Source organism: Mugil cephalus, chromosome 9 (assembly GCF_022458985.1).
Source record: "Mugil cephalus isolate CIBA_MC_2020 chromosome 9, CIBA_Mcephalus_1.1, whole genome shotgun sequence".
Taxonomy (NCBI): Eukaryota; Metazoa; Chordata; class Actinopteri; order Mugiliformes; family Mugilidae; genus Mugil; species Mugil cephalus.
In genome coordinates, this window is record NC_061778.1 from 10,468,152 (window position 1) to 10,609,225 (window position 141,074).

A 141,074-nucleotide genomic window follows, 5' to 3' on the forward strand; every position below is an offset into this window, starting at 1 on the left:
TGGTCCTTTAATAGAAAGCTGATTACTGTCACTTAAGCAATTGCTTGATGGTGTTCCTTAACTTTGTGATTTCATTAGGGTCAAAGTTCACCTGCACCACGTCGTAACTCTCTTAAGCTTGGAGTTAATGAATGCCTTCCACTATTTAAAAAATGTGCACTGCATTTTCATGGAACATTTGTTTCATGCTAATTTAGATGAGTCCACACAAGTCAATGTAACCTTTTTCATGCCATAAAATTTTGAACCTTATGGACATTTTATGATGTCTCAATAGGGTCCACTGTATTTACCTGGGCAGAAATGCACAACAAATCTCATATTGTAGTGTCTGATGTTGCACTACTCCTGACGAATTCACGCTTTTAAGTAGTGAATGCATATTTTAATAAATCCTGCCATTTCCATTAGTTGTCATAACTTAAATGACAGCTGGAAAATATGGAAACAATACATATACAGTACATGGGATATGTGATTACTTGAGAGTATGGCTTGATATAAGAAAATTATGATGACCACGATGTTTTCAGAATCATTTTGGTGCCCCCTTCCCCATCATACTCTTCTTTGTGTTCTTCTCTGGTTTCAATAAGATGACATAACATTTTGGGAAAAAAATGCAAACTAGCAGTCCAAAGCTGGAGGCCAGAATGGCAAAGATCTCCACAGCAACGCTGAACTTCCCAGGAGAGCTGACATATGCTGGGATGAAAGTGATCCACACTGCACAGAATATTAGCATGCTGAAGGTGATGAATTTGGCCTCATTGAAGTTATCAGGAAGTTTCCGAGCCAGAAAAGCAAAAATAAAACACAACATGGCCAGAAGTGCTATGTACCCAAGAACAGCCCAGAAACCTACAGCTGAGCCCAGAGCGCACTCTAAGATGATTTTATCCTTGAACTGCTTAAAATTCTTGTATGGGAAAGGTGGAGATATTGATAACCAGAGGATACATATGATAACTTGAATAAGAGTGAAACCCAGAACACTGAGTCTCTGCTGTGTAGGCCCAAACCATTTCATCATATTACTACCTGGAAGTGTAGCCCTGAAGGCCATTAACACCACCATTGTTTTCCCCAAGACACAAGACATGCAGAGGACAAAGGTGATGCCAAATGCTGTGTGTCTCAGCATGCAGGACCACTCAGAGGGCCGGCCGATGAAGGTCAGAGAGCACAGGAAACACAGAGTCAAGGACAAGAGCAGCAGGAAGCTCAGCTCTGAGTTGTTGGCCCTGACAATAGGAGTTTTCCTGTATTTGAAAAAAACAAATGCCACAATAGCAGTCATGCACGTTCCAAATAAAGATGCAGCAGTGAGGAGAGCTCCCATAATTTCTTGATACGATAGAAACACTGCTTCCTTCTTTATACAGGCATCTCTTCTCTCATTTGACCAGAACTCAGGGAGACATCTTTCACAGGTGATAGAATCTGCAAAGTTGTATTGAAAGAGATGTTACTTGTCGAGTAGATTTGTCTAGAAGTTTCTTGTCTGCATCCTCTCTAAATGGAACTCAGGGTATTGTTCATTATTGATTGAATGATTAATTGGATTGGGCTTTGTGACCACAGCAATCAGAAGATACTGTATATGCATTATTGTATTATTGATGCATGGGGAATTCTGTATGTAATAAATAAATAAATAAATAAAAAAGAAGAAGTTTAAAGAATTTGAATCTTGCAACCAGAAGGGGAGTCATACCCTTAGACCAAAAAGCCAGGGTTAATATGCATTTTTTAAACAGGGCTCATGCATTTCAATGCACTATGGGAGGAAGCCAGAGCACCCAGAGAAAACCAACACATGTTCTCAGGGAGAACATGCAAACATCACACAGAAAGGTCCCAGCCAGGAAGCTGGCTCAATCCCAGAATCTTCTTATTATTCATAAGTCTATCATTACAAAACCATGCAGTCAGTGCATTTGTGAAAGAAAAACTGTGGGCTGAATAAAACCTCTTTCACTTGTGAGGTGTCTGGCAGCAGCAGGGTATAAAAAATCTAATAATGGCATGTTCGGCTAAAGGTCACTGTGATACTTCTAAATCAGAACACCAAATAACAAAAAACATTACTAAACCTGTAACGTTGCTTATTTCTCCCTCTGCACATCTTATACAGTCATAGCAGCAGACAGGCTTTCCTTTCTGGAGAACCTTGCGTGTTCCTGGGGGACACTTCTCACTGCAAACTGACACAGGCACCTGCATGGACAGAGACACTGTAAGAGACGTGCATGTATGATGTTAAAAAAAAAAAAACATGGAGTTACCAATGAAATAAACTAGACCTGCTTTAAGTTCCGAGCCCAAATTATAGATTGACTTTGCACATTCAGCTCTTTGCCTGCAGGCAACGATGCATCATAAAGACCAACTGAGACAAAATCCACCACGTCGTCTTTTCTCGGCTGCCAATTTATAATCTCATACTTTGCCGCAGGATCTCCGTACTCGTTAAAGTAAACCTCCTCTCCCTCCTTTGTTTTGAAGCGAACCCTTTGGATGTGCTGCAAAATCTAAGAAGTATTGATTATGTTAATCATCCGACCACAACCTGACACATCAGCTCAAGAAAAACAGATGGGTATTGAAAATTAATATTTTTTTACATAAAAATTTGAACTTGCTGATGTTCAGCTCACCATGAAAGGATCAAGCTGGACCTTGTTGTTACATGTTTGATTACAGCTAAGAGCACTGTGAAGTGCATGGGCCACTGTATACACTGCTTTATAGACATTGTAAATGATAGGCATGAGAGACATATCAGTGAAGCTGTTATGCATTCCAGTCAGGTCTTCGTCTCCAGTACATTGTCTCTGGTTCTCTGCCAGTGATTCTGACAGATTGAACTTGCAGCTAAATAATGCCTCCCAGAACTCTGTGAATATTTCATTACTCGATGAATTAAGTGGCTTCACATCCAAAATGAACTCTTTCATTCCACTCACGTGTGCCTTGGGGATGGAAAGGCCGATGGCACCATCCAGGACGTGGTGCTTATCCATTGCTGCTATTTGCAGATCAAAGATCCAGGCCTCAGTACCTACCCACTGGTATCCGGTCAAGTTCTGGTTGGATAATTCATGTATTAACACCTCCAAATCCATGTGGGATAGGAAAGTGACAATCACCTTTGAGGTTGAAGCTTTGATAATGTTAATTATCTTTTGTATTTTGTCTGATGAATCTGTTCTAAAGAAGGCTACAGAATACTCCAGACAGATGCCAAGCTGCTCTGCAACTTCTGTGAACGTAGCCATGCCGTTATTCCCATAATCTCCTTCGGATCTAATAGCTCCAACCCAGGTCCAGCCAAAGTGCTTGACCAAATAGGCCAGGGCTCTGCTCTGGTAATAGTCACTGGGTATTGTTCTGAGGAAGGATGGGTACTTAATCTTGTCACTGAGACAAGCACATGTGGCAAAATAGCTGATCTTAATAATAAAAGAGAGAAAGGCAGAAATTAGAAATTATGCAAATTGAACAAGATGTAAAATCTCAGTCACATTCCACAGAGTCACATATTTACCAGTCATACCCACCAGCGGGATATGAAGTGGTCCAATAACAGTAGCTATAGCCATGCTAGGAGAAGAAGAGGTTTCACCTATTATTGCCTGTACTTGTGCAGGTTTGGTGCATGGTTCCTCGGAGGCTGCAGACACAATTTCATCACCATTAACCAAGGCCAGTGCAACTTGTACGCCCCTGGCACTGGAGCCGCAAGTGTCATAGATCTTATAGCCCAGAGAGATTCCTGGCAGCAGGTCTGAACTGTTGTTAATCTCTTCGATGGCAAAAAGCATAGCCTGAGCAAACTGGTAATCTCTGAAATTTAAACTGGATGCAGACAGTTGTAAACACAGCATTACAACCAATTTGTCCTTGGAACAAAAAAACTGTCTCTGAGCAGCAGATTGTGCATGAAACAGAACACCTTTTTTTTTTACTGCTCAGTTTGACAATCTTATGTTCCCACTTGATGGTGTCATTTACCTGGTGCATTGCAGTGGCAGAGGTTTGTGCATGTAGGTCTCTTGTCGGTCTTTCCAGCTGCTGTGGAAAGAAAAGATTCCCCCTATTATAATGTCCCCATCCTTAGATAGCTGGGGGTTCTCAGGGTCTCCTATCTGTCTGCACACTGGCTCCTCAGCGTGAGATGAAGACACCACCAACAAGAGCTGTAAAAGTGCCCACCCCTGCTCTGGCCACCTCTGCGTGGACAACATACTGTCTGAAAGAGCTAAACCACTGGGTGGCATCACATGTACCCATATGGTTAGAAAAATGCTTGCAGTGGTATTTATACACTTTGGAGCAGTGGAGGAGTGGAACATCGAACTGATGTAACCATTTATTTTAATGAATAATTAATTAATAATTAGTTACATATCTCATGCAGTGAAGACACTGAATATTTTTTTATGTGGTTATGGTTATTATGTGTTGTAGTTTAGGTCTTTCTGGAAAAAAAGATATTATAGCAGGAGTTCAATTACAGAGACAAAAATAAAAGGATCTCAACTTTTCTCAATTTAATTAAATTATGAAAGGTCTTAAACCTGTCGTTAACACGGCTCCTGCCAAATGATGTCACACAATGTAGCTAATGCCTTTTGATGAGTTCTTTTTCAACAGTATCACAGAGGTCTAACGATGAAAATGAGAGTTGCAGATGCTCAGCATTCAGAGGAAGGATTACGGTCTAAACCTTAAAGAATAGACAGCAAAGTTTTTCAGGCCAAGGAACCCCAAACTGATGAAGAGATTAAGTAGGGACCCCCTAACTACTGTATGTGCTCTATATTAAACTTGGCCTAGTGCTTTTTATAGGTATACCATTTTCGATTCAATGTTAAGATATATATGAAAAATGTCTTATCAACCAAAGAATTTGCAGCTCCCCCTGTAGTACCCCCACTGAAGACCTATGATCTAGAAGACAGTTCACTAATTCACAGACACAGTCCCAGATTACTGTCAGAGTCCCCTCTGAAAACTAAAGCGACCAAAGTAAATAGACTTGTTTCCATAGAAACCATTTATTTGAATGCAGATCACAAACTAGTTAAATTAACCATGTAAAACAGAAATTATAGCTTTATGAAATTAGTTATCAGTATTACAGGTAAAAGCTTAAAATAAGAAATACAAACAATGCAAATTAACACAAAGGAAATATTAAGTTAGTTCGTTATTATATTTCATTAAAAAAAAAAAAAAACGTATCATCATGGCACACCATCAGAGACCAAACAAAACAAGCTAAATGTGTGAAAGTGTATTTTTTTTACAACTTTTTTTTTACTTGTGTTGTGTATATATTCTTATATAATGAATTGTGTATTATATTGTGATAGCCTATTTAAACAGTGTGTAAAAATGATTATAACATTAAAATTGCTTTCTTTTTCAGAATGTTCTTTGTGCCCCTTTACCCATCATGTTCCTTTTTGTGTTTGTCTCCGGTTTCAATAAGATGATGTAACATTTAGGGATGAAAATACAAACTAGCAGTCCAAAACTGGAGGCCAGGATGGCAAATATTTCTACAGCAACGCTGAACTTCCCAGGGGAGCTGACATACGCTGGGATAAAGGTGATCCACACCGCACAGAATATCAGCATGCTGAAGGTGATGAATTTGGCCTCGTTGAAGTTATCGGGAAGTTTCCGAGCCAGAAAAGCAAAAATAAAACACAACATGGCCAGAAATGCTACGTACCCGAGGACAGCCCAGAAACCTACAGCTGAGCCCAGAACACACTCTAAGATGATTTTGTCTTTAAATTCGTTAAAATTCTTGGATGGAAAAGGAGGAGAAATTGATAACCAGAGGATACATATGATAACTTGTATAAGAGTGAAACCCAGAACACTGAGTCTCTGCTGTGTAGGCCCAAACCATTTCATCACATTACTACCTGGAAGTGTAGCCCTAAAGGCCATTAACACCACCATTGTTTTCCCCAAGACACAAGAGATACAGAGGACAAAGGTGATGCCAAACGCTGTGTGTCTCAGCATGCAGGACCACTCAGAGGGCCGGCCGATGAAGGTCAGAGAGCACAGGAAACACAGAGTCAAGGAGAAGAGCAGCAGAAAGCTCAGCTCTGAGTTGTTGGCTCGCACAACAGGTGTTTTTCTGTATTTGAAGAAAATGAACCCCACAGCAGCAGTCATGCACGTTCCAAATAAAGATGCAGCAGTGAGCAGAGCTCCCATAATTTCTTGATATGACAGATATACGGCCTCCTTCCTTACACAGACGTCTCTTCTCTCATTTGACCAGAACTCAGTGGGGCATCTCACACAGATGGCAGAATCTGTAAATTAGCATTTAAAAGATGTTAAGCCTGGTAGATTTGCCAAGTTTCTAATTAAAGTATGTTATTCATGCAATATGGTTGCTATTTTTATTTTATTTTTTTTATTTTTTTTTTTCAGGCAAAGTAATGATTTAAAGAGCATCCACCAGCTTTTAAAAGTTGTGGGAATTCTTCGCTTTTCCATGAGTGTGCATGTGTGACATTTTGCAATAGGACTGTATCATCTCTCTCAAACTTATTCCTTGCAACTACAACTTTATTTCAAGAGCTTCAGCCCCTCTTAGCAATCTTGGTGTTCTGAAATGAACTGAACTGAACTGAACTGTTCTGACCATTTGTGATTTTCTGTGTCAAATCTTTGTAACAATGAGAGGTAATGTCTTAATTTGAAAAGAACATAAAATGCACTGATCATATCTGGGGTGTTTTAATTTCTACAAACAAAACGAAATGTAATCAAAATGTCTTCAAAAGACTTTTTTTTTGCGGTTTTATGATTTAAATCTGTGATTTCTGAGATTTGATTTTATGACGTTTGGATAAAAGAAAACTGACATAATGATTACAAATTGTCCATGCTTTTGAAATTAATGTGCAAAATTATTTGCATAAAATATAACTGAACCTGTAATGTTGCTTATTTCTCCCTCTGCACATCTTATACAGTCATAGCAGCAGACAGGCTTTCCTTTCTGGAGAACCTTGCGTGATCCAGGAAGACAATTCTCACTGCAAACTGACACAGGCACCTGCTTGGACAAAATCACAATAAGAAAATTTAGCCCCTGGCATTAATATGTTCTTTTAAAGGATCATTAAAAATCACATTCTGGCAGTTAATGTATGTTTATGAATGACAGATATTATACAATAGCTCACCTGCTGTGAGTTCTGAGCCCAAATCAGAGGTGTATTTTTCAGATTCAACTGTTTGTCTGCTGGCAACAATGTATCGTAAAGACCGACTGTGACAAAATCCACAATGCTGTTTTCTCTCGGCTGCCAGTTTATGATGTCATACTTTGCAGCAGGATCTCCATACTCATTAAAGTAAACTTCATCTCCCTCCTTTGTTCTGAAGTGAACATTTCTTATGCGCTGTAAAATCTTAGAAGACGAGATGTTATGTCAGTCAATTTTCTGTCAAATTATTTAGTCGAATAATAATTCAATATATCAAAGTTGAAGTCTAATTTAGTATTAACCTCACCGTGAATGGATTTAGCTGAACCTCGATTTTACATGTTTGATTACAGCTGAGAATACTGTGAAGTGCATGGGCCACTGCATACACTCCTTTATAGACATTGTAAATGATAGGCATGAGAGACATATCAGTGAAGCTGTTATTGACTTCAGTCAGATCTTCATTTCCAGTACACTGCCTCGGGTCCTCTTCTGGTGATTCTGACTGTTTGAACTTGCAGCTAAATAATGCCTCCCAGAACTTTGTGAACATTTGATTATTGGATGAATTAAGTGGCTTCACATTCAGTATGAAAGGTCTCATTCCAGTGACGTGCGCTTTGGGGATGGAAAGGCCAATGGCACCATCCAGGATGTGGTGCTCATCTATTGCTGCTGTTTGCGAATCAGAGATCCAGGATTCACTGCCTACCCACTGGTATCCAGTCAAGTTGTTCCTGGACAATGCAGGTATTAACACATCCATGTCCTTGTGTGAGAGGAATCCGACAATCACCTTGGAGGTTGAAGCCTTGATAATATTGATTATCTTTTCTATTTTATCTGATGGATCTGTTCTAAAGAAAGCTACAGAATACTCCAGACAGATGCCAAGCTGCTCTGCAGTTTCTATGAACGTAGCCATGCCGTTATTCCCATAATCATCATTAGTTCTGATAGCTCCAACCCAGGTCCAGCCAAAGTGCTTGACCAAGTGTGCCAGGGCTCTGCTCTGGTAGTAGTCACTGGGTATTGTTCTAAGGAAGGATGGGTACTTAGTTTTGTCACTGAGACAAGCACATGTGGCGAAGTGGCTGATCTAAAAGGAAAAAAATAATAATAAAAATGAACCATACAATATAAATATATCACACAATCAATGCTCTGATCTGTTGTTATTATAGTTAATAATTTTCCATTTTTCACAAATATAGTTTTAATGTTAGCAATCGCACTCACCAGAGGGATATTAAATGGTCCGATGACAGTTGCAATTGCCCTGCTGGGAGAAGAAGAGGTTTCTCCCATTATGGCCTGTACTTGTGCAGGTTTATTACATGGTGCTCCGGAGGGTGCAGACACAATTTCATTACCATTAACCAAGGCAAGTGCAACTTGTACGCTTCTTGCAATGGAGCTACAAGTATCATAGAGCTTATAACCCAGAGAGATTCCTGGCAGCAGGTCTGAACTGTTATTAATCTCTTCAATGGCAAAAAGCATAGCCTGAGCAAACTGGAAGCCTCTGAAATTTAAACTGCATGCAGAGTTGTATAAATTACATTGTAAGTCATTACTAAAGAAAACCACAACCAACAGTCCATGAAATAGAATAATTACTACGCAACAGACGATTAATTTACTGTCTTTGAAAAACTTGTGTTCTCACTTAATGGTGAAATTTACCTGGTGCACTGCAGTGGCAGAGGTTTGTGCATGTAGGTATCCTGTTGGTTTTTCCAGTTAGTATGGAAAGAGAAGATTCCCCCTATTATGATGTCCCCATCCTTAGATAACACGGCTTCCTCAGGGTCCCCTATGTGCCTACACACTGGCTCCTCAGCGTGAGACAAAGCCACCACCAACATGAGCTGTAAAAGTGCCCAACCCTGTGTGGACATCATGCTGTCTGAATGAGCTAAACCACTTGGTGGCACCCCATGTACCTGGAGTTTAGTCAAAAGCTTCCAGTGGTATTTATACCTTTTGGAGCAGCATGAGAAACAATAATGAGATAGCGATATTTGGTCTTTGTGGACCAACAAGGTGGGGCAAAGGGTTGGAAGTGCCCAGATGGCATTGGAGTTTTAAGATACTCCTAATTAAAACATCAATTGATGCTTTAATTCATAAATGATGAATTGTAAAATTTAAAAGTGGATTATGCTGGGTCCAGAAAAATACACTTCAACATATATATCAGGACAGTCAAACGCATTACAAGGAATAATCCATCATCATGATTAATCTGATTAAAATATCTGATTAAAAAATTTTAACGCAGTTAACCCATCTGCAGCACATAATGACTCTGGACATCTCTGGCAACGCATTTCGGGCAGTCTGTCCAATTACAGATACTGTCACAAATGCACAGTTCATCCAGTAGTGACAGGCAGCAGAACCAACCTGTCACTACGGCATGTTGGCCCTCTCTATCGGAAATTTGAGTACAAAACAACAATAAAAAAAGACCAGTCAGCGACATAAAGTGTAATGCACAGGAAGGAATTTTCTTTTCACCAAATCACTTCCATCTTAAAATGCCATATTAACACAAAGGATATATTAGTTTGCTGGGTTCTGCTAACATGATAAATCATAGCTCATTCAGGAGCTCATGACAAGCTGGCAATGCATGTTGCCACTCATGCAACCACTGTTCCGTGTGAAAGACTAAATAAAAAGCGGTCAGCTTTCCTCTTGCATAATGTCAATAAGTTAGTTTGTCTTAGTAGGTGCTGGGGTAGCCATGCCATGATTGCCATAGCCTTCATTTGATCTGTTTCTAATCTCCTCATTGACAAAAATAGCCTGGGCAAACTTGAGCTCTTGGAGATTCAGGCTTGATTGAGCCAGTCATAATCACGCTGTCATTGCAATCAAATTCCACTTTGAGCAAATTTTTTTTACTAGTTTTGCATAGATACTTAATAGTGCACATTGGCAGGGGTTTATGAATGTAGGTCTCTAGCTGTGGTTTTTTCCAGCTTGTGGGGAAGATTCCCCCCCAATATGCCTGCCTGCAAACTGGCTCATCAGCCTGAGACAAATTCACAACCAACACGAGCTGTAACAGTGCCCAAGCTCTGGCCACCTCTGTGTGGACCTCATGCTGTCTGAAAGAGCTAAAGCACTGAGTATCATTGCATGTATAGTATCTTCTCACACTAACATTTATGCGTTTTAGAGCATCAGAAGGAATAACAACAGAACAGTGAGGGTTCACCTCTATGGATTGAGAAGGTGAGGTGAGAAGGACGCTGGAACTCACTGTTAAACCTTCTAGAGGTGTCATAGGCCTAATTTAATGAAACATCATGAAGGGAGGTGCCCACTTGAAAACCCCAATGATGTGCGGCACATTGCTGACTGCCGTTGGCTAGGCTGGGTATGTGTCTTGGTTTCTAGCTGGTAGATGTCTGCTAGCCTGCTGGTCGGTTTTCAGTTGGACTGGGCATCTAAATGGGTTTTGCCTGGGATTTTGGCACAGGGGATTGTACCATCTTATCCTGTGTTATAATGAAAACAGCATAATTATATATGAAATCATTATTATTATACAGTTTTTATACTGTTGATAAAGGCCAATATAGTGTTTGTTATTTTATCATTATTATGTATTTCCTCCCTTTTATCTCTATATTGGTCTCCACCAACTCCTGCAGAAAATATCTCACGCAGTGTGGATCTTGGATGTGTTTATTTTATTTACTTTATTTCTTCCAGTTTCAACATCTGCCATTCACGTTTGCAACTGTATGTCAGATGCAGTTGCAAAGAAAAACAATGTTAATGAGCAAATTCCATTTAATTGATGTATAGACCGTCTTACGATTAGATGGGATGTGTCTTTATTAAGGGTGATGCAGCAGCATTAGAATAAGACAGAAAAAAAAGAAGTCAGTTTGTGTTTGTGAAAATGAATAGTTAATTATTAGACTACTAATCAATTTGCTGAATAAGATATTGTGAGACTCTGGGTGCTAGACTTTAACTACTAATTTTTCATGGCTATTTGTTCTATTGTATTAAATGCTGTGATAGAAAACCATCATGCTCCCAATAAAGTGAAAACAATTCGTCTTGAAAGTATGGTCAAAAAATTCTTATATATATAAAAAATAGTCGCATTAGAATGCCTTTGCCACTATATTGCTTTCAGTTTGCAGAATTACTTTGGTGCTCCCTTCCCCATCATACTCTTCTTTGTATTTTTCTCTGGTTTCAGTAAGATGACATAACACTTTGGGAAAAAAATGCAAACTAGCAGTCCAAAGCTGGAGGCCAGGATGGCAAATATTTCTACAGCAACGCTGAACTTCCCAGGAGAGCTGACATACGCTGGGATGAAAGTGATCCACACTGCACAGAATATCAGCATGCTGAAGGTGATGAATTTGGCCTCGTTGAAGTTATCAGGAAGTTTCCGAGCCAGAAAAGCAAAAATAAAACACAACATGGCCAGAAGTCCTACGTACCCGAGGACAGCCCAGAAACCTACAGCTGAGCCCAGAGCACACTCTAAGATGATTTTATCCTTGAACTGCTTAAAATTCTTGAATGGAAAAGGAGGAGATATTGATAACCAGAGGACACATATGATAACTTGTATAAGAGTGAAACCCAGAACACTGAGTCTCTGCTGTGTAGGCCCAAACCATTTCATCACATTACTACCTGGAAGTGTAGCCCTAAAGGCCATTAACACCACCATTGTTTTCCCTAAGACACAAGAGATACAGAGGACAAAGGTGATGCCAAACGCTGTGTGTCTCAGCATGCAGGACCACTCAGAGGGCCGGCCGATGAAGGTCAGAGAGCACAGGAAACACAGAGTCAAGGACAAGAGCAGCAGGAAGCTCAGCTCTGAGTTGTTGGCCCTGACAATAGGAGTTTTCCTGTGTTTGAAAAAAACGAATGCCACAATAGCAGTCATGCATGTTCCAAATAAAGATGCCGTTGTGAGCAGAGCTCCCATAATTTCTTGATACGATAGAAACACTGCTTCCTTCTTTATGCAGGCATCTCTTCTCTCATTTGACCAGAATTCAAGGGGGCATCTCACGCAGGTGATAGAATCTGCAAAGCAGCATTGAAGGAGATGTTAAAAGAGATGTTGAAAGAGGTGTCATTGCATGTGCTGTGTCAACTGAGACAACATAATATCAGGATATACACGGAGAACGTGTCTGATCTTGCTTCTGGTTTAGCTTTGTTGAATATTCTTAAAATATCTGATTATTTTATATCCTATTCAACTTCATTATGTTGGGTCTATATCTAAATGAGTCTTGCTTTGGATGTTTCTTGTGCATCAGTTTTAAGGTCATTTTAAAGGTATGTTAATATTGGTGGAAGTACTAAATTAATGATACATATTTGAATAAAAATCCTTCCAGTTTTTCTAAATTAAAATAGCAAAGTAAGAAACATTACTGAACCTGTAATGTTGCTTATTTCTCCCTCTGCACATCTTATACAGTCATAGCAGCAGACAGGCTTTCCTTTCTGGAGAACCTTGCGTGTTCCTGGGGGACACTTCTCACTGCAAACTGACACAGGCACCTGCGTGGACAAAGGCAGCATGGGAAGAATGTATACATGATGTTGTCTATATAAGTCGATCTTATTAATATCTATCAGCGATCCATGAAAACCTAATATAAGAAAACATCAACATGCAAGACTGTTGTTAATGTTAACTATTGTTAATGCATGTTTCTAAATATATATATGTGTGTGTGTGAGTGCACTCGATAGATCAGAACCTCATACAACATCATAAAAAGGCAGCAGTTGGAACATTAGCACTACATTATAAAATCAATAATGGAAATGACCTAACCTGCTCTGAATTCGTGGCCCAAACAATCGATAAATTATTCAGATTCAGCTGTTTTTCTGCAGGTAACGATGCATCATACAGACCAACTGTGACAAACTCCACAAGGCCATTTTCTCCTGGCTGCCAGTTTATAATCTCATATTTTGCCATGGGATCTCCATTTTCATTAAAGTAAACCTCGTCCCCCTCCTTTGTTTTGAAGCGAATCTGCCGTATGTGCTGAAAAATCTAAAAGGAGAGTATTAATTTTGTTAATCACATGGCAATTTAATGTCATGTTATCTAAAAAGCATAAATTATGTTATGTTGACAACATTTTACTTTAAGTTATAGCTCACCGTTAATGGATCTAACTGCATTGTGTTGTCACATGTTTTGTTGCAGCCGAGAATACTGTGAAGTGCATGGGCCACTGCATACACTCCTTTATAGACATTATTGAATATAGGCATGAGAGACATATCAGTGAAGCTGTTATGGACTTTAGTCACATCTTCATTTCCAGTACATTGTCTCTGATTTTCTTTTGATGATTCTGACTTTTTGAACTTACAGCTAAATAATGCCTCCCAGAACTCTGTAAACATTTCATTACTGGATGAATTTAGCGGCTTCACATCCAAAATGAACTCCCTCATTCCAGTGACATGTGCCTTGGGGATGGAAAGGCCGATGGCACCATCCAGGACATGATGCTTATCCATTTCTGCAGTTTGAGAATCAGAGATCCAGGCCTCTGTACCTACCCACTGGTACCCACTCAAGTTCTGGTTGGACAGCTCATGTATCAACACATCCAAATCCATGTGTGAGAGGAATGTAACAACCACCTTGGAAGTTGAAGCCTTGATAATGTCAATTATACCTCTTATTTTCTCCAGAGGATCTGTTCTAAAGAAAGACACAGAATATTCCAGACAGATGCCAAGCTGCTCTGCAGTTTCTATGAACGTAGCCATGCCGTTATTCCCATAATCTTCATTTGACCTAACTGCTCCAACCCAGGTCCAGCCAAAATGCTTGACCAGGTGTGCCAGGGCTCTGCTCTGGTAGTAGTCACTGGGTATTGTTCTGAGGAAGGATGGGTACTTTATTTTGTCACTGAGACAAGCACATGTGGCAAAGTGACTTATCTAAAATAAAAAAAAGCAAAATCACATTTTCTCTATGCAACAAATGTGCTTGCAAATATGCTTAATTTTTCAAGTGTTAGTCCCACTCACCAATGGGATATGAAATGGTCCAATGACAGTTGCTATTGCCGTGCAAGGAGAGGAAGAGGTTTCTCCCATTATGGCCTGTACTTGTGCAGGTTTGGTGCACGGTGCCTCAGAGGGTTGAGACACATTTTCATTACCATTAACCAAGGCAAGTGCAACTTGTACGCTTCTAGCAATGGAGCCACATGTATCGTATATCTTATAGCCCAGAGAGATTCCTGGTAGTAAGTCTGTGTTGTTGTTAATTTCCGCAATGGAAAACAGCATAGCCTGGGCTAACTGGAACTCTCTGAAATTTAGACTTGTCACACAGTTAAAAAAGAAACATATTACTGTCAGTTTATTGTAATGCTAAAACCAGTATTGTTGTAAAATAAACTGTTCAATTCCATCAGTGCAGAAGATCACTTTTAAAACGTTTTTTTTAATTTAAAAAAAAAAAAAAAGTTTGTATCTAAGTTCACTTCATTTGTCTCAGTTGGTTTAATACCTTACCTGGTGCATTGCAGTGGCGGAGGTTTGTGCATGTATGTTTCCTGTCGGTTTTTCCAGCTGGTGTGGAAAGAAAAGATTCCCCCCAATACAATGTCCCCATCCTTGGATAGCTGGGGGTTCTCAGTATCTCCTATTCGTCTGCATACTGGCTCATCAGCATGAGACAAAGACACCACTAATAAAAGCTGTAAAAGTGCCCAACCCTGCTCTGGCCACCTCTGTGTAGACATCATGCTGTCTGAAAAAGCTAAAGCACCGTCTAGCATCACACGTACCTAATGTAAATGAAAGTGTGGTGGTAATATTTATGCATTTGTAGCAGTAGAGGAAGGAATAACAGATCAGCAGTGTTTCATCTCTGTGGACCTATAAGGTGGGGCAAGGTGCGCAGGGCTCACAAGTGGGAGCTTTTGGGAGTTTTAGGACATCAAATTAAAAACAAAAACAACTTCACCACAATCTATATCATCAGACAGGAGTATTAAGTTTATATATCAATTAGACAAAATAGCATTAGGGGAAGGACTGCTGTACAAAAAATGAAACCGACTGCTGGCAAGAACAATCACATATCTTGTTTGTATATTTACTTTGTTGACCAGACAAGGGATTGCAGACTATACGCTTAAATCATACTCATGTGTACCCAGGATTTTTGCTAAGTTTAGCATAAGACACTCAAAAGTGAACTGAAATTATAGGGGGGTTTGTAGGGTAGGTAATAGAAGAGGTATGTTGTTCGGTTCTTTCTGAACAGTATGAGAAAGGGGACAGAAGGGATGTGAAGTCTTGGATTGTTCCATAGAGTAGGGGCACAGAAGGCCCTGTCCCCACAGGTTTTCAGGTTGGTTTTCAGTCTGGTGCAGGGAATGGAAAGTAGGTCCTTGTCTGTAGAGTGGAGGAACCTTGACTGGGTTCCGCACTTCTGGTGATGGGGAAATAGAACAGCCATCGATAACCAGGGTAAGATAATCAACCTTCTTGAGCAGTGGTTCAGGGGCCACCACAATGACTACCTTTTTTGCTGCTGTTAAGTTTCAGGAGAGTAGAGGTCATCCAGGCTTTGATTTCCTGTTGTTGAGTTGCATGAGTGGGAGCTGAGAGGAGAGGTTGGTGCTAATGTAGATCTGAGTGTCATCAGCATAGCAGTGAGTCCATGGTTATGGAAGATCTGACCTAGGGGGAGCATGTAGATGGTGAAGGGAAGGGGACCAAGTTCAGATCCCTGGGGATGCCATGGTTAACTGCTGCAGTGGTGGAGATGGAACAGTTTCCTAATAGAGAGGTAAGACTGGAACCAGGAGAGTGCTGTAAAAGTGAGTCCAATCACAAGGAGACACTACAGAGTTTTGAGGCCTGAGAGATAAACGACCTACGAATGGCTGAAACTCTCAGTAAGCAACCTTTGAAGGCCAGGGTGGATCGGAGAACTGATCAGGACGGTTGTAAGGATTCTGTATTCTGTTTCCCCTCCTTTGATCTCTGGCAGCAGCTCCTTCTCTATCCACCTCTTTCCCCTGGTTGATTGAACTCACCTGCATATAATATACTCATCAAGCCTTCATCAAGTCCAGCTTCTCCAGTTCGTTCTGACCTTTTTCGAGGTCTTATGTGCTACTTGTCCTGCCATCACTTGGAGGGATTTCACTATCTTCAACTATTTTACACCTCTTTTTGTCATTAAACAGTGCAGTTGTCTGAGTCCTGTTTTTGAGTGAACCTAGAGTCTCCACAGCCAGTCCAGACTGCTTATCCAGCAGGGTGATTTGCTGGCTGCTGGATCATTTTACTGCTGAACAGTTTCTTGCTATGGTAGACACGAATCCCTTGGGCCTTTGGCCTGTTTACCAACTTTAGAGTACAATAAAAGAACCCAGAACCATAGCTCACGTTATGGAGGACTCCCAGCTGTTTTTTCCTGGGAGTAGGCAACCAAATATAACTATACACATCATCAAAAAATACTGGTGACCAAGTGCCACTGGAAGCCACGTATACCTCTACTACTGCAATTTATGTCATTCAGAAATTCTTGTACAGGCTGACCTTAGTTAACCATTGGCAAAATTAAATCTGTTTTCTGATCGTTGTGTATGAAGGTATTTTATCTTGATGTTAAACCTTCTGTCCTGTCTTCTTGTGAAGACTTTACTTTATGGCAGACCTGGATATGCCTATGTCCTGGAGAGTGTCCTATAGCAGAGTGTTAAGAAGGGGTTTCTCTTCACCATCGACAGGATCTTGAAATCATCCACCACTCTTGTCATCTGTATATGTCCAGGCCACATTTATATGTTCCCACTCTCACCAGTGTGTTATTTATTTGTTTATTTTTTATCTTAGAATGTATGAATTTAGAGCTCCTTAGAATGCTTGCTGTCTGTTTCTGAATGCATCCAGTGTCCAATGAATCCTGTTAAAATATGGTTGTAGGCCCTAATCTCTTCACAACATCTTAGTTAACAATCAGCATGTTAAACCAATTTAGAATTCACTGTGTAACCGAAACACAAATAGTATGAATAGTAGTATATACAGTATTTGTGAAATGCATATCAAAATGAAGATGTGTGGCCACTTGACAGTGTAGCTAATTATTTAATTTATTTAATTTATAGTCACTAAAGATCATTTGCCACCGTACTGCTTTCATTTTTCATGATATCACTTTGGTGCCCCCGTTCCCATCATATTCTTCTTTGTATTTTTCTCTGGTTTCAATAAGATGATATAACATTTAGGGATGAAAATACAAACTAGCAGTCCAAAACTGGAGGCCAGGATAGCAAATATTTCTACAGCAACGCTGAACTTCCCAGGAGAGCTGACATACGCTGGGATAAAAGTGATCCACACTGCACAGAATATCAGCATGCTGAAGGTGATGAATTTGGCCTCGTTGAAGTTATCTGGAAGTTTCCGAGCCAGAAAAGCAAAAATAAAACACAACATTGCCAGAAGTGCTATGTACCCAAGAACAGCCCAGAAGCCTACAGCTGAGCCCAGAGCACACTCTAAGATGATTTTATCCTTGAACTGCTTAAAGTTTTTGGATGGAAAAGGAGGAGAAATTGATAACCAGAGGATACATATGATAACTTGTATAAGAGTGAAAGCCAGAACACTGAGTCTCTGCTGTAAAGGCCCAAACCATTTCATCACATTACTACCTGGAAGTGTAGCCCTGAAGGCCATTAACACCACCATTGTTTTTCCCAGAACACAAGAGATACAGAGGACAAAGGTGATGCCAAACGCTGTGTGTCTCAGCATGCAGGACCACTCAGAGGGCCGGCCGATGAAGGTCAGAGAGCACAGGAAACACAGAGTCAAGGACAAGAGCAGCAGGAAGCTCAGCTCTGAGTTGTTGGCCCTGACAATAGGAGTTTTCCTGTATTTGAAAAAAACGAATGCCACAATAGCAGTCATGCATGTTCCAAATAAAGATGCAGCAGTAAGCAGAGCTCCCATAATTTCTTGATACGATAGAAACACTGCTTCCTTCTTTATACATGCATCTCTTCTCTCATTTGACCAGAACTCAGAGGGGCATCTCACGCAGGTGATAGAATCTGCAAAGTAGCATTAAAGGAGACGTTAGACATTCTGAGTAGCTGTGCGTTATTTCTAAATAACACGTGCCGTCCATGTAATACTGATTTTACTCAGTTGCTAGTTTACAGACAAAATGGCTACTGAGCAAAACAAAACAGAAGAAACATCTTAGATAGGTAGATTTGTAATTTGACCTAGAATGCTTCATATACAGGAGTAGCACAGAGGCAACAAAGTTAAGGAAAATTCCCTTTAACAAGAAGAAACCTGGAATTGCTTAACTCAAAGACAAGAATTTAAAACCATCCAAATAAATTTAGATGCCAATCCAGAAAAATTAAGGCACTGAATGGATTTTGAGTTCGATTCAGGATTTTACTGTAGGACCATGTAGAGAAGTGAACTCTGCAGCTGAAATAATGATCCCCGTTTTCTTGTTCTTGGTGCAGCATTTTGAATCACCTTGAGGCCTTTTAGAGAGCTATTTGCAAATGGTTCAAATAGGTTCTTCAAATGGGATCTGTAACCATTATTTGAATGTCTTATAGAGTGCATAATTTAACTGGATGATTACATACATAATGTTTTTTAGTACACTAAAGTTTATGACCTTGTGTTAAACATTACTAAACCTGTAACGTTGCTTATTTCTCCCTCTGCACATCTTATACAGTCATAGCAGCAGACGGGCTTTCCTTTCTGGAGAACCTTGCGCGTTCCTGGGGGACACTTCTCGCTGCAAACTGACACAGGCACCTGCATGGACAGAAACATAAAGAGAAAACGTGTTGGGTGTTATTAATATATATTTTCAATTCATCTCAAGCAAACTTTGCAAAACAATAAAAAGTAATTATGAATTACAGATGTCACGTGGTAGCCTACCTCCTGTGAATTCTGGGTCCAAATCAAAGATATATTTTTCAGATTCAGCCGTTTGTCTGCAGGTAACGTTGTATCATAAAGACCGACTGTGACAAAAGCCACAATGTCGTTGTCTCTCGGCTGCCAGTTGATAATCTCATACTTTGCGGCAGGATCTCCATACTCATTAAAGAAAACCTCCTCTCCCTCCTTTGTTTGGAAGTGAATCGCTTTTATGTGTTGTAAAATCTAAGAAAATAGGTGGTATTTTTTAGTTACTAACAACTTGAGGACCTTTTGGCTCAAGAACATGATCGATAGGTGACAACGATTTTTCAAATTCATGCCACTGTCCTTGTTAAGACAGGTAGGAACATTGTAAAGGCTGCAATTTAAGTTGTCTCACCGTTAAAGGATCCATCTGAACCGTCTTGTCGCATGTTTGATTACATCTGAGAATAGTGTGAAGTGCATGGGCCACTGCATACACTCCTTTATAGACATTATTGAATATAGGCATGAGAGACATATCAGTGAAGCTGTTATGGACTCCGGTCAGGTCTTCGTCTCCAGTACATTGTCTTTGATTCTCTCCTGATGATTCTGACCGCTTAAACTTGCAGCTAAATAATGCCTCCCAGAACTTTGTAAACATTTGATTGCTTGATGAATTTAGCGGCTTCACATCCAAAATGAACTCTTTCAGACCACTAACATGCGCTTTGGGGATGGAAAGGCCGATGGCGCCATCCAGGATGTGATGCTTATCCATTTCTGCAGTTTGAGAATCAAAGATCCAGGATTCACTGCCTACCCACTGGTATCCAGTCAAGTTGTGTTTAGATAACTCGTGTATCAGCACATCCATATCCATGTGGGAAAGGAATGCAACGATCACCTTGGAGGTTGAAGCTTTGATAATGTCAATTATCTTTTCTATTTTGTCTGATGGATCTGTTCTAAAGAAGGCTACAGAATACTCCAGACAGATGCCAAGCTGCTCTGCAACTTCTATGAACGTAGCCATGCCGTTATTCCCATAATCATCATTAGTTCTAATAGCTCCAACCCAGGTCCAGCCAAAGTGCTTGACCAAGTGGGCCAGGGCTCTGCTCTGGTAGTAGTCACTGGGAACTGTTCTGAGGAAGGATGGGTACTTAGTTTTGTCACTGAGACAAGCACATGTGGCGAAGTGACTTATCTAAAAGAAAAATAAATTATATTTGAAAAAGATAAATTGTGAGTGGTAAGTAGAGAGATATAGCGTATTTTTATTTTATGTATTTTTTTCAATAAAACCTACCTACCAGTGGGATAAAAAATGGTCCAATGACAGTTGCTATAGCCGTGCTAGGAGAGGAAGAGGTTTCTCCCATTATGGCCTGTACGTGTGCAGATTTTGTGCACAGTGTCTCAGAGGGTGCAGACACAATTTCATTACCGTTAACCAAGGCCAGTAAAACTTTAACACTCCTGGCGATGGAGCCGCAAGTATCATACATCTTATAGCCCAGAGACATTCCTGGCAGCAGATCTGAGCTGTTATTAATCTCATCAATGGCAAAAAGCATAGCCTGGGCAAACTGGAACTCTCTGAAATTCAAGCTTAGTTCAGACAGTCATAGAAAGTTGTCATTACAATCAATTTCAGTTTGAGACAGAACCAATATCATTGCAAACAAAAGCATTAAAATATACGATAGAGACAACATTTTTTACATGGCATATGGTATAACTCACCTGACACATTCCAGTGGCAGGGGTTTGTACATGTAGGTCTCTTGTCGGTTTTTCCAGCTGGCATGGAAAGAGAAGATTCCCCCTATTATAATGTCCCCATCCTTAGATAACTGAGGATTCTCAGGATCTCCTATCTGTCTGCACACTGACTCATCAGCACAAGACAAAGTCAACACCAACATGAACTGTAACAGTGCCAAACCCTGCTCCGGCCACCTCTCTGTGGACGTCATGCTGTCTGAAAAAGCTAAAGCACTGGGTAGCATTCCACCTACCCTAATGTGACTGAAGTTCTGACACTAATATTTATGCATTTTGGAGCTGCAGGAGAAATATTAAAAGAACAGTGATGTTTCACCTCTGTGGACCCAGAAGGTGGGACCAGAGGAGGGACGTGCCCAGATAGAAAAAGACTTCTTGTTTAATATCTTCATATAATTCTTATAAGGAATATATTTGAAAATATTTTCATGGATCTCTGGACAATTTACCTGCAACAGCTGTCACTTCTTCATGAGAAGGCAACAGTCTTTTGCGGTTTAACAAATTTCACCTTTAATATATCCAAGTCTATATCATACACACTGACAATGTTTTGTATGTTTCTGTTCTCTGACTAATATTCACATGTAAAATAAAAACTGTCCCTGGCTCTGCCAGTCAAACGTAGACTCTGTCCTGTACACATCCTGATTTTGGTCCAATACATTTCTAGGAAAGCAGATGGACATGTTTTCTCTTGCTTTATTTGAATGAACGTGGCTGGAACCTCTAAAACTACTAGATAGGTGAAATTTATTAGAGGGCAGATCATAAACACAGAACAGCTTTAACTCAGGAGATTTCAGACCTCACAGAGGACACATAGACGTTTCAAATGCAGAACTAAATTACCTGTCAACCTAACACAGTAGTGTCTAATTAAAAGTGCTGATACTTACTGAGTTGAAGCAGCTAAACTTAGATTACACGGATTAATGATGACTGAAGAAAAGTAGAATGTATTTAATTTAACTTTTTTAATTAGTCTCTGTTTAATAATATTCACAGTACACTGGTGTTTACAGTGTAAGAATTTAATTATTTATTATATGGAATGGCTCAAGAAGAAAATGACTAAACACTAAACATTTGTAGGCCTAACAACTTGATATGTGTAGATCACATAATTCATTTTTGCAGAAAATGAGAGTGGAGTAGCATCAGTTAGGGATGTGAAATCCAATGCTGTTGCTTTAGCACTGAAATTACACATAAAATTCATTTTAATTAAATTCATATTTCAGAATCATTTTGGTGCTCCTTTCCCCATCATACTCTTCTTTGTATTTTTCTCTGGTTTCAGTAAGATGATGTAGCATTTGGGGAAGAAAATACAAACTAACAGTCCAAAACTGGAGGCCAGAATGGCAAATATTTCTACAGCTACACTGAACTTCCCAGGAGAGCTGACATATGCTGGGATAAAAGTGATCCACACTGCACAGAATATCAGCATGCTGAAGGTGATGAATTTGGCCTCGTTGAAGTTATCAGGAAGTTTCCGAGCCAGAAAAGCAAAAATAAAACACAACATGGCCAGAAGTCCTACATACCCAAGGACAGCCCAGAAACCTACAGCTGAGCCCAGAGCACACTCTAAGATGATTTTATCCTTGAACTGCTTAAAATTCTTGTATGGGAAAGGAGGAGAAATTGATAACCAGAGGATACATATGATAACTTGTATAAGAGTGAAAGCCAGAACACTGAGTCTCTGCTGTAAAGGCCCAAACCATTTCATCACATTACTACCTGGAAGTGTAGCCTTGAAGGCCATTAACACCACCATTGTTTTCCCTAAGACACAAGAGATGCAGAGGACAAAGGTGATGCCAAACGCTGTGTGTCTCAGCATGCAGGACCACTCAGAGGGCCGGCCGATGAAGGTCAGAGAGCACAGGAAACACAGAGTCAAGGAGAAGAGCAGCAGGAAGCTCAGCTCTGAGTTGTTGGCCCTGACAATAGGAGTTTTCCTGTATTTGAAAAAAACAAATGCCACAATAGCAGTCATGCACGTTCCAAATAAAGATGCAGTTGTGAGCAGAGCTCCCATAATTTCTTGATATGATAGAAATACTGCTTCCTTCTTTATACAGGCATCTCTTCTCTCATTTGACCAGAACTCAGTGGGGCATCTCACGCAGGTGATAGAATCTGAAAATTTGTATTGAAGAAGGTGTTTTAGACATTTGCATGCATTTTACACACATTAATGTCACATTGGTCTGATCCTTACTAAATATAAATCCTGTCTTTACCTTTACTGTGAATGCTAGTATTAGCCTACTGTTTTTACAATCATTCATAGTTTCTACTGGAATATTTTATCCTATTTAATTCTGTGACGTTGTAAATTCTCTCTGTAGGTAATTTATTGCATCTGTAGTCCAACTTTTGTTTCAATTTGTCATAGATACTGTATTATTTATGCTACTCATAGTTTTAATTTTAATTTATCCTATTTTTCTTGTTTAACTTTTTGCTGCTATTATTTTCACTGCTGCTGTACATCATGCAATGTCAAACTGTCACATGATTATAATGGTAATTCAACCATATAATTCTTTTACATGTGTATTAATAAAAAAAACAAGTGCAGTGCACAACTGGAAAAAAAGGAACAAATGATAAAGATGAGATATATAATCAGGATTTGCACACTTCCTAGTATGCATTATTTAATGATAATTGTAACTGCTGAGATTTGAGTTCAAAACTTTGTGTTAAGCAAAACTGAACCTGTAACGTTGCTTATTTCTCCCTCTGCACAGCTTATACAGTCATAGCAGCAGACAGGCTTTCCTTTCTGGAGAACCTTGCGCGTTCCTGGGGGGCACGTCTCACTGCAAACTGACACAGGCACCTGCGTGGACAACATCATAATGAAGATTGTTCATAGACATACTTCATCCATCGAAATCAAATTATACAAAAATGCATAAAGATTATGTAATTCTGAACCAACGTAACGATTAGATGGCTGACCTGCGCTGCGTTCTGGGCCCAAATTAAAGATATATTTTGCAGATTTAACTGTTTGTCTGCAGGTAACGTTGTATCATAAAGACCAACTGTGACAAAATCCACAATGTTGTTGTTTCTCGGCTGCCAGTTTATAATCTCATACTTGGCAGCAGGATCTCCATTCTTATTAAAGAAAACCTCCTCTCCCTCCTTTGTTCTGAAATGGATCCGTTTTATGTGCTGCAAAATCTGAAACGTGACAACTATGTTAGTATCTAACTAAAACCTTGCAAGCTCGTTGCTTCAAGAACAACAGTTATAAATGAATGATGTTCAGCTCACCGTGAATGGATCTAACACAATGTTGTTGTTACATGTTTTGTTGCACCTGAGAATAGTGTGAAGTGCGTGGGCCACTGCATACACTCCTTTATAGACATTATTGAATATAGGCATGAGAGACATATCAGTGAAGCTGTTATGGACTTTAGTCACATCTTCATTTCCAGTACACTGTCTCTTAATTTCTCCTGGTGATTCTGACAGATTGAACTTACAGCTAAATAATGCCTCCCAGAATTCTGTAAACATTTCATTGCTCGATGAATTTAGTGGCTTCACGTCCAAAATGAACTCCCTCATTCCAGTGACATGTGCCTTGGGTATGGAAAGGCCAATGGCGCCATCCAGAATATGTAACCTATCCATTTCTGCAGTTTGGGAATCAAATATCCATCCCTCACTGCCTACCCACTGGTACCCAGTCAATTTGTGCTTGGACAACTCATGTATCAGCACATCCATATCCATGTGCGAAAGGAATGCAACAATCACCTTGGAGGTTGAAGCTTTGATAATGTCAATTATCTTTTCTATTTTGTCTGATGAATCTGTTCTAAAGAAGGCTACAGAATACTCCAGACAGATGCCAAGCTGCTCTGCAACTTCTGTGAATGTAGCCATGCCGTTATTCCCATAATCATCATTATTTCTGATAGCTCCAACCCAGGTCCAGCCAAAGTGCTTGACCAAGTGGGCCAGGGCTCTGCTCTGGTAATAGTCACTGGGTATTGTTCTGAGGAAGGATGGGTACTTAGTTTTGTCACTGAGACAAGCACATGTGGCAAAGTGACTGATCTGAAAGGAAACAATATATGTTATATGAAAAAGATGAAATTAGAAATAAGAAAAGAGCAAAATGAGATGAAAAATACATAACTTTCACATTGATGCATTTGATTTGATAACCTGGAAAAATATACAGTTAACCCTTCATTAACAAATTTAACAAACCATACTCACCACTGGCATATGAAATGGCCCAATGACAGTTGCTATTGCCGTGTTAGGAGAGGAAGAGGTTTCCCCAATTATAGCCTGTACTTGTGCAGGTGTGGTGCACGGTCCCTGGGACTGTGCAGACACATCTTCGTTACCGTTAACCGAGGCCAGTAAAACCTTCACACTTCTGGCCATAGAGCCACACGTGTCATAAAACTTATAACCCAGAGAAATTCCTGGCAGCAGGTCTGAACTGTTGTTAATCTCCCCAATGGCAAAAAGCATAGCCTGGGCAAACTGGAACTCCCTGAAATTCAAACTAAATTCATATGTACAGGTACAAATAGTTAATATTACAACCATTTCCATCTGGTAGTAAAGAAACACCAAGTATACTTATTTTTCATAAACAGGGAAAACAAAGTTCACCTGGTGCATTGCAGTGGCACTGGTTTGTGCATGTATGTATTCGTTCTGTCTTTCCAGCTGCTGTGAAAAGAAAAGATTCCACCTAATATAATATCCCCATCCTTAAACAGCTGAGGATCCTCGGGGTCCCCTATGTGCCTGCATACTGGCTCCTCTGCATGAGACAAAGACACCACCAACAAGACCTGCAGGAGTGCCCATCCCTGTTCTGGCCACCTCTCTGTAGGAGTCATGTTTCCTGAAAGGGCGAAGCCACCGCTCGGCATTCACGTAAATTAACTACTTGCACTGATATTTATACATTTGGGCGCGACATGAAAAATAACAGAACAGTGATGAGCAAAAAGGTGGGGCGAAAGACGACGGTCTAAACAGTTATTTTGAATATCTCGTATGTGTCAATATCCATTACCAATATTGAGCTTGAGACAAATTTCTCCTGCCTGATGAGTGTAATTATAAATTCCCCCCTCTGTTTTTATCCCTTTATTTTATCACATCTTCTGGGGGCAAAAGACTCTTATACTCAGTCTGTCTGACATTTGGTGCTGGACTGGCAGCTAAAATAAATTAAATTAACTAAATTAGTTGTGACATTAAGTTTTTATATTTACATACTTTTACAGCTAAGGTGATGAAAATACGGTATGTGTTAAACCATGTATAACAAGTCAGTACCTGGGAACACATCAATCAGGAGTGTGCTGCCTTAAAGGGAACATTTGCAACTGTTTGTGTAGATTTAATCAGTGAAGGGAATGTTCTTCAGTTGAAGCAGTATTTATTATCCTCTGTGTGTGCTATGTTAACACAGAAAGCTGAGTTGGCCCAGTTGTCACACCACTGAAACACATAATGAAACATAAGGCCTCCATGGTTGTCACTGGGCCCCCCTTTCATTATTTGCATTGCGCACATCACCATCCAAGCCTGTAGCTACAGAGCAAATGCTGCATTATGTGCAATTGAACATTAGCAAACTCAAGTTATCAGATTGATAGTGTGTCTTTACTCTTTGTTATTGTATCATTATTATTTCATAATAATAATTTCATGCAATATTCTATGGTTTGGCTGTCTTAGGTTTCTTTTGTCTTTTTGATTTTAGCTTTCTTGTTTACCTTTTTGTTTCACCTCTTCAATAACTGATCAATAGTAAAATCTCTGGATGCTACATTACAGAGAAGTTCCTTCTGCCCTGTGTGTCAAATATCAATATAAATATGTGTTTAGTACATTTGAATTCATGTCTTATATCCCTTTACAGGGTTCTGTTCTAAAACACTTATCCTGACAGGGTGACTGAGTATTTCCTTTATGAAATTCACCTTCTCCTCTGATCTCATTACGTGCATCATAAAATAAAGCATTAAAAATTTCCAGGAAATCTAATAGGTACCATGGAAGTGCTGAGAACCTGATTTAACAGAACTATCTCTGTCTGATTTAAATGCATTATAAACTGAACTGCACTACTTTGTATTCACAGTACTCACTAACAAGGTAACTGCTGTCTTTCTTTTTCACTCTTTATATGACGATGACAAATAACACAACAAAGGCTTCAAATTTAATGTAAAATTCTGTATTTTTATTTTAATATTCCCCCAATACATTTTGCACACATATAAACATTGATTTCTTTCATTGGTAGGATTTAGAATAAGACTTCATGATTTATTTACTTTGATTAGAGTATAACAAGAACCGTCATATTTCCTTTATTTTTAAGGATCTAAACTAAATAACAACAAACATCTGAATGCTTCAACAAGCATCTCAAAGGCTTCTTGGGGCTTTACTCATCAAATGTTTCTTTGTGTTGTTCTCTGGTTTTAATAAAATGATGTAGCACTTGGGCAAAAAAATACAAAATAACAGCCCATAACTTGAGGCCAGAATAGCAAATATCTCCACAGCCACAGTGAACTTCCCAGGAGAGCTGACGTACGCTGGGATAAAGGTGATCCAGACTGCACAGAATATCAACATGCTGAAGGTGATGAATTTGGCTTCATTGAAATTATCAGGCAGTGTTCGAGCCAAAAATGCAAGCACAAAACACAGCATGGCTAGGAGCCCTATGTATCCTAACACAGCCCAGAACCCTACAGGTGTCCCCAGAGCACACTCTAGTATAATCTTCTCGTTGTAATGTTTCATATTTTTATAGGGAAAGGGAGGGTTGATCGTGAGCCAAAGTATGCAGATCAAAACCTGTATCAGGGTGAAACCAAGAACACTGAGTCTCTGCTGTGCAGCCCCAAACCACTTCATCACATTGCTGCCTGGAAGTGTAGCCCTGAAGGCCATCAAAACAACAATTGTTTTCCCTAAAACGCAAGAGATGCAGAGGACAAAGGTGATGCCAAACGCTGTGTGTCGCAGCATGCAGGACCACTCAGAGGGCCGGCCGATGAAAGTCAGAGAGCACAGGAAACACAGAGTCAAGGAGAAGAGCAGCAGGAAGCTCAGCTCTGAGTTGTTGGCTCTGACAATAGGCGTCTGTCTGTATTGGAAAAATATCAGGGCTATTGCCATTGACAGGCACGCACCAACCACGGAGAAGGTGACCAACAGTATACCCATTAATTCGGTGAAGGTGAGGAACTCAATAGCTTTCATGTCACAGTTATTCCTCTCCTCGTTGGACTTGTACTCGGGAGGGCATTTGTCACATTTCACTGCATCTGAAAGCATAAATATGTTTAGGCTGTACAGGACGCACATCTTCAGATAGACCAGTAAAGCGCTGACAGTGATTTTGCCCAAGAGAAACACAATGAGAACAAGGGTAAAGGCTATGAACCCTGCTGTCTCACTTGTACTGTTGCTGAACTCCCCAGCAGCACAGGTAATGCAGTCAAAACAGCAGATGGGCTTCCCCTTAACAAAAGCCCTCCGAGTCCCTGGCAGACAGCTTTCACTGCAAACAGACCTCGGTACCTGCATTACAACAGTGACATCACAAACATGCAACTTCCTGACTCTTTCAGAAATGTGTTAAATACAGGATTTTGGTCGTGCTGTGCGTATTAACTCACCTCAAGATTCTCTCCTGCCCAGATGGCCGTCACACTGTCTTTCATCTCAAACTGCTGACCTTCAGGCTGGGAGGCGTCGTAGTAGCCGATGGTCTCAAAGATTATGTAACCCGTCTCATCCATCTGCCAGTTTACCAGTGCATAACGTGCCACTGGGTCACCCAGCTCATCAAAGAACACATTTTCACCGATCTTAGTGGTGAAATTAACCTGGGTCAGATAATGCAGCACCTGCGAGTGAACCGTGATGTTGTTATATAACTACACAATCATTTGGAGATATATATTAGTTGAGGCACAGCTTGTTTACCTGCCATGGTTGTACATTTTCCCTATCAGCACAAGTACTGTTCTCAAAGGGCCCCTGTCCATCTTTGCAATTAAACAGCATGTGCAAGGCATGAGCAACAGCATATGTGGCCTTGTAGACATTATTCAGCAGGCTAGCATCTGAAACATCTGTGAAGCGTGTCTTTATGTTCCACAGAGACTCCTTCCCATCGCAGGGAACAGGAGGATTCTGAGCTTCAGTCTCTGGTCGGGGAGTCAGGGTGCAGCTGAACACGGCCTCCCACAACTCCACAAGTCCCCAATCCCCTGGTGTGGTGGAGGGCCTGCTGTTAGCGAGGAACTCCTGCAGTCCAGGGATGTGAGCATTTAGCGCCGCAAAGCCCACTGCCCCCTGCACCACAGCGTAGTTTACTGGGGAGGCAATATAGCGATATGTGATCCAGCCCTCACTTCCTACCCACTGCAGGCCCGTCACATTCTGCGCATGAAGCTCCTTGATGAGTATGTCAAGGTCTGTTCCATCGGCAAATGCCACTATTACCTTAGATGTGGATTTCTTTATAATATCGACCACCTCTAAGAACCACTTCCTGGGATCAGTTCGGTAAATTGCCAGCGAGTACTCAACGCACACACCTTCCTTTTCTGCCGCTTCCAGAAAAGTGGCCATGCCACCGTTTCCATAATCACTATTAGTCCTTATGGCTCCTACCCAAGTCCAGCCAAAGTGTTTCACCAGCTTGGCTAGTGCTCTGCTTTGGTAAATGTCACTAGGTATGGTTCTGAAGAAAGAAGGATAATCTCTTCTGTTGCTTAGACATGCACATGTGGCTGAATGACTGATCTGAAAAAAATAAAATAAAAAATACACAGCATATCTGAATATCACATTAGGTAGTGAAAACATTTCCCTATAACACAGTTGTGTTCTTCTTATGTGTGCATACCACCGACACTCACCACAGGTATATGGAAGGGTCCCATGGTACGTGCAATACCTATCGTAGAAGTGGATGTGGTTTCCCCGATGACAGCATGAACACTGGAGAGTTTGCTACAGCTCCCTGCCCCACTCTCGTACCGGTTCATCAGGTTTAGTGATGCCCTGATGGACAAAGGGATACTGGGGCAAGAGTCAAAGATCCTATACCCCAGTGTCACTCCAGGCAGCAGCTCTGAGCTGTTGTTGATCTCTTCTATGGCAAAAATCATAGTATATGCATACTGAAGCTCTCCTGGGTCCAGTCTGAATGAGGGAGACCAGAGTGCAAAATGAAAAGACAGGTACAAAGAATAAACAACACATGCTGCGATAAGATTTACAGGTACATCTTTTCATCTCTTTCTTACCCTTCACACTGGATTGTTCCTGCGTTGACTTCGAGAGTCGGGCTGACACTGACTGGGTTCTGATGGAAGGAGAAAATGCCTCCAATGTTGATGTCTCCCTCCTTAGAAAACTGAGACAGTTCTTTTGTGCCGTACGGCTGGCACACAGGTTTCCCTTCTCTTACAGCAAGGAGGGAAAGAAGCAGCAGCTCTGCTATCATCAGCATAGTTGCTCAACAGGGTGTTTGCCACTGAAAGGCCCAAAGAACCCCCACTGAACTCTGAGCATTTTATAGGAGTTCTCTATCACAAAGCCACAGAGAATTGGGTGTGACATTTGCGAATATTGTATTTGTCTCCACCAACGATGTTGCCTGTTGAGTGACTGACAGGTGGATGGGCCTGTCAGAGGGCCTGCTACATTTACATCATCTTTGTTTGTTTTTTCCATAACCAGTTCCTTGGTATAATGGTTTCAGAAGTACGTCTTTGGGGATTTCTGAATTATTATTGTATATTTGAAACTGCATTTCAGAATTTAAATAGATGGATAAATGAAATAATAATTAAAAAAAAAAAAGCATGCACTAAACTATATGAGAAATATTCTCTTTATAATAGGAAAAGATACTGCATTCAAAAGTCTTTCAAGTCTTGCCAATGTGTGTAGTTACATTTCTGGGGAGCTTCTAGGGTCTGCACTGTCTCCACAGCTAATTCACGCAGAAGCCTGAACCGCTTTTTACTCAGCAACAGGTTAGCAAGTTAGCAAGTTCACTGCTGTCTGTGTGTGTGTGTGTGTGTGTGTGTGTGTGTGTGTGTGTGTGCGTGTGTGTGTGTGTGTGTGTGTGTGTGTGTGTGTGTGTGTGTGTGTGTGTGTGTTAACTAATGGGCAAGCTATATTGTATATAGTACATAGGATTTAATGCTAAATTTATTAATTAATACCTAAAGTGCATCAACATTTGTTTAAGAAAAGTGATATTTGCGCACTAAAAATATGGTTATTTGAATCCCTGATTTGAATGGTCAATTAACTTATGCACAAACCAACAAAAAACTGATGTAAAAACAAAAAACAATGTGTGGAAGATGTATTACCTACCCTGTCTCTCTGGGACAGCTTTTCACTCCAGACCAAGCATGTCAATCAGGCCAATAACAACCCTAAATATACCTCTCCTGTATGCAAAATATCTACTTGTTGTGCATAAAATAGGTAGATATTACTATTACTTTCATTATTAGGACAGTACATAAACATGAACATTAACCCTAACCCTATGTTGGAATTATTTTGATCAATTTGATTATATATATATATGTGTGTGTGTGTGTGTGTGTGTGTGTGTGTGTGTGTGTGTGTGTGTGTGTGTGTGTGTGTGTGTGTGTGTGTGTGTGTGTCACAATCAAAGGATCTCTTGGGATCTGGGAGTATACCAGCATATTGTGTCTACCAATTTCACAAAAAACACACATAGTCATTGAATCAAATTATTGCTGAAAATAAACAGTTTTCTGTTTTCACCCACTGCTATATACAACTTTTTCCAGCATCACCAGTGATGGACAGATTTTTGCTCATGGTCTGTAATGTCATATTCTCATCAGTCTTTCAAAAAAAATAAACATAGCTACTCAGACATTCTATATAATAATTGATTTTTCTTTTGACTAGTTTCTCCCCATCATATGTTTTTTTGTATTTCTCTCTGGTTTCAGAATTAAAATGTAACATTTTGGAGCAAATATGCAGAAAAACAGCCCATAACTTGAGGCCAGAATGGCAAATATCTCCACAGCTACGGCGAGCTTCCCAGGAGAGCTGACGTACGCTGGGATGAAAGTGATCCACACTGCACTGAATATGAGCATGCTGAAGGTGATAAACTTGGCTTCGTTAAAATTATCAGGCAGTTTTCTTGCGAGAAACGCGAGGACGAAGCATAGCACAGCCAACAGTCCTATATACCCCAGCACAGCCCAGAAGCCAATCGGAGAACCTAAATGACACTGCAGAATAATTCTCTCAGTGGCGTGAGCTGTGTTTTTGTAGGGGAATGGAGGGGCAACAGTTAACCATCCCACACAAATGAAGACCTGCAGTAAAGTACAGCTAACAACACTTGTTCTCTGTAGCGGAAGAGAGCACAGAGGAACCGTGTTCGCTGGCCTTTTGGCCTTAAAGGCTACCACCACAGCTATAGTTTTAGCCAAGATACATGACATGCACAGGGCAAAGGTTATGCCAAAAGCTGTGTGGCGCAGCATGCAGGACCACTCGGTGGGCTTGCCAATGAAAGTGAGAGAACACAGGAAACACAGAGTTAAGGAGAGGAGCAGCAGGAAGCTCAGCTCAAAGTTAGAGGCTTTGACAAGAGGTGTGTGGTGAAAACGAAAGAAGACAAACGACACTGCCAGCGTTAAAATCGCTCCGAACAATGAGAAAGCAGCGAGCAGTGCCCCCATGGTTTCTCCATAAGACAGGAACTCGATCACCTTTGGAACACACTGGTCGTTATTTTCATTTGACCAATACTCCAGTGGACAGCGTGAACACGTTGCAGAATCTGAGTGAAAAACATGAAGTGTGTTCAGGCTGTAAGCTGCATATTCTAGACTGATCACATACAGTATTAGTGTTGATTGGATACATAATAACATACAGGAGGGACTATGTCATCATGCATGACAGAAAGTAATAAGAAAGTTTGTACTTACTGCTAGAGTTGCTGATCTCCCCAGCGGTGCAGGGGATACAGGAGAAACAGCAGATGGGTTTGCCTTTAATCACGGCCTGCCGAAAACCGGGCAAACAGCTCTCACTGCAGACCGACGCTGGCCTCTGTAACAAGAGCAACAACTCAACAGTCAACAGAGTGGCTCATGTAATCTACAGGCTCAAGTTATATGGCTTTATTTGACTAATTTTACCTTGATCTTGGAGATACACAGCATCACAGTGAAGTAAATTGTTCAGATTCAAGTTATTTATTAAATGAATGAAATATTAATTTTATCATTTCTACATATCTGAGTCCACACCTAGTAGCTCAAAGTGATTAAATAAGGTAATGAAAATAAACCTTATATCTTTTATATATATATGTTGTAAAGCTCCATATGACTTCCTAAACTATTCAGATATTTAGTATTTCTAATACTATACTGAAGTGTATTTAATGTGAGATATGTTTGTTTCTGTATCAGCCTTTATTCCTTATACAAATATTCCGCATATCGATACCTCTTGACCCATGTTATGTTTATTCCATTCAAGTTATATTGCTTTATTTAACTAGTTTTATCTTGATCTTGCAGGTTAGTCAGCATCAAAGTGAAGTAAATTGTTCAGATTCGTGTTATTTAATAAATGAAAGAAATATTAATTTTATAATTTCTACATATCTGAGTCCACACCTAGTAGCTCAAGATTAAAATAGATTAAATCATGTAATGAGAATAAACTTTTATATATATATATATATGTTTAAAACTCCATATGACTTCCTACATTATTCAGATATTTCCTGTTTCTAATACTATGGAAGTGTATTTATTGTTTATTCCCTATACAAATATTACGCATATAAGTTGATGGATACCTCCTGAGATCCAGTAACCCATGTTATGTTTATTCCGTTCATGGTAAACTGCTTTCCATCTGGTAGCGAAGCATCGTAGCTCCCCACAGCCACAAACACAGCGTCTCCTGCTTGGTTTCTCTGCCAGTTCACCAGCTCGTACGTCGCTGCAGGGTCTCCATTCCCATCAAAATACACTCTCTCTCCCGACTGAAGGGTGAAATTCACATCTTGGAGATGCTTCACGATCTACCAATGAAGACAAGTTGAGAAGAACAGCATATTTGGAAGCGCAGGGTATTTAACATAATTTGACAGTTTAATTTTAAGGATTTCCTACCTGTTTTGGCTCGATATAGTTCTTCCACATGCACGACTGATTCGCAGCATCGCGACTTTGCCCACATTTTAGCATGGTGTGCATGGCGTGAGCTATGGCATACACGGCCTTGTACACATTGTTAGATATTCTAAGCTCTGACACATCTGTGAAAGGATTCTTAATGTCCTGTAGTTTCTCAGAGCCAGAGCACGGACTCTGACCGTACGGACCTGATCGGAAACTGCAGCCAAAGGTTGCTTCCCAGAACTCTCTCAGCAGGTTGTTCTGTGGATCCTGACTTGGGTTAACCTGAAAAAGAAACTCTTGCAGGCCTTTGATCTTAGTCTTTCTGATGGTGAAGCCCAGAGACCCTGTCAGTATGCCAGAAAATCTCTTATTAGCCAAATGACCAGCTGTAATCCAGGATTCACTGCCTACCCACTGTATCCCAGTCAAGTTCTGCTTCAGAGCTTCCTCAAGCAGAATGTCCATCTCGCTCTGGGCAAGAAAGGCAACTAAAACCCTCGCAGTGCCACTACTGATCACTCTGACCACCCTTGCAACCTGCTCACTAGAGTCTGTCCTCGAAATGGCCTCTGAATACTCAACACAAACCCCCTCCTGGCTCGCAGCTGTGATGAATGTCGCCATGCCATTGTTGCCGTAGTCATTGTCACTTCGGACTGCCCCGACCCAGGTCCATCCGAAGTGCTTCACGAGTTTTGCCAGGGCTCTGCTCTGGTAATAGTCGCTGGGGATGGTTCTGAAGAAGGAGGGGTACTGCTTTCTGTTGCTCAGACAGGCACAGGTGGCAAAGTGGCTAATCTAATAATAAGAAAAGGAGAGAAACAAAAATATATAAAAGGCATTCGAGAGGACAGAGACACTCACATATTAACGGACAAAACACTGATGCACTAAATCAGCTGCATCTGTGGAAACCTTAATTCCAAATGTAGCATATGTATGATTATGTATTTTTGTCTTTTGTCTGTTGGTAGAATCAGTCAAAAAGGAAGCATGAATATTTACCACTGGTATTTGGAATATCCCTGAAATCTGCAGCATCACAATGGTCGAGGAGGACTCAGAGGCTCCGATGATAACATGAACAGATGATTGACCTGAGCAGGTTTTTCCCAAAGTCCTCTCCTGTCCATTTATTAGACCCATCACTGCGCGTGTTGAAGGTAGTGTTGAGCCACAGCTGTCAAACACCTTATAACCAATTGAGACATTAGGCAGCAGAAAGCTGCTATTGTTAATCTCCTCAATGGCAAATATCATTGTTTGGGCAAAACGAAATTCTCTGAAATTTATCCTGAAAAGAGCAACAAATCACACACATTTGACATCTTTAGAAAAGTCCACAAATCCGAGAGACAACAATAAAGAATACCTGGAGCACGTGAGAGTTTCTGGAGGATCTGTTATAGAAAGAGAAGGCTTCGAGATTTGGCTGTGGATGGAAAAAGCTCCTCCAATAGTAATATCCCCTTCCTTAGACAGCAGAGGAAACTCTGGGCTCCCCAGCATCTCGCATGGAGCAGTGTCTTCCTCTACTCCGAACGCTCCCTTAACAAGCGCAAACAGTAACATGGCACAAATGCAGTCACGCATCTTTTACATGCGCAACCACAACTCCGTAGTAGGTGGTCTATCCCTAGCCCAAACATGTGCCTCCTTTCATGGGCAGAGATTTATACTTTCTGCACACGATGATGACTTAGGCCCTTTTATCAAATCACAGTGCAGGGATGATGTCAGGCTGCTTTGCTGTTACACTTGAGATGAAATGATAATTTAAGGCTATTATCTTGTCATTGCTGAAAAGTGTATATCAAAAACATCTACATCTGTGTAAAGGCATGATATTTTATTTTTTGCAGGAAATAAAATCAATGAAATCTAAAACAAAAAGGAGTAAACAGAATTTGCTTTCCATTGATTTATTACTTAATATATATTAATATATTATACTTAATATATATTACAATATATTACAATATATATTTTTAAATTTCAGTTATTGTTTTGTTACAAGGAAAAACAGTTGACAGCTATGTACAATAGGTGTGCACATTCTGAGACTGGTTTTGTGCACACACACGCATGTGCCTTTGACTAATGTATGTTTTCACTATACTCTGCAAACAAGGAGAACCACGTAAAGCTTAAATTATAAAACAATAACACTATACTACAATATTCAATCTGTCCTACACCTCACTGTACCATTTACACCTTGCCACTGTATTTGTATTCTCTCTCATGTAGTGTTTTATAGTGTTTATTTCTTTTATAGTGGTTATAAGTTATCAGTGTTGCGCAGCAGCATTTGCACAGCAGAGATGTAATAAATTGGCAAAAAACCTTTTCATACGGTATAAAGCAATCTGTTTTGACTTTGGCTGGAGGGTGCTTAGTTGAAATAGGTTATTCGTATTTTAAGCATTCATCTTTTCTCTTATTAGGCTCTGGATAGATTCCTCTGAGGGCTGGAGGTTTGAGGGTGTGGGCGTAATTGTTAATGACAAACCAAGCTGTGCCACACAGACTTTTACATACATAAGAGTAGTTATTAAGACTGTAAATCTCATTAGTTGTTACTGAAACACACTCTAATACAAACTAAGTTGTGCAACCTTGACCTCTAGTACAGGAGTGCCTGCGGTACTGGAGGCTACTGTGCTCTACATGGAAGATACCAATTTAATGTGAAGAAGTTCAGCTAAAATCTCATCTATTCCATCAACAAACAAATAAATAATTATGTAGCAACTACCCGATAACGTGTGACAACAAGGTTTATATTAATGGTCATGCTGGTTCATGTAAATAATAATTTGCAGGGATTCTGAGATTTGCAGAATCATCAAATACTGTCATTATTTTTAATCATAATTTGGCAATGTTAATATATTGGTACCAAGGAGCATCCTTGTGAAGGGCAGGACCAAGCAGAACAATTCCCAATGAACCACACTGCCTCTGCCAGCTTGCCCTCTTCCCGTAGTGCACACCGGTGCCATTTATTTCCCAGGTTCTGACATCTTTACATCAACATGTAAATACAGGTGTTTGTTTTAAGGTTTTACTTTTGTTGTGTACTTATAATTATCACCTTAGTTTTCTTTTTGTTGTGTGTTCAACATTATAGACAGTAGACGGACTTGTGTTTCTGGCCTTTTACCTGATTGAGTATGTTAAATCACAGTCGAAGCACATGTGTGAGAGAGGTCACTCTGACTGGCTGTTCATTTTAAATAACAAAAGAACAATAAGAAAAACAGAAGCTGATCCTAGCTCTTACAGATTCCCCTTATGGAGACGTATGAATGACAAATACAGGCTACAACCATCTGCTGATACATTCATGTGTATGTACTTTTCCAGTGTTTCCATGAACAACTGTTTGGTCAAGGCTGTTAGGCTTTCATTCCAGTAATCCTTTGGCATTGTCTTGGTGTGTCCACCCATCCCATTTTGCATAAGTGGAACAGTTTAATGGCCTACAGATCAGATCATGGCTGTGGTATCAGAAAGTTAGGTTCAAGTTGCTTTGCTTTTATGTTTTTGTTAAAAGTTAAGGTAGACACTCAGTCTCAGTGTAGGCCATTATTGTGCACTTGCAGTGAAAAGGCCAATTTGATCATCTTTGAAATATATGTGTAAAATGAATGAAACGTAATGAAAGGTTAATACAGTGTCACCTGTTTAATTATCATCATAATATCAGAGTACAATTATTACATTTATATGTTATATCTGTCATATCAATAGCATTTGTTACATCTTTAAAATCTTAAAAAAAAAAAAAGAAGCTAAGTGACAATTATATTTAAAGCAATAATTAAGTTACTTTGTAGTTTTCCCCATCAGATGTTTCTTTGTGTTCAGTTCAGGTTTAAGAACAATAATGAAGCATTTGGGTGCAAATATACAAAAAAGGATCCCGTAACTAGAGGCCAGAATGGCAAATATCTCCACAGCCACAGTGAACTTCCCAGGAGAGCTGACGTACGCTGGGATAAAGGTGATCCATACTGCACAGAATATCAACATGCTGAAGGTGATGAATTTAGCTTCATTGAAATTATCCGGTAACTTTCTAGCCAGAAAGGCAAGTACAAAACATAACAGAGCCAGGAGTCCAATGTATCCTAGCACAGCCCAGAAGCCTAAAGCTGACCCCAGAGCACACTCGAGAATAATCCTGTCCTTGTAGTGATTCATATTTTTGAAGGGGAAAGGAGGGTGGATTGTCAGCCACAGTATGCAAATTATAATCTGTAAAATGGTGAATGGCATAACACTGAGTCTCTGCTGCGCAGGCCCAAACCATTTCATCACATTACTGCCTGGAAGTGTAGCCCTGAAGGCCATTAACACCACTATTGTTTTCCCAAGTATACACGAGATACAGAGGACAAAGGTGATGCCAAATGCTGTGTGTCTCAGCATGCAGGACCATTCAGAGGGCCGGCCGATGAAAGTCAGAGAGCACAGGAAACACAGAGTCAAGGAGAAGAGCAGCAGGAAGCTCAGCTCTGAGTTGTTGGCCTTCACCAACGGAGTGTCCTTATTGATTAAGAATAGAGTAGCCACTATTAATGTCAGGACCACACCTAACAAAGTAAAAAACACAAGTATTTTACCCATAACCTCTGTGAAGGAGAGGAACTCAACATTTTTCAGTACACATGCATCTCTGTTTTGATTGGACCAATACTCTTCAGGACACTTTTTGCAGTCAATAGAATCTGTAATAAAGATATATTAATTATTATTATAATATAATTTGTCACAACCTAAAAATGTAAATTAGAGACTGCACCATAGTAGTCTTTAACATGACACAAAGACTGTAGCAAGTGAACAATGTATGCATATTGCTACCGTTCACACCCTCTGTACCTGTGCTGTTGCTGATTTCTCCATCTGCACATGGTATACAGTCATAGCAGCACACAGGCCTTCCTTTCTGAAGGACTTTATGAGTTCCTGGACGACAGCTTTCACTGCACACTGACACGGGCAACTTTGAATCACAGAAAAAGCAAAATTATATATTTTTGAGAGAAAAAACAACTTACAACAAACTACACGAGGTTTTACAGTCAGTTAGGATACTTGCCTCTTTGCTCCTCCCGGGCCACATTATATCCTCAGTATTAAGAACAAATCTTTGTCCGGGAGGCAGGGAGGCATCATAGTAGCCGACTGGTTTAAACTGAACCGACCCATCTGGTCCATGCTGCCAGTTCACCACCTCATACTTGGCCACAGTTGCTCCGGTGCTGTCAAACCACACCTGGTCCCCATTTTTAATAGAAAGGTTCACCTGCTTTAAAGATTCCACTACCTAAAAAGCAATAGTGTGTGTCAGCATGTTAATGTCAGAATACACCTATGCATCATAAGTCAATCATTTATTTAACCTGAGAGGGCTTTATATTCACTGCCTTGTCACAGCCCCGACCGTTGGAGCAGTTTAGGATGTTGTGCAGAGAATAGGCTACAGCATAAATTGCTTTGTATATGTTACTGGAGTATCTCAGCTCTGCCACATCATCATCATAGTTCCTTAGCTCAATTAGATCCTGGTTGTCTTTACAGGGTGCTCTTGCTGCCATATTGCCCCTGTTTTCCTCACTGCACAGAAAATCCGTCTCCCAGAAACCTTTGGTTAAAAAATCTTCCAGACCAGTGATATTGGCCTTTTGCACAGCAAAACCCAACGAACCTCCCAGAATGCTGAAGCTGGTAGGAGTCACAAGGCTGTCAGCAGTGATCCAGGCCTCCACACCGATGAACTGCCGGCCTGTCATGTTATACAGACTCAACTGCTCTAGAAGATTGTTCATCTCTACATGGGCCAGGAAGCCAACAATGACCCTGGCGGTGCTCTTACGAATCACTTCCACCACTTTGTGAAGTTTTTCTGGTTCTGCCCGATTAAACTTCTCCGTGTACTCCACGCACACTCCTTCCTCTTGGGCTGCAGCTAGGAAGATAGCCATGCCATTGTTCCCATAGTCACTGTCACTGTTCACTGCCCCAACCCAGGTCCAGCCAAAGTGCTTGACCAGCTGGGCGAGGGCTCGACTTTGGTAGAGGTCGCTGGCAATGGTTCGAAAAAAAGAGGGATACTCCTTCCTGCTGCTCAAACACTCACATGTAGCTGAATGGCTTATCTGAGAATACACAGTAGAAAGAAAGAGAGAAAAAAAAGTGTTTGGATGCAGTGGACTTTGTATATAACACACTGTATAATGGATGTTGACATCTTACTACAGGTATTTTAAACGGTCCAGTTGTCCGTGACAGCACAATAGTTGAGGAGGATTCAGACTCCCCAATAATAGCATGAACAGCTGATTGACCAGAGCAAGTCTTTTCCAAAGTCCACTCATCACCATTCATCAGAGCCATGGCTGCACGCATCGAGGACAACGTTGAGCCACAGTTGTCATATATACGATATCCGATAGAAACGTTGGGAAGAAGAACATTGCTTTTGTTGATTTCCTCAATAGCAAATATCATGGTCTGGGCAAATCGAAACTCCCTGAGGTTGACACTGAGACAAGAGGGACAAAATACAAAGACCATGTTCACTGTCACAGAAAGTCACAAGTCAGCATTTTGTATTTAGCTCAATATTACCTGGAACAGCTGAGGCGCGTTGGTTTCTCTGTAAAGAAAAGTGGATGTTGTATAATTTTGCTGTGGATAGAAAAGGCTCCGCCGATCATGACATCTCCTTTTTTAGACAGCAGAGGAAACTCTGGATTATCCAGTATCTGACAGAGAGGAGCTCCCTCCTCCATTGTCTCACGTGCCAGCAAGAATCCTATGACGAGCAGCCATGTTACAGCTGGTGACATGTTCCTCTTACGGACCTTGATGAGCAAGAGCCACCCAGGTTGGGCTGAAGGTGACTTAAATGTGAAGATATATTTTCTCAGCTGATGCCATGGCCCACTGGCCTTTTACTAGCCAATCAGAGAAAAGTGAGATATGGCTCGGTCTTCCAATGATGTTATTATATGTACTTAATGTTCCTTAGAGAATCTGACTCATTTTTATATAAAATAGATAAGATCTGAAACAAGGTGCATTGTTTATAATTTAACAGTTGCACAGTTTCCATAATAAATATGTATTTAACTGCAAATGAATCAGTAATTTTTACATTTATCATGATGGCGCATGGCAATTATAAATGTATTTTATAATAATATAACGGCAACAATCCAAAAAAAGAAAAGGTATTTCATGAAAAATAGGCTACGTCTACACTGAGGACTGTGTGGGGTGGTCTGTCCTATGGTGAGTGGGGAGAGCACCCAGCGGACCATTCAGAGGACTCTTTTCTTTGTCAATTTAAATATGTCTGTGAAAGTTATCACAATAATAGTCATTCTAAAATGGGTGTTACACGAGTGATGTGGTTTTATGCCTAAAAGTATGCGTTGTACTCCTATATACGCTGTTTTAACATCAATCTGGTTTAGCTTTAAGTTATTAAGAGATGAAAACTTTGTATTGCAGTCAGAGAACAAGCATGTTTGTAATCCTGCCAGCTGATGACCATCCCCTTGGAATGACCTGAGCATTTTATAATATTTCAAGTTTTCCAGTTCCTCCTTCGTAGCGCTTCCCTGAAGCTTTGATTTTGATGAACGACTGGCCTCCTCAGATGGTTGTGGCATGTCACAAGTCACGCTGTAATAGTAGGCTTGGGTGGTGTCATGGTTTTGAATTTTGACCATTTTTTGTGACTGTGTTTGGTTTTTCTTGTGTTTCTTGTTTTTACTTTGTTCTACCTCAGCGTGTCTTGTTGTCTCTGTTTTCCCACTTTGATCGTTGATTGGTTCCTCATTAGTTTCACTTCCCCTCTGTCCAGGAGTGTATATATAGCCCCTCTGCCCAGCCTACATCTGTGATGTTATCCCTGTTTCTCCCACTGTGCATTTCCTTGTCTTTTTGAGTTCTTGCCTTGATTTGATTATAGTCCTCACCTGTGTCTGTAGTTGTATTTCCTATACGCTTTCTTTCCTGCAGCACCTTTTCCCTCCTATATTTTGAGCTTTCCTTAAAGTCATTTTGTTTGTACTCGTGCTTCTCTCTGTGTCCTGCATTTGGGTCCTCCAATTTCACCAGAAATTCTAACAGAGGGATTTGAATCTGTTCCCATGATGGTCATACCTTACTTCCAGATCTGCCTGAGGTTGGCGTTCAACTATACATTTATTGCCAAACTTCATTAACAGAAATCTTCACATGTCTGGGTCGCGTGCCATAAAGCTGTATGTAAATGAAGGACTGCAATGGTGCCGCCCCCCTTATTTAAAGATACAGAACAAATTTTTTAATGTATTCAAAATATGTAAAAACGTATATCGTTTTATTGGACTTTATTTTTAGTTTAATCACTTTCAAATATATTACAAAATACGGGTTGGTTACAGTTACGTTGTTATTTGGTACATCATGAACTTTTCTAAAATATAAGGTAAACAGTCAAAAATGTTGAATCACCTTTATGACAAAACGTTCTTGGAGATTTTTACACGACAGGAAAAAGCTTCGTAACATTAATGTATAAATTAATATGATGCTTTGAAGGCTGAATAAAAGCGATGAAACTTATGAATAATGAAGAACAATAAGACACAGTGTTTCAGGTATTATCACCTTGATTAATTCATGTTGTATTTTTTGCCATCATATTTTTCTTTGTGTTCAGTTCAGGTTTAAGAATAATAATGAAGCATTTGGGTGCAAATATACAAAAAAGTATCCCATAGCTGGAAGCCACGATGGCAAATATCTCCACAGCCACAGTGAACTTCCCAGGAGAGCTGACATACGCTGGGATAAAAGTGATCCAGACTGCACAGAATATCAACATGCTGAAGGTGATGAATTTAGCTTCATTGAAATTATCCGGTAACTTTCTAGCCAGAAAAGCAAGCACAAAACATAAGACAGCCAGGAGTCCAATGTATCCTAGCACAGCCCAGAAACCTACAGCTGACCCCAGAGCACACTCGAGAATAATCTTGTCCTTGTAGTGATTCATATTTCTGAAAGCAAAAGGAGGGTTGATTGTCAGCCATACTGTGCAAATTATGACCTGTATGAGGGTGAAAGCCATAACACTGAGTCTCTGCTGCGCAGGTCCAAACCACTTCATGACATTACTACCTGGAAGTGTAGCCCTGAAGGCCATTAACACCACTATTGTTTTCCCAAGTATACACGAGATACAGAGGACAAAGGTGATGCCGAATGCTGTGTGTCGCAGCATGCAGGACCACGTTGTGGGCTTTCCGATGAAGGTCAAAGAGCACATGAAACACAGAGTCAACGAGAAGAGCAGCAGGAAGCTCAGCTCTGAGTTATTGGCCTTCACCAACGGAGTGTCCTTATTGATTAAGAATAGAGTGGCCACTATTAATGTCAGGACCACGCCTAACAAAGTAAAAAACACAAGTATTTTACCCATGACCTCTGTGAAGGAGAGGAACTCAACATTTTTCAGTACACATGCATCTCTGTTTTGATTGGACCAATACTCTTCAGGACACTTTTTGCAGTCAATAGAATCTGTAATAAAAATATTGTTATTACAATCAATTACAACTGTACAATGTAAATGAGACGCTGCACCATAGTGGTCTTTAACATGACACACAGGCTGTAGCAAGTCAACAATGTATGCAAATTGCTGCCATTCAAACCCTCTGTACCTGTGCTGTTGCTGATTTCTCCATCTGCACACGGTATACAGTCATAGCAGCACACAGGCCTTCCTTTCTGAAGGACTTTATGAGTTCCTGGACGACAGCTTTCACTGCACACTGACACTGGAAACTTTGAAAGAAAAAGAAACGTGTTAAATTTGTCGCCTACTTAATAACAATTACTCAAGAGTGAGTACTGTCAATTAAGATATTTGCCTCTTTGCTTTCTCCAGACCACATTATATCTTCAGTATTAAGAACAAACTTCTGTCCAGGAGGCAGAGAGTCATCGTAGTACCCAACTGGTTTAAACTCAACAGATCCATTGGGTCCACGCCGCCAGTTCACCACATCATACTTGGCCACAGTTGCCCCGGTGCTGTCAAACCACACCTGGTCCCCACTTTTGATTGTAAAGTTTACCTGCTTTAGAGCCTCCACCACCTGAAGGTCAGTAACCAATAGTATATGACAATATTTAATGTCACAATACAGATTTACAAAACTAAGAAACACACTTTCTAGGAATAAATTTATCTTACCTGCCAGGGTGTAACCTTCACTCCCTTGTCACAGCCCTGACTGTTGGAGCAGTTTAGGATGTTGTGCAAAGAATAGGCTACAGCATAGATTGCTTTGTATATGTTACTACAGAATCTCAGCTCTGTCACATCGTCTTTGCTCTCTTTTAACTTCATTAGATCCTGGTTGTCTTTGCAAAGTCCTGCATTTGCCGTATTGTCCACATTTGTCTGATTGCACTGAAGCTGTGTCTCCCAGAAACCTTTGATTAAAAAATCACCCAGGCCACTGACGTCAACCTTCTGCACAGCAAAGCCCAACGAACCTCCGAGAATGCTAAAGCTGGTAGGAGTCACAAGGCTGTCGGCAGTGGTCCAGGCCTCCACGCCGATGAACTGTTTGCCTGTGATGTTGTACAAATTTAACTGCTCTAGAAGGCTGTTCATCTCTACATGGGCAAGGAAAGCAACAATGATCCTGGTTGTGCTCCTGCGGATAATTTCGACCACTTTCCGAATTTTTTCTGTTTCTCCTCTGTGAAATCTCTCTGAGTACTCCACACACACTCCTTCCTCTTGTGCAGCAGCTAAGAAGATAGCTATACCATTGTTGCCGTAGTCTGTGTCACTGTTAACTGCTCCGACCCAGGTCCAGCCAAAGTGCTTAACCAGCTGGGCGAGGGCTCGACTTTGGTAGAGGTCGCTGGCAATAGTTCTAAAGAAAAAAGGAAAGGCCTTCCTGCTGCTCAAACACTCACAAGTAGCTGAATGGCTTATCTGAGGATACACAAACGACAAAGAGAAATTAAGAAGAGTTTGCGTGTAATCTAGACTTCGATCCTCATTAACATCCATCTCACCACTGGTATTTTAAATGGTCCAGTTGTCCGTGCAAAAACAATAGTGGAATGGGATTCAGACTCCCCGATAATAGCATGAACAGCTGATTGACCAGAGCAAGTCTTTTCCAAAGTCCACTCATCACCATTCATCAGGGCCATTACTGAACGTATTGAGGTTAACGTTGAGCCACAGTTGTCATAAATACGATATCCAATAGACACGTTGGGAAGGAGAAAATTGCTTTTGTTGATTTCATTAATAGCAAATATCATGGTCTGGGCAAATCGAAACTCCCTGAGGTTGACACTGAGACAAGAGGGACAAAATACAAAGACTGTGTTCACTGTCACAGGAAGTCACAAGTCAGCATTTTGTATTTAGCTCAATATTACCTGGAACAGCTGAGACGACCTGGTTTCTCTGTAAAGAAAAGTGGAGGCTGTATAATAGTGCTGTGGATAGAAAAGGCTCCGCCAATCATCACGTCTCCCTCTTTAGACAGCAGAGAAAACTCTGGATTCTCCAGTATCTGACAGAGAGGAGCTTCCTCCTGTGCCGTTCCACATGCCATCAGGAAACCTATGAAAACCAGCCCTCCTACTACTGTGGACATTTTCTACTGATACTCTGAACAAGAACCACTGGGGTTGGGTTAAAGCCGACTTAAATATGACATGTTATCGTTTTAGCTGTTGGCCGGGCCCACTGACCTCTTATTAGCCAATCAGAGTAAAGTGAGATAGGACTGCCTTTACTGGACCTTTCAAAGATATTACTGTATGAAACGAATGCCCTTTAGACGGTGAAGTTCCTATTTGTCCACAGCATATACAGTATGTTATCAGACATGGTGCATTGCTAATAAATAAACCGTATATTAAACTGAACAAATAAGCTTAATTATTCCAACATTACAACATAGACATCATCAAACATGTATCATAATATAACACAAAGATGTCATATATATTTTTACTTTGTATTTACCTGTCTAGTAATGCTTCTATTGTATATGCATTCCCTTGGGTATTCCCACACATATATTGTGTTTTAGAACAAAATGCACATTTTCTGTTTTCCCCACAGAGCAGTGTTAGACATTGTTGAATTGAAATATAACCACAAGAAAAACAAATCATGTAAACAGACTAGGCTCTAGAGTAGTGTGGAGAGTATTGATGTTGTGGTGACGGAGCATGTTACAAATCTGATATTATGCAGGAACCAGGAGTTTGGGCCCAAATATGGACATATAATTTTTATTCATAGGTACCACATCAACAGTCTTTCCCTTTTATTTACATGTATTTAATATGGCATATAGTCAGCCTAATAGAAGAATTGCCTAAGTAATTTTTGACTGGCATTTATGCTCCAATATCCAATAAATTCAATAAAAATACCAATGGGCCTGCTAAAATGTTTTCTAAAAACAAATCAAATATGACTAACGACATGTACATATTAAAGCCCATGAACTACTTGTTTTCCTCATTCCGTACTTCATTCTTAGCTGTGATGGAATGAAACATTGATAATCTGATTGAAAATATTAATCATATTTGATTCGTTTCTTTCAAAATTGCTTGTGAAGCTACAGTATGCATAAGCAGTGGGAACTGTCGGTCACAATGTTCTAAGAGTACAGCGGCTCAGAGATCACTACACCCAACTACACGTGGATGGAAAATATATCGAACTGACAGGATATGTCAATAATTATTAAAGACACACCAGTAGTAGTGGAAGTCAAGCGCTATGTTACCTCCTGAAGTAAAACAAGACCCCATTTGCCAACAGGAGATTTACAGGCCCAACAGTATGTCTATGAACCAGGCCACACCTCCTCTACCGAAACCCGTTGTTGTGGTTTACATTTAGTGTCAGGTAATATTCATTTATGGTGTATTTTTTGATGAAGTTGTACCTTAAGTTACGTCCTGGAGGGCTGTCAGATAAGTGTGTTTATGTTGTTGTTTTGGCATAGTTACAGCCGACAGTAACTATTTCAGTTTCAACAGTAAATAACAAAAAAAACAATAAACGTAATATTTGTGATCACTCCTTGTCATCCTTTTAAATTGTGGTCAGACAGTACCGTGTTGTATGGCTAACGTTACACTTAGTAAAGCTCTTAGCATTTGCATCTTTTATTTAGCTAAATTTATCATAATGAAATGACCTAAACTAACTCGAAACTGAGGCTAATCCACTTTTCCCAATCCATACTAGTTCGTATGGATCATTGTCCACATTTTTCCCAGTCTCGTTGTATTTACTGATACATTTCACTGTGTTTTTGCCACTCGGGGGCAGTGACGTCAATGCATACCCAGTGCTACCCGAGTCTCTTAATCTGAATGAATTTGAAATGAGGACGATAGCCCTCGCATTGTTTTCCCGTCAAACATGTAACTTTTGTCTTCCCAGGTCAGAACAAAACTGGTCTTCTTCTTCTTCATCTTCTCCTTTTGGCTGTTTCCCTTCAGGGTTCACCACAGCGAATCATCTACTTCCATCACACCTTTTCCTCTGTACCCTCTTCTTTCACTCCAGATACCTTTATGTTCTCCTTCACTATATCGATAAACCTCCTCTCTGGTCTGTTTGACTATTTATAAAGCCTAAAATATAATGTATCACCTAATTTGCTGTAACATGCTGTTAACCAACTCAATAATATATAATGGACTATATACTGGACACTTCTTTGCAGAACTCTTGGGCAGTAAAACACATGTGAATTATGTGACCTAGAAACATATGTGTCACATTTGACATTTGATACGAGGGATAGTCTTATGATCTTATAATCTTAAATATTTATTTTAAAAAACAAAGGATACATGCATAAAAAAATGACAGTTCAAGTAGACAATTTACAGTCACATTTTTATCTGTGAAAACTAGGATTTGGTACATTGTGAGATTATCTATCATACTCATTTTTAATTCATTATTTCCCCATCACGTGTTTCCTTGTGTTCAGGTTAGGTTTAAGTACAATAATATAGCATTTAGGTGCAAATATACAAAAAAGAAGTCCGTAACTAGAGGCCAGAATGGCAAATATCTCCACAGCTACAGTGAACTTCCCAGGAGAGCTGACATACGCTGGGATAAAGGTGATCCACACTGCACAGAATATTAACATGCTGAAGGTGATGAATTTAGCTTCATTGAAATTATCCGGTAACTTTCTAGCCAAAAAAGCAAGTACAAAACATAACAGAGCCAGAAGTCCAATGTATCCTAGCACAGCCCAGAAACCTACAGCTGAGCCCAGAGCACACTCGAGACTAATCTTGTCCTTGTAGTGATTCATATTTTTGAAGGCAAAAGGAGGGTTGATTGTCAGCCATAGTAGGCAAATTATGACCTGTATGAGGGTGAAAGTCATAACACTGAGTCTCTGCTGCGCAGGCCCAAACCATTTCATCATATTACTACCTGGAAGTGTAGCCCTGAAGGCCATTAACACCACTATTGTTTTCCCAAGTATACACGAGATACAGAGGACAAAGGTGATCCCAAAAGCTATATGTCGCAGCATGCAGGACCAGTCAGAGGGCTGGCCGATGAAAGTCAGAGAGCACAGGAAACACAAAGTCAAGGAGAAGAGCAGCAGGAAGCTCAGCTCTGAGTTGTTGGCCCTCACTAATGGAGTGTCCTTATTGATTAAGAATAGAGTAGTTACAGTTAATGTCAGGACCACACCCAACAAAGTAAAAAACACAAGTATTTTACCCATAACCTCTGTGAAGGAGAGGAACTCAACATATTTCAGTACACATGCATCTCTGTTTTGATTGGACCAAAAATCTTCAGGACACTTTTTGCAGTCAATAGAATCTGTAATAAAGACATATATTATTATTTTAATGTAATCAGTTACAACCTGAAAATATAAATGAGAGACTGCACCATAGCAGTCTTTAACATGACACAAAGACTGTAGCATGCAAACAATTTTTGCAACTTGCTGCCATTACTACCTGTTGTGTTGCTGATCTCTCCTTCTGCACATGGTATACAGTCATAGCAGCACACATGTTTTCCTTTTTGAAGGACTTTATGAGTTCCTGGACGACAGCTCTCACTGCACACTGACACGGGCAACTTTGAATCAAAGAAAAAGGAAGATGTTAAATTTTTGGAGCAAACATCAGTTACAACAAACTACACAAAGCTTTACTGTCAATTTGGATATTTGCCTCTTTGCTGTCTCCAGACCACAGTATATCTTCAGTATTAAGAACCAGTCTCTCTCCAGGAGGCAGGGAGGCATCATAGTAGCCAACTGGTTTAAAGTAAACTGAACCATCTGATCCACGTTGCCAGTTCACCACCTCATACCAGGCCAACGTTGCTCCAGTGCTGTCAAACCACACTTGATCTCCATACTTAGTGGTAAAGTTGACCTGCTTTAGAGAATCCACTACCTTAAGAGCAGTAAACAACACTGTATATCAGTATATGAATCCCTGACAAAACTAAGTGGGTAAATCACAAGCAACTGATTGAGAAAACTTTTTTTTAGGAATTAGTTCATTTTACCTGCAAGGGCGTGATATTCACTACCTTGTCACAGCCTTGACTTTTGGAGCAGTTTAGGATGTTGTGCAGAGAATAGGCTACAGCATAAATTGCTTTGTATATGTTATTGGAGTATCGCAGCTCTGCCACATCATCATCATAACCTCTTAGCTTCATTAGATCCTGGTTGTCTTTGCAGTTTGCTGTTTTTGTCGTACTGTCTTCATTCGTGTCATTGCACTGAAATTCTGTCTCCCAGAAACCTTTCATTAAAAACTCCTCCAGACCAGTGATATTGGCCTTTTGCACAGCAAAACCCAACGAACCTCCCAGAATGCTAAAGCTGGTAGGAGTCACAAGGCTGTCAGCGGTGATCCAGGCCTCCACACCAATGAACTGTTTGCCTGTTATGTTTTGCAGACTTAATTCCTCTAGAAGGCTGTTCATCTCTACATGGGCCATGAAGCCAACAATGACCCTGGCGGTGCTCTTACGTATCACTTCCACAACTTTGAGAACTTTGTCTGGTTCTGCCCGGTGAAATTTCTCTGTGTACTCCACACACACTCCTTCCTCTTGGGCTGCAGCTAGGAAGATAGCCATGCCATTGTTCCCGTAGTCACTGTCACTGTTCACTGCCCCGACCCAGGTCCAGCCAAAGTTTTTGACAAGTTGGACGAGGGCTCGTCCCTGGTAGACATCGCTGGCAATGGTTCGAAAGAAAGAGGGATACTCCTTCCTGCTGCTCAAACACTCACATGTAGCTGAATGACTTATCTGAGGATACACAATAAAGACAGAGAGAAAGTAAAGGATTTGTCATATAATATACAAACTGATCCCATCTCTCTTGACATCCATCTTACCACTGGCATTTTAAACGGTCCAGTTGTCCGTGTAAAAACAATGGTTGAGGAGGATTCAGACTCCCCGATAATAGCATGCACAGCTGATTGACCAGAGCAAGTCTTTTCCAAAGTCCACTCATCACCATTCATCAGAGCCATTGCTGCACGCATTGAGGACAACGTTGAGGCACAGTTGTCATAAATACGATATCCGATAGAAACGTTGGGAAGGAGGAATTTGCTTTTGTTTATCTCCTCAATAGCAAATATCATGGTCTGGGCAAATCGAAACTCCCTGAGGTTGACACTGAGACAACAGAAACAAAATACAAAGACTGTGTTCAGTTTTACGAAAGTTACGTAAAGCATTTGCACAGTTTTGCTGAAAATTTACCTGGAACAGCCAAGACGTGTCGGTTTCTCTGTAAACAAAAGCGATGGTTGTGTAATTTTGCTGTGGATAGAAAAGGCTCCTCCAATCATTACGTCTCCTTCTTTAGACAGCAGGGGAAACTCTCTTTCCAGTATCTCACAGAGAGGAGCTTCCTCCTCCGCTGCTTCAAATTCTGCAACCAGGAATCCCATGAAAATCAGCACCGTAGTAACCGGCGACATTTTCTAATCATACATCCAGATTTGTAAGAGCCACCCAGAATAAGTTGACGCTGACTTAAATGTGACGCTGTATTATCTTAGCTGACGACATGGCCCAGTGACCTTTCACAAGCCAATCAGAAATAAGTCAGCTGGGACAGCCTTGATTGGGCCCATTCATGATATTAAATATATCAAATGTACTGTATGTATGGAATGTTTTGTTCCCATTTTGCACCCAATACAACATTAGTATGTCCTCACAAAAGCATCACAATATGACATTGTAATTTGTACTTTTACTTTGGATATTTGGAAGGTATTTTAAGCCTTTTCACTTCAACTAAGTTTTAAAATATGTCATTTTAACTACATTACTTTCTGCTGTGATTTATTTTAATTTTCAAGCAAATCACACCCACTTGCTGTTTCCCCCACTGTAGCGGTTTCAGTCCTATGAACAGAAAATGAAGCTTGTAAATGGACCAGATCAGCTTGGGGTCAGTCATGTCAGAAATATCTAGGCCCAGAAACCCACAAACTTATTCTTACACTTGTGGATGCAGACACATACTTTCACCCAGAAACTAATCCGTCTGCCATTCACCCTTAATTTTTTTTTAAGCAAACACAGATTTTTGTTTTCAGTATATCTAATCAGGTGTAAGCCTCAATTACTACTGAATGTTAGTTTTACGAGGCATATTGCTAGTGAGCATGTATTTTTTTTGTCCTAGGCCCACTTCTTTAACCACTAACCCACAGCTGACCCGCAAGTTTAACATAACCACCATTAATATCTAAAGAAATGAATTATTAAGATGACTGCCTACTCCACTTTGCAGCCGACGAACCTATCTGAAAGCTTTTGTCAATGTATCCCAATAATTGTAAACGTTCCTGAACAGATTTTTACTTTAAAACAGCGTATAAACATTTAAAATATAGTAATGAGGACAAATATTTTTTCATTGTGTTATTTCTGTGCTCTGATTCTGTCTGTGCCAGCCATTATCTGTAATGTGAATATAAAACAATATACACATGAGCATTCACACAATGACTACCTTCATCCATACATTAGATCTTATTACTGTAACTTTTATGTTTTATTTTCTATTATTTCCATCAACATGTCACGTCAGTCTTTGAGACTCTGCGTTTGGATAAGTGAATTAAAGTTACACTTTTGACAACTGATCAAAATAAACTGCTTAACGTGTCTGATTAAGCAGATCACTGAACCGTGCGGTGTTTAATTTGATGTTATTGTTGCTTTTTAGCCAAAGGGATGTTAAATAATCAGCTGACGTGCCTCTCGGGATCCTTTTTAATTGAAAAACAAAATTGTTTGTGTGTTTGCGGAGATGCCTGTTAGTTTATGAAACACTTGACAGTCCCTGTTGGTTATGCCTTCCGGGACCCGATTTGGTAGGAACACCCGCAGGTTGCTCAGGGCCCCGACCTTGACTTACACCTCCGACTCTTCCTGAAGTACACTAACAAACTCCCACTAGATTTCACTGTGTCTCTAACTGGGTTCAGGGTTGTTGCATCACGTCTCCCCTGTGAACATATGTCCTTTGTGAAGATTGTGCCCCCAGGTCAAGAATATGTTTGTATTTCACAGAGATGTTGTCTTATGAATTTGGAAAAAAAGAGAAAACTCTCAGATTTAAAGTTTGTATTATTATTTTTAAATTGGGTTTTAAGCGAGTTTTTCCTTGCCAACGTCACCCTCAGGCTTGCTCTGGAAGTGGCAAGCTGTTTTTTTGTAAAGCGTCTTGACACAATTTAATATAAAAATCAAACTGAATTAAACTGAATTGAATTAAATTGTTTAAAGGATAACACATTTCTAATGTGATATGCTGAATTATGGCACAACATCTAGTTAGAACAGATTTAACAGTACATTGAAAATCTACCTCATAAATACACTGACATTTATTTTTTTAACATGGCTGGGAACTAGAATACACATTTACCCATCTCTGAATGTTCTCCCCTGTTCTATCCATGTATGCAATCTGCTCTACATATAATTGCACAGTAGCACTTTAATGATTTATAAATATCACGTTTACTCTTGGCGAGGTACAGAGGTGTAGTGGTTAGCAGTGATGCCTCATAGCAAGAAGGTTCTGGGTTGGACTTTAGGTCGACTGAGGCCTTTCTGTGTGGAGTTTGCATGTTCTCCCTGTGTCTGCGTGGGTTCACTCCGGAAACTTCCTCCCACTGTCCAAAGGCATGCTTTGTTAGGTTAACTGGTGATTATAAATTGGCCCTCGGTGTGAATGTGTGTTTGAATGGTTGTGTCTCGCCCTGTGATGGGCTGGCGACCTGGCCAGGGTGTACCAGCACCACCCTGCGACCCTCTAGAGCACAAGTGGTTTCAGAAAACGGAAGTACAAGCTCTTACTCTCGTTTAATGTCGTTCATGTTAGAACTTTCTGCAGCCCGGTGAAGGTTTTCCATATATAACCATTCTATGGTTTAATACAGAACATCACCACCAAACTTAAAGGAAGCACATTATGAACTTATGAGCTTATATGCAGCTATACAAACTCATAAATTCTAAAAATGCACAAATGCACTTATAAGTTAAATTATGTCTTTTTTTTAAATTTCTCATGCGACAAATAATTGACGCCATAACGTGTGATGTTGGATTCTAGCTGATAATCAATAATTGAATTAAATTATTGTCTAAACACTGATTTCCAACCAGTAATACTCATTACGTTGCAGGTTACTGCTGCAATAAATGGCCAGACTGAGAGACACTCATACAGTGGATGCTTGTATCTTGAACCAAAATTAAAAATCAACTTTTTTTTGTTAGTTTTTTATTAATTGTCACAGACGCCATAACCCCTCCAGTTCACCACTTCATGGGACACATCTGAGACAGACTTAACACCTGAACACTACATGTTGAAACTGAAATTAAAAGTCAACAGATAACTGTTCTGCTTCTGCTTGTCTGGTGGTAGTGGTAAAGTGAACAATACTTATAAGTATAATGGTTGACATTGTGAACACATTTCTATCCCAACAGCACGATTAACACATTGGAAGTATACACTGAAGTAGACACTGTGAAGCACATTCATAACATGGACAATGCTGCCATCCCCTGGTTTTAATGTGTCACTGCTGATAGATTTGATCCTGTAAAAATGATGAAACAGGTGATCCCATGTAATACTAAGAAGAAAAAGAAAGAACAGGTTATTTTTAATATTATTATAGTGATAAGAGTTAAATAAAAGTAAAACAAAAGTAGTAAAATGCAAAAGTGGACACAAGTTCATACATACTTCAACATTCATATTTATCAGACATATAAATAAATGTCATTAAACAAAAAGACAAATTAAAATATAATCGGATGAGGCTCTAGCACAGACACAGGGGCTCCGCTAGAATGCACCCTTGTTCACAGTGTTAATCTTGTATGCATTCAGACAGATGTATAAACAGAGGGTCGGGCCTTTCACGTGTGGATATTTTGATCAACTTTGAGGCCTTGTCCACATGATGTATAAGTACCACAGCCTACATCAGTATCCACCGCTCACTGTAATAAAGACATGTACCTCACATAAAGACTGGACGTTTTATAAAGAAGATTAGAAGGCTGATCCCAATGACCCAAATAACCACATCACTCACCAGTTTTTGTGACTGAAAGCGTCAATTAATACTCTGTGTTTATTTATAAAATAAAGCGGTGATGTGAACTACAGTTATGAACTATAATTCTGAAACTAATAGTCAAATAATTGCAATAAAAAAAGAGACTTTTATCATGTTTTTGATTTAGCCAGTTGTGTTCAGTGTCCACTGTTTGTTGTCTAGGTTAAAATTATGGTTGAGAGGTCAAGTGCGTGATCATTTGCTCTGAAACTGTAATGTATTACAATGTATTAGTGCTGTAATATATTGTATTGTGAGCACTGTTTTTAATTATTGTAGTGCTCATGTCACCTGCCCCAGAGACAATGGCTTGGCTAAGCTAAACCAACCAACAAACAAACAAACAAATTATAACATTCAGATTGATGAAGCTCAACTAAAACATGAGGGCAAATATTAGTAGTAATAAAACTGCACCAGCAGTTGAGTGCCATGTTCCTAAAGTAAAAAGACCTAGGCTATTTTGTCAGTCAGCCCAACTGACCTTAAATCAGTGTAGACTCAGTAATAATAAAAAAAAAATGCTTACAGTGATGAGAAAACTATTCTTTATTTCAACCCTATGCTCTATGCTCACAATCGTTGTAACATTGATTAAACATTCAGTCTGAATTATTATTCACTGAATGTTTCTTTCCTGTGTAAGTAACTGTAATTGTATCGGCCATCTCTCCTTATCAGGTAACAGTAGATTCTGTTCCATGCACAGCTATATACTGTATATAAAAATAAAAGCTTCAAGTATCAAAGGGTGACCTTCCAGGCACAGAAACCTCATCTGATGTGGATTATCACTACAAAATCCCAGGAGGGCAGAAATCCAACGGAACCAGGGACACTTCCGTGAGGTTATCTTTTGTGTTGAATCTTTTCACTCTGCCCTGACTGTCTAATCAGAGGAGTGGAAAGGCCCCGCATGCCTGAGTGTACTCTTGTCAAACATGACATTTGGTAAAGGACTGCTGATGATTTGGTGGTACTTTTTCAAAAGTCTATAACCCGTCACCTTCACCTCTCTGCAGGATGCATGAACACACACACATATATATAACGGCATTTAAAGCTGCTGGCTGCAGATAATGTGTGCGACCATGTTTCCTGGTTCATGTGAACTGGAGTTAAAGCGGGACAATAAACTATTAAATGCAGTCAAATTAAATGACATTTAAAATCACGGATGGAGCAACACCTGGACCTTATCAGGTCAGCCCAGACTCCAGTGGTTTGTAATGTCAGAGAGAAGAAATCTGAGTTGCATAAGTCAGGGAATACAGACGAGTTTTTTGAATTCTTGACCCACAAATCTGAGAAAGTGGTGGTTGGAAGTTTAATGTGTGCCATTTATATTCTGGAGAACAGTTAGTTCAGTGCATTTGACTTATGAGCTTATTATTTAACTAATAAATGATGAGATCCAAATTTAAAAACTGGAGATTTGTTTTCCCACATAAATCTCTGTTTTCAATATGCACCTTGTATTTGTATTGAGCGCACAAATGCATCTAAATGAGCATTTATAGGTGGACTTATAACAATGTGCATGTTTTAAAACGACTTCAAAGTGTCAGGTTTGTTCAGATAAAGAGGATATTTTCTTCTCTCCAACTTTAAACTAATTAGTTACACAGAATAATGATTCTGCTGGGCTCTAGCTAATTAATGGGAGTTGTTTTGTTTTGGAAGAGCAGAGATTACTGTCAAAGGGTTACAAAGAAAAGCCTCTAAATTAATTAATTTCCAGCACAACACCTGGTGAGCTCCTGTTTCATAGCCCGAGGCCCAGATGTCATCAGTCTTTACGGAAACACTTACTTGTCTTTGCTTGCCCAGCCAGCCCCCTGTTTCCCCCCTCGGCCCCCTGGGTAGAAATTAAATTGGCAGGTTCAGGATGATGACATGATGTGGTCTCCCTTCCATGATACTGTATGCACAAAAACAAGTTTAAGTGCTTCCCAAGTGTGTAATATGCTACATTGCATGTTGTTATTGTTAACTGACTAAGATTAAAACAACACTTTTGAATTATTGGACATTTCCCTAATGTGCAAATTCACAAACAAGTCTCACAAACATACTTTCTCCTCATGTGGCACCAGACATTTGTTTTATTATATTATATTATATTATATTATATTATATTATATTATATTATATTATATTATATTATATTAGCATGGTTCTTATATTGTGTGACAAAACTGAACCTAATTTATGACATGTCCAATGGTTGTATCCTGGCAGATATATGTTGGAACAAATTAGCCAATAAATCATTTGGGTTTCACAAGTTCATGCATCGTATGACATATTTACTTTTTGGTTTCTTTAATTAAAATTGAAAAAAACTCAACTCACACAGCTAATTTGAAATACCAAATACCACGTCACTTCAGCCTCAAAGTATTTCAAAGCTTTTTTAAAGGAACACGTTCTCCCAGAAACCTGTGCCTCTGGATTTTGAGGAAAGTAGGACTTCCATTTAGACTGTTTTAGTGTGTGATTTTTTTCCCCAAAATGCTGGAAGATTACTGGATATTCAGGGGTTCGCTCCGAATCAGCAAAAGAACAAAAATAAATCAAAGCTCTATCTTTGAAGGTTTAGTTGAGTCAGAGAGGCCTAGATCTAAATCTTCTGCACTTTTTATACATCTTTTGATATCTATGAATTCTTCAGTTGTCTGGTAAAGAATGCTTGATTGGACTGAGACACCTTCAGGGCTGTTTTTTTTTTTTTTTTTAGCCACTTTGAAACCGGCAGTAGATGTTCAGGCAGGAAACAGGACTGGAGTGGGATGAAAAGAGGGTTCAAAGGAAATCGCCGTAGTCTGAAGTTAGGTCCAAGCATGAAGATGCACCCTAAATCCTTGTCCACATGTAAACTAATTTGCTCGTCACCCATCGCTTTGAAGCTGACAGTCGGATGCCAGTGGATAGCCTAAGCTGTGTTTGCCAATGCACTATATTAAAAAGCATTATAAGTGTATAAATGGAGCTTGCTCTTTCTGCCACCTCTCTTGCAAATAAAATACCACGTCGATGCTGCCACTGCATCTGTGTTAACCTTGTGCTCCAAGCCCACTACCAGCACCAACCTAATGCCTTGTGGTTCTGTGGTTGTGTCACATGTCAATCAAATTTAGACGTTGCCACTGGTGGTCTGTTGTGTCACTTCAATCTTTCAATTCAGATTGGTGCCCAAACACTTGGTGCTTTGGTGCTTTGCCCAGAATTGCTGCCACTTGTTGGTTTTCATTAACGTTCCATGGGGTATTTTCATAATGCCACTGCTTCCTGTATGCACACCCCTTATGGCCACAATATATACATATTGGGTGCATTATTTCAAGATGCTAAGAGAAAGTGTGGCCTGGAAAGGGAAGCAGACCTGGAGCTCTCATGGCGAAAGGTGTGTGCCCTGGGTTGAATTAAGTTAAAGTAGCTAAAATGGTTGGTATGTACAAAGTGGTGGACAGTGATGGAGTTGAAGAAGAACCCACAAACACCAAACAAGTGCAAATGAACGACAAAAACACAACAAAAACTTAAATACCAATGCAACAGATCTTTTTTTTAAGATAAATTGTGTGAAAGACAAACTGAACTGCTGCTGAATCAAGCCAAAGACTCTCAATTATTTACTAAAAGTCTGCTCTGATTCATCAGATCCCAAACCTCCAGGTATGCATGTCAGTCTAGACAATCCAGCACCTTTGTTCTCAGCTGCCTTTTTACCACAACAGTCTTGTTACAGCCCCACTCAAATTCCTTGTCTCAGTGCAGTGAAGGAGAGCAAACCTCCTTTTTTTTTTTTTTTTACAGGCATGGCCTGCAGGCTTGGCAGCACAGACCCTCATCCTCACTACTTCACACTTCACTGACTCCATAAATAGTCAGGTGTTGAGGATGCAGTCACCGTTCTCATTCAAGTTATAAAAAAATACACCGTGCACATAAAAATCCCATTATGAAACACCCATGACTTGTTAAGTATACTTGCAATGACAAACTTATCTGCTCTCGTCTCCACAACCGGGACAGGCTCTGGATTGCTCCTCATAAAAAGATTTTGCAATCAGGAGGAGTGTCCTGTTCCCGCACCATGGTGGCTGAACTAAGCAATGTCTTGACTGATGTAGTTTAGAGTTTTCCCTTGAGCCCATAAAGACCTGAAGCACTCCTTCGCTTAAGCCACAGGGGTGCATTAGCCAATACTTTATGCTTCCTTTTCTTTCACCACAACACAGGTGACCTTCTGGACATAAAAACAGCACCTTTGGTCTTAGTCTGCTCAAATTACCTCTGTTCTTTTGCCTTTTTTCTTCTTCTGTTTTTTATGATGACGGTTCTGTCTTCATTTTAACCTTTACTTTTACTCTACTCATTTATTACGTCATATGTTAGTCTTGTCATCCATCAATATGACTGTCTACCATTTGTTGTTGCATACACATTTGTAACAGAAACAAGTGTCAAACCAAATACTCATGGGCTTCGCTTGGCTCGACATATGCACCCCCCGCGGGGACGGCTGTGAAGACAATTGCCGTCTCATTATATTCCACTTCTTATCCGTTTATTTTCAGATCCCTCTCCCCAGAGAGCACAAGCTCCTTTGAGTCTAGGATCTTCTTGGGCCTACAGGGAAAGGAAACTATTGCCTCCTAACTCTTAGTGTCTTAGGGAAACCTGTGTCCTTCCTTTTTCCGAGCGCCACAGAGGGACGCGTCAGTTGGATGTGACTTACCCTTTATGGCCCGAGGCAGTACAACATACAGCTTGTAATACGCTCTTTGCTCCGTGTGCAGTGGTGTTCTGTTTCGTAGCCTGCAGGGTTTATATTGATAATGATGTGAACAATGCCTTAATGACTCATTATCTCCATATTACCCCACTGATGGAAGTAACACTGGAATGATCAATTTGGAAAAGTAGAAATACTCTATATATGATGTAAAGGTTGACTGGAAATTTTCTGAATCTGGTATCGACTACACGAATATTATTTACACAATATGGCACTATTTATGTCAAATTATTAACGCGCAAATCAATAATGCACTGTATGCACCTCTTTTCATGTTTTATTAAAGTTTACACATGATTAATTTACCTCACGCTCTTGTGTAACCCTGAACATCGTGAGGTATTGCCTTCCTTTTGGGGACAACTCTTTTTAAAGCCTTGGCTTCCTACTAGGTTTAGATTAAGGTAAAAGTATTGATTAAGAGGGGGTTATAGGAAAAGTAGCACTTGTGTACCAGTGTAATAAAATCTCAAGGGATAAAAGGGACATGGCTGTGGTTGTGTGTGGGTGTGTTTGTGTTTGCGCTTGAAGTGTCACTACATGTAGTGAAATGTAGCAGCCCCTGGTGACACCGGTCTACTGTCTGCCTCTTCACATCACTGACAGATGAATTGGGCCTAGTCAGGCATAGCGCTGGGACATGACACAGCTTATGTCCTTCTCTGTTATTGTCAAGCTCCATATCCCTGTTATTGTTGTTGCTTGTTGTGGAACCAGGGGTTATTTTTTCCTTTGATCAGGGGCACAGTGGAAAGATTATCAGTCTAACAGGAGCGAAGATGCAGTCATATATATATATATATATATATATATATATATACAGAGGCTGCAGGGCAGCATGTCTTTATTTGACAGCGAAGGCTGGAGGTTCATCTGTTCTGTGTCAGTTGTGTAACAATGATTGCTACTGAGAGCATATAGTGACTAGTTTTATAGAAATGATTGCTCTTTTTCGGAAGCCATCAGCTGAGCCCAGTCTTTCATGGAGAAAGGCCAGGCTTGTGCTTTTGAGTCTCCTTTTCAGCGGGACATTTCTGTACAAATCCCACCAAGATGAGAGCCTGCAATGCAAACTAATTCCCGGCAGCGTGTCCCTGCCCGTCCTGGAGAAAATTGGGGACATCGTCTTAGGAGGACTCTTCTCCCTTCATGACAATGTGGAGGAGCCCAGTTCGACTCATACCTCTACGCCTCCACCCACGCAGTGCACCAGGTATGCTGTTTTCATCCAGTCCATTCATGATCAAGGTTTACGTGTGTCACACTCAGTTTGTTGAAAATTTAAAATGCCTCACAAGAAACTTTCTCTTCATTCAGATTTAATTTTCGCACGTTCCGTTGGATGCAAACTATGATCTTTGCCATTGAGGAGATCAACAGAGACGGCAAACTCCTTCCCAATATCACGCTTGGCTATAAAATCTATGACTCGTGCAGTACTCCCCATCAGGCTCTGAAGGCTGCCATGGAGCTAATGCGTGGGAAAGATTCAGGGGTTGATGGAACAACACGGAGTAAAGACACCTGTCAGGGTATAGTGCCAGCCGTGATAGGCGACGGAGGCTCTACTCAGTCCCTCGTAGTGGCTCGTTTCCTAGGAGTCTTCCATGTGCCACAGGTACAATAAATTCATCATCAACAACTCTCTTCCACCTTTTCACTTTTTTTTTTTGAAGTAGTTTATTATCAAATGAACTGACATTTCATGCTTTTTCAGGTCAGCTATTTCTCCAGCTGTGCCTGCCTCAGTGACAAAAAGGAGTTCCCTGCCTTTTTAAGGACCATGCCGAGTGATTTCTTTCAGGTGTGACACAGCAGACACTGTCAGATTATTCCTAACATATGCACAAATAAAAATATAATTCCCTCTTTAAAAGTGCATATTTTCTGCAATCTTGTTCTTCCTCTTTGCATTGCTAGGTAGATGCACTGGCACAACTTGTCAAACATTTCGGCTGGACGTGGGTTGGTGTGATTGCAGGGGATGATGCCTATGGTCGTGGCGGGGCAAACATTTTTGTTGATGAGGTGGGTCATGCATCTATTGACTACAGACTACAGCTGTGTAGTTTTCAGTGCTTAATTTACCAGACCTTCTGTGTAATGTGACATAAAGTAAGGCACCATGTGTCTCCTCTGTTGCTCTCCTAGGTTAGAAGGTTAGGGGCTTGTGTGGCCCTTCACGAGATCATCCCTAAGAACCGAGAGCAGGCTGCAATTTCATCTATTGTTTCCAACATCCGCTCTTCGGGGGCTCGGGTGATTCTGGTGTTTGCCGTGGAACAAGATGCAGCCGCATTGTTTGATGAAGCGCTCAGGCATGACACTTTCCTTTGTATTCTGCCACAAATCATTCATATATATATATCTATAATATATGCTAAAAAAAATGTGCCAGGTTTTGTTATATTTTTAATGATACAGATTCGATTATGTAATGCATAAATGCCATCTGTACATTTCTTGAAATTAGAGAGGGGCTCACTGGGATACAGTGGCTTGCGAGTGAGGCTTGGAGCACAGCCGCTGTCCTCGCCACCCCCCGAAAGTACCACAGCATCCTCCAGGGCTCTATGGGATTCGCCATTCGACGAGCAAACATCCCTGGATTGCAAGACTTTCTGCTTCGCTTAAATCCCTCAAGCCCAGATGCCAGTGAAGATCCCTTTCTGGTACCCTTCTGGGAAGAGGTGTTTCAGTGCAGCCTGGGTGTGCGGGGTGAAGGTCAAGAACATAAAACTGAGGGTAAACCCCCATGCTCTGGAACAGAAGACCTGAAGAGCATAACTAATATCTACTCAGACGTGTCACAGCTAAGGATTTCCTACAATGTCTATAAAGCCGTATATGCAATTGTCCATGCACTGAAGGCTATGGGAAGCTGCGTGAAGGGGAAAGGACCATTTCCTCAGCAGGCTTGTCCTGATTTAAAAAACATACAGCCATGGCAGGTACCCTAACATAGGTTCACTATTTCAGACTATGTTAATAAAAGTTACTTTACTGCAACATCTTCAATTACATTTTCTTCTCTTAGCTCCTTCATTATATAAAACAGGTGGAATACTTCAACTTGTTTGGTGATGAAATCAAGTTTGATGAAAATGGCGACCCTGCAGCCATGTATGACCTGGTTAACTGGCAGCAGAGGTCAGATGGAGAGATGGAGTTTGTCACTATTGGCAAATTTGACGAGTCCTCCACAGCGGTGGACCAAAATCTTCAAATCCAGGAGCAGAACATTATATGGAACGGCAACCGAACCAAAGTAGGGATTCTCCCCACAATGAAACGATGTTTCTGCTTTTGTATTATGTGTTACTTTATTATGTGAGTAGTACAGCTTTTATTTTTCATTTTTCTGCTTAGGTTCCCTTATCAGTATGCAGCAACATCTGTCCACCCGGTACCCGGAAAGCAATCAGACCCAATTTTCCTATCTGCTGCCATGATTGTGTGGTGTGTAAAGCTGGGGAGATTAGCAATCAGACTGGTGAGGAAAGGCCATTCGGCCACATTGTGTTTTAGAATCTGACCATTCCCTCCTTACAGTGTAAATGCCACCATGTAGCAGCTCAAGTCGTCTTTTCTGTCATGTAAAAAGCTGGAGTGCCCTGCACAGTTCAGATCTTCTTACTGTTGGTGTAAGCAATGTCAGGAAAAAACATGAAAATGTGAGGAATAAAAGCAGCTGACAGATACTGGTATGGTGAGAACTGTTTGTGACCCAATAACAGCTGCTGCCTATTTTGTCAACTGCAAATGCAGCTTACATAAGGCACCTGTTGTGAAGGTCTGCACAAACATGATGAAGCTGTGAGGCAAAATGTGCTGTAATAAAGTCAACTTTTTTTCTTCTTTTCTTTCCTGTAGATGCCATAGAGTGTCTGCGCTGCTTGCCAAAGTTCTGGTCTAATTCTGAGAGGACTGCTTGTATCCCCAAGCAGGTGGAGTTCCTCTCCTTCAGCGACGCCATGGGCATCACCCTGATGGCTATTTCCCTCCTTGGTTCTCTCAGCACCTGTGTCGTGGTCTTTATATTCTCCTGTCACCGAACCACCCCTATTGTCAGGGCCAACAACTCTGAGCTGAGCTTCCTGCTGCTCTTCTCCTTGACTCTTTGTTTCCTGTGCTCTCTGACTTTCATTGGCCAGCCGTCTAAGTGGTCCTGCATGCTACGCCATACAGCGTTTGGGATCACCTTCGTCCTCTGTATCTCTTGTATCCTTGGGAAAACTATAGTGGTGCTCATTGCATTCAAAGCCACGCTCCCAGGCAGTAATGTCATGAAGTGGTTTGGGGCTGCACAGCAAAGGGCAATCATTACTGTTTGTACACTTGTTCAGGTAAAGACTTTTGTCCGTTTATACACTTTGGATATTTAAACAAGCATTTATTGAAACGTTTAAATGCAAATTTTCTTTCTTTTATGCAGGTAATCATCTGTACAGTGTGGCTGGTTGTGGCTCCACCCACCCCACACCAACTGATACCACGCGAGAGTGCTATTGTGATTCTCTTATGCGACGAAGGCTCAACCGTAGCGTTCGCTCTGGTCCTGGGCTACATTGGCCTGCTGGCCTGTATCTGTCTCCTATTGGCCTTCCTGGCGAGGAAACTTCCAGATAACTTCAACGAGGCCAGGCTCATCACCTTCAGCATGCTAATTTTTTGTGCAGTGTGGGTAGCATTCATTCCCGCCTACATCAGTTCCCCAGGGAAATATTCCACGGTCACCGAGGTGTTTGCCATCTTGGCCTCCAGTTATGGACTGCTGGGCTGCATCTTCGCTCCCAAGTGCTACATAATCCTACTAAAACCAGAAAAGAACACTAGGAAACACCTGATGTCCAAAGGTGCCACGGACAGATTTTAGGAGACCGTGTTTCATCAAATGCGCACTTTATGCTCTTGTACAGAGGGTTAAAAATACAAATTTAATTTTTCAACGGTTGACTTTTGTGAGAATAAAATGTGTTCAAGGGGCACCGAAGACAGTTTACCACCAGATGGTACTAGTGTGCTGTCAATATTATCTCATCTCATTTATCATATCCCATCAGGAAATGAACAGCATTAGTGTCACAAAACCTTTGTCACTCCGCTGCTGCCCCTGGGTCTTCACCCTTATCTTCCACGCAAATCACAAAATGTCATACAGTATCCAGAACACTTGAAACATCATACTTCAGTGGATCAAATAGTTTTATTTTTCTAGCTATATGTAAGACACTCCCCTGACAGGAAGGAGGAAACGTGAAGGACAGCTCGGAGCTATATCTGACAAGGATTTGGAAGCGGTGCCCATGCTGATTTGACCTGAGATAGAATGATGAGGCCCAGGGTGTCTGAGGTATGCTCTGCAGAAATCCCAGCTGTCATTGGATAATTAAATCCTCATTCTCTAGAGGCCTTTACATATAAACATCACGCCTGGCTGTTCCCTGCAATAACAAACTAAAACCTCAGACATTTTCCTGGCTCCCACAGCTGCTCTCAGGCTAACATTGATTATCCAGCCCTGATTGATCTGTTGTTCCTCCCAACGCAGGGGAATAAATTGGAAGATGGCAAGATGGTGGTTCTCTCATGTCCATCACGGAGAGACGGAGGGGGAAAAAAGCTGTGGGACTGGCGGATGCACGAAAATGCTTTGTTTACACTGTATTACTTGATTCACATGCATTTCAAACCTTCTTCCGTAGCCTTTACCACTTCTATCTCTTGTCTGCCCTCTCGGCTGCACACATCAGTGACTGTAAATCAGCAAATTGATTCGTCTCCGTTGTGCACTGCTTGTCTGATTAAATTCAAAGAGTAATCTCTCAAATAATAGAAATATTTGCTTGATTTAGTTCAGGAAATCAGAACTGATCTCTCGGTTGCAGGGTTAAATAATTTATTTGGTCTAAATGAGAAAATGCTATGTGGCAATTTCTGCTGTAAAAGGAGCGGGCCATAAAATTAGACGTGGAATATGCCTGTGAAAATAAAAGAGTGCGTGAACGTGGACAATATAGAGATTCAGTATTCATGAGAAATGCATCACTAGAAATGTTAACACAGGTTATATTGGAAATTGACACCATATGTATGCTGGTAGTGAGGCAAAGGCAACGGGGAGACTAGGAGACGCATGACGTCCCCCTGCATACAGCAGCTTACTCAACTTTTTCATTGGTGTTTTTGCAAATGCAGACCAGGTGATTACCAGATGACCAAAGGTTATAATACTAGTAATTCAAAACACTGCGTCATGAATACAAAAGAAGAAATGTGATATGGTAATTGCAGCGCTCGAGCTGGAGTCACGGCTCAAACCAGACAAACAACTAACAATGAATTCCTGCGGCCCGGCAGTAAATATCAATGCATCGCAGCGTCTAACGTTTGGCTTGAAATGAGCAGGTGTGTTGCTTCAACTTAATATACTGTTTTGAAGAAGTTGTTTGTGGAGATGTTAAGCAAATATTCCGTTAAGCTGCTTTCCGCTTGCAGCGCTGACAGCCCACTTGTTGTGACTTTGACTTGAGAAGCATGCTGTTTGAAATGAAATTCCCTCCCACCTAATTTTGACACAAAAAGAAGCAATTCGAAGGGGGGTGGGGGGAATTCGAGAGGAGCCATTATTTTGAGCCATCAAGGAAGGCAGCATAAGTGACAGAGTTAGAAAGAGGTCAGGTCACTTGTCTAGTTTGCTGCCACATCGGTCGTGAACACAGAAAGGTCATTTAATGCGACGGGGGAAAGGTCTAGAAACGAAGACAATGTAAGCAAAATAAATAAGAAAGGGAAAGAAAAGGGAAAGTTCACACGGAAAACCTATTAACTGGATATTTGTTTAAAACAAACTACTGCAGTAGCATTTAGCATAGCTATGGGTGGGCCCATTATTGAGAATATTTCTTTCATCCATCTTCTTCTCCTGTTTCTAAATTGTTACCAATGATGGTACATTGATACGTTGCATGGCCAGAAATTATTTTAAAGTGCATATACCAATGACTCTGTGTCACCATGAAGAGGGGCTACACATTAGAGCCAATGCACAAGTTGAAATTACCTTAAATCTCTTTTCAGGATTTCTTTCACCATAATCCTGGCTTTCTGTCATCCCTGCCTCTTACTAACGCTTTTCGGATAGCATTCTCTTTTGTATCACCTATTATGTAGTAAGAGCAGTAGTCACAGAGGAGATGGGCACCATAGAAACTAGCAGCGAAAACTAATGGCCTCCACCATAATAGCGCCATTCACCGGAGCACACGTGGCTGTCTCCATTATGTAGGGGAACTGATGAAGGTTTAAAAAAAAAAAAAAAAAAAACTAAAATTGAAAGAGCGAGAGCAACAGTGTCTGTTTTTGATATGGCATGAATCATCGTGTTAACATAATTAGGTGCCAGATTTGTTTCTCCGGCCGCTCTTAAATGGGAGGACAGATAAGAAATGTGTGCGCAGGATGCAAAACGGAGCTTCTCACCCTGAATGATGTGTGTGAGTGCAAACAATTCTGTCTGATGAGTGAACGCTTATGATGGGCTGTCATCAGGTTAGCGCCACACTATCTCATGAGCTGATGGCTCAGATATTTTTGCACCAGCTCATTAAAATGCAAGGATTAATAACAGCGATCAAGAACTGAAGTGGCGATGTTTTATTATACGGAACGTTAGATTAAAGTTAGGTCAAGTTGTTTGTGTTGGTTATTTATGTAACATATGATGTAGAGACTATACAGGGAACACATACAATTAAATCTTATTTTCATTCAAGATCTTCCGTCCTTCCCCTTTTATTTAGGTTTCCCACTACATTAGTCATCAGGCATCTGTTGGTGGTTTTCTCAGTAGTCAGAATGATTACACCCTTTGGTGAGACGATACAGAAGACAAGACTATAACTTGAGAATGGCAAAGATCGACTACACCTACTGGTGCTGTGAGAGCTACTGTAGCCTGGCACAAAAACCTCCAAGTCAGAAGGGGAGATCAACACATTCGAGGTGATTTGTTTGTCCAGAATCAGTGAATCCCACCACAGACCCCATTGCACATTCAAGAATCACCTAAATCTGAAGGCTGGGGCGGAGGCAGGGTCAGCCTCAGTGCACTGATCAGCACCTGGGAAAATAAGGCTGAGTCAGGAAACGGAGAGGGATATTTGTTTAGAATGCAAAGGCACTGACTGAAGCAGGCATCATATTGGGAAATTCACATTCTGAACAGAAGGCCGTTTGCAAGCTGCAGGGCCACGAGGAAGACTATTTGTATAACTGATGCCCAAACGGAAGACAGCATGAAAGTGTAACGATACACATGAATCCCCACAGGAATGAATCACATTAGAAGAGTTAGAATGGTAAACCAGGTTCGCCACGGTGCGGCTAAAGAACTCAAATGCAATACAATGCGGCAGATCCTAAACTTCACGTTTTTAGCACGTAAGACCAAACTACTGGATGATCAATTGAAGTGGGTGATAGAGTGACATCAGGAGCATTAAGCTCACCTCTGATTTGTTGGTTCACACCTTAAAGAAGCGAGAGACTTCAAAGTAAGAAGATGTAATGTAGGGATTTCAGAAAATAAGTTTATGGATCAGGAAATATGTGCCTTTCAGAAACATGAATAGGTAACAGCTCGGATAATACGACATTTATAGTAAAATAATATGAAAAAAAGTGTTTGAAAGGACCACTCCCACAGGGTCACTGACAAAGAGAAAGGCAGTCCACTGCAGGGCATTGCACACTCTGTGGTTTGAGCCAGAACAGAACTGCTCCGGACACTGAATACACTCCAGTTACCCTGTGAAAACACACAGTGAAACATATCATGCAAGAGAGTGAAATAAGCTAATGTGTTTACACTTTTCTTTATGGAAACTTGGCTTAGCTTTACAACACCAAAAAAAAAACAGGAAACAGTTTGACACAGCTGGAGGGTTTCACAATTTGACAGATTGTTAAAATTGTTAGTGTTATTTATTAATTTTAGGTTGCAGGCGCATTCAACTAGGAGACAAACTCCCTTTTTTGAAAGGAAACATTTCCTTGGTGGTCGATTTTAATTGTTGTATTTATTTATTTATTTTTAGTTAGTTTTTTAGAGGTGACAGCTTTTTCTACATTCAGTAGAGCATGTGGTATGTCCGTCAGCTCAGAAAAAATCAATAATAAAAAATAAAATGCAGTCAGTTTGTTATCAGCGGTAAGAATGAAAAAGTGTCCTTCAACGAACTAGTGACGTGAGTAGTTTGCTCTTAAAATAAGACCCATGCCTGAACACTTTCTGTCTACATCGATGTAAATTACATGCACACATGGGTTTCACAGTATGACAGTAGCTGCTATTTTTCTAAGCCTTTAGTGTCGATAACTAGTTAACATAAGGCTTCCCTCAGGCCAGGTTAACTTCAAACTTAATTCATTTATAAAGAAAGAGTGTTGGGCGTTTTTGAGATCAAGGTAACTTACACATTAATGAAGGTATCACTTTATTTTTCATATATAAAATCTTACAAAACGGCAAATACAGAAATTGACATTTACCTCACATAATAGGAAGACATCAGTTGACATCCAGTTCTTCCTTTTAATCTTCTGCTCCCACAACTTTTTGTTCACTGGGGGAACGGTGGAGTTTATTCCATGTTTTCCCGATCCTGTGCTGTGGCATATGTAAGGGATAATGCTCGATGAGGTATCCATTATCAGAAATGAATGGACGACGCAGAGGCGTGAACCGTCCGACGCGAAGCAGGCGTGGTTGCTTCCGCGAAGTGGACACCTCGAAGGGCATTATCTCGCTTATACCATGGTCACTTACGAAATAAATAAATATTAGGTCAATTATTAATACAATGATGATGTTTTTGCCGTTTAAATCACAACTTTTCCACAAGAAGGCTGAGCGGACTATTTAACATCTCCGTCCGCAGGCGTTGCCAGGGATTGGCTCCTTGCACAATATGGCGACCGAATTCGAGTGTGGGCCAGTACTTCCGGTCCAAGCCTTCGCCGGAGTCGTTTTGAAAGCGGCAGCGGGAGAACATCGACATAGCATAGTATAGCATAGCAGGGAGATACTTTCTCAGGATGAGTGTTTTCAAGATTCAAGAGAGACGACTTGTCTTTCAGAGGGTGAAAGCCTCGGCACGGGATTGTTGTGTTATGCACAGTTTCGTCACGGCACAACAGGCAGGTCAGCTTTCATTCATTCGCCGTTGACGCTGCGGTACGGACGGAGTGGATGCAGAAGATCAGAAGGTATGGTTTAAACCCAACCACAAATACCCGAGTCTGTAGTCGGCATTTTAAGCGGAGTGATTTTATCGATTCGTTTTATGAACTACCTGCGCCCAGACTGAGTGTCTGGGAACGGCGTCCGCGAGCCGAGAGTCCCGCACCAGACTCGGACTGGAGACCGAAATAGCTCCAGATCACGACTACTGTGTAGTCCCTCAAACAGGGATAAATTGTGATATATAAACCGTGAAATAACGTATGTTCTGTGTGTCTGTTGCCACGGTTACCAAAGCGTTTGAGCCAGCGCAATCATTTAGAACTGTCATCAGGTAATTTGACCGGAACGTCTTTATTGGTGTCCATTATGACTTTTTAATTCACACCGCGCAGCCAATCAGAATCGAGGATAACTTTTAAGGAAACACGTGGCCAGCTCAGAACCAATCAGAATAGTAGGATAGCTCAGACGGTCCTTTCTCTAGACTGGCCAGACTCTCTCTAATATAGGGCCCTGGCGCTAACGACGTCCGTGCTAGCAACGTCACCAGAGACGCAAATCCACATTTCGTTTCAGCAAGCCCCAGATACACGTCGACAGTGTAACGACCCTGGCATGTAAGCTACTCTGTGTTCGGCTGTAACAGTTTACAAACATCTTTACACAATGGAGAAACAATAGCAAAATGACTGGAGTTGATTTTTCGGGGGAAATGATCCAGAGAGGGGGCAAAAACTTGTGGGTGTGTTCCAAACATTTTTCCCCGGACTGTTTTTACGATCTGGGGCCAATGCTGGACTTGCATCCGTTATTGTTTGGTCTGGGGTGGCTTTCATTTTGCTGCATGAGAGTACCACTTTCATGTTAATATGACAAGTGGAAGGTCGATTAGAAATGTCAAGAAAAAGGGAAAGCCACAGAAGGTTGGTTAAGTGTTATTTATGTATCCACAAGCGTTCAAAAACCTCTTGAAGTCCAGTCTCTACAATCCAGTTTCCTTTCTTTCCAACCTTGCTTTTCTTCCTTCCTTTTTGGATATACCATGACCTGGATGACTGAGAGCCATCACAGACACATTATTTAAATTACCTTTGCATGCAGGTGAAGAAGCGATGTTCTCCGGTTATGAATATGTATTTATTCAAGCAATAATTCAAGATAATGAACCCTTCAGTTCAAAGTGCTAGCTAATTTTTCCCTCAGCACAGCGCAGGCAGTCGGATCGGTCGTTCCGTACAGCTTTCCGTGAATCAGGAGGCCCAAGACTTCACATGCTGAATACAGCAGCAGTTCCATTTCCACAGAGATTTAGCCTCATCTATTTCTGAATGTGTCACTTATAAACGTGTGATCACTAAAAGCAGCATTAATATATTCATGTTATTAACACCTCTCCATCCATGACTCTTCAAAGTACACAAAGTGGCCAACGGGGACAAACTTTACTTTTGCAAGCTGATACATACCAAGTGATTATATCATATAAGCCAAGTCTGCGTATGTTCATCTATTCTTTCACAGTAAGTTCACTTCTCTTATGTAGTGCGCTGATAGAGGAAAAGGTCGGTTCCCGTCACTTCTGAAACTGATAACATCTGCAGCTTGTGGTATTTCATTAGCTTCCACAATCCATGTGCCGCCTCCGGACCTCAGGACACTGGCCTTAAAGAAATAGACCTTTTCAAAAAGTTCACAGGCCAGTTCATCTTTTATTGCATGACTAATGGCACAGACAGGCTTCTATATATAATAAGTGACTCCTAGCTGGGGCACAATTATGTACAAATGCTCTCCAGTGAGAGCACATACTAAGCAGGATGGTAACACTGCAATGCCAAGAGGATGAGGGCCGGTGCCTGTATGAATATAGAATTACGTTTTGAAATAGGGGGCTGCACATCAGGCGATAAGAAATAAATATGGATTTTTGTTTTTAATTTCAGCAGTGAATCAAGCAAGACTGTAAACTAACATTCAGTAATATCTCCCTTTTATTTCCCCTGAACACAAACCAAGTCTTCATTCTCAGATGTAATGATTTCCATTTGTTATTATTGCATCCCAATTTTGTCTATCCCTCGGCCCTTAGTCATGTACACGATCATGCATAACATTATGACCACCCGTCTAATATTGTGTAGATCTCCCTTGTGCCTCCAAAACAGCTGTGACTCATCAGATAATGGACATGGGCCTTCTGAGTGTGTCCGATGTTGTTAGTGGGGGTCATTGAGTCCTGTGGGTTGATGGGAGGAGCCTCTGTGGCCACAGATCAGTTTGGGATTTAGTGTATTTGGAGGCCAACTCAACATCTTGTGTTGTTTTTTTATGGTTTGTTGCCCCTAAACCATTTTTGTCTGTGTCTGTGTAGGCTGCATCCTGCTGGGGGTGGCTGGTGCACACCAAGGAGTGTCATGCCAGGTCCAAAAGTTTCCCAGCAGAACGTTGTATTGTTACAAGATGATCAGTGTCATTTACTTCCCCTGTCAGTGGTCATAATATTGGGGCTGATCAATGTATGTCTGTTTAAAAAAAACTCTTAATGATGAAAGAAGCTTTTTTTTTTTTTTTTTTTTTAAATCTATGACCTCTGAGCCTGAACAACATGTCTCCTCCATGCCAGCACTGAGAGAGCAGTTATTTTCCTTTACGAAGGGTCAGAGTTGCATAAACTGAGGCTGGGATTAATGCAAACCAGAGGGGCACCAAGTCGAGTGACATCAGCCTTTTACAGAGTAAATCCAATGAGTCCAATAAAGAAATGTTAGGGACTGAAACAAAACACATGAGATCCAAGTGTAATTAGCAATTTACTAGTTTCTAGCAGACCCCTTCTTTAAACAATGATGTGATAATCAGGTCTGTTATGAACTCGAGTGGGTGCACCTAGTCTTAACAAGATATGTATGAAAATGAAAGTTTAACTGTCAGTGAATAAGTGACCCTTGCATCTTGGTCTATAAGAAAAGTCCTCGGGAGCTTTCAACAGCCCTTTGCTTTGTCATCTTTAGATGAATAGCTGCAGGTGGCACAAAAACAGAGAGAGAGGGGACTCGTGGTGACACACTTAAAATGTGATATCGCAACACCACTTGAATTTTTCATCTCAGGTAATGCACACTTCAGTTCCCTTGGGTGCATTCATTAGAATTTGCATCCCAAATCTGCCTAAAATCATCTGCACACACTAGCCCCTGGCAAGTCCACACCTTCAGGCACAACAGCCCAGGCGTGGGCCGCGTTAGTGCAGCATCCCCGGGCATTGTGCAAAAGAACAGCAGGTTCTTCCTTTTATCCCTCAAAAACACATGGGAGGCTTACCTGTGAAGAGTAAGAAGAGTTACTTGACAGATACACAGAGGAGATGGAAGGAAAGTTAAAATAGGTAGTGACAGTGAATATAAAAACTGAATACAGACACATAAGTTCAGTTATAACGTTACGTAAGGTATGAGCAATGCCATGAAGGAGTCTTTTTGGGGGCAGTGTATGGCAAGCCAAACGGGACACTCTCGTGAATACTCGGTCAAATCATAAAATGAAAACAGACAGCCAAATGCACAAGCTTCTTCCTGTGAGACTGCAGTGTGTCGCTGCAGCTCAGACACAAAGTGGGAAGACGCATATGGTGCTGGACCAGAAATACTTTGCATCAAAGCTAACAAGCACACAAGTCACTATTACGTTAGTTATTCTCACCAGGGGGAAATATCAAACACCCCCAGTGTCTTTGGCACAACAATAGATGCTGGAGAACATGCATCACCAACAATAACTGGCGCAGTGGGCAACGATCAGCTTTGGTGTTTGCCAAAAAGAATAAAAAATAAATAAATAAATAAAATAAAATTAATGTCCTTTCCAGTTACCGCAGTCATGGCTGCTAACAGAGTGATGCTCTCTGAGGCGTGTGTCAGCTGCCAGATAGGCAACTTGAGCAGGAGGTCTGGATTATTGTTCATTCCCTCCACTGCAAATGCAATGGACTGAAGCCAGTCGTAAGCTTGGAGGTTAGAACTGCAGTGGTTGAGACCCAGAAAAATAATTACAGAAATCACAAATCGAGATATGAGTTGATCAAAGTTCAAGACAAGAAAAAGAAAACTGGAAGCATTAACGTTTTCACCTTTAAATTCCAGGTCAGTCTGTGGAGCCTCCCCAACATAAAGCCAGAACAAGCTAGCAAAGGACCTGAGAGGCTAGGTACTAATATCACCTGAAAGATGGGAGTGCATCAAAGGAAACCAGGTTGAGAGTATTTGAGCATTGATCCAAAGTGATGAAAATAGCAAGAGATTAAAAACATGCAAATGAATGTGCCCAAAATCATGCCTCAGCTCTGTATCAGGAATGGCTGCTCACTATGAGCAACAGGTCATTTCTTACTACACCAAAAGGAAGAAAGACCAAGATAATGCACCTGATCTCAAAGAACCACAAAGGAGGAAAATTAGATTCCGGCTTAGCAGGAGTAGAAAAACTGTTTTGGAAAGGCAAAGAATACAGTGTACAATGGTGTTAGAGTTAACAATAATGGAGTAAAACTCTGCAGCGATAGCAGACGATAGATATTTTCTGCCTGACCCCTACACAGTGTGCCTCGGATCTCTGTGCGCAGATGCCGGGCTATACGTCGGCATGTGAGGGTGCTTGTGTAGATGCACAATTAACAGGGGAAATAGATTGGAGAGGCCTCTTAACAACAAGAGGGGTTGGAGGGAGGAAAAAAGAGAGCTGTCATTTTCAGGAGCCGACCTTGTCAGTTGCAAGTGTTCATCCAATTACGCCACGAGTGTCCTCTCTTTCCGCTCTCAATTTCTTCCTGCGCGCTGTACTTTGTAGACCACCTGAGCTTTTCCTCTCTCTTCCTTCCGTTTCGTTCTTTCGGTTTTTGGTTCTTAAGAGGTCTCCGGTAATTACTGCTACTCTACCCTTTTCGGCTCACCTTGCCGGCAACATGCCTACCTCTGCCTGAAAGCTGAATTCACATCCCAACACTCCTGAAGTTATCCACTAGATATGTTGTATCTCATATAATCTTGCCGGCCATTTTATTAGGTACACCTCGCTAGTAAAAGATTGGACCCCCTTTTGCCTTCGGAACTGCCTTAATTCTTCGTGGCACACTTTCAACAAGGTGTTGGAAACATTCCTCGGAGATTTTGGTCTATATTTATGTGATAGCATCACGTAGTTGCTGCAGATTTGTCGGCTGCACGTCTATGATGCGAATCTCCCGTTCCGCCACTTACCAGAGGTGCTCTATTGGACTGAGATCTGGTGACTGTGGAGGCCATTGGAGTACAGTGAAGTCATTGTCATGTTCAAGAAACCAGTTTGAGATGATATGAGCTTTGTGACATGGTGCATTATCCTGCTGGAAGTAGCCGTCAGAAGATGAGTACACTGTGGTCATGGACATGGTCAGCAACAGGTAGGCTGTGGCATTTAAACCATGCTCACTTTGTACTAAGGGGCCAAAGTGTGCCAAGAAAATATCCCCCACACCATTACACCACCAGCAGCAGCCTGAACCATCGATACAAGGCAGGATGGATCCATGCTTTTATGTTGTTTACGCCAAATTCTGACTGCCATCAAAATGTTGCAGCTGAAATCGAGATTCATCAAACCAGGCAACGTTTTATCCAGTCTTCTATTGTGCAATTATGGTGAACCTGTGAGAACTGTAGTCTCAGTTTCCTGTTCTTAGCTGACAGGAGTTTCACCCGGTGTGGTCATCTGCTCCTGTAGCCCATCTTCTTAAAAGTTCGATGTGATGTGTGTTGAGAGATGGTATTCTCCATTCCTTGGTTGTAATGAGTGGTTATCTGGGTTACTGTTGCCTTTCTATGATTTTAACCAGTCTGCCCATTCTCCTCACATCAACAAGGCGTTTTAGTCCACACAACTGCCACTCACTGGATATTTTCATTTTTATATTTTCATATTCTTCAGCAAGTTTTCTTGATCACCTCTACATGCCTAAATGCACTGAATTGCAGCCATGTAACTGGCTGCTTAGCTACTTACCTAATATAGTGGCCAGTGAGTGTGTATGTGTCTAGAAGCAACCAGATGGGATTGTATTGCTTATTGACAGGCAATTTTCAAAGATTGCAGAAAGTTCCATCTCCTGGCCGATAAATAGACACGAGCACAACAGATCCATTAGATATATTTATACTTGATCTGTCTGTTAATTTGTTATATTTGCTATCTATGGCTAGGTTAGCTTCATATTTATCCCGCAGACATGAGAGTGGTGTTGTCACGGCTGGTTGGCACGAAAGCAAATTAACCGTTACTGAAAGCATCGCGTTATTCCTCAGCATCACTTACAAACAGGAAGAATTACAATCGGTGGCGCAGTAGGCCCATATGGCCTGAGGAACAAACGACCTCTTCAACCTGTCAGTGGCAACAATCTTAACTGTCTTTATCAAATATATATAAATATATGTCAACATGAATTTAAGACAGTAGATTTTCATCTGATGCTGTTTTTCTGAAATGTATTGACCTAGCCGAACATCCAGAATTCCCTCTAGAGACAAAGTTGCCAGCCACAGCTGCAGCGGTTCCTCCTGGGGAACGCTCAAAGAGAAGCCTGGCCCCTGACACAGCTGGGACTTGGTCCACAGAGAGAGAAGGAGGTGACAGGAATGGCATTGCCTCCAAAAAAAATCCTGTTGGTAATAAATATATATATATATAAATGTTGAGGAGAGAGGCTAAACTTAGATGGGACCGAAGAAGGGTTAAGGATGGATTTAATTCCAAGCCCGCCAGATTTGTTCCTCCCTGCCTTGCCGGATGCCAATGTCAACTGTTCACAGCATGGAGCCTGGCATTGCACCCATCACAACAAAAAGATTAGCGCAGGGAGAGGTGCCATGTACAAGAGAGGTAAGTGACTCCCGTTCTATCCAGAATACATAGGACATAAGATGACGCAGAGTTCATCAGTAATTTTACAGTAAATCCTTCCACACCCTTCCCAATGCATTGTTATTTTTAGTATATTTGTCTCTTTACTTGCAGAAGCTTCATCCCACAAATTATTCCCTGTTCTGCTGGTGGTGGGGTGGATTGTCGGCTGCCTAGCAGTTGCCTACTTTGTCTTCATTTTTCCCTGGGTACATCTCATCTTATCTTATATTGCACTATACAGTAATCTCTACTCCCTTGTCTCTATTAATCTTAATGTTGCATAAGACTGAAGTTCAGCACCCACGCCTTCTTTATCTTTGGCCATCTCTTCGACCTTCACCTCGCCTCAACAGTAGATCAAAATGACACTGTACAACACTGCGCAAAGAAATACTTAAGAGAAACGCCATCAAATACTGCTCCATCTCCAAATCTGACCGGGCAAACTGCAGCCTGCAGTGTGTGTGTGTTTGTTACACTAATGGATTCTGATTTTCTTTCTTTGGCAGAAAAAAGGTATGTGAAGAAGAAATTGAATTCATCAGGGAAATGAAGCTTTCTTTGAAGGGGACACGGAGAAGAAAAAGATCTCTACATCTTGATATTAAATTTCTATTAGAAACTTACTGTCAGCTTTTTTTGGCAGACATGTGTAATATATAAATATTAAATGCGTAAAATTGAGCAATAAATTTAAATGGCTCTTGGCCATGGTCCAGTGGTGATGATGTTAGTCTGAGAACAAAGTTTCTGTGGCTACGAGCCATGAATAACTGTCTGTCGTGTTATATTAATCAAATAAACATAGATCTGCAATTTCCTCAAGATTCTTTTCTCATGCAATTTTCTTCTGGGATACATGATCTAATCTTCTTGAATTATAGCAATTTTAGGCATCATGGATTGTAATTCATTAGCTCAACCATTAAGTGGATGTCCTGATGAGAGCACCCAGCTGTTTCTATGAACATATCAGATGTGAGCCATTTCAGTGTTTGCAGATTCGAGCCACTGAACACTTAGCAGAGCTCTTCAGAGATAAAGTACTGCAAGAAAAAAAAAAAATGAAACGTGTATGACTAAGATCGATCGCATAATGAAAGTGTGCACTTGTATTACTCAAGCTGTGGGGACCCACCTCCCTTTAAGAACAAAAAAAAGTCACAACAGAACGAAATCATTACATTTGATGGTGAAGTCTGCGTTTGTGTTTGGGGGAAATAAAAGGGGAAATATTACCTAATGCTATTTGACAGCCTTGCTTGATTCACTGCTGAAATTAAAAATGAAAAATCCATATTTCGTATTGCCTGATGTGCGGCCCCTTAGTTCAGCTTGGAAACTGGCAATGTTGGCTCTGCTCTCACCCTCTTGGTTTGTTACAGAGTCACCAAAAGCAAACTGAAATCCTACTTAGTGTGGACTTAATTGAGTACTAAAAAAGAATTCTCAGTTTTGACTTGAAATTAGTCATAAAAAAAAACGTAAGAAAAGTACGCGAGTGAACATCTGCAGCAGCTCTGTCTGGCAACACTAATAGTTTACTGTGTGAGTGCAGTACATTAAACTACATTAAATCCCTACAGTTATATTCAAGATGGCCTGATTGTTTTAAGAAGAAACTTGGTTAATGTTTAGGGGAAATGAAGGGTTTGCTAATTCAAAATTGAAATTAAAAAAAAAAAGAGAAAATCCTCTTGTAGACTAGATGGCTCTGTAAAATTCATGTTTTGACTCACAGATATCACTTCTACTTTACTTATTTTTGTCTCATGATTCGAAAATTTGGCGTCGTAACATTTTTTTACTGCATATGGAAAAAGCAAAATAGATCCCCTTACTTTTCATTATATGGCCTCCAACAATGCATGTAATGACAATTGCTGTAGACAGTTGATGGCGACAGTTTATGAGTGTGTACTTTTGTAACACAGTTGGGCATCAAATACAGTATATCGGGGATTCGGATTAGAGATGCCATTGCCATGCTATTTTTTTTATTATTATTTTGAGTGGTACCACACGCTAATATGATGATCAGCAAAATAAAATAATAATCGAAAGAAATATGTGTGGTGAGCTGTACTTTCTTAAACGCTCTTAGTTGCAGAGTTTAGACAGCTAAGGGGGAGTTTTTAATCATAACTAGTGCACCTGAAGTGTTTATTGAATGTTTATGCACAATACCGTAATTTAGATTAAAGCTGAATTAAGCACAGATCGTTTCCGCCTACATTAGGATCTCTGCTAGGAGTAGCCAAACAACTCCTGTTTGTCCCTCGTGTCAGCTCAAACGTTGACATTACTGCTGAGCCTCAAATCCTATAATAGTGGCGCTGTCAGCTTTAAAGGGCATTTGGGAGTCTGCATTTAATAACGGAGAATTAGATTGTCTGGTCGTTACTGCAGGTTGTGGCACATCCACTTTCCAGTAAGCAAGAGGTGTAAGTCTCATAATCCGGGGCCAAATGAGCCTGTGCATTCGGCGTCAGGTTCAGCATGCGCACCAGATGCAAAAGAAATCGCTCCGACGGGGTAATGAGGTTGAGATGGAAACTTTCCGCACCGCAGCATCCCACTGCAAACAGGGTTTTGCAGACACACGTGTGAATCTGCGACCACTTCCACACACGCACCCGAAACACGCATGGAAAATGTCGCACTAAAACGCCCCTGCGATGCAATTCGCAACGATTCCGCAGCATCGGGGATGTGTGTAACTGAATAACAGCGTTTTACGCACCAATGAGAGCGAGCTCCAGTTTGGCGTCACGGTGCACCAGGTACACCACATGGCGCTGCGTAATAAGATGTCTTCCAGGTGTGGTACATTAACACCACATTAATTCTGTCTGCTGTTTATATTGGATGTTTGCTGCCATTCTGCCTCAAGTTGTTTGGTGAAAATATAGAACCTGCCCGATTATGACCCCACAGATGTTCCGCCTGTTAAAGCTCTGTGAGAACTAGAAGGCAGCAACAACAGTGTAAAATTAACAGTAATGCGTACACGACTGCAACATGGTAAGCAGCTTTGTGATTTAAGTTAACACAGCTTGTTGTTTGTAGACTTAGGACCTGGCATCACCTGGTCTGAGGGAAGTTCTTTGAAAGCCTGGGGGTGTTGTAGGCAAAACCCAGTCCCCATTGGTCTTCAGCTCGTTTATGGGGAGGGGTGGGGATAGCAAAAAGCGGGGGCCCCTGCATGCACAATGGTGATGTTCTTGACTGACTCACGGGGAATTCATATGTTTGTTGTAACAGTAGCTGTAGGCCAGATCCAGCTGTGGTTTAGAAGAAATCAATAAAAAAATAAACTCAGATTCTGAACGCAGCAGTTGTAGCCATGCGTTTCAGAGCTGCCGCATTTCGAACGATCTGATGTAAGCATTGCAATCCCCAAAAAAAACAAAAAAAAAAACATTAGGAAATTTAAGTAAAATTGCTTTCACGCAATTAAAAACAGAAGAAGAACAATGGCCCGTCTCTTTTTAATTTTGCATTAAAGCATCTGGCAATTTATGCATCAGTCTATCAGCACTGTGTAACATGCAGCCCACTGAGCTACTGGGCTTTATGGATGGATATTTGCCCGACAAGATCGCTGAGATGGAAAGCAAACTGAAGCCTGTGACCTGCCGAGCTCCTCAGAGGCCCGCATGTCAGAGCAGAAGGAGCGTTTTGTTTGTAACAATAAATCTTGATGTATCAGCTGAACCAACAAAGTGCCAGGCCTGCAAAGGAAGCTCGGAGTGAACAGGAATTGTGTTTGTCTACAGTGTCACCTGAGATACAACGGAAAGGAAACTGATCTTTCACTTATTTTGTGCCTCGGAGAAGATCAGTGCTTAGTGGTGCTAGCAGTGAAAATTGGGTTTCTGTAAAAAAAAAAAAAGAAAAATAGTGTTGTTTCGGTTCAATTATCATTTCTACAGTTGTGAGATTGCAAGTGTAATAACTGGAATAAGAGATATGTGATGTATTTTTTTTATTATTTTATTTTTTTGAGAGGGAGGGCAGTTGAACTATTGCAGTTAGCGCAGTGATCGAAATCTGAGGAAAAAAAACAGCATGAATGGCTTTTTCTCAAACTGCTGCAGTACATACGCCGATCAGACATAACATTATGACCACCTTCCTCCTTCTGAGGGTGAATGTCGTTGGGGGGGGGGCTTTGGGTCTTATGGGTTGAGTTGAGGGGCCTCTGTGGATCAGGCTTGTTGTTTGGGATGTAGTAAATTTGGAGGCCAGATCAACACCTTGTGCTGTTCATCACGTTTTTTGAGTCGTTCCTAAACCGTTGTGTGTGTGTGTGTGTGTGTGTGTGTCTGGTCTAGGTGGGTGGCACATGTCTACGCAACATCCGTACGAATGCCAGCTCCAAAAGTTTTCAAACACAACACTGTATTGTGACACGATAGTCAATGTCATTCGCTTTTCCTGTCAGTGGTCATAATGTTGTGGCTGATTGATGTAAATGTCAGTGCGAACACATGCCACTGGAGCAGGCTACGGCACGTAGCTTCATGAGTGAATGAGGATTGAGATTCTGTGCAGAAAATGACAGGAACCGTTTGAAGATAAAAAAAATTATACATAATCCTTTAATAATCCTCGGATCTTTTCGGTGTTGCTCCAAGTAAACTAAACACGTCCAGAGCGGGGCTCAGCTGACAGGCACAGATAAGTGGAACATCCACAGGAGGTCACTGTTTTACATTAATTATGGAGCCGGAGTTCAACCATTAAGATTTCTGGATTTTCAGACGAGAAACATTCGCCCAATAATGAGAAAAAGTTTTCAGCTGTTCCGTCATTACTCACGACTGAAATGTTGTTATACTAAAGAGGTGTTTGATTTACGGTCTGTCTTTGAATGTTTATGCTTAAATTCCAGCATTTGTAATGTAAATGTTGAATGGTTCAGACTCATGACATGTAGCATTTGCAAATGGTTTATATTAAACACATAAAATCTTAAAACATGTAAAAAAAAAAAAAAAAAAACCCAACATACATTTAAAGTTGCTTTTTGCTCCCTGAGTACATACCGAGTAATGCGTTTTTAAACTGAAATAGTCAATGAATGCATTAAATCGAGAGCTTTAATAATATTTTAATTTTTACTTTCAAAGCCTTGACATTAAAGTCTTGACAATTACAACTTTTAAAAGAAAATTGTAAATACATGGCTTTTAACAGTGATTGCAGTAAGAGGGCACTCTGCAGAAAGAGCCGCCGTGCGAATGAATTAATTGTGAAATAACACTAGTTATCATAATTTTCTCACTCTTGATCTGAGCACGTACTTTGTAAGTGCGCGTGCGTGTGTTCTTCTGTTTGTATAAGTGGCACGTTTGCTCACATACCGTATGCGTACATACCGTATTTTAACACGTTTTTTTTTTTTTTTTTTTTTTTTTACACAGGGCCTCGAGCGCTACCACACACACACATAGGCATTCCAGAGGCTGCTTCTTTGCCCCCCGCCACCTTCAATACACACAAACACACATACACACATACCAGTGCACCCACTGTTAGGGTCACCCAAAGGGCGCATGAAAGAAAACTGAGTCGTTTTATGACCAGAGGACGACACGGGGGGCGGGGGGAGCAGGACGGTTTCTGGAATGGGCGACTTTCTAACAACTGTCATCAAGTTTTAAGGTTTAAAAGCCCCGCTCATGTTTTCTCTGCTGAGGAATATATCTTTCTTGTTTTTCCTAAGCTCGAAATCGGGCCCCCCATGCTCCATGTCACTTTGGGATAAATCTGTCTATAATGTTCTAAGTGCAATACACTCTGTTCAGCCTCCCAGGAACATGCTGAGGTGTTGTAATGTTAGCTGTGATGTTAGCTAGCATAGCTGCTAATGACAGGGAGGGTGAGAGCACGAGGGAAGTGGGTGGTGTGAACTTTCAGTTATCTGCCAACGAGCTACCAGCCAGCGAGAGCAAAAGGGGAGGCTTGGCACTAAACGAGTGATTGCACACTGACATTCAGATTTAAAAAAAAAAAAAATACTTGAATGAGTCTCAGAGAGGTACAAACACACTCACGTGCAATTCGCGTGCTGAACTTTGAATTTTAGAATACTTGGGGGGGGGGGGGGGGGGGGGGACTGTTGCAATACTTGAAATAAAGCATAAAGAGCAAATTAGCAAATGAAAGCAGCAAAAAAATTTGAGAAATCAAGCCTGTAGTTGTTTTTCAAAGGCAGCCCGTTTTGTCTTTGCCACACTGGTGACACTTTGTGGAATCCAGCAAAAACAACACAAAAATGCCTTTGGTCTGCCCCACCAATGGGAGGTATGCACACATTAGGGTTGTTTAGATGAAACAATGGGGTGCAAACCACGGATAGGCTAAAATTTATGCATTGCGGTGGGGGGAAAAAAAATCTTAAAAATGAAGAAATAAACAAAATAAAGGTCAAGAAAGTCTCAGCTTTACTTCTGTATATTTGCACAAGTGTGTGTTGGCCCTTGCCCCCTGCTGCACGCCCCCATCCCTCACGATATTTTTTGACACTTGGCTTCAAAGCGTGCACATATTTATCGTGCTTCTCCTTGGCATCCCTGTCCTATACATCCTGCGCATTATAATTAATTCTCTTTGGCTCTGTCTGTTTTCCTGCTTTCCCTGCACATCCCTGACTGTTCCATCTTCTCCAGTTTCAGCCAGGGTACGAGCCATCCCCGCGCCAGGAAATGTGCTTGCGTGGTTCATTGCAGGACGGTGTATATTTACCAGTAGGCCAGTAGCTTGGGAGCGGCCATAAAGGTACTGCACGAACATTCGTCTGCATTGTGTCTAACTTGCCCCGATGCTTATAGGTCTAATTAGTGGAGAAAACTTTGAGCGCCTGCAAACTTCGTCCCCTCTCTGTGGAAATTTCAAAATTAAATTATGAACCCTTATGGCTAATATTCTCCTGAAGAGGAAAATAGTGTATGGATGGGCCATGAGTGAGGCAATACCTGCCTGAATACATCTATAGGTTTACATTCTGGTAGAGCATTATATACTAAGGGGTAAGAGGACATTTTTATGAGATATTTAAATCATTTTTACATCTTAATTCATTCTCTCCTATGTGGCTAAGAACAACATCAAGATACCATGCATAATCATTACAATGCTCAGTTTAAACCCCAACTGACATTCTTATTTCTCATATTTTTGGGCTTTCCGCCGGCAACACGTTAACTCTTTGTATCTATATATTGAGGCCTGATCCCAAAACAACGCATACACACCCAAATTCAAGAGTCACTTACAGATTATTATTTAAAGGTTTATTTTGAAAGAAAAGAAAAGAAAAAGCTCCTCAAGATCGTAATCGGTCATTATTATAAAGTATCTAATTACAGGCAACTGAGGTATATTTGTCTTTCTACAAGTCGAGTCAAAGTAAAGAAAGAAAGAAAGAAAGAAAGAAGTGGGAACAAGTATAAAGACTGTACTGGCGGGTTTAGTTTTTTATGTATTCAGTCTGTGGTCTTAAAGTAATGGTGCATCACTCGCTGCACTAACTTCTACATAAAAGGCAAAGGCTGAAAAAAAAAAGAATCCACAATTAACAACCTTGAGCCACAGTCTAACAGTTACATATTGACATAAAATAAAAAGAGCCATACAAAACGGTGACTTGTGATCCAATGACTTTATACAATCACCTGCATTCAGAAAAATACATGCGATTATGAACTATTATAAATATATAACTATAACTATGAATTATTAACAGTTTGCTTTGTTTGTAAAGAATGAAAAATCATAAGATCAAATCAAGACCAAACTGAGAAATTGACGTTCTTTTATTAAACGTACAGTTCAGCATTTTCATGTACTAAACGTGTTCGGTGAGAAGATCGATGCCACTCTCATGTCATTTTAATGTTCCACTGAGGATCATGGTCGGTTAAACTCAGATAAAAGTTCACTGATTACTAATAAAATTTAATGGATTTTGTGAAGAGGCCTTAAACATCTCTATATTGAAATAATGCCATAAAACGTCTTAGAAAGTTGGTTAAAAATGTTGGTGCACAACTTGACGAATTGTTGCCACCACATATGCCGAAACCTGGCAGATGTGAGACTCTAACTTAAACTGTTACTTGCATAATTGTAGAAACTAACACTAATCATTCATTGGATCTATTTGTGTTCATGAGTAAATGAATAAGTATGTGAATACATTAAGACAAAAAAAAGTGAATTGTCTTGTCTTTGTTACCAGGTAGGTAACCAGGTAATTAGCATATGTTCACTGCTGCCTTCAAATAAAGTTTGTTTTATCGTGTTCAAGAGAAAAGTTGATAGGCCTTTTATTTTCAGCGTTCTCATAATAGCTACTTCACGAGTTGTAACGTGTTTGCTGACATTTCCAGAAATTAAGTGGGCGACAAGTAAATATAATATGCAATTAAGCCATTTAGTCATAGCCTTACATACTTTTCTGTATAATTTTCTCATATGTCTGAGAAAAATATGAATATATTCTACTTCCTCGTGCTTTTATTTTGTTTCTGCACCTGGCTTGCTAGCTTGCTAAAGTATTAGCCTCAGTGGCTTTTAGATGCTAGCATTCACCTAGTAGCAGCAGTGTTCTCGCAACATAAGCAAGCAGCTCGTGTTAACCTGTCTCAGTGTGTTCGGCATCATTTCTTACACTTTGTAATTTATATCAATTTAATATAAGAGCTGTAAAGTGGCAGTTTCAATCTTTTTTGCTAAGCTTATTGGCAGCAGGCTAGCATACATGGGAGTGACAACGATTTTCTCATCTGATTCTGAAAAATAAAGCAACCAAGCGTGTGGAAAAAGTCAAACTACTTCTTTAATGAAACATTTTCTTAAATCTTTGTTCTCCCGTGAAGACACATACACACTCACACGTGACGACACGACTGTAAGGCATACCAGTTTGCTTGACAAAACAGCAGGCAGTGATACAAAATGACTTACAAAGAATTGGAAAAGACACGTAGACATACATCCACACCGAAACACACGGGAGGCTCAGAGAACACAAGAGAAGGGTCTGGTGTCTGTCGATTGTCATCTCAGTGATTCGTGATCAGCTGTCATCTTAAAGGCAAAAACTTCATTTTGGTTTATTATCTTCATTCTGCTAACGAACAGCAGCCAGCTGTCAACTGCAGCAAGATCATCAACATTAAATATAGAACTGTACTGCGTAATATGCGATCACGGTTAAATACTTAACTGGTCTATTCAACAAAATAGGTTCAGATTTTCTGTGATAATTTATCTAATCTAGTTTTATGTAATAAACAAAGAGTACATTTCGAGTACATTGTAGAGTGCGTCAGCATGTAGATGAAGGCTGAAACCACCTGAGGTTTCATGAGAGCCATACAGCTCAGTCCCACATACAGTACAGTGGTACAGCCCTGTTACATGTATACCAGTGTGAGTGGGTGTGTGGTGTATTCGTACACCAGTGGGTTGAGCACATTTGCCTGCTTGCCCCCTCTCTCGCCAACTGCTTCCACAGTATTTTGACCGAAAGACACTCACATACGCACTCACAAATACACATTGGCAGACTCATAAATGATAAGTAAAACACGATGAGAGGAAATAAAAACTGATTGAATCCAGTGAGCAGGAGAGTAATCAGGCTGATTGAATGAACTACAGTAACAGAGTCTAAGGGACAGTGGTCCGTCTGCCTGTGGAGGCACAGTCTGCGGCTGTCCTCGGATGAAGTGCATACTGCAGTGTCAGTCCACCAGCCATGGTCCATCCAGTAAAAGAGGACGAGGGAAGCTTCTATTTCCCCGTAGCCCCCGCTCCAACAGTCAGAGGGGAGAGGTACTTTAGGGAGACGGGGACGACGCATCCCAGGGATCCGTGGATCACCAAACGCGGCAGACGTTGTCGGGGACCATGTAGCTGCTTTTGTTGCAGTTGAACGCTTTGGCAAATTCTGGGAAATTCTGAAGGGAGCCCAGCACCCTGTGAAACGCAGAGGAGAAGGAGATTGATGGCTGGCAGCTGAAGGTGCTGTATTGTGGATTGAAATCATTTTGTCGAGGCTTGAAGAAGTTAGCTGCCACTTTAATGTGTTTTCTGCCCTTTGCCCCCCCCCCCCTCTCCGTAGTGCATGTGAAGAAAACACTGTTGGTTTCACGTTACCTGAATTTCCCCGGACTGTGAACATCCACTTTAATGGAATTAACAGCTTGCTCCGGTCGGTGCGTTCCACACCACACCTATAAAAATACAAGGACATACCGCATTAGACCATAAATATTGACCCCAGTTTGTTAAACTTCCATCAACCAAGAAATCGGTTACCTGAGCAAAGTTAAGGAAGAAGAGTTGATCGTGGGAAAGGTTGATGCCAGGCAGTGGCGCCTCCTCTCCGTGCTCCTTCACATAGTCCCTGTACGCCTAAAGGAATGGCACAATCTTATCTCGCAGTCTCAGAGAGCATTAAAAAAAAACGATCATAAAGACAACCAATAAGCTAATGACTGAATGAACGAGCTACTAGTGCCACAAAATATAGCAATAAACCGAGGAGGTTATATTTTCTGAGAATACTGCCTGCAAGCTGTTTTCAAAAAGCACAATTCCCTTAATGTTCCTGGACGGAAAAAACGTTCAAATAATTAATTTGAACGTTTGATTTCTAGGTTGAAAACTCCCCTTAAAAGTACGTTGCGCGTCTGCGCGAGATCTTGTTAATTATTTAATAAACCCAGTCTGCGCTTGATCCCGAAAGAGAAAACGAGACTGACGACGTAAACGCACTTCAAAAAGATTGGGCCACCTGAAAAAAACGCCCTCTCTCTGTCTACCCCCAGTCAACGCTGGCAGCATCGGTGTCCTTTATTGCTGTGTTTACAGCAGCTAATGAGACAGTCAGTGACCTGGCAAAACGACTTGTCTCTTAATGTTAGCAAGCAGATGACAGTAACTACAGATTGAATCCCCTTCTGCCTCATCTGTAAACCCCCATAAACAGACTCCCCTCCTTTGTTTTAGGGGCTCATTACCTGATACGCCTGTCGAATCCCTCCGTTGTCAGCAATGTTCTCCCCGAGGGTGTTGTTGCCGTTTAACTAGAAGGGGGATAAAAGGACATAGAACACAAAGACTGGCAGGGAAAAAAGGACAAGGGAAACAAATATCGTTTTTTTTTTTCTTTTTTCTTTCCTGTATTTCGGCAAAACGCGGATATCACTCTTTGGGATAGAAGAAATCATTTCCCCTGGGGATAAAAGAAGCATTGAACAAAAGGGATAGGACAGCGGAGGAGAGACAAAGAGAGGGAGAGGGATAGATATGTCAACACAAAATGTTAAGGACACCTGAAGCAGAGAGAATATGCAGAAATAGAGGGAGGGGGGTGGGGGTGAGGGGGGTAGAAATGTGGCAGACAGATAAGCTGGCACAACTAACAAGAAAGCAAATAAATTAGATAAAGCAAGGCGTGTGATAGTATAGATAAAAAAAAAAAAAAAAACACTGCGGGGAATCCGATCAAATCTTTATAAAATGAGAAAACAAAGAGGGAACTTACGTGCAGTCCATTGGCCAGGTCCCAGGAGAAGTTGCCGTACTGATCGACGATGCACTTTGACAGCTCCAGGAACCGGTGAGTTGAGTCCGGGGTCCACCAGTCCTTCAGGTCACCATCCTTATCATAGTTACGGCCTAGAAAAAAAAAAAAAAAAAAAAAAAAGAAGTCAGATTTGAGTTGGGAGTTGAGTCTTGTTAAACACTGCACTAAAAATGATGCTGTTACATATCCCTGTTTCATTTGTCTTTACGAGTGGATATCATTGCAAAAGAGCACTGGGATTTTTAAAGCAGAAACATAATAACCCGGTGAAAATGTCTGTGAACATTTGAGCATCTTTTTTTTTTTTTTTTTCTGCCTGAAGTGGTACCAGGTACAAGGGAAACATTTCTATTCGAATACCAGTGCAATCTGCCAAAATTGCACCCGGGAGAAACAGAGAGCAGCGGCGCGGAAAGTCATACCGTTGTCATCAAAGCCGTGCGTGATCTCGTGACCGATTACCATGCCGATGCCGCCGTAGTTGAGAGACTTGGGTTGGCCTTTGCTGAAGAAAGGGGGCTGAAGGATGCCGGCTGGGAACACTGGGCAAAAAAAAAAAGAGAGAAAAACAAAGCAATGTAAATCTTTTTTTTTTTCTTTCTTTCCTTTTATTACTCGGTGCGCCTGCCAGCCTCACATATGAAATACCTATTTGGTTTTTGCTGGATGAGTAGAAGGCGTTGACAACAGCGGCCCCGGTCACCCACCTGGAGAAAGACGAGGAGAGTGGAATGAACTGGCGGTACCGCGAATTCATATTTGCTGAACTGTATAAAAATTAACCTGCAGTTATTAATAAGCGGGATAATGTTAGCATCCCTGCTGTGGGAGGCTGAACTCTATATGTGAGTAGGAGTTTGTGTGGGAGAAGGTGAATGCATCGTGCTCGGTATGAGACAAATAACAGGTCACACCAACGATAAATGGAAAAAAAAACAACAAAACTTATTGTTGCTGATGTAGCATTGCGGCTTTAAATTTACTACACATAAGCTGGTTAATTCTCCCCTCGCGGGAAATCTTACTCCTCTTTGTTGACTTTGACTCGGAGTTTCCGCAGGCGTTTCTTCTGCACATACTCCAGGTTCTGTAGGATGTTTTCAAAGTACTCCTCTGCACTGTAGCTCAGCTAACACCAACACACAGCCAGAGAAACGGGAGGATTAGACGCGATGAGAGCTATCAACACTCGGTCATATATTCCCCCGGCGAAACTCATAAAGGCCAAGAATTTCGGTGAGATGTTTTCGCAGAACTGATGTGTGGCCGCGGTGAACCCACGCCGTGTTCTGTTCCATTAATCCGAGCGAAAGAAGGAAAGCATGCATAACCGGCTCTTTAATGAAACTCACGTCTTTGTACTCATTGTTAAGGTATTTGTCATCCATGATGTTGTCGGAATAGCCGATCCGCTCCCGAATAGCCCGGGCCTGCACAAAAGCAGATAAAAATTAGTCAGACATCCCCGAAGAACGAAAGACAATATATAGAACACATTATAATAATTCTAATTTCACATGCATTACCTTCTCCTCGGCTGCTTTCTTGGTCTCTGCATCCATCCAGGTCAGGTCATCGAGGTTGCTAATGAACACTTCCCGAATGTCTTTAATCATCTCCTCCATCTAAACCCCCCCCAGACACACGCACACACATACACTTTGAAGGCACAAAGCGACAACAGTGTGGGTTTTTCTTCCAACGTCTGCAGACAATGAAGCGCACAAAACAATATTGCAACATAGTGTGCAAGGAAGCCATAAAAAAACAATTCCCTGAATTAGGCCTCATCATTACATAGTCACATATCAACGCCGAACCGCTTAGGGTGACACGCTCTCTGCGTAGGAGAAAGAAGAACGTCGGGTAATAATATCGGCGTGATTATCATGACATGAGGTATTTCTGTGTTTTAATAAAAAATCGGGTGAGGTAATGGCGAGCAAAAAAAAAAAAAAAAGGAGTCATCTTAAGAGTCTCCTCCCGTTGTGTTAAACACCTCCGCTGTAAATATCTGCTGCTCCGGCTGCAAGTGCACAAATGCATTATTAATAACCGTACTGATTTACATATTTTAAAAATGTACATTCGCTTATGAATGCATTCAGAAGTTTGGGGGTTGGATTTTCAGGAAACTAAAATAACCCTGAGCCTTTTAAATTGAAATTAAAGAGGAGGTTCTGGGGGATGTAACTGCACATTACAGTAAAATAACTCGCGTTGCTTCTTAAAGTGAGAAATACTTCCAGCCGAACAAGTATTTTCCACTGGAGCATACGTGTCTTCATATTGATCATTTAGAGAGGTGTGGTGCTTTCAAGGTAATAAATTGTTATGTTTTTATATGCAAATTCCCACGGCGAGGTGCTCCAAAGTCCACATTTAAGTCGAAATTTTGAGTGGGAACTCCCGGTGTAAGTTCAAGAACTCGATCATCTTGAGTTACAGTATTTACAAGAGTGTTGCTGCATGCACATAGACAGACTGACTGACGCCTCCGTGATGGGGCAATGTTGTGCAAGCCGCTCTCTGTGCCACGGTCATCACACATAAAAATGCCATTTTTGTGTGCACAAACAAAGCAACAATAGAGTCGGAATAATTCACAAAAGGCTGAACCGTGAAAGCAAAATAGAAAGGAGAAAAGCTGACAATCGCAATGGCGGCAAAGGTCGCCTTTTCAGATGCCTCTGACCGCAGTTGTGCTCTGAGACCACAGTAGGCGGACAAAGGCATCCCAGTGTGTCATCACATCAGCAGACCCATCACTGGGGCACTGCGTGGCCACTTGGACGACACACTGGGGTTCACGGCAAACCCACAGCGAGGAAGCTTTTTTTTTTAAAGCCCTTTTATCGTGTGTGAGACTGTGTAGTGCACAGGCATTCACTACATTCTGATCTGAATGCATTTTTTTTTATTATTTTTTCCAGTGGACTTTTTCTTGATTGTTTTTTTTTTTTTTTGGTTGCATTTACCTGGGATAAAATGAATCATTCGCCAGTGAATTCAAAGCAACACTGGATGGATTGAGGCCTGGGTTGGTGATTGGTTGGTGATTGGACACTTAGCTGAAACATGGCTCGGCAACTTCAGTTTTCTGGGTTGAAATATTATAAGGAGTGAGATGTCAGGTGAATTTAGGGTCTCCGAGGACCTTTGCGAGCTGTGTGTGTTCCCATCAGCAGACCCCACGTTAGCACACTGCATGGCCACTCGGACGACACACTCTGTTGCGCCTCTAACCTGGGAGTTTTTGATTTATTTTCAGCATTATTAATCAGCAGATTTTTTCTTTTTTTTTTTTTTTGCCACCCATAATTGCAACTCACAAAAATACTTTTATTGTTTGCCAGTTAATGCTGTATTATACTAGGTGTTTCATATGCATGGAGCCCTAGATGACTGATAGCCAGTAATCCACTGCTTTAAAGGTTTATTTCATCTACTCAACCATCAAGTTTCAGTTTCTGCAAAATAAAGCATTTGAAAATGAAGGAAGATTTACTTAAGTACAGGACTTCTGCTAATGCATTAAGTTACGTTCCACATATCTGAAACATATCTCCGTGGCTTAAAGCAGATTGGTATGTGAAGAGCGAAGCATGTGTGCCAGCTGCAGGCGCACCGCCGCGCACGCATGAGTGCGGCCATGCATTTGAGGACACGGGTGGTGATGTGTACTTGGATGCCGTGTCGTTTCTCGCAAACACAGGGCTTGATGTGGGACAAGCACGCCGGAGTGCTGGCCCGGGGCCAGAAGGTGACAGAGATTTACGGTGTTTCAGAACCCCAGAATTACGACAGACGTACGCAGCCACGCGCGCACGATCTGACTTGCGCGCAGTCACGTGCCTAGAGCCAGCACACACACACACACACACACACACACGCACGCACGCAGTTACAAAGTTGAGATTTACAGTGTGGGTGGTGTGATCATGATAACAAGGACACCTTGTTCAGCTGCTTTCCGCGGACGTAGGCAAAAAATACAATATGGTGGTGGAGGCACGAGACGGCAGACACACAAATAGGTCGGTGATGAAAACGCTGTTCTGCGCTGCTTGGCTTCGGCGTTTTTTGCTCCAGCTCCAGTAATTGATTGACAAGCATCTATGCCGTTGACTTACAGGCTCAGGCTACAACAGTATATATAGGTTTTTCGTTTTGCTCCAGTGTTTCTCCCTCACCACCCTGCAGCAGCACCATTGGAGGCGCTTGCTATATATTTCCTCATTCATTTATTCATCCAATTCGATAACTATTTATGCAAAAATTCTCTGTTGTTGTGTCCGTTATTATGCTCCCATTTGAGCCAGTTGTAACAAACACAGCCCGATGAGCCCAAAACACATGCTTCCGTAGCGTATGTATGAATAACTGAATACATAAACACCCACACTGCCTTTTGAGATGCCTCGCAGATGATTTTTCCTGTGTTATCACTTTCAAACGCCAATAGTCGAGCATTAAAATGTGTCCAGCGGAGGGCATCTGTTATAGCTGTTTACACTTCCTTAAACGTCTGCCATGCACTGACCAGTTCTTTGCTCTTTTCGGAGAAGGCCTCCTGCACGTAGAGCCGGCCCACAGCGTTGTCCATGTTGTTGTTGACATAAAGCGCGCACTGTCGCCACACGGCCGCCTCTGACGTTGTGCCAGACAGAGCCTGCGGGGGGAAATAACGAGGCACAGATCAATTAGAGATGCGAGATAATGCAGTCAGCATATTGGTTAAGGAGGCTCGTGGCGATTCTTTATTTGCGCCGCGCTTATACGCTGCAATTACATTTAGGACGATAAGAAGGGCAGAGGGGAAACGATTAGATTAAGAAGACGATTTCATTTATAACCAGGAGGAAGGATATGATCAGAGCCGTGTGTGGACTCCTAATGATGATTAGAGTGTTTGTACTGGTCAATACTAAATGAATTGCAATATAGAATGTTTAACCATGTTTGCTTTAAAAATAACTTCGCTCCGAAAACCTGCTGTCATTCTTCTTCGTATATAGCCCTCATCTACTTAGCAGATGTTAACGTGGTGCCACGTTAATGTAATGTATCAGTACGTGCTCCCATTCCAAGTTGCAATGGGAGCTGGTGATGTGAAGCTGCAGCGGGCGCTTGAGCAACTTTTCCAGGTCAACTCGCAGCAGCAGTGTAGAAGGCCGCTCTCGGTTATGCCTCTAAAAACTACCGCAATCGCTGTCAGGATCCCGTCTGCGTACCTTGCGGAAAGCTTTCCTGGTGTCCCTGTAGGATCTGCTCAGGCCCACCACCATGTTCATGGCAAAGCGCCACACCATGTAGTTCTGCAGATCCCTGATAGGACAGAAAAAAAGAAAGTTTTTTTTTTTTTTTTCACTTTCACAAAAGCCACTGTGCGTCAACAGCAGTAGCAATGGCTGACCAGGTGCTTTCATTACACGCTCGCGTGCACACGCACCTCTTGGTGTATTTGGCCAACACAAGGTTGAGTCTTCTGTAATAGTTGGGGGAGTAGTTTATGATCTTCTCTGTATTGGGAACGCTGATGTTGACTGTGTCCATTATCTTAGCTGTGAAGTAACTCCAGTCAAATACCTTTAGTGAAGGAAAGATACCAAGGAGAAAATGAGAAAACGAGGCAAAACAATACAAACTGAAAATATATTATAATATATTAGATTTTATATTTACCTGTGATTCGACCTCAAGGGTGAAGTTGGCGTTCAGGTCCCCCAGCTCCATCTTGTTATAAAGCAACACTGGGTTGTTACGGTCCTCTGGTGTATCAGTGGCCTTGGATAGAGCGGGACACAGAAGTTGAGTATCAAGACTGCCTACCTTTTTCCTGACAAGTGAGTACAATTACAGTGCAGGTCCAGAAGCATCAAGCATCTCCGGCCTCCCAGGAGGCTTTTGGGTCTGTGAATGTCAGAGCTCGAGCGGCGTGGCTTCCTCGTAAAAGCTAGCAGCCCGAGTGGAGGGGAAGTGAAGCATGGTGGTAAGCAGAGCGGAGCAGGATGACAAAGGTGGAGTGGGAACCTGCTTGATGCCTGAGAAGTGGTTGGGTTGGGAGCAGACTGGTTAACAGCTTGTTTTAGACAGCAGCTGCTCCAGACCGGAGCCACAGACGCACAGAGAGAAAGGGGGTTTGGCGCAAACGGGTGGATGACAAGAAGGTTTTCCTGCTTAAAAAAATCCTTGTGATGTGTGGAGCAAAAACGACAGAAGCAAGAAGATAAATGCTGCAGTGTGATTCCGCGCTACAGTGTCTTCAAAGAGATAAGGGGACGTTTTGAGATATGGAAAACCATTCAGGCTTCTCCTGCAAGAGCAAAAAAAAGGCACCAATACTTACGTTGGCGATGTCCCTCTCCAAGTCCATAACTCGTGTCACCTCCTCCTTAATGCGCGTCTCGTTGATGTCCAGTTTCCGGTCAGTGCGGATCAGCTTAGCGAGGTCAATCATGAACTGCTCGTAGGCCCGACATGCCTGTCAAACACACACACACACACGCACACACGCTCGTTCTTGATATATGTCTCTCGTCGGTTTGAATTTAGTCGATGACTGAAACCGGAGGTGACAGCGTGCACTCGCGCACAGATTGGCCCGTCTAGAGCTGAGTGAAGTCGAGTGCCGCTTTCTGCATATCAATCAACAGCTGATGGCGAACTGTAAAGTAAAACCAGAGCGGACCATGTGTGCTGCAGCCACCCACATCTGGTCCGGGTAGATACATCTAATTTATCTGTTTTGCCCTCTTTGATTTTAATTACTGTTTGCTTGCATCAAAGCGGGTCTTTATACGTCACACGCACGCAGGACCATGTTAGTGTACAAAAAAAAATTTAAAAAATAACATTGCATTGACGTTTCACTTGTTGCCCTTGTCATTAGTTGAGCACCATGTTTCCTGGAACCACAAACTCCAGGGGACATGGATCCCAGACTCAGTGGCACTGATTCAAATGAACAGATGTTTGCATTGTGCATAATCACAGAACTTGTGTGTGTTTGTGTGTGTGTGTATGTGTGTATGCGTGCATGTGAAGTTAAGTTCAAGCTCACCTCTGCGTAGGGGCCAGTGCAGGTGTAATAATCTCTGGACAAGAGGCCCAGGCTCGTCTGCTGGTCGAACTGGCAAAGAGAAGCAGATAATAAAGTTTCTGCATTCATCTGCGTAAGCCAACAAAATGATTTATAAAGGGGTCAGGGCCTTTAAGCTGCAGGCGCACGCCTACATGAATTATATGCGAGTTGGAGTCTCTGTCGTCCGTGCCGACGAAAAAGTTGACCAAGAGCTGAGTTCCGTATTTCTCGTTCAGCCTGGCGATGACATCCTCCAACCTCCATCTTCCCCCTGAGGAGAGAGCGAAACAGAACACGAAATGTCACGCGGTAAATGATATCGCGCCGCGTGGACAGGCAGCGGACGAAACAATGCGGTCTCTACCATATGCGGTCTCCCAGTTGTCCACGGCTATGGGCCACTCGAACACGTCAGGCAGCATTTCGAGCAGAGGAGCCCCCCCTCTGAGCTCAATCAAACCTTAAAGCGTGGCAGTAAACAAACAGCAGTGAGTTTGTGGCGGCGTTTCTTTTATGTCAGTCAGCATTCAGGAAAGTAATTAAGAAAAGAGAAAATAAACCTTGCCATTAGTCATATAATGTTATTTTTAACAAAGCATAATTAATCCCTGCGAGTGTGGGAACATTTGACGAGTTTATTGATGCGACTTCTGAGCCGAAAAAGCCTTTGACACGGGCATTTATTTGTGATGCCGTGAAGAAGGGAGACAGTAATTCTTGCATAAGCTAATGAGCCACACAAATTGCTATGACAGTTTTAACGAGACTTTGATGGCACGATAAACTGAATGAGAGACAACCTTACATAACAGATAATAAAAATGACACTTTGCACTTTAGGGCATTAGACGATCCGAACAGGAATGAGCTGTGTTAGCGTCTCCTGCCTGCTGACTCACTCTCATTGGTGCAGGACTTGTAAAGGGTCTTAGCCTTGGTGAGAGCGGCAGCCTCCCCCTCCACAGTTTTTTCAAGGACACCTACAAATAGAGCAGAGAAACAAGCGTGAAGGAAAGAAACACTGGCAAAGATAAAAGAGGAATTGAGTTGTACCTGTGGCAATGTAGACTGAGAGAAAGGGGGGAAGAAAGAGCAGTGTGTATAACCTCAACCTACAACACAGAGGTTTTTATATATATTTATTTTTTTCTTCTTCTTCGCGGAGGAGAGAATAGACTCCAGCTGCCATCCAGATGCATTTAATCATTTTAAAGTGAGGCATGTTCTCGGTCCACCGTGACAGAAAGTGGCAGCGGACATGAAATGATGGCTTCAGAGCCTGGTAATGGCTGGAAACCAGTGGCAAAACAAAAAAAAAGAGAAAAAAAGAAAAAGAAAATATGCCATGAATTCACTCGAAGCAGAAAACGTCTACTTCAAAGCTGTCCTTCTCAGAATTAATCGCAACCTTACCTGCAAAATCCATAAATGATTTTCAGGCATCATATGTTTTGAGGTCGGCGCTTAATGACAAAACTGAATGTCCTTACGAGGATACATTAAAAGTTTTGGTTTGAACAAACCTGCCTTTAATGTTGATTTCCCCTTTCATGAAAAGACTTCATTCAGTTTTCATTATTCTGGCATTTATGCAGCATTATTTCACTTGCTTTAGGAAAAACCCGTGCACGCTAACACAATGTCAGAAGGTTCCCCCTGCACCGTGCATGACCAGTCTTTTACTTTGAGTGATTGGATAAATATTTAAACACTAATTTATTTACGAGCTGCACTGCAATTAATCTTTCTGTTTGGATGACGGAGATTGTTTGGATCATTTGCTGCAGAGGTCAGCGCTGTCATGTAAACCACAAATTAGAATGCCACTATGGAATGGCCTTTTTTTTCTTTTTTTTGCAGCCTCTATAAATTGGCTTCTCGGCACGCCCGCGGCAATCACGGTGACGCTCGCAAGCCCGGTGCGTGTCAGTCATGGCAAAGGAGGCGGAAAGAAATCGAGCGGCGATGAAGCAGAAGGCGTGGCGGTGAAGGGCCATTTGAAAAGCAGAACGACGCGCTCGTTTCACAAGCCCGCGTTCATTGCCTTTTCAACACCTGTTGTGCACACATGGACGCCAGTTAGCTCGGCCTGGGGCTCCGCTTTGCAGCTAATCAAAATGAGTGATAAATGGTGGGCGAGGCAAGCGCAACGGGGCCCACACTCTTTTCTTGCGCTGCCTCGGGCCACCGAGGTGCACATCGTGGCTTTAAAGTGTAACCATCCATCCAGGAACTGCTGTCACCTTTCAGCGCCATCAAAGGCGAGGATGTGCTTAAACAAATTTTAACACTGTCAGCGTTTAATCGAAAACCCACGCAGTGGTTTTTAATGTTAGCGGAAAAAAACCTTCGCGACTCAACCGCTCAACAGGCGTCTCGAACCTCGGTTCACTTCAGGTGAGGCTTTTTCTTTCAGCACCAAAGCCTTTCTGTCTTGACACATCGGTGCAGTCCAGCTGGGTCGTTTTAAGACTCTGTGCAGTGGGATTTCATTTCAAGAAATGGCTTCTCCTGTCAGATATTTGGAGCTCAAATCCTGACTAAGTTAGTCCAGCCACGTCGGCTCCACACAGCACACAGTTTATAACAAACAGCTATCTAATCGAGTGCCTTGAAAAATAAATCACCGTGTGCAGCAAATGTCTCATAAAAAAAAACAAACAAAAAAAAATACACATTATCTCCTGGTACTTCATTCTCTGTGTGGTGTCTCTGTTTGTTTTTTTAAAAACACGTATTTTTTTTAAGTTAATCTTTTTTTTTTGCTCCATTTCCCCAAAAAAATCCAAAAAATAAAATACAGATCGTTACCTTTTCTAGGCTGTGGGCTTTTATCCATTAACTGTGTTGCTGATTTTTTTTTTTTTTTTTTTTTTTTTTTACAGACTGTGTCCTGAATAATGCATAATGTAAATCCCCGTAATAAAGTCCCTGTACGTGCAAAATGTACGTTAATGGTTGTGAATGGCATCGCCGCTGTTTATGACAATTTAATAGACAGAAAAAAAATGCCATTTATGTGATGCCATTAGAAACGCGCATGCATTTACATTTACATCACACATTGTCGCATTTAATGAAGTCTTTACCTCGTGTTTACGTTAAGATTTTGGAATAATGCATTAGGGCTGAACGTGCTATAAATGTTTGGTGTCCGCCCGCTCAGTGTTTCAGAATGCCTCTTCCCATTCACAAAGCTCACGCTTGTTGACATCCAGCAAATCGAGTTAGCGAGCCAAGTCAAGCTGTGCAAACAGTGCATGCTTCAGTACAATGCGTGTAAGTCCTCCGGCTCCTGCTATTTTTAAGAACACACACACACAAAAAAAAAAGAAGCTAAGTTAAGGTAAGTTTTACTTTTATCTCGCCAGACAAAACATGAGGCAAGCACGAGTACGTATGATCCAAAAAGCCTAAAGCAAATCCGGGCTCTTACGCAAGTGCCCTGCAGCAGGCACTTGACAATGGCATTATCAGAGGTTTGTCAGACGGAAGCGCCAAGCATGGGCGCCCACATGTGCTCACATCTAACAAAATGCGAGATATAAAACGCGTACTGTGGAGCCAGGTGGCACGGCGTAGCAGTGGTAAGAACCCGCGAAGGTGGATATGGGTCTGAACCATGGACTCTCTCTATATAAAGATGGTCGAGTCCTCATCCATATGTTTGCTGAAGATCCGCTTTGCATTCATGTTGTTTCTGGTGGCTGACTCTGAAGAAGCACCTTGCAAAAAATCCGACGGCGCCAATCAGCCACTGAAAGCCGTCCAGCCCTAAATCATGCATTTATAGCACCGCTTTAAAATTGTGTAATATAAAGAGGTGAGTTGTGTTAAGCTTTACACCGAGCTGGGGATTAGTGATCTGTCTGGAATTTGCAACCTCTCGCTGTGTTACTCAGCTTCAGATGCACATGTGTAGTTAACTGGTTACTCATGAACATGGAGATTACCTGTCCTTGTGTTAACCTTGCTATGGACTGGTGGCCCGTTCCACCACTTCATGACCCTCTACAGGCCCGTACAGACTGAAAGCTGTTAGACTGCTGATCTGATCCAGGTCCAGGACACTTTGTGCTTTACTTTACTTATTTTAACTTAGTCTCTTTGTATTCTAACTTATTTTAATTGAGTCTTTTACAGACCTTTGGTGAAACACCATCTCATTCTGTCTGCATTACAGTTGTGTTGTATGTCAAAATGACATTTGATTTTGACATACAACAAAATCCATTTGATTCAATTTGGTTAAAGTTTCTTTAGCTGTTGAATAGAAAGAAAAACACAAGCAAACATCACTGAAACGATATTTTCAAGTAAAAATACAGAACCTCTCTCCTCACAAAGGTGGGCTTCTAAGGCTCACCTGTTCCCGAAATATACAGCACGTGTCTGTTCAATTTTGATCATTCTGACACTTGCTCTTTATTTCCAGATCAAACAAGACGCGGCAGACAAGAATTAACAAGAACCTTCTGCTCGGTGCAGCCGGAGAGATTTCTTTTTTGTCATGGCATCAATATTCTCATCTAACTCATTTTTTTTAAATCACACAAAAAAAAGACAATTAAATAAAGAAAACAAACAAAAGAAATTACTTATTAAAAGGAAAAACTCCAAAGGGGCTTTCCTTTCTTTCATGTATCTAGGGCAGCCTTTCGACTTTGGCGAAACCATCGCTTATCCAGGACTTCGGCTTCGCCTGTCACTTATAAAGTTATGTTATAAATGTTTCATCAGCAGATATACACCAGCGCGCTGCGCGTTTCAGCGCAACTCCAGGATCAATACAGGAAGGAAGACGGAGCCTAAATTGCTTGGGCAGCTGACAGGAAACTCTCCCTTGAGTCCATCACTCATGTCACAGCGAGTTGGGATCAGAAAATAAAGATGAGGGAAATTAGATATTTCTTTTCTCCTTTATAATTTTCCGGGGGACTGACTAGCGCACCACAAACAGTTGAAAAGAAACAGATAGCAGCAGCAGTTAGCACGCTGTATATAAGAGGAGCCTTTTTTTCGTTATTCTTCATTATTCACATCGGATTGTCACGTCCTGTCTTTCAAGTGAACAGCCTGAAGACACGGCAGCCATTTGGATAGTTTCACTGTTTGCTCGATCTTCCATTCAGTCAGTTTGAAATAAATCAACACTGTCTCTAAATCATTACGCGTGTGACTCATCGGTAGGATACAGTTTTTTTGTTTTTTTTTTAAATAAGGTAAAATATATACATTTTTTGTGACAAGTTGCCTTCCATTCCATAAATTTTTAAATAATCAGTCTCAGACTTGGCTGTTAGTTCGAGTACAAGAAAATGAATGGGAAACCTATCTAAAGTGCTTGTTCCAAATTGTTTAGCAAGACATTGTTCTTGTCCAATGTAGGAAGAAAAAAAAAAAAACAATATGCTTCATCTTGTAAGAGGCATGAAAAACACTGATGTTTTTGAGGAGCATTAAGACAGATTTCGGCCGCTGTTGAGCAGGAAACAGATATTTGTAACTCTGTGTCCGTGGCGTCCCAAGAACCTGTCAGTGCGGCCTCCCCCCAGAGCTTGGCGGTTGCGCACAACGCCTCTTTCAATCCATAATGAAGAACAGCCCACAAAATGAAATGTTTGCAACAGATTCAGAAAGACAAGCTCCATACTAGATGGTCAGGATGGATGGATGGGGTCCAGGATGATTTGTGAACGGTCGCTGATATAGGCTGGAGCATTGGTAGGTAATATGTAATTCTGACAGGCCGAGCCATGTTGATGGATCTCTGATGAATTATCGTTTGGTATTTTATTCATCCACATGAGCCTCAGTATGGTCTTCCTCCCTTGCCTCACCTCCTCTCCAGTCTTATCGACAGACAGCTCACAGCTCTGAGCTAGCAATACTCTCTGAGCGACACATAAGCTGCTTTGTGCATGAAACACACACCTGCTCAAGGGGCGTTTGGAAGCCGAGCATCCAATTACATTTGAATTCTTCAATTTGAGCAGTAATGCGTCAAACGAGTTATATCCTCCCCACGCAGTTCTTTCAATGGTGACGCCGAGTTCGTCACCTCACACTAATGCTGAGGAGGTTTGGAAGCATAAAGCAGTATCCGTTATTTTATTTTAAGTTTGCTTCTTTTGCTTCGAGTAATTTCATTTCTTCCATCTTATTTCTACATGTTTCCACTTTTTGCAACGCCACTTTCAACCCTTTCATGTTTCTAATCCTCCCATTTTCTCATTACCATGTGTGCACTATTTATGTGCTCATTTAACTGTAATGAAGTCCTGCGATAGACCCTTCACAGGGCGCTTCCTGCAAAAGGGCACAGATCATGTGTGTGTGATTGGATTACTGACTGCCTGGTGGTAATGTTTAACCACAGCAGAGGCTTACCCTTTCACTCTCTCTCTCTTTCTCTTTCTCTCTTGCCCCGTGTGTGTGTGCGTGTATTTGGATTTATTTGAGAATGGATTTTACGCCACCTGTTTGTTTCAGACATCACGTCAGTTCGAACCGCACCACTCGGCTTGGTACGGAATCCGAAATTTTGAGTTTCTCCCGACTGCTTCCCATTTCACGAGGCATTTAACTCGCATTGTTTTTAATGTTGCTGGTATTCGCTTTTCAACGTATGGATACATTTTGGGTATATCACAAGCAGGCGCTGTGAATTAAGTCAAAGTGGAAATGAGACGACTGTTTTTGAAAACAAATATGAATGCAGATTACCTTAAATATTTCTCGCAGGGAGTACAGTAGTCCTTCAAAAACTTCCTTAAATGAGCACTTTGCAGATTTTCTTCCTCTGTTTATACGAATAAACAAAAACAACAGCCTTTTCTCGGCATCTCCAGTTACCCCTCAAAATCCTCAGCACTGCTTTCACTCCAAACCAACAATCTTTCCAGAGCAACATTTGCATCTGTTAACATTAATGAGCTTAGAGGATGTATGGATGAGTCTACTTTTACCAGTAGATTTGATGACAGGGTTTTTATTTCACAAAGCGTAGGAGGCAGAGAGAAGCGGAGGCTGCAGCTGCATTAACCTTGCCTTACTGCTGGTCCATTCACACTGACTGTTAAGAGTGCAAACATCGACTGCTGCTGTCTTTGCACAAAATGTTGTCAACAGAAGCTAAATCATGCGTCCATAAATTTCAGCATCGGGCTGCTATTGTTGGACACTGTTGCTAATGCCAACCAAGAGGAAGCCAATGTGTGCTTTAAAATGCATACTTGTTTCAGTCCTCACTTGGATGCAGACATGCTTCTTCAAGATCCCAAAGACAAAATGGGATAAAACACTTTCAGTTGCCTTTCCAGTTTTTCCCTTAAGCTGGGAAGATGGGCATGGTCAATGCATGTTGTTACATGTCAGCATTTTAACAATGACGGCACAAGCATATACGCAGGGCTCTGAAGTTTTGAATTTAGTTTGGAGTGAGTTTTGTTTTACTTGGGGGGTGTGGGTTGTTTAAAGATAACCTACCATCATTCATAAGCAAATATCCTGCATAGTTCCTACACTGTAATAATCAACTATTGTAAAAGATAATAATAATAATCAGTGGCGTCTTTGCATTAGGGGTTGGGCATGACCCCACCAGAGGGCGCTGCTGTGCAGGGGAGAATTATACGCTTTTCTAAATTCTCCTGTGTAAGATAATAATAAATTCAACTTTGCCTCCAATTTACTGTCTGCAGTTTTCATTTGATGAGTTGTGTGTGAATAGCGTTGTGAGCCCTGATGCTCTGTTTCCGCTTGGTGAGGCACAGCCGAGATGCCCCTAACCTGCTGTGTTGTGGACTGGTTAACTGGTGCGCGTGAATGCATGTGTACAGCGCAAACTTCGGTTTGGGTAGTGGGGCCTGAAGTTCAGGGCCCCAGAGGCTTCTTATTGGATGATTTGAAGCAAGGGGCGAGGACTGCACAGGTCTTACTAGCTGGCTAATGTAGTTGGGATAAAGAAACATACCTGTAGCTAATTAATTCACATTTTATTCGTTCATTGCATAATGAATTGAGTTAACTACCTGGTTAGTGTACGCTTTAGGACTTTACCACTTGAGCAGACGTTGGAGATTAAACGTCCAGGACCAGATCCATGTTGGATTTAATCATTTTTCAAAAGGGAAAAAACAAAACTAATGGTTTAAGCAGAAAACTTCGTTAACCGGAGCTCATCAAAAAGGCGCTTGGTGAGTCTAATTTATTTTTAATCTAAGTGGAATTGATGATGTAGTTTACATAATGTTTGAATTATAATGTTTTTTGTGTAATGCGTAACTGGCAATACGTGTGTGGGTGTGTGTGAGGGACACAACCTCACAGCACTGTTCACCTGTCTGTGGAAATGCTGACATGGCTGTTTGGCTGTAGTATGTTGTGTGTGGTCGATTTGTATATTGATTGCTGTGTATTGGTTGTGCGCCATTCACGCCATGTGGATGTTATCTTTGTTATTGTTTTGATCTTGAGTATTTGATATAATGAGAACTTGAACACTGCCGTTTTATGGTCCTATTAATATGATACTGTGCCATCACTGACACCTCCCAGCGAGAAGGTCCAGGTTCAAGTTTGACTCCGGCTTTTCTGGGTGGCGTTTACATGTTGTGTGGGTTTTCTCCAGCTACTGTGTTTTTGTTATGAGGGTATTGATTATGGTGTTTCTGGATTACATTGTAAGATTTTCCTTCATGGCCCCAGAAGAATTTTCAAACCAAAAACCCGACTGGTAATGATAAATTAAGTGATGAAGTGATTAACAGATCACAGACTTCCATTTCTTCGAGTGCATATTTTTGTGCATTTGTGGAAGGCGTGGTTAGGGCGCTCCTTTTTCACCTGGCAAATACTTTTTTCTGATTGACTGATTGGTTGCTGATATTTTCTGATTGGTAGCTGATTGAAGCAGAGCAGCTGCTTTCTCCTCATCTTTTCATAGATTACTAATTTCTTTTAAAGTCTATGTGCAGCAAGTTTTATCGTTTTCGCAATTCCGCATTGCGTCAACTGGCTACGATAACCATCTACCCTGATTGGATGTTTCTCAATCTCAATTAAAATACCCCTTGGCCACTCGTACTGTATATACTGTGCCCAGTACAGTGTTGGCTGTGGAACAGCAAACAGGGTGGATTATTACCTTAGCGGAGGTCTAAGCCCTTTCCTGTTTTTCATAGACATCCCAAGCTGGCAAAATCATATTCAGTTGAGGAAGCATGTTCACGATATTATTGTTGGCCAAGAATTACTGCATCGATGTTCACATAACTTTACTTGGCTGCAAACCTCTGCTGCGCTATCTTTATTTGATATGTTTATGAGAAAGTGAGATTTTATGGTGTTGTGCAGAGGTCCCGACTGGAATTTTGATATGATCAGGGTCATGTGAACAAACCATTAATCTCAAAAGTGCCATTATGGGCAGCGTCGTTTGACATAACTTCTGCTTCAGAGAACGTCATGGGGTGGGGGGGGTCAGACCATAAGCAACGTGTTGTAAAAACATCTCAACTATTTACTGATGTTACAGCTACCTCACATATGTCCTTTGACACTATCAACGGTGCCAAATACTACACGAAACGTAAGCGCCGTGTCTAGCAGTGTACCGTTGGATAGACTTCTCTAGTGAGATTTAGACCTGAAGTGAAGCAAGAAGCAGCCCGTTTTCTGCAAAAGACAAGGCGCCCCTTGCTCACACTCACAAGTGACAAGCACACACTGACGCACGGATGGATGTAAGCGCATAGGGTGCATCTTGAAGACGACTGCCACATGCTGTTTCACATTTCCTGACCTATCCTCAAAGCATTTCCCAGTGAACCATAGTCTTTAGAACTCTTCCTCACTTTGGGACAAAGCACCACTGCTTTGACTGTATCTCGCCACTTATTTCTCCTTCCTTTACTCTCCTTTTGTCTCGGCTTTCCTCCCAGCCTTTTTGTTATTTTTTGTTTGGATGAAAATCTTTTCTTTCATCCTCCTCTGCCTGCTGTACACCTCTCTTCCCTCTCCTTGGGACAAACTGGCTAGTAATTAAAATGCTCATGGTCAATTGGGCAGATTATTGCACAGTATGTAACACCTGAGTAGAGGGAGGTGGAAAATAAAACTCACACAGACTTGTACACACACGTAGACACACACTACTCTGGTCGCGATAAGTGCGCAGATCCTCATTATGAATCTTTTATGGCCTTTTACGGCAGCAGAGAACAATCCGGGGCATTTACAAGCAACCACAAATCCTCAGAGCTATTCAGGCACATAAACATGCATGCCGCCTCTTTTATTGCTGTCATGCAGCCTGGAGCTCTGCAGTATCCAGGTGTTTCTAGGCCCCTCAGCTGTTGACAGGAAAAGGATCCGTCCATCAGTGGGCGGTGGCATCCAAGCAGCAGACAGCCACGGGATCAAAGGTTGAGTGTTTGATGTCACTTCCAGAGTAGAGGTCAGAACTCCGCCAGGGCTTCATGTTGCCGGGGCTCCTCGTCACACATCAGTCACCGAGAACAATTTTAGTCTTTTACCAAATGTGCACGTCTTGCTTAAGATTATCTTAAATATACACTTTTTTTCTTTTTATTATTTCTCTTTCTCAAGATTCAAAGCCCTCCCCAGAGCAAACCTGAACACGTGTGTGCACAGTCGATCCGAGACATTCCAGCGCTGACTGGTGAGCTCGGCAGCCCCAAAGGAACGAGCACAGCACTGACGGTTGGTGGTGATTTAAGCTGTTAAATCATTAGGACCTGTGACTTGGCAGTCCCATTCCTTTCGGTGGCAAACACGGCATTTAGAGCAATTATGATCCTGACACATCAACCTATGGCCTTTGACCGATATTTTTATACTTACTTTATTTTTCTCGTCTTTTCTCCTCCTCGCCCTCTTTTATCAGAGCTTCAACAGATACCACTTTAAGGCCTGACGAATCGACTCGGTCGCAGTTAAAAGTACGGCGCAGCGCGAAATGCCGCCCCGCGCTCACACGGAGACGTGCTATGTACGTAAATGCGCATACGGTATCAAAATGCCTAAAACGAGCCCTTGTTGGGCAATGTTTATTTTCCCTCTTCCCCCCTGTGTGTGATTTTTATGAGTGTTAAGAGAGCCACGGAAAAGAGAGGAGGGCAGAGCGCAGCACAAGGGCGTTGTTAAGAAGTGTGCAGTGCGAAAACTTACCTACGCATTGTGTTGGTTCTTTAAACTAAACCTCATCACCTTTTCCGAGTGTCACAATTTCAGTAATGTGCTTTTATAATTTCGCAACACGGACAGACTTAGCGCTACAAGCATGCGCCGAACAAAAGCTACAGAAATAACATCAGAAATGTCCCCGAGCTCTAATGTTATATTGATCTGTAGGAAAAAAAAAAAAAAAGTTGTTGATGAGGTGAAAAAGAAAGTAACTATAACAGGGGCTGCCTTGCACAAGATTTAAGAATCCAAAGCACAAAAAGAAACGTTTGAGGTTACCAACTTTCCCCTAAGGTTCCCCAGATTGAAACATAATATGCTACAGGATGAATAATTATCACAAAGGTCTACAAATCATGCATATTTCATTTAAATGAAAAAGAAATCAATTCCTATACATTTCTACCCACAATCAGGCCAAAAATAAATCATGGCAAACTCTCGAGTAATATAGCAAGAGAATGCAATGGCAAACTGCACACTGCTTATTTTTCCCTTTTTCCATCACTGCCGGGCAGATGAAGTGTTCAAGGATGGTGCAAATTATCCTAGTCCACGAGACAAGCTGCACTTTAAACCCTGTTTTTTTTTTTTTTTTGCTTTTTTTGCTTTCCCACTCAGGATCAATCTTTCACAGCCTTCTGAATCACTCCGATTCTCCTACGGCCACTCGGCGCGGACTGTGTTACAGTGAAAGGTGCTGGGTTATAAATCGTAAATTTATGGTACATGAAGAGTTTTGGTTGTCCGTGGAAAGTTTGCGCCCCATAAAGATTTAGCACCTCCGGCCCAGGACTCTGCTGGCCTTCTCACAGACAGCTTGGGGTGAAGTATGGTGTCTAACACACAAACACACACACACACACACAAAACCGCAAGCACAAACATATCTGCGGAGTAACTAGACCCTCTCTGTATCAACCCCATAGCACCAGGGGGACACTAATAAGACTCTGATGCCGCTAAAAGCTGCACCTGAGACACTCACAAACTTGCAGTTAAGAATTTTCTCGCTATCATGTGCTGACATCATTGGAACACAGTCCGAACTCCATGTCCACACACACACACACATGCTGATTATGCCAACTCTGTTGACAAAGTCCCAGCTCACATGGTAGTACTGAAGCCAAACTCCCATGGCATCTGTGATATCTATAGAGCAGCTTTCCCCGAAGTACAGTCCTCTTCAGATCATATTTTCAAGCAGCCGAATCAGGCTGTTCTCAGTAATCTTACAAAGTACACGGGCTGAAAAAGACTCACTGTTCTTGGGTGCTTTACAGCCCCTAATCATAGGTTAGATACAACGCCGACCTAAACGCGTCGTCCTTGTCTACGCCTTGACCCTAACGCACGCGGGTCTTTTATGACACGGCCGTGTGAAGGTGTCTGACCTTTGAGGATGACCTCCAGTTCGTCTCGTAGGATGTCGAAGGTGCTGTATCGAGAGCTGGTCTCCGGGATGATGTTCTTTTTAAGCCAGCCTCCGCAGGCGTACTGGTAGAAGTTGTCACAGGGGTCCACGTTGGCGTCCATGTTCTCGATGAGACGAGACGCTGCACAGGGAAGGAAGAAGCAAGCTCAGGCAACTGCACGGATATAGCACTATGCACTATATAGACGCATGTATAATAAGTCTACATTTGTAAAAAGATTTAAAAAAAAAAAAGAAAAGAAAAAATAGAAATACGACATCATCCATAAAGATTATCCTCTAACCATTTTGACATTTACAGAACGTGTTTACCAAGTGGGGGTCAGTAGTGCCTATTATATCTCTAATTAAGAGTTTGACATTTTAGAAAATATGCTTATTAGATTCCTTCTTGTGTGAAGGGTGAGAAGAGGAATCAGATGTACGCCTGTTCAATGCCACGATGCAGCCAACAGCTGGTAAACTTAGTTTAGCATAAAAAAAAAGGGAAAGTAGATTTATCCTCCGCTTCACAATTGTCCTGTGTGCACTTTGTGTGTTAGTATTGCTGTATCTTGTTTGTTTAATCTGTATAAAAACTGATATGACAGGAGGTTAGATGTGGGACATTTTTTATTTTTTTTTGCGGAGAGGAAGTCACATAAAACTGTCACTTTAATTTTTATTTGGATTAAGCCAAGTGTGACATAGAGTTTTAATTAGTGAGCTTAAGGGTTGTTCGCATTTGGAGAGAGACCAAGGCGAGCTGTTTTCCCCCTGTTTTTATGCAAAGCTTAACTAACCAGCTGCTAACTGAGGCCTTATAATGAATGCACAGATACAAGGGTGGAATCGATCTTCTCATGTTAAGGTTTCAGTAACGAAGTGAACAGATCTTTGCCAAGGGATTGAACTGTTGAACTGGTCACTATTCAAACCTCTTAACAAAACTGAGGAAACATGGCTAGAGGCTAGTTTTTTTCAGGTGGCTGGAAGATGGAGCCTTGCATTTTCCCAGCAGTCCTTAATGATGGCATAACGGCAATGAATAACACGCCGTACAACAAAAGTACATTTAAAAAACAAATGTGTCCTTCTTAAAATCTGCTCTATCCTGGTAATGATCAGCCAAAAAGCATAACACTTGCAGCCATTTGCAAAGAAACAACAGTTTAGTGTTCGTAATTGGCTTCTGTTCAGCACGAGAACTGGAAATGTGTTTTTTAAGGTGCAATTAAATTACACACGCTGCCTCTCGGATCTCTTGCGACAAGGTTGTCTGTCAAATCTGACTGAATTGGGACACTAGCTCCTCCACAAAATAAATAAATAAATAAAAAAAGCACCAGAAATGAATTGGCATCTGTTGCGGGAAACGGAGAGGTAGGGTTATTCATTCTTAATTTAATACTGTGGATCCTTTTATTTATTTTTTTTCCCATGAAAATTAACCGCTCTCCCTAAGAATATTTTTCACTGAAGTGTGAAAACACAGTAATTCGATAAAGTGTGACGTTACATTGACGAAACCGGAGGGAGGACGTCTATTTGCTTAGAAGGTTAAGAAAAGAAAGGTTGCGATGCCGGTGTGTATCGGTTACACATATGCTGGCAGGAATCATACTATGTATATTATAGTATCTTAAAATGTTTCTTTCTCAGCTCATTACTGCAGCTGTGTGGTCAACGAGTGCTCCATATTGCAAAAATGTTGAAAAGCCTCAACTTTGGACACACGTTTTACACATTCAGCGTCTCCTAATGCAGGGGACCCCCAAACTGTTGGAGAGATTAAGCAGGGACCCCCTACCTACTATATGTGTTCTATATTAATCTTGGTCTAGTGCTATTTACAGATAGACATTATTATTATTATTACCATTTTTCATTCACTATTAAGCTATCCCTTATCCCTTTACTACAATATAGTGGACTCATGTTAATGTGTATTTAGGAAAATTTAAATTTATGGGGGAAATTTAAAAAAAATATATAAAAAAATGTGTAATCAACCAATGATTCTGCGACACCCCTGCAGTACTTCTGCAAGGAACCACTAGGGGTCTCCTTTGTCCTAATGGATTACCAACCGGATAAGCATCGTCTTAATATTGTGACTCACAGAGAATGGACATAGGTTTTCTGAGGGTGGCAACAGGATGTTGTTAGTGGGGGCCTTTTCTGTTTTTCATGTTTTTTTTTTTGTTTGTTTTTTTAGTTGTTCCTAAATTGTTTTTGTGTGTGTGTCTGTGTCAGGCTGCATCCTGCTGGGGACGGCTGCTGCCATCAACGGTTGTCATTGCTGTGGGGTTGGGGAGCGCCTGGTCTGGTCCAGGTGCGTGGTACACGTCTAAGAAACATCCACACGAGGCCCAAGCGTTTCCCGAGATAACACTGAATTGTGACACTATTTGTTTGCTTGACTTGACTCAGTCGCAACACATTCAAAGTTGAAGTGGCCATTTTCTTTAAATACGTCTCGAATCCCCTCAGCCGCCTGAGCGTTCCCAATTCCGTCTTCCCCTGGGAAAATCACAGACTTCGGAATGAGACAATAAAGACATCACACAAACAAACAAACATCGCTTACCTGACTGCGTGCAGTCAGCCGTGGTGCAGATTTCATCTACAAGAAAATGTAAAGCAGTCATCGTATCAAATGCTCGTTCTCCTCCTTTATTCTCATTTCTTTGTCATCCCCCCCGCCCGCCCATACAAGAAGCCTTGATTTCACTCTGGTGGCTCTAGTTTTAATCCAAGAGGATCTGCCATGTCCTGACACACCCAAAGACTGATATATGACCTTGAATGCACCCCTTCCTGGGCTGTGTGTGAACGCACATGATGTGAACACGGCAGGGGGGCACAGACACATTTATAAACATTCATGAGTCACTGACATGGCAGTTTACACATTTATCAGGCACGAGACTGCCAAGTGGCACAAAACACGCACGCTTACACCAGCTCAACCCTGCCAAACTTCAATAGATTTCGCTTTTCTGTCATTTGTTCTGTGATCTACGCCCCCTCAATGCATTCGGTCATAATTAAATCAGAGATCTATAAGTAAGCTGCTCTGTTACTTACGTCACATTTATCGTATCACAGTCCTCGAGTTGGCAATGATTAATAAAACTTCTGCTGTGATTCGTATGATATAACACGGCCCTTGAGTCATCGCCAGTTTGAGTTTATGATCAAATCAAACCATCAAATGGTGCCATTGACCTAAAGCAGGTTCCACTGGTTTTTGATGTTGTTTTTTTTTTTTTTGAAAAAAATGCAGGGTGGGGGGATTTTTGCTGTTGGCTTTATAATCAACCCGCTTCTCATGGTGTGAGATGATGACATCTATAGCAAAATATACACAATTCTTCATAATTCACAGCAAATCCAAAATGCGATGGGTAGTATAAAAAAGCCCTAACAACACAATGGAACAACTCTGATAAAAAAAAAAAAAATAATAACAAAAGGACCTTTGAACACTGTTTCCTTCTTTCTGTCTGCGGTTGCACTTTTGCACTTTGCATTAAAAGCACACAGTGTCTTCAAGCCCCTGAACAAAGCCGCGCTCTTTGTGGTCACCATTTCACCATGAAATCCAAGCGATGCTCGGTGTAATTTTTAGTTCTGAAAAGTTCGCTTAACAGCCAAGAAAATGTCTTTTTTTAATGCCATAATGCACCTCTGATTTTTGAGAAATCATGCCGCTTGTTATCAGGTTTACCACACTTTAAGTTTAAGACAGGCTTGACAAAGAATTTAAAAAACTTTACATTTCTAGGAGTCGCTCAAAGTTTCTGAATACTTTTCATTATCTACCGGAGACCCGAAGGCCGAGGGGGCACTCACCGTTTTTCTGTGTTGCGAAGAGGATGATGAGCGCAACAATGACGATGAAGAGCAAAGAGACAATAGTAATGAGGCCGATCTCCAGGGAGGTCCAGCGGGGCTTTTTAGCCGACTTGGGGGTGTTGGTCTCTGTCATTCTCGGGTCTCCTCCTTCAGTCGCCGGCTGTATGAACTCACCTGAGGGACGAGGGATAAAATGGAGCTGAAAATGATTACTCAGCTGACAGGACACAATCACCAGTCAATGAATGATCAGCTGATTCTGATTCATCAAGAACAAGGTTACACCTTCTTTCACATGAGTACATGTAAATCTGTTAATTACTCTCGTTTGAAGAATGTTTGATTTTGCACTTTTTATTTGATTTCTTTCTTTACATTTTTCAAAATTTAGCATTGACTTTGAATGACGCCCCAGCAAAAAGATATGTAAGTTTGATAAAAAACAAAAACTCAAAACGTATTTCTATACAATGTGAACCAATGATGCTGTTCACAGCATTTAGATCAGAATGAGTTAAAATCAGTTCAAATCCAGTTTGTGTAGTTTATTCTTTGAAGTCACCAAGCGAAAGGCTTTTGAAATGTGAGTTTGTTTTCTTGGCCATGTGCGTTCTTCAAATGCATTATTAATTTTCACATGAATAAAGCAAACATCCCGTAAAGGTCCCTGATTTTCCCTAAGCTCAATCAGAAGAAAGAAAACAGACAGAGTAAAAGGGGAGATAAAAGACATATGGAGGAGATAAAATAAATAAATAAAAAAAGACAATTGAGGTGAGAAAGGGCTGCAAGAAAACACACTTTTTCCTGAAAAAAAAAAAAAAGCCTTGGAGCAAAAGGTGAAACGAAAGCAAGTTCTTACCCTAGAGGGTGTACACGTGAGCCGAGACCAAAAAAAAATAAAAAATAAAAACGAAAGGCAAGAAAGAGACTTCTGAAGAACAGAAAACAGGGAAGACCTTTCCTCTGCTCCTCTACCAAACAGTGTTGCGTTCCTCTCGAGGGCCAGGGGAGAACTTTACAAAGTTCATGTTACAAGCAGTTAAGTCTACCTCTGAAGGCAATTAATCCTTAATCCTTTAACAACCCCGCCGCACAGACACACACACGAACACGCACGCACGTCCAGCCACTGCGCACAAACGTTCATCCGCAGCCATTCTATCGCACACGCTTTTACAAGCTGGTGTCATGAGGTGCCTGTGCAGATGGGTGGGTCTCTCATTGTGTGCAGGCCTGAGATGAGAGCGCTGCGTAACCAAAGGACAAAGTCTCTTGACTTCGTCTCAACAGACACGCATCACCTCCTGTCCCACGGATAGCTCACGTAACCACGGCGGCTCTAATCCCCCCGCCGTCAAAAAAGAGAAAGAAGCAGAAGAAATAGACCAGCGTAAAGTAAACTTCCCTTGTTACGATCATTATCCAACCACAGCTCCCCGCACGCTGCTTTCTCAAATCTACACCGACACGACAGCATGAGTGATATCCCCATGGGTCGTGAGATTTACTATCCGAGAACGGTGACTTGATTCTGCAGTCGAAAATGGAAAGGAGAGGGGAGGCGAGGAAATTACTGAAGGCACACAAAGTGGAGATGGAAACAGCGGGATGACACGAGTTAATATGTTAATCGGAGCATCCTGTCAGCCTTTCTCCGACTGCAGGAGGGGGGGGGAGAAACTTTGTCTGCGAGCAGACCGATCACTGTCACACAGATAAAGCCGTGCGTGCATGTCAGCGTTGCGGAGGCCCCACGCTGGATCCATTCGCTCTCACCCTGGTGCCACGCACGCCCCAGAAATCGAACGTCTGCCTGATTTATTAAGAAAGTGAAAGGGGACATGACATGAGCATGAGTGTGGACATGACGGGAAGAAAAAAAACAAAGAGTAATGGAGATTATCCATCATGTTAAGTGACTCCATCTCAGTGCGCTGAGGCATGTGAGGTATGAGTCTTAAGGAGCACTTACTGTATGTCCCAGTCATGCACCATCACTCATGCATAGTGCTTACTGCTGTGGTTCTTTATTAGGAATTAGCACATCCAGAATCCTGTGATTCAAAATCACTCATCAACACTGATGACTTTAAGGATGTTTGCTCTGCTGGGGTGAGAGGGAAGATTTCCTACTATTTTTTTTTACTGTTTCTCTTGGATGCAGTCAGTGTTTTTCCTTTTCACAATGGGGCACTGAGTGTGTTTTGAACAGTAGTACAGTGTTGCTGTGTCTGCATTTACAGGATAATGTTTTGTGAAAGGTGTGCGAAATGTCAAAATTCTCGCTTTCAGTTTTTTTTCCCCCTCCAGTCTCTTGCCTCTCTGTGTGTCTGTCTGTCTGTCTGTCTGCCGTGATATATCTAAAACATAAACAGGCTCCGTGTCTTGCGAGAGCTCACAAACCCTCTCAAAATTAAAGTCATCATTCACTTAGACTGAGTCTGCACACACGCACACACACAGAACGAGAAAGAGCGAAGGGGAGATTGAGAGGTCAACACGTGATCACTTGCTCCGAGTAATCTATATGCATGTGAGCCATGAAAATGCCATGTACCTACAACCGAGTTTGAATAAGTACAGGAATGTGGCCTACTTGAACTTAAAATAACACCTTCCCTGGGATGTGATTTCCAGCGCAGGGCGTATGCACGCTGAAGATTAAAATCGTTTTTTGAGAGAAGAGAGTCTTGATGCCCAAAGGTGCTGTGATCCAGCTAAAATTAAGTCCACTTCTTAAATTGCTTTCCTTAAAAGCTTTCCCTAAAAGCACCGGCGAGGCCTCCTCCTGTTTTTATGCCCTTTGTGGAACACTCTTGATATTAAAATGGCAAGCTCTCTGGATATTTTTTATAGGGAAATTAGAAACCCACTGTTTTGATTACGGCTTTTATTTTGACGGCGCCGCACTGGTTTTCAAATGACATATATTTATTCGCATATTACTTTTACCCTTTACTTCTGTTTATCAGTTGTCAACACTGTATGCTGTTGAGTGGAAGGTGCTATATATAAATCAGTTTGCTTCCCTCATGTTTTTTTTATTTTATTTTATTTTATTTTTTTTTTTTTTTTGGAAAGCCAGTGTGAATGCAATAGTAACTTTTGAACTGATATGACAGAAAACTTGAAGAAGCATCACCACTGCTCAAAGCAGCAAGAATACAGTGACACCACAGGTCAAGGGACACCCAGCTGGAACGGTGTTTTCTGACAGGACCACATTCATCTGAGTGTTAAAACTCCAGTGATAAAAATATTCAGCCGCAGCACTCAACCGGTTGGTTCGCAACCGAGCAAGACGCAGCTAAATGCGTGCCAGCTCCTCATCTCCTGTTGCACGTCGGAAACTCCGAGGGGGGTAGCATGATCAACTGGTGCACGCTGCCCCTTGTCACCCAACCGGAGCGGACGCGCACGCACCCGTAAATATGATGCACACACGCACACACACACAAACACGCGCGCACACACACATTCATTGGCACCGACGCACACAGATGGCACCACGTTATAAGAAGCACCCGGGGTGCGTGAGCGACTTACCAGATATGTCGGGAAATTTTCGGTCGATGATATATATGGGCATCACATCCACCGGTCAAACATCCATCAAATCCACAAAGGGAGCGCGAACTGCTGATCGATCTCTCGCAGACGATCTATTCAGCTTCACCCTGGATCTCAGCACACCGATCCCGCCTCTCTTCTTCTTCTTCTCCTTCTCCTTCTTCTTCTTCTTCTTCCTTTGGCTTTCTATTCTAGGAGTGCACATTCACACAAACGCGCACACGCACACGAGCGCACAAACCCCCTCTCCACAACTACCTCCTGCACTGTACCACATCTACCCAGAGAGGATCGCCGAATTCAAATGGTCCATCGAGAGCCTTGCGCGGCGTAGTTGGTCAAGTGTGCGATCCACATAGGGGAGATCCCATATTTATAAAGCGTGTGACAATGCCGTGAGTCATAGAAGTAGAATTGTGAAGTTCCCCCGTCCACTGAGTCGCTGCCTCCTCCGTCGGGGCGGCGTTTAGAAGTGACCCCTTTCAGCGGCACTTGCTGTCAGCGGCGCCTAAACAGCTCCGGGGCGCAGGTTCCGCGGAACAGTGCGATGAAGCAATGCGCGATCACTTCGTGCGAGCTACTGCCCGCACAGATGTACATATACAGTAAGAGGTAATGAATAAAAATGGATCTGCCCTCAGGATCCGAGATGTTTGGGGCCACATAAAGTTGATCTTATGTCATCGCTGGATATTGTATATCGTTTCAACTTGAGGATGTTTTTGAGCCAGTGTAAATAATCATCACCTGCGACGTTGCCAGTGTGGGGCTGCAGATCCTCATGTCAACACAGGATGAAGGCTGCTTTTCATAAACAGTCAGAGGGGAGCACAGTGCAGAAATCCACCGCTCCCTGCTAAATCTTGGGAAGATTGCACAATTTCAAAGGGAATATTAACGCCGCAGTATAGTTTACATTGCATCCCAACTCTTTGTTCAGTCTCGGATTTGAAATTGCCACCATATATCATCATGCGTTTTAGTGAGTCACATAAGAACTGTAAGCATTTAAATGTTTATGTCTCAACATATTGGCCGGACCCTCTTCACAGTAAAGCTGTGGTTATGTCTAATCAAGGAGTATACACAGATTGGACCAGCAAATCACAGACTTCTTGCCTAAGGGGCTTATTTAATTACTGCTCTCACACAGTAACAAGTCTCAGTCACTGTTTAGACAGAACAGCACCACCGCAAAGATGTTTAATCTACATTAGCAAGGTTTACTTTTTATAGAACCCCCCCACTGTGGCTCCATATTGAGAGATTAAAGATGTCCCCGGCATGATGTAATAATGCATTCGTTTCAACTCGTAAAGGCTTGTTTGCACAGTCTGATCATTAGTGTTCTTGAGGGTTTAATATATACACACTGGCGTAGCTCATAAAGAAACCCCCTTTACCTTAATCTGTTCTGCATGTTGTGTTGCACACGGCCTTTTTTGCTTCCCGCTCTTTTTGTCTTTGAACAACAAAGTTCACAACAGGGTCGTGTCTGTGTGAATGGTTAAACTCTGCAAATACTGGAGGAAGTTTGGCCTAAAGGTGACCTCCTTTCTGTTGGAGCAATGGCATTTGCCAGATTAGTTAACTCGATATCAGTGGCTGGTCGTTTTCGTGTGTGTATGTTCAGTTGCTGGTACTGATGTTAATGCTCTTTATGCTTATGTGCAGACCATTTTATCACATTTTAAATCAAATGAACTCTAACAACTCACGACATCCTATTACGAGACACCGCAGCGCACCCTCAGAGCCCACAGTTCATCCTCTACCACGTCAGAACTGTTTTGGAGGCACAAGCGCGACCTACGCAATGTCAGGAATAATGTTACGCCTGATCAGTGTAGATTATCTAATGTCACGGTCTCATGTTAAATCCACGCAACAACCTTCAGGGTTTGAAAAATGAAGGCCACATACGTGGAAATGCAGTTCCATAAACCACCACTTGAGGCTGGCTTCGAAAGTGAGTCAACATCTGCAGACCTCTGCAGTAAACTGACCACATCTACAGCAAAAACAAAAATGTTTGCAATTTAAAAATACTTTTGGTCTAATTCCCCCATGTGTGACAGTTGTACAAAAGGTGGAGGTTGACCTCTTTAAATTAACTTGGAGTTATGTGGAGTCAGCTCACTCTTGGGCAAGCTTTGTTGCTCCATAACAGCATCTACGGACTTCCTCCAAAGCTCCCGTCATGACCAGGGCGAGTATTTTTCCTGTACATTACATTCATCTCTGTGTGGGCTCACATTACAGCACCATCGTCAGTTTATGAACTTTGCACTTGAAATATGCAGCAAACGCCCAAGCAAGTGTATTTAAGTAGCGCTTCATCACGCCGCCCGTGTTTCATTGCTTCTGATCAGCAGCAGCAAGAGCCCACTCCAAGGGATTTCCATCTGTGTGCACATTTTTTCAATATCAGTGAAGCTGAACTGACAACAGTTTTTCGTGACAGCTGTCTGTCAGCGCATCTGAAAGATCTCCATTTGCTTCAAGCGCAACCGCCGTGATCATATTTTCCACCGCTGCGTTCGCATAAAACCCCTTGGCCCTTCTCTATTGGCCATCCGTGCTCCGTTCGCTGTCAGTAAACCCAGCGTGTTATGGACTCCTGGAGAGCATTGGATTTTAATTGCACTGAGCCCGGGGTGACACAGGTATTAAACAGCCTTTTGTTGCAAAAACAGGCGCACTTGTGCAAACACAGACACACACACATGTGCGCCTTTTCACAGCGTTTCTCAGCGAACGCGACCCAAGCTGATTGGCGCAGATACGGTACGTCCTGGACATTATGACAGCATGCTGTGTATATGAAAACATACGGCGCTCTAATCTGATCTGATCTGATCGGACGACATGTGGTGTTGATTGTGCATCAGTATGAAGCCATTCTTTAAAAATACTGAACGTTTCCACCCGTACTGATTGAGAGTTTTGAGTGACAGCCTTGTGATAAATTGTGTTCCAGGGAGCTGCGAGCAAAAACCATGACTAATAAACAGTGCTGCATTTGGTCCGCATATGCCAGTGAATCACACCGGACAGCAAGTTTCTCACAGTTTCCAGAACTTATTTTTGATCGGGCAACGCATTCGACTGATGTGTGCGCGTTCCCGCGTGCGAGATACAGAGATTCTTTTGGTTTGGTTCAAGGTCGCTCAGACTGGCCGTTCTATCAGCAGCTCCGTTTCTGAGCTGTCGGGGGGACGTAGCCTCCTATCAGCAGCAGCAGCAGCAGACAGGCTGTCCAGTTCTCCTCAAGGTCCGCCGCACGTAAACGTTCAGACGCATGGCGTCATGAGGAAGGAGGAAGAGGAACAGACATATTAGGAGGAAGGAAAATGATCAACTTAGCATTTTTTTTCCCAAAACTGACTCAGACTGTTCTGTTCTGCTTTTTTTTTTTTTTAATTCACTTGGAATTGTGTGCGTACTAAGAATTTCTATTTTTTTATTTTTGCTGGTTTTCGTTGCAATACCGTGACAATGAAATTGCCAGGCCTTTGCAGTGAATTCAGTGATTTATGGGACTCGGTATGAAATACAGTGTGTGATAAAACATTAGCAAAGTGCTCACATGGGAAGCAGGCGCAATATGAAAGCAAGGCTGCCACAACAAATGTGCTCTTTACGCACACTCAAAACGCGGTTTTCCCTGAAGCTTTACGCCACCTCAAGGATAATCACTACGTGTCCAATCCCAGCCATTCAGTAAACTAAAACATGTGCTCGCTATAATAGTGAGGCTCCTTAAAGAGCCTTTTGTTGAGCCTTTTTTTTTATTAACATGTATAGCGCATCCCCCTTTTTTTTCTTTAGAAAAAACAAACAAATATTGTTGTTCGTGCGTTCGAGATGGTTTTGCAATGATGGTTATTTCAATTTCGTTAGAATTGCGTAAACATCTCTTTCTTTCCAGCGTCTTCCTGTGTTGCCCGCCTGCGTCATTGTTTTCCTGATCAAGAAACGTTTCCTTTCTGAATCGGTAATTGCTCTCTGCACTTGTCCCCACTTGCTCAGCCGCTGCTAGTTGATCTGTGTAGGTGCCGCCGATTGTGGAAAGGAATGTTTCAGGAGCCTCCCGTGTCCATCAGATACGCTCGTATCCGCGATCCTGCTTTGATACGCGTCCTTAAAGATGTACCTTAATGGCGAAGCATAAATGTGGCATAAATCTGGGGCCTCTATTACACTCATTATGCTGTCACATACTTCCTTTGAGAACCTCCATGGAAGCACTGTCCCATCCTTTCATCTTGTGCATGCCAGTACGTGTTGAAATCGTCCCCGCGAAACTGAGAGCGGCATTGGGTGAATTCGCGTAAAGTTCTCACGTCATCACTTTTCAAACTGAAAGTTTATAACTAGCAGAGGATCAATTCGCCATTCTCGTGTGAATGCGGTTGCCTGTTGATGCAGAAGTAAAGGGTCACGCAACTGACATGTCATACCGTCTTTCGGTTTACTGTTTTCAGTTCTTCTGTGTTTTTATTCGCTCTCAGTACTTTTCCCATCATGACTTCCAGCCTCAACAAGTGGCAAAACTTTGAAATCTGTCTAATCAGACATCTGTCTGCTACTTACCCAGCACTGAACAGCAGTCTGATAAGGTTACAGAGCATTTAACATCTAAAACAGGGATCTTCAATGTTTTTCAGGCCAAGGACCCTCAAACTGATGGGGAGATTAAGTAGGGACCCCCCTACCTACTGCATGTGTTCTATATTAAACTCAGGCCAGTGCTATTTATAAATATACATTATTATTATTATCATTTTGCATTAAGTATTAAGCTATTCAGATAAGCTATTCAGGCTCAAATATTCATTTTTTTTATTTGAAACATGTGCAACAGTAGGGTGTAAGTAACTTCTTCTGACTCCATTCATCTTTTTATTTGAAAAAAAAATAATAAATCAGATTTGTGAGATTTTGCGACCCCCTGTCGAAGACCTACGATCTAAAACAATGGATATATTCCCAAGATGATGGGAAATGTGACATCACAAAATGCTGCTTTGTCTGCCGGATGGGTAGAATGACAGATCACAGAAAAACTCCCCGCACACAGCGTAATGCTTTTGCACAGCGAGACGTTCGTATATTCACACCTCTGCAGACGTTTCATTTTTCACCACAGCGACTGGGAGGCAAACTGTGGAAATAAGCAGATGAAGTAACAACTTTACCAAGTTACACCTAGAACGTGTACCTACATGTAATGTATTAGCTAATACATTAGCGGATTGCTGCTGCGTGATCACACTGTGGAGCACATTTGCATCAGGACAGGTGTGTATTGTGCTAAAAAAAAAATTGTTTCTAGGGTTAGTACCAATCTAATAATTTTATGGGTGATAATAAGTTTAACTTTGTGTTATTTTTACTTCCCCCAAGTGGCCTATGTGTTATATCCGTCCTTGGGGCCTAGTGGTTGTATGAAAACCACTAGGCCCTTCTTACTTCGAGGTAAAAAGATTCACTTTCAGATGTAATTATCATATTAAAATTCTTCAACAGTGGCTATAACTCGTGTCCTTTTTTAAAACTGCAATAATTAGATCAGGTTCCCATTTCTTTTAGTCCATGGAGTCACACCGGCCTGTCATATGAAGACCACTGCTCCTTCATCACCCTCATCAACAGCCCCCTTAAATGTGATGATTTGTTTTGATTTGATTTTGAGTTACTTGCAGATGATTAAAGTCTGTGTAAGTCCTAGCGAGCGAGCAAAGTCAACTGGGGGTCCATGACCCCTAGGGGGTCTGCGGAGGTACTGCAGGGGGGGTCGCAAAATCTTTGGTTGATTAGACATTTTTATATATATTTTGTTTAATTTTCCCCCACAAATGTAAATTTGTTTAAATGCACATTAACATGAATCCAACATATTTTAGTAAAGGGATAAAGGATAGCTTAATACTGAATCCAAAATTATAATAATGATGTATATATATATATAAATATCACTAGGCCGAGTTTAATATAGAACGCATATAGTAGGTGGGGATCCCTGCTTAATCTCTCCATCAGTTTGGGAGTCCTTGCCCTGAAAAACGTTGAAGAACCCTGGTCTAAGTCAAACTAGTTTTGATTATGTAACAATAAATAATTTTGTTCAATTTAGCAGTCAGTGCTTTGATCATCACACTAAAACTCCATCTGGAGGAAGAGCATTGATGTTTCTGACACGTTCTCATAATGCTACATGTACGCTCCAACTGGGGTCATGTTTATATATTCAAGAGAAAAGTCCAGATAAATGGCCCCCTCTTGTGGTAAGTTAATATTTTACAATTCAGTTTTCTTTCAAAGTTCATAATATGCCAGAGGAAAATGTTGATATCTTCTCATTACAGCTTTCTGTTTCCTACAGTAGCTCGTTAAATCGTTGCTTTTATGGGTTCTAGACGCTACTAATGACTTATGATTGATTTATGCCTTATGACTGATAATCACTTATGATTGATTTATGCCTTATGACTGATAATCACTTATGACTGATTTATGCCTCATTACTGATAATCACTTATGATTACCACTTGAACATCAACGTTTCCGGTGTCGCAACCACAAGATCACAGGATCCATTTGAAGGGAGCAAACGTTTTCAACTATTTTTCCATCCCTCTTTAGGGGAGAGTCTATTTCAACTTTTTACCTATTCCATAAAATAATTTACATGGGTATTACAGTTAATCAAGCCAATTATATTCACCGTTTATGACGTCCCTTTCAACTATCGCTTGTTTTCAGCTAACTAGTGAAAAAACTGCTTTTTTCACTATGTAATTTCGTGCCTCACTGCCGACATTTTCTTTTTTAATCAAATTGTAATTTCATTTCCTTTTTTTTTTTTTAAATTTGTCAAGTTAATCCTCGTACAAACCCTTTGGAACTGCAAACAAAGCCCCTTGGGTATAAGTACAGCTTTTTTGGGGAATCAGGGCTGTATCTCACTGACAGAATCAATCATTCAAACTTAACAGGCAGCAGATGTTTTGTCAGACCGCTTCCACTACACGTCAACCTGCTCTTCTAAACCTATTCTGCTGTAAGGTCTCCTGCCAATAGGTGGTGCAAGTCAGATTGGACTGGACTTTCAGGTCCAAAATTGCAGGTGGGCACACACAGACACACGCACATTTACACACAGAGGCGTGTCCCTCCGTGTCCAGACTCTTACATGTTGACAGCTTGAGGTCGAGCAGGTCAAGTCGAATGCTGCTACAGCAGCTTTGATCTCAGTCTTGGTGTGATAATTTTCCAGACTGAGTTTTTCAGGGCCAGTACACTGTGTGTTCCTCGTTAGATTCCACACTGTACCAAGGACAAGGCACCTCTGCTATCAAGAATTTGCCGGTCGCAGTCCCATGTGAACAGTTTGGGATCCTAGGGGCATACCTGTTCTTTTCCCACCAATACGAACTAGTCATGGAGTACATGGAAGCGGGTATTGTGGAGTATTGTTGTACACTGTAGGGACTTCATAGAATAAAGAAGGTAAAAAACCCTTTAATTTGTTTTATTTTAACAGTTCCCTAAACAATAGCCTGAGCACGAGACTCTCGGAATTACTCCCTCGGGGGTTTCGGTAAGACACATTAAACGATTAAATGTGCATTATTTCACGAATTACAGCTCATTTGTTTGGTAATTCATGGAAGTATGTGCATCTGTGTCGCCCGAGCATGTGTGCCGTTCTGAATCGGTTTGAACTGGACCCAGAAGAATTATCTCAGATGGCTCTCATCAGTCATGGCCACTTAGCATGCCTTCTCCTGAGTGTGTTCTCTTGCCCTCTGACACCTCTGCGCCGGGCTCTCGAAAACTGATAAACCACTTCTCTGTGTCCCACTATACTGATTTGTCTGAGTACACGAATGATCCGACGGAGGCTGGCATACCTGCATTAGTTTGTTTACACTTTCATTTGAACACAGATATTTGCACTGGTTATTTTATACTGTGTATAATACCTTGTATTCTATTTCTAAGATGTGTTGGGTATTTGGTTAATGAAGAATTTCACTGTACAGGGAAACATGTTTCTGCAACGTGCACGTGACAATAAACTCTTTGAATCTGGAATTGTGACTATGCCCTCAATGCTAAAGGAAATATGCAACAACCAGTGGAGGAGAAACTACTAGACTATCAAGTAGAAGAAAAAATGAAATTGACTTGACTAAAAGCAAAACTGCATACACTAAAACTGCTCAAGGAAATTTACAAATCTATTAATCTACCTAAAGCTACAGACATACACCGAACAGCCACAACATTATAGGGCCAAAACATACGGGGAAACTGATAATAAAGAAATACTGACTCTTGAATATCTTGAACATTAAAACCAGTGAATGACATCGACCATCTTGTGACAATTCAGTGTTATGCTGAGAAACTTTTGGACACTCTCAACTTTTGGATGTTACTTAGACGTGTACCACCCACCTGGACCAGACCAGAAACCTCCACCACATAGCAAATGAATGACACTCCTTGATGGCAGCCATCCCCAGCAGGATACAGCTTGACACACAGACACACACAAAAATGAGTCAGGGACGACTCAAAAAAAGAAAAAAAAAAAACATGAAAAACAGCACAAGGTGTTGACCTTGTACATGTACATGTATACGTGGGACGACCCACAGAGGCCCCCATAGGACCCAAAGGCCCCCACTAACAATGTTTTTTTGTCAGACACCACAGGACACCCTCAGAAGGCCCATGTCCTTTCTCTAACATGTCACAACTGTTTCAGAGGCACAAGAGAAAAATACACGATATCAGCAACGTGGTCATAATGTTATGCCTGATCAGTGTAGGTTCATAGCTGTAAAGGTTAATAACTCAGTTCCTAGTCCTTCGCAGATGAGACGCGAACCACTGGAAAGAACATGTTTTTGATCTGCGAGCTTACTGATTTCATGGTGCAACTGCTGACCTTCCAGGAAAGAAGAGGAATCACTGAACAGATACAAATCACTCACTACAAATGTTTTTAAAATGTTTCTAACAAATCAGCTTGCAGGACTGCACTCTGTGCAAGGACTTTTTTTTTTTTTTGTAAGATGCCTTTCGGCCAACATTCTTTTCAAACAGGACAAAAGCATGCAGATGTGCAAAAACCTCTCGCAACCACAGGCAACCTTACCTTCCGTAATTATGAAAATAAGTACGACTATAAGTGAGATGTCAGTGCAGCTCTTGTATGTTAACGTTTTGTACCTTTTATGTCTTTCAGTCATCACACCATGTGTTTCGGCGGGAATCTATAGGGATGGCACAATGTGGGCACAAACTAATACTGAGACAGCTTTATTTTCTGATAGACGCGGATGGAGCCGCGAATAACAGCCCTGGCTCGCGCGGTCACCTGTGTACGTGGCGTCCTGTTTTCTGTCAGCCGACGTGGCACTGTTTCGAGCAATATTCGTCACATCGTGCCAACGTGATCCGCCGACCACCGCTGACATTCCTGCACTTCTGTTTGGGTTAACACACTCCTCACCCTCTCTCTCTCTCTGTCTCTCTCCTAGCTTTCTTTCTGTCCTAAATTCTCTGACAGGAAATGTTTTCACTCTGCTTGCCTTTGAACAGTCAGCACAGACATGGACAAGTTGTCCAGTCTTTCGCTTCGGATGCACCGGGGGGACCGCGGCTCGCATTTTCCACCCTTCTCAGCAGTAACAGTGTGTGTGATGGGTGGTGAAAATAATGCCAGGATATCACGGAGTTGAATCACATACTACTTAACACTGATTTGGTGCTTTATGCAAAGCCACTGCCCTCTAATGTTCTCTAATGAAAGCACAGCAACATCTATTCCTGACTTTAACCCCCTGTGATGGAACGGACCTGTTATTTTTTAGTGTTCAAATGTTGAAAAGAATTCTTTATTTTTTTTCTCCACCTGAGACAATATATATATATATATATATATTTTAAAATTGTTCGTCTCTTTCTTAGATGCGCGCTGGCTTGGAAAGAGCAAGATTGAAAACACACTTCCCAAGATGAAATCTGCTGCCAGTTAACTTGTAGAGGGAGTTGCTACCCTTCCACAATGTTTTGAAGGGTGCTCTAGTTTGATAGCACGGCTCCTTGAAAGGTTTTCTTTTTTTTTTGAAAAGTTTGCCCAGCTTCACCTATCAGCGGCGTGTGGGCGACGGCCAAGCTACTGCACAGATGTCAGTCAAGGGAATCCTCCCTGAACCAGGCCTCTGCCCCACACGCTCTGTTTGTTTTGTATAATTGATACATTTGGCTTGTGAGTTAAAAAGCGTCACACAGAAATGTTTCTTTAATGAAAACTAATATTTCATCATTTTCTTCATCCCGCTTTGCATTTCTGCCTCATTTCCAGCCGATGTGTGTGCGCGCTCGCGTTTTTTTTCTTTTTTCTTCTGCTGAAATAACCCATTCCAGAGACGGAGTCTGAATGAGTCCGTTTATTCGAAGTGGTGCCAGATATATTGCAGTTTACTGAATTCCTGTGACAGTGAGGCATGTCTGTTTTCACTCTCGCTCTCTGCCTCTCTATGGTTATTGCATCAGAAGAATGAATGAGAGCACAGTAGTGAGATGGGGCCCTGAGGGAACAGGAGGTACTAATGGGGCCTTAATGAAAATCTCTAGTCTGCTCATTAACGAAGAAATATACACACACACACACGCACCGCACACATGGGCGGGGAAGGGGGAAAGAGACCCAGTGCGTGCGTGCGCACATGCAACCGTGCATATGCACGGGAAGAGGAAAAAAACGCGAAACAGATGGGCTTGTCACATCAGCTCCCTTTTATGCCCTCCTTTTATCTCCTCTCGCTCACTTAAAGCCATCATTCAATCTAATAAGAAAGAAAACAAATGACATTTTACTATCACCAGTTTCCATGCAGAGAAGTGACCACATACGTAGGCTTCCCTTAATGCCGTCTTTGCAACCATCCTGTGCTCAGTTCTTCTTTTTTTTTTTTTTCTCCCCCAATTCTACAAGTAATTGATTCCATTAAGTCGGGCGTGCTGGAGGAATTCATTATGCTGATTAGCGTGGTGCAGGTTGTTGTGATGGAGTGTGGAGATCACGGAGAGAGGCGGTTAAAGGAACAGAAAGGTAATTCGTCACATTTCTTCACAGTCAGATGCCGCGATGCCTCCTGTCCCTGCAGGAGTGACCCACCTGAAACTGTACCCATGTCCCATACAGTCCCGGATGTGCACAGCGGTGCAGAGGTCCCGCATGTAACACCAGCGGGGAAGCAGGAATTAGTTTAAAATACAGATATATTGCTATACGTCTCTGGTTGTATTCATCTCATGACAGCTTCAGGGCGACATTCTGGATATCTGGTTCCTCCGGAGCGATCCATTATTGGTTTTGTTCGACTTTGGTCACAGCTGATCCGTCACACAGACTGGATCTTCCACAGTGCAACAGGTCCATCTGGTGGACAAATAAGAAACTCTGTGGGACCTGTTTCCCTCGTGTTCTTGTTGGCCATTAATGTCCCTCTTCTGTGCAAGCAAAAAAATAAAAATATGCTTCAAGGTTTCCAAAACATATCTTCAGTCTTTTCGGTAGACGGCCGGATTAAAATATTATTCTAAAAGTACTTCAGTGGAAAAACCAAAGACTTCACCTTTGTCCTCCATCACTTCATTTCAGACACTTCATTTCATGAGTCCTTTTAAAGGACGCTATGACTAAAATGAGTGATTCCAGTAAGGACGCAGACGAGATAGATTTGAATAAGGCGCTGCTCCACATCCTTTTAGGCGACTCTCCGGAATGAAGTTGAATCTGCTTGTGGAAATGTTTTCTTTCTTTCTTTCATGTTATAATTCGCATTATATTATGACCCCTTAAACTGAAGCTGTCACCAGTTGTTGTGGCCCCTTCACTGAGGTTGAAAAACAGCTAAATCCTGGCAGTTTCCAGAAACATGTAAGGAGCTAACACCACCACAAGTTAGATTTTTTGGTAGTACACAAAATTTCAATCTACCGAAAACACAAATGGATTAAAATGACCTTAAAACTGATTATTTATGATTGTGATTTTGTAGGAAAGAAAGCTGATTCACTGATTTGAACAAAAAATATATTGTTGAAAGGAGGATTTGGCCAAGAGCACCTGAAGATTGGTGACAGATTAAAGGTAAAAGCCATCTTCAAGTAAAACCTCCAAGAAAGGTGTTCATCCCTCCAGATGAGCACCTTTCTACCAAAACACATCCTTTCTTTTGGCATTTTACAACAGTGGTGACCCACGCTCTCCGATATAAAAGTACCTATACACCGATCAGCCGTAACATTATGATCACTGACAGGAAAAGTAAATGGCATCGACCATCTTGTGACAGCACAATGTTCTTTTGGACCTGGCATTTGTGTCGATGTTACTTAGACATGTAGCACCCACCCTAGACCAGACCAGACACCCCCACCCCATAGCAAATGACACTCCTTGATGGCAGCGGCTACCCCCAGCAGGATGCAGCCTAACACACACACACACACACACATAAATGAATCAGAGACGACTCAAAAAAAAAGAAAAAAGAAAAACAGCACAAGGTTTTGAGCAGAATGCATGAAAAACTCACTAGATCCCAGACTGATCTAATATCTGTGGGATGACCTAGAGCAAGCCTGATCCACGGACACCCCTCCCCTCCACCTATAAGGCCCAAAGGCCCCCCCCACTTACAACATTCAGAACTGAGTCACAGCCATTTTGGAGACACATGAGAGACCTACACAATATTAGGAAGGTGGTCATAATGTTATGCCTGATCGGTGTAGGTGTTTACCTGGGTTGAAGTATTCATGATTTTCATACCCATCATGGGCTGTAAATGACACAGTGCCTTCTTCCTCTGTTTTCATCACTCCCAGGTGCATTAACGTTAATTCAGCTGATCAAATGAGGCAAAATCTTTTGCAAATGCAAATCAGCCGAACCAATCTGAGTCCCTTTCAAAAACTCAACGACTCAAAGAGATGTTATTCCTCACTCGAAATGTGTTACCTCTTTTAACTTCACCTCTGTTGAATTTGAATTTCAATTACTTGTTGTCGGTAGGCAGTGAACGGCGGCTTGGACTTCCTAAAAAAAAATTAGAGTTGTGCTGCAGAGTTCGGTTCCCTGATGAGGACTTCTCTTAACCCTCTCTGCGAACACCATTAGTCACTTTCACAACTCGTTTGGAAAAGTATCAACTAAGTATTCAAACTCAGCCAATTAGTGTTGATGCTCGCTAAATGCTAGCACGTGTGTGTGTGTGTGTGTGTGTGTGTGGTTGTGTGAAAGATTGAAAAAAAAAAAAAAATAGCAGAGGGAGCAAGAGCAGAGAGCAAAAGGTGTTTGTCTATGAAGTGTCATTGTTTCCGTGGAAACAGGTGCTGGGAATCGTACGTGGTCTGACAAGAAATGCTGACGGTCAACAGGGCACACGCGCATTCAACATCGACACTTCGACAAGCACAAAGAAACAAGTTTTTACTGGCTCCGTTTTTTTTATGTCGTTTCCCGTTTTTTTTTTTTTTTCCCCCTGCTCCTGCTGTTTTTATTTTTTATTTAATAAATACATAAATACATAATGAGAACATGCCTAAAGACATGGCCTTCCTTTGCACTAGCCTCATCTATGATAGATGACAGACCTTGATGCGCACACAGATTGGCTCTCACGCACATTTTCAGAGACACGTGTAAGTGCTCGGGCCCAAACGGCGAAAGAATTGCCAAACTGAATTCAGTTCTTCTGTCAGTTTGAATTCCCACTGCGATGTACAACCTCGAAAATGAATGTTTTTACTTATGTTGGAGTTTCTTGATGTTCGTATTTGAAATGGAGGTGCTGACGGTGTCCCATTGGCTCAGTTGGTTATAATAGACTCATAACTGCATCAAGATCCCCATGTTGGTGGACGGGGGCCGCGCTTCCGAAGCCTCCCATGACCCCAAACCACTGCCAAAAATAATAATGTTCAACAAATAAAATCAGGTTTAATTTATAATGAATTCAAATTCAACATACAGTATTTGTTCAGCGTGACTTGTTTAATTCCATACAGAAGTGTAGCTATTTACTATAACCAAGAGAAACAAAATTCTCTGCAGCCGAAACTATTTTTCCCATTAAACTTTTTTCCTATTAATAATTTACATTTCTCTCTCCCAGAGCGGCACATATACGGCGTCCTCCACAGACAGAATGCACAACACAACGTGCACATGTTTATGTATGTATGGTGGCTTCAAGCTGCCATTGTTTGAACGTGGCTGGAACACCCAGCCACCACGTCCAAGTTTATATTTTCGTAAACAGCTGCATACTCCGGCATCCGTCCGACCGCTTTAGGATCACCTAATAAATTGAAACCCCAAACGCATCACGCTTTTGTCTCAGTTTTGGTCTCCGCTGAGATTTTTTTTCTTGTCACTCACTCATGATGCAATAAACTTTGAGGCTTTGGTGGTGGGATTCCCGCAACTTCAGTCCCACAAGGAATACATTTTTCCTTGCACAAAGTCATTTTATTCTTATATATGCGCTCGTTTGCAGTTTGCTATTTTTACCCATTACACATCGAGCATGCTTTGATTCTGCTTTTAAAAAGAGGAAGAAAAACAACACAGCGCTTTAACAGCTCCAGCATGCGGCGTCTATATTTTGCGTGCTGCGTCCCCAAAGAAAGCACCTCGGCTCTCAGTTAAGAGTTGAGTCATTATAAATTCATGGCACTAACTACTCATCTTCCTTTCCTCATTCAGTTTTATTTCCCTCCGTTATGCAAATATAATCTTCCATCTCTGTATCTCTGTGTCAAGTGCTGCTTCATTAATATTTGATGTGAGTAAGGAAAACGATGCACTTAGAGGCTACAGTGCATGCTGTGGTTGTGTGTTTGTGCGTGCAGGTGTGGGTACGCGTTTGGAGGCAGCGGTGGCCGTGGTGGTGCACACGGCAGCAGTTCAAAAATCGGAGGTTACGAACTGTGATGAATTGAAAACGCTCCAGCAGAGGCCAGTAAGCATCCCATTAATGCCAGATTGATTTGCACAAACACGTGTGCAGCTATGTGAGCATACGTGCAACGCGGTGCATTATTAATAAACTTGGAGGGGTGTTTGTACAACATATTACAGCCATCTATCATTGATTAGCTGCTTCCATTTTCATGCTTCAGATGAAGTGCGGCGGAGACACCACAAGGTTCAACCTCATATCTTTCCCATGGTCTCATTTTCATTTCCAAGCCAATATTACAGATGAACGATTTATTAGATGTTGTAAGAGGCTGTAATTGGCGAATCCAACCCTTGCTTCATTACTTTTAATGCCGTTTAGTTTGGCTTCAGGAAACCCCATTTAATGTTTACTGAGGCTGACACAGCAATGGCTGCAGAGATTGGAAATGTCAGGAAATACCTCGGACGCAAGGATGATGCTGGTCGCAAGCATATACGCATTGTAGAATATAATACACAAAGAAAAAATAACGGGAAACTGCTATGTTTTGCATAGGTTAAATTCTGCTTATCCTTAGCGAAGTCCTCATTTAGTGTCAGGTAGGAAGGCTCAGATGTGTGTCAGTCAAGAGAGATATCGTAATTGCCTAAGTCATATTTGAACATTTTTGGGAAAAACAAGAAAGAACACCATTTTTAGCAAGCACAGTGGTTTTTTTATTGATATTCATATATGTAAAATGACTTAGGCAATTATGCTATTAGGCTAATGATGTGTTTCTTCCATCACGCAGACCATGCCCGGTAGAAACACCCAAGAGAACTTAAATTCACTTTTGATGTAAACCATTTATTGATCGGACTTCATCCAATTGAAACTGGGCATAAAAATTTACAAAAACACCTTTTTCCTTCTTGTTTAATAAGATGTTGCTGGTGCATGCTACATCTAATTTAGCAGTTTGGGATCTAGTTGGAGGTCAGGCCAACACCTCTTGTTGTTTTTCATGTTTTTTGAGTTGTTCCTAAAGCGTTTTTGTGTGTTTGCCCGTGCTGGGGATGTCTGCCAACATGAAGGAGTGTCTTGGAGTGAGGGTGTCTGGTCTGGTCTAGGTGGGTGCTACAGGACTAATTAACATCTACACGAATGAATGCCAGGTCCAAAAGTTTCCCAGCAGAACACTGGATTGTCACAAGACAGTCAACGTTGTCCACTTCTCCTGTCGATGGTCATAATGTTGTGGCTTATTGGTGTTTGAGGATTTTAGTAACTCATCTAAAACTATGCATACCTTTATAATATTCTCACATGGGGATTATTTTCCTTTCCACCCCTCCGTCTGACTACCACGATAAAAATGTGTTTTTAGCCTTTGTTCCATTAATAGATGGGACGGGATGTGTTGTCACACAGTGTTAGCTTTTCATATTCCCTAACAGATCCTGATTCATTACATTTACTCTGTCCCTCACCGACGCACTGTAGAAATCTTTACAGAGCTGCACTCACCTTGTGCACACATGTACAAACAATGGCATGTAATATGTAGTAATATGTAGAAACACGCACACACGAAGTAGGTCACCTTGGTATGTGATGCTGAGCTCTGCCGGTCCGTCTGTGTACATGTGTGTTTATGCACCCTTGCGGATTGTGCTTTTGTCCTCTTGCTTCCCCTCTGTGTCCTCACGGCCCCAGAGAGAGTTGACTCATTAAACTGGCTGTAAGTCACTTAGCCCAAACTATAATTTAATTACGAGACCTGGAGACAGATGCTCTTACGCTCCCGTTTGCGTTCGCATCGATACACGCGCATGGGCTGAAATGGCTTCTTCGGATAATGATATCATACAGTGAGTGCCAATCTGGGAGTGGAAATAAATGGACATCATACGAGAATCTATCCGAAACTGTGATCACAGCGCAGCACGTGGAGTCTTATCTTCGTGTATGGGCCACCGTGAGGATTAATGAGCACCCACGAGCCAGCAAAACAAACTGAGCAGTCCCTCAGCCTGAAAATCCTTGAACACTACAGGGAACACTGAGACGAGGCCAATGCCACGGCAGGGCGTAGGATTTACGTGCACGTACACATTGACACACAGGCGTGTCACATACTCCTTAAATGAAGATATATATAACTAAGGTTCAGGAACAAGTCCACCCCTCAAACATTCAATTACCGGCACCTGCCTACATAGGCCTAACCTCTCCTTTCCATTTACCTCAGTTCTCAGACCCCGCCCAACCCTATCCGTTCTCTCTTCTCTTCTAGTCTCATCGCAGGAGTTGGGGGTACAAGGAGCCAAAGCTTTCAGAGAGATGCCGGACTTCAGAGGACCACCATCAGTCCTACATCATTCTTCTTACCTTCTTACACCCTACTTTTCCTTTCCCTTAACCTGGTCAAACCAAACTTCTTTGTATGTACTGAGGCGTGGTCTTGTGAACTGGCTCTTTTTTTATATATATATACACGTGTACAGTATATATAACTGGTTGCATCTCTTAGTGGTATCCTGCTATTCTATTGCTAAAAAGAAAAGATGTTTAATCACAAGATGAATGTTGCACAGCTTCCTCTTGGGACAAGCGAATCAAGGATGATTTCCTTTACATATAACTTAATTTGCCTCTTGCTTTCTGATTGCTTCTCCACACCGACACAAGTATCACAGACTAAATGCAAACAGCGCTCACAGTAGAGGGGCCTTGTTCTGTTTAAAGGGAGCCTCCAGTCCATACAGTCACAAGACACCACTCCAGTGCTGTCTAATTCATGCTCCCTTTATTATTTTAACCCTGACATTTGGTTTCCTGACTCAATTAAGATCTGAAAACAGAACAATGAAAGCCGTAGTGGGGGAAGTGGCTCGCACAGCCAAACGAGAGATGGCCTTTTTGGTTTCCAAATGGAATTAACCACAAAGTGATGGGCCTCTTACACACAAAAATAAATCTGCATTGGCAGGGGAAAACAAATCCATTAAAAAAAAATCTCGTTTGTATTCAGTTAAATGCCCCTGATTCACACTGGGGGTGTGGGTACTGGCATGACCTCCGACATAAATGAATGAAAAAATGAATGAATCGGAGCATCTCCACGCAGACGGTGGTAGTAGTAGGCTGCGTTTGGCTCAACCCCCCCTTAAATGATCGCCGTGAACGGTGATGACGACAGCGCGTAAATCAGCAGCTGGAAAGCGAGAGGTGCTCTGGTAGCGCGGGTCGAGCGGTGAACAGAAGTGCCTGCCAACGCGAGCTCCACGTCCAAGGCACCGGAGAGCTTTAGTTACGCGTGCGTTCCCGGTTGGATCAGGGAAAGGATGTTCGCTCGTCGTCTGATTTTTGTGTTTTTGCAAAGATGCTGCGCGCGTTGTGCCATTTTCTGCGCCGTAAACTTTACAAGCGAATGAGTCAGATTTGACCCATTAAAAGTGCCAAAAGAGACCGAGCAATTAATCCACTGAAGATGTCCACGACGCACGATAGCTCCCCGGCGCCTAACCAGAGCCACCTTTCCACGGTCACCTACGACACGACAGACCCCACCGAGATGGAGAGACAAATTCGCCTGCTGCTTTTCGGTCTGTGCGTAACCATCGCCGCTGTTACCTTAGTCGGAGGTGTGTATTCGCTGCTCTCTCTGCTCCGTATGAGGAGAAAAACCTCCCTGTGTGTCATTGTGGCTTCCATGTCGGTGGACGACCTGCTCAGCGTTGTCCCCCTCTCCTTGTTCATGCTCCTGCAGTGGGAGACAGATGGAGGTGAAGGGTCGGGCAGCTTGTGCACTTTATCTGGACTTCTGTACGTATTCCAGGGTGTTTCCAGCAATATGAAAGCTTGCCTGATTGCAGCCTATACTTTTTATGTCACAAAGAGATTTGGAGTGCTCCAGTCTGTCCGCCGGCCCTTGAGAGTGTTGTGGGCAATTGCCGGTGTGTGGGCGGTCAGCCTGGCCGTCAGTGTGTTACCTTTGTGCGGATGGGGCAGCTTTACACCAGCTTCTCTCGGATGTTTCCCGGAGAGTGACAGTTTTTACATCCTGCTGCTCTTCTCTTTATATTTCCTGTGCTTTTGCGGCTTGTTGTGCTTTTTTATCCCCCTCACATACCAGCTGCTGTGCTCCAGAGAACCCCAGAGGACTTTGCTGTACCCGAGCTATCTGGAGATGGTTAGGGGGCTGAGTGGCTCCGCTCCCCTGTGCGATCTCCAGTCCTTTTCCCGGGACAGCCTGAACAAAAGTTTCGGCGCATACAACGAGCTGAGCCCAAGTTCCTGCGGGACGGAGCTCAGGGAGAAAGAGGACAGCGGCCTGTCCCCAGCGTCTGTCACCGGGGAGAGGACAGCTGCTGTCGGGGACACACCGGTGGTGTTTGCACAAAAGCGCTTCTCCATGATCCTGGCGGTTGTGCGAGTTATTTTGTGGATGCCAATGATGGTAAGCAGCGTGATAAGACCAAAAGTAACAACTTTTAGAACGATTTAAAATAGCAAGACCCCTGATCCAGACACTTCTGGATGATGCAAAGTCCAAACGAATACTGGAAATGCCTGATCTCTGAACAACCTGGCATCAATAAGATTTAAAGACTGAATCTTAAAATAAAATCTCTCACACAAACCAAACATATGGTGTGTAAGAAGAGCAGATCTGTGATTCTGCTGTATGGATTTTACCCAAAAGAACGGAAAGGTTTCACACCTCACAGGTGTAGCTGCATTGAACACATCATATAACTGGGCCTTTGTGGATTGCACCCCTAAATCAAACATTCATTTCTGTTGCTGCCATATGCCATAAGTTGTAAGGTTTTTATAATGTGGACTATTTATACAGCATGGTTGGCTGTCTCAATAAAAATGTGAGATGCCAGCTTTCATTTGGTAATGCATTTCTTCATTAATATAACTTTCCTTAAAGGGTCTGAGAAGAGCAGATTGCAGGTTTTATCTAACACCTTACGGCAGCCAGCACTGAGATGCATTGCGAAATACTTTTGTGTGCTTGTTACACACAGTGTTGTAACCTTTCATACAGTACTTGCTCAAACAAAAACTCCAGTCTTGGTAATAAAATTCTGAGCAGCAAGCAGGCAGTAATGGACAAACAGAACTGGCATTCCAAAGTTTCCATCCTGAAAAAGCAGCAGGGTTGATGAATACAGAAAATGTTGAGATATCATTGCTCGGAAATGCTACGAAGTTGCAATGGCCTTTGCTTTTGCGGGGATTAGCATAATGTTAATGCCATTGAAGTTAAAAACAAAAGAAGATCTTTGCTTCAGGTAGGCTGCCTTTGTAGCTGAGCTGCATTGTCTTTACATTTTAGAACCAATCTCAACAGAAGAATGCACTTGTTGCATGGCCTCAAAATGCTATTCATAAAAACGCTTTCATTTTTTAATACAAAACACATTAGTTATCATTTCAGCATCTCCGGTCACAGTGCAGTAGCGCAAATGTTGGCTGCCATACTTAAAGAAGAAAATGAGGCACGAAAAAAGCCAATACGGGTGAAGACTGTGTGTAATTTCTTTTTCATTCATGTGTTTCCCTCCCACCTATTCCTCACACATGTTGAATCACCGGCTCCTCCGTGAACTAATCTCCCCGTTCCTCTCTCGTTCACAGACTTTGGTTCTGGTGCGCCATGCAGCCCATGCGCGCAGCTCCTCCCTGGAGACCCTGAGCTTCTTCCTCACCCTGCTTGCCCCCGCGGCCACGCCGCTCTTTGTGCTGTCTGAGCGCTGGATCCACATGCCGTGCGGATGCTTTATTAACTGCAAACGGGATCCGAAACACGAAGGTACACGATAATGTGATGTAAATGCACAACCAGGGGGTGGTTCACACATAAAAACCCTGAACAAGTTCCCCATGGTGATGTTGAGTTAGAGGCTAAAAGGTTTCTTGCAGTGTGACTTTTAGGCTATAGTAAAATTATACTCGATTGCCTTTTCTTCACAGCGCTGAAAAGAAGATTTGAGTTCAACCTTTCCTTCCAGCAAGGCTATGGGGTGTACAAGCTGTCACATGCCACCATGCCGCCTAGCATTCCTCCAAATGAGAAGCCTGCTTATCACAGCCTTTTCAACTGCGACTTTCCTAACACTCGCCTTGATGCACTAGAAAGTGGCGGGCTCTCCTGCCTGGGGCCTGATTTTGATTTCAGCACCACACGCCCCATGGACAGCTCCTCTCACGCGGACCTTCTGCTGGAAGCTGTGGCCGGCGGAGGGGAGGCACTGGCTGATTGTCCTCCGCTTCCCCATGAGAACCGTGGCGATGATGAGGCCTTCCGCTGCGTCCCTCTGCTGCCCACTCATCACCGGGAGCAGGATCACAATCTCATCGACACGTCGTCGGTGTTCGAGGGGCCGGAGAGGAGGCTGTCACACGAGGAGTGTCGGAAAATCGAGCTGACGGACTGGGAGTGGTGCAGGAGTAAATCAGAGAGAACACCCAGACAGGTACATCGCTGTCCGGAGGGGTCAGTTTATTAGTCTGATGTTGAACCATTAAATCAACCAATTTGTATCTGTCATTCAGTGGTTTACGGCTGACATTAATTGATTTTTTTTCCCACACGCTCAAACTCTATTGCCCTCCTACAGTAGTCAAACAACTGCTGCATTACCACGCAACATATGGTGATGTGCAGTAGAGATGATCATTAAGGAGTGATAAGTGTCCATAGGACCATAATATTTGCGCAGACTTTCCCCTTCTCTGTTTACATTTTTTTTTTCAAAGATGAAATGAATCACTGCAGCACACCTGCACAGAGACACAGCTGGTGGATGCAGTTTAAATAGTTGAATTCCTGTCTGATGTTGCGGTAGTTGGTCCGTGTCTCCTTGGGTTTTTTCTGCAGCTGTGAATATGCCTTTTTATAATCAAGATGACAGACTGGGAGCTGAGCATGTGATTTAAATAAAATGGTAAGAGTTCTGTCTCCTCTCCTCTCCTCTCCTCTCCTCTCCTCTCCTCTCCTCTCTGTGAATATCTTTATCTGCGCTAAGCCTCGATGGATTCTGACTAATAGAGCAATTGATCAAGACACTATCAGATGCTCACCATTTAAGTAACAAATGCCAGCCTGTCTTTCAAAGCCGAACACGCGTTCATTGCTGCTCCGGCAGACTTGAAAATCAGACCACTTCGCATTCAGCGCGAGCCATTGATTTAGTCTGGCGAGTTTTTCTCATACCGAAACCATGTTTACAGTTTAAATATCGTTTCTGTGAGATCTCTCTGCTGAAGGTTAGCTACCTCGTGCGTGTTTGTGCATCAACGTGCTTTTGTATACCTCTTGGATGAAAAAAACAGCTCTATTCATTTTTAAATATTTTTTTTAGTCCAAGCACACTCTGTTTATGCACAGTGCCGTTTTGTCTGTCTGCCAAGATGCAAAGTTGTGCTCATGAAGTAATGTTTTATTCAGTCACTCAATACTTTGCTCTCTCCAGCCGTTGCGAAGTCCAAGAGCATTAAATGTAAACAATGAAGCTCAAGACAGTTTGCCACAGGCACATGGACCACATCCACTAATCCATTGCTTTGACATCCTGTAACAGCAGAAGCTTAATTCTCTCTGCGATTTCCTGAGACTCGGCTGAATTGTTTAACAAGGACAAAACTGTAAAGGCCTAATGATTAATGTATCCTGGCGTTGGATACTGAACACAGATGAGAGAGCAGCTTTTAATTCGACTCCAGTGAAAGAGCGGAGTGGCCGTGGGCATTACCTTTGAAACCGAGCTGTGACTTTGTGGAGCACCGTGAGCTTGTTTCTGGACTCGCTGAACTGACCGGGACGTGAACAGATGATGCCCACAACATGCATGCCCACAAGTGCATACAAAAACATGTGCATGCTCTGTCTGTCTCTTTGCCTTTTTTTTTTTTTTTACTCGGCTCTAGTTTGAAATTTTTTTTTTGGAATGAAAATCACCAGAGGGTGGAAAATCCATGGAGCATGGTTCTTCAGCTTGACTTTGGCACTCGCTTTGCATCATGTATAAGTCGGAGATGCTCACTGCTGGCTTGTGTGTGTGTCCTACTTTTTAGTTTCTTAGTAGCAGTGTCTGTGTATTATGTTTTCTCTTTGAGAAGACAACATAATATACAGCGTTCTTCTTTCTTTATTCCTTGATTAGGATCTTTAGATTTAAAAGCGTGGTGTAATAACATTATGTACGCGCACACAGCAAAAGAGCAGAGACAGAAAATTAGGCTCCACACATCCAGCAAATCCTTCTGCTCCCAGCAACACGATCAAAATTAGCCCACAAACTGTGTACTGTACATACACACAAAAGCAAACAACAGACGAAAGCCGAGAAGAAATAGTTTGGGATTTATGGTGTTTCCTGGCTGTGTTTTGTTCCTCGTTAGCAGGCTAGATGTCATTACCCGGCTTTTTCGTTCCTTACTGTCAGCCCTTCTGGCCCTCAGCATCCGCAGGGAGAGGTGGAATTAGAGCTTAAAGACATCTTTACCCTCTCTGTGACTTTATACTCTGTTAGCGAGCGCAGAGCTAGGGGCGCGCTCGCAAGCCCTTTTTCCCCCCCTGAGGGAAAATGAAGATGTATTGTGCATTCAGATGTAGGGAACTGAAAGCCATCTACTCTTCTGAGAATTCTCCCAAAACTGTAATAAAAAAAGCATTATCTTCCCACCGATAAGGCTAGAATGTGGAGAATGACATTAAATATATATATTGATTTTGAGCCTACATTGAAATTGCACAACTAGAATCAATACCGAGATCTCTGGACAGCAAATACTGCACAGTACTGCTGCGTATTCATAATAGGAACTGTATGTATGCTTAAAGTTTAACATATATGTATTAAAAATATTGGTTCAATTCAGTTTATTCAGACAATTGTAACATTTTCTTATGCGCAAATTACTGTCACAATAGTTATGCGGTAGCTGTGAATGCAGCAGATGTGAACCTCACAGGGGAATTAGATTGAAAGTGTGAAGAACTGTAATAAACAGAGTGTCTCATTTGCAAACCGTTTCAGTGCAGGATAAGATATTTTTCAAATTTGTCAATCAGTTTCACAAGAAAATAAAAATCCAGTGGTGCGAAAGGAAAAGTCAGTGGAGAGCGAGTTGTTTTCATGTTTGGAGCCATGGCAGTACCGTAAAAGCAAAGCAAACAACTTTGTTTATACAGCGCTCACACAATGCAGTAATTCAGACAATGGCAACATTTCATTATGTGCAATATGTAAAAAAAAATAATAAAAAAAAATAGGTCATGTGAAAATACCCAGAGCACAGATGTACTTCCCACATCAACGGGCTCTGAGCATTATTTCATTTACTTGACAATGTGTTTACAGCCCAACACTGGGCTCTGCTGCTCCCCATTTGTGCATCTCTCTCCGTTCACAATGATGGAAAGACAATGACAGCAAAACAGACAGAGTCAGAGAGGACAAGAGATTGACATCGTCTTTGTTTCCATCCTGCGTCACTGTCACAATCAGATCATTACGTTCAACCAATCTAAATAATTTAGAGGCTTAATGAGACCTCCCCACTGTTGCACTGCAGGACGCGTCTCCTTTCCCTCCAGTGGGCACTCTACTCCAACACTCTCTACTTGAATGAATCTCTGGTGGTGACTTAATCTCTACAAATATTCCCGGAAAACGTGAAATATGATTAAAGCAACAAGTGATATAAATGAGCCCTGTAATAACTGAAAAGAAAGAAATCTGAGTGATGAATAATACTCTGTATTATTCATATTAAATTAGCTGATCAAAAATTAAAATCACAGCTACATGACTTATTGATCATCCCTTTGTGTTTTTTTCGCCCTCAGCCTTCCTGCACACTTCTGTGTGCAGGGAGGCTTGACATCAGATGTTTAAGAGCAGAGTGCTGTTTATAGGGGTCTTACACGCACCCCTCATTAGCTCATGAGACAGAAATAGCTGGGCAACACGTTCAGCACTCCCTGAATTTGACATCACCGTCACGATCTGACCTCAGCTTGTTCAAAGAACAGGAATGAGATGCAAAACGACTTTAGTTCGAAAGTGTTATTTGTAGCTATATTTATTGTCAGTAACACTATAAATTAATATATATATACAGTATATATGGTATGCTGTCATGGTGGATGTTTTCTCAACATTTCTTGCTCTTTTTTTATGGTTTTCCCACTTACAGCGGTCAACCGGTGGTCTGTCGATCCCCCTGTGCGCCTTTCAGGGCACAGTATCTCTGCAAGCACCAACC

At 41.7% G+C, this 141,074-nt stretch overlaps 11 protein-coding genes, 2 long non-coding RNA genes and 1 pseudogene across 16 annotated transcripts in view; 4 read left to right on the forward strand and 10 right to left on the reverse strand.

The window, feature by feature from the left end:
• Positions 1-535: 535 nt before the first annotated feature.
• On the reverse strand, positions 536-4,064 carry LOC125012987 (extracellular calcium-sensing receptor-like). The gene is made up of 6 exons (XM_047593234.1): positions 4,018-4,064; positions 3,564-3,861; positions 2,661-3,455; positions 2,307-2,534; positions 2,097-2,220; positions 536-1,443 (listed from the first exon to the last, which is right to left on the reverse strand). Exons 1-6 carry the CDS (start codon positions 4,047-4,049, stop codon positions 536-538), a joined length of 2,385 nt encoding a protein of 794 aa, XP_047449190.1. The 5' UTR covers positions 4,050-4,064.
• A 1,339-nt stretch (positions 4,065-5,403) lies between these two features.
• LOC125012988 (extracellular calcium-sensing receptor-like) lies at positions 5,404-8,989 on the reverse strand. Its single transcript, XM_047593235.1, has 6 exons — positions 8,943-8,989; positions 8,496-8,793; positions 7,561-8,355; positions 7,230-7,457; positions 6,976-7,099; positions 5,404-6,347 (listed from the first exon to the last, which is right to left on the reverse strand). The coding sequence occupies exons 1-6, from the start codon at positions 8,972-8,974 to the stop codon at positions 5,434-5,436; spliced, it is 2,391 nt and encodes a 796-aa protein (XP_047449191.1). The 5' UTR covers positions 8,975-8,989; the 3' UTR covers positions 5,404-5,433.
• A 2,441-nt stretch (positions 8,990-11,430) lies between these two features.
• Positions 11,431-21,211, reverse strand: LOC125013837 (extracellular calcium-sensing receptor-like). Its single transcript, XM_047594739.1, has 6 exons — positions 20,979-21,211; positions 20,546-20,843; positions 19,645-20,439; positions 13,105-13,332; positions 12,701-12,824; positions 11,431-12,338 (listed from the first exon to the last, which is right to left on the reverse strand). The coding sequence occupies exons 1-6, from the start codon at positions 21,209-21,211 to the stop codon at positions 11,431-11,433; spliced, it is 2,586 nt and encodes an 861-aa protein (XP_047450695.1).
• A 1,055-nt stretch (positions 21,212-22,266) lies between these two features.
• Positions 22,267-25,888, reverse strand: LOC125014124 (extracellular calcium-sensing receptor-like). The gene is made up of 6 exons (XM_047595179.1): positions 25,695-25,888; positions 25,287-25,584; positions 24,327-25,121; positions 24,006-24,233; positions 23,760-23,883; positions 22,267-23,174 (listed from the first exon to the last, which is right to left on the reverse strand). Exons 1-6 carry the CDS (start codon positions 25,724-25,726, stop codon positions 22,267-22,269), a joined length of 2,385 nt encoding a protein of 794 aa, XP_047451135.1. The 5' UTR covers positions 25,727-25,888.
• A 1,399-nt stretch (positions 25,889-27,287) lies between these two features.
• LOC125014122 (extracellular calcium-sensing receptor-like) lies at positions 27,288-30,739 on the reverse strand. Of its 2 annotated transcripts, XM_047595177.1 has the most exons (6): positions 30,380-30,739; positions 29,990-30,275; positions 29,049-29,873; positions 28,739-28,969; positions 28,517-28,640; positions 27,288-28,384 (listed from the first exon to the last, which is right to left on the reverse strand). In XM_047595177.1, the coding sequence occupies exons 1-6, from the start codon at positions 30,583-30,585 to the stop codon at positions 27,474-27,476; spliced, it is 2,583 nt and encodes an 860-aa protein (XP_047451133.1). In that variant the 5' UTR covers positions 30,586-30,739; the 3' UTR covers positions 27,288-27,473. The 2 variants fall into 2 exon arrangements, with proteins under 2 accessions (XP_047451133.1, XP_047451132.1); XM_047595176.1 differs by having other exon boundaries at positions 27,288-28,640.
• Positions 30,740-31,892: 1,153 nt separating this feature from the next.
• On the reverse strand, positions 31,893-35,884 carry LOC125014123 (extracellular calcium-sensing receptor-like). The gene is made up of 6 exons (XM_047595178.1): positions 35,664-35,884; positions 35,297-35,585; positions 34,283-35,089; positions 33,964-34,191; positions 33,080-33,203; positions 31,893-32,928 (listed from the first exon to the last, which is right to left on the reverse strand). The coding sequence occupies exons 1-6, from the start codon at positions 35,882-35,884 to the stop codon at positions 32,033-32,035; spliced, it is 2,565 nt and encodes an 854-aa protein (XP_047451134.1). The 3' UTR covers positions 31,893-32,032.
• Positions 35,885-38,094: 2,210 nt separating this feature from the next.
• LOC125013598 lies at positions 38,095-41,165 on the reverse strand (annotated as a pseudogene).
• Positions 41,166-42,977: 1,812 nt separating this feature from the next.
• LOC125013600 (extracellular calcium-sensing receptor-like) lies at positions 42,978-45,879 on the reverse strand. The gene is made up of 6 exons (XM_047594400.1): positions 45,776-45,879; positions 45,401-45,689; positions 44,562-45,317; positions 44,236-44,463; positions 44,026-44,149; positions 42,978-43,882 (listed from the first exon to the last, which is right to left on the reverse strand). Exons 1-6 carry the CDS (start codon positions 45,862-45,864, stop codon positions 42,978-42,980), a joined length of 2,391 nt encoding a protein of 796 aa, XP_047450356.1. The 5' UTR covers positions 45,865-45,879.
• A 2,460-nt stretch (positions 45,880-48,339) lies between these two features.
• On the reverse strand, positions 48,340-53,755 carry LOC125013614 (extracellular calcium-sensing receptor-like). Its single transcript, XM_047594425.1, has 7 exons — positions 53,726-53,755; positions 51,162-51,280; positions 50,786-51,074; positions 49,941-50,696; positions 49,598-49,825; positions 49,379-49,502; positions 48,340-49,235 (listed from the first exon to the last, which is right to left on the reverse strand). The coding sequence occupies exons 2-7, from the start codon at positions 51,248-51,250 to the stop codon at positions 48,340-48,342; spliced, it is 2,382 nt and encodes a 793-aa protein (XP_047450381.1). The 5' UTR covers positions 51,251-51,280; positions 53,726-53,755.
• Positions 53,756-60,935: 7,180 nt separating this feature from the next.
• On the forward strand, positions 60,936-64,751 carry LOC125013270 (extracellular calcium-sensing receptor-like). Its single transcript, XM_047593770.1, has 10 exons — positions 60,936-61,083; positions 61,188-61,488; positions 61,588-61,674; positions 61,791-61,898; positions 62,022-62,188; positions 62,344-62,821; positions 62,908-63,138; positions 63,240-63,363; positions 63,744-64,216; positions 64,306-64,751. Exons 2-10 carry the CDS (start codon positions 61,213-61,215, stop codon positions 64,744-64,746), a joined length of 2,385 nt encoding a protein of 794 aa, XP_047449726.1. The 5' UTR covers positions 60,936-61,083; positions 61,188-61,212; the 3' UTR covers positions 64,747-64,751.
• A 5,181-nt stretch (positions 64,752-69,932) lies between these two features.
• LOC125013272 lies at positions 69,933-103,887 on the forward strand. Its single transcript, XR_007113376.1, has 3 exons — positions 69,933-70,139; positions 83,727-83,835; positions 100,177-103,887. It is a non-coding gene; the product is annotated as an uncharacterized LOC125013272 (long non-coding RNA).
• Positions 76,290-77,864, forward strand: LOC125013271. Its single transcript, XR_007113375.1, has 3 exons — positions 76,290-77,025; positions 77,161-77,255; positions 77,559-77,864. It is a non-coding gene; the product is annotated as an uncharacterized LOC125013271 (long non-coding RNA).
• LOC125013269 (neprilysin-like) lies at positions 85,874-116,331 on the reverse strand. 3 transcript variants are annotated; one of them, XM_047593768.1, is made up of 23 exons: positions 115,777-116,324; positions 112,225-112,401; positions 110,957-110,992; positions 108,347-108,508; positions 96,641-96,721; positions 96,106-96,201; positions 95,894-96,012; positions 95,721-95,789; positions 95,007-95,141; positions 94,343-94,444; positions 94,110-94,246; positions 93,892-93,985; positions 93,201-93,329; positions 90,184-90,282; positions 90,010-90,087; positions 89,683-89,786; positions 89,306-89,364; positions 89,080-89,199; positions 88,616-88,749; positions 88,089-88,154; positions 87,385-87,480; positions 87,223-87,299; positions 85,874-87,042 (listed from the first exon to the last, which is right to left on the reverse strand). In XM_047593768.1, the coding sequence occupies exons 1-23, from the start codon at positions 115,817-115,819 to the stop codon at positions 86,943-86,945; spliced, it is 2,313 nt and encodes a 770-aa protein (XP_047449724.1). In that variant the 5' UTR covers positions 115,820-116,324; the 3' UTR covers positions 85,874-86,942. The 3 variants fall into 3 exon arrangements, 2 of the variants coding, with proteins under 2 accessions (XP_047449724.1, XP_047449725.1); XM_047593769.1 differs by lacking the exon at positions 115,777-116,324 and adding an exon at positions 113,090-113,294; XR_007113374.1 differs by lacking the exons at positions 85,874-87,042; positions 87,223-87,299 and having other exon boundaries at positions 87,389-87,480; positions 88,089-88,303; positions 115,777-116,331.
• Positions 116,332-134,028: 17,697 nt separating this feature from the next.
• The window catches only part of LOC125013573 (probable G-protein coupled receptor 149), a 10,341-nt gene continuing 3,295 nt past the window's right edge, over positions 134,029-141,074 (forward strand). Inside the window, exons 1-4 of the mRNA XM_047594359.1 lie at positions 134,029-135,246; positions 136,440-136,614; positions 136,776-137,278; positions 141,006-141,074. The exon at positions 141,006-141,074 is cut by the window's right edge and continues 75 nt beyond it. Coding sequence (XP_047450315.1) covers positions 134,278-135,246; positions 136,440-136,614; positions 136,776-137,278; positions 141,006-141,074 — 1,716 coding nt within the window. The 5' untranslated portion in view covers positions 134,029-134,277. The remainder of the gene's footprint in view (positions 135,247-136,439; positions 136,615-136,775; positions 137,279-141,005) is intronic.

What these genes read in the sequence shown, in the direction of transcription:
- LOC125012987 (XM_047593234.1), bottom strand. Translation starts at nt 4,049, where the DNA reads ATGCACAAACCTCTGCCACTGCAATGCACCAG. An exon ending in CTGCCACTGCAATGCACCAG is followed by an intron (nt 3,862 to 4,017) that starts GTAAATGACACC and finishes GTCTGCATCCAG; the next exon opens with TTTAAATTTCAGAGATTACC. An exon ending in AGAAATAAGCAACGTTACAG is followed by an intron (nt 1,444 to 2,096) that starts GTTTAGTAATGT and finishes ACAACTTTGCAG; the next exon opens with ATTCTATCACCTGTGAAAGA.
- LOC125013269 (XM_047593768.1), bottom strand. Translation starts at nt 115,819, where the DNA reads ATGCCCATATATATCATCGACCGAAAATTTCCCGACATATCTG. An exon ending in TTGGCCAAATACACCAAGAG is followed by an intron (nt 93,986 to 94,109) that starts GTGCGTGTGCAC and finishes CTGTCCTATCAG; the next exon opens with GGATCTGCAGAACTACATGG. An exon ending in CCAGGAAAGCTTTCCGCAAG is followed by an intron (nt 93,330 to 93,891) that starts GTACGCAGACGG and finishes TTCCCCCCGCAG; the next exon opens with GCTCTGTCTGGCACAACGTC.
- LOC125014122 (XM_047595176.1), bottom strand. Translation starts at nt 30,585, where the DNA reads ATGCTGATGATAGCAGAGCTGCTGCTTCTTTCCCTCCTTGCTGTAAGA. An exon ending in GGAACAATCCAGTGTGAAGG is followed by an intron (nt 30,276 to 30,379) that starts GTAAGAAAGAGA and finishes TCCCTCATTCAG; the next exon opens with ACTGGACCCAGGAGAGCTTC. An exon ending in GACCCTTCCATATACCTGTG is followed by an intron (nt 29,874 to 29,989) that starts GTGAGTGTCGGT and finishes TATTTTTTTCAG; the next exon opens with ATCAGTCATTCAGCCACATG.
- LOC125013600 (XM_047594400.1), bottom strand. Translation starts at nt 45,864, where the DNA reads ATGATTGGCGGAGCCTTTTCTATCCACAGCACTATTATACAGCCTCCA. An exon ending in GACCATTTAAAATACCAGTG is followed by an intron (nt 45,318 to 45,400) that starts GTGAGATGGATG and finishes GTGTATCCTCAG; the next exon opens with ATAAGCCATTCAGCTACTTG. An exon ending in GGTCTGGAGAAAGCAAAGAG is followed by an intron (nt 44,150 to 44,235) that starts GCAAATATCTTA and finishes TTTCTTTCAAAG; the next exon opens with TTTCCAGTGTCAGTGTGCAG.
- LOC125014123 (XM_047595178.1), bottom strand. Translation starts at nt 35,884, where the DNA reads ATGCGTGACTGCATTTGTGCCATGTTACTGTTTGCGCTTGTTAAGGGA. An exon ending in ACTATATCGAGCCAAAACAG is followed by an intron (nt 34,192 to 34,282) that starts GTAGGAAATCCT and finishes CTTCATTGGTAG; the next exon opens with ATCGTGAAGCATCTCCAAGA. An exon ending in GGGTTACTGGATCTCAGGAG is followed by an intron (nt 33,204 to 33,963) that starts GTATCCATCAAC and finishes CTCTTGTTACAG; the next exon opens with AGGCCAGCGTCGGTCTGCAG.
- LOC125012988 (XM_047593235.1), bottom strand. Translation starts at nt 8,974, where the DNA reads ATGCACAAACCTCTGCCACTGCAGTGCACCAG. An exon ending in GACCATTTAATATCCCTCTG is followed by an intron (nt 8,356 to 8,495) that starts GTGAGTGCGATT and finishes TTTTCCTTTTAG; the next exon opens with ATCAGCCACTTCGCCACATG. An exon ending in TTCAGCTAAATCCATTCACG is followed by an intron (nt 7,458 to 7,560) that starts GTGAGGTTAATA and finishes TCGTCTTCTAAG; the next exon opens with ATTTTACAGCGCATAAGAAA.
- LOC125013270 (XM_047593770.1), top strand. Translation starts at nt 61,213, where the DNA reads ATGCAAACTATGATCTTTGCCATTGAGGAGATCAACAGAGACGGCAAA. An exon ending in TTGTTTGATGAAGCGCTCAG is followed by an intron (nt 62,189 to 62,343) that starts GCATGACACTTT and finishes TCTTGAAATTAG; the next exon opens with AGAGGGGCTCACTGGGATAC. An exon ending in GGAGATTAGCAATCAGACTG is followed by an intron (nt 63,364 to 63,743) that starts GTGAGGAAAGGC and finishes TCTTTCCTGTAG; the next exon opens with ATGCCATAGAGTGTCTGCGC.
- LOC125013614 (XM_047594425.1), bottom strand. Translation starts at nt 51,250, where the DNA reads ATGATTGGAGGAGCCTTTTCTATCCACAGCAAAATTACACAACCATCG. An exon ending in TGAATATCACGCCCTTGCAG is followed by an intron (nt 49,826 to 49,940) that starts GTAAAATGAACT and finishes ACTGCTCTTAAG; the next exon opens with GTAGTGGATTCTCTAAAGCA. An exon ending in GGTCTGGAGACAGCAAAGAG is followed by an intron (nt 49,503 to 49,597) that starts GCAAATATCCAA and finishes TTTGATTCAAAG; the next exon opens with TTGCCCGTGTCAGTGTGCAG.
- LOC125014124 (XM_047595179.1), bottom strand. Translation starts at nt 25,726, where the DNA reads ATGCACAAACCAGTGCCACTGCAATGCACCAG. An exon ending in GGCCATTTCATATGCCAGTG is followed by an intron (nt 25,122 to 25,286) that starts GTGAGTATGGTT and finishes GTTTCCTTTCAG; the next exon opens with ATCAGTCACTTTGCCACATG. An exon ending in GGGCCCAGAACGCAGCGCAG is followed by an intron (nt 23,884 to 24,005) that starts GTCAGCCATCTA and finishes TTGTCCACGCAG; the next exon opens with GTGCCTGTGTCAGTTTGCAG.
- LOC125013837 (XM_047594739.1), bottom strand. Translation starts at nt 21,211, where the DNA reads ATGACGTCCACAGAGAGGTGGCCGGAGCAGGGTTTGGCACTGTTACAG. An exon ending in GACCATTTTTTATCCCACTG is followed by an intron (nt 20,440 to 20,545) that starts GTAGGTAGGTTT and finishes TTTTTCTTTTAG; the next exon opens with ATAAGTCACTTCGCCACATG. An exon ending in TTCAGATGGATCCTTTAACG is followed by an intron (nt 13,333 to 19,644) that starts GTGAGACAACTT and finishes CTCTCCTTTTAG; the next exon opens with ATTTTTCAGCACATACGGCA.